Raw genomic sequence first — 131894 nt, 5'->3', positions numbered from 1 at the left:
ACAGCGTGCTGCGTTTTTTTTTTCTTTGCATGTAAATATACCAGGACACACAAAAACGCAACTCTGTAAAAAAAAAAAAAAAAAAAAATCATAAAATGCATCAAACATTTTTTGAATTTTACCCCCGACCTTATGGTATCTGGACCTCTTAGCAGTGGTGTGGCGCTTCAATTAAAACTCTTTTTACTTCCTCCTAGTGTACACCACAACCCCCACGTTCAGTGTGCAATGCCACATGTGCATTTACAGTATCTCACAAAAGTGAGTACACCCCTCACATTTTTGTAAATATTTTATTATAATTTTCATGTGACAACACTGAAGAAATTACACTTTGCTACAATGTAAAGTAGTGAGTGTACAGCTTGTATAACAGTGTAAACTTTCTGTCCCCTCAAAATAACTCAACACACAGCCATTAATGTCTTAACCGCTGGCAACAAAAGTGAGTACACCCCTAAGTGAAAATGTCCAAATTGGGCCCATAGTGTCAATATTTTGTGTGGCCACCATTATTTTCCAGCACTGTCTTAACCCTCTTGGGCATGGAGTTCATCAGAGCTTCACAGGTTGCCACTGAAGTCCTCTTCCACTTGCACATCACGGAGCTGGTAGATGTTAGAGACCTTGCGCTCCTCCACCTTCCATTTGAGGATGCCCCACAGTTGCTCAATAGGGATTAAGTCTGGACATGCTTGGCCAGTCCATCACCTTTACCCTCAGCTTCTTTAGCAAGGCAGTGGTTGTCTTGGAGGTGTGTTTGGGGTTATCATGTTGGAATATTGCCCTGCGGCCCAGTCTCTGAAGGGAGGGGATCATGCTTTGCTTCAGTATGTCACAGTACATGTTGGCATTCATGGTTCCCTCAATGAACTGTAGCTCCCCAGTGCCGGCAGCACTCATGCAGCCCCAGACCATGACACTCACACCACCACCACCATGCTTGACTGTAGGCAAGACACACTTGTCTTTGTACTCCTCACCTGGTTGCCGCCACACACGCTTGACACCATCAGACCACAGGACTAAATGACATCTTGGTATGGATGTCACACCACTTTCTCAAACTCAATCTTTCTAAAACTGAGCTTGTGATATTTCCTCCGCCCCAGTCCCCCCCCCCCCCCATGACTTTACCATTAAGATCAACAGCACAACCATTGGTTCCTCCACACATGCCAGGGTGCTGGGTGTAATCCTTGACTCTGACCTCTCCTTCAGCCCCCATATCCAATCACTGGCTAAATCCTGCCGCCTTAACCTCCGCAACATCTCCAGAATTCGACCCTTCCTGACTAATTACACCACAAAACAACTTATTCACTCCTTGATTATTTCCCGCCTCGACTACTGCAACTCTCTCCTTAATGGCCTACCCTTACGCAGGCTATCCCCCCTTCAGTCTATTATGAATGCTGCTGCTAGACTAATACACTTCACTAACCGATCCGTGACTGCTGCCCCTCTCTGCCAATCCCTTCACTGGCTTCCCCTACCTCACCGTATAAAATTCAAAATGCTAACCACAACATACAAGGCCATTCACAACATCGCCCCAGCTACATCACCAACCTCATCTGCAGATATTGCCCAAATCGTCCCCTCCGCTCCTCCCAGGACCTCCTGCTCTCTTGTTACCTCCTCTCATGCTCGCCTTCAGGACTTCTCCAGAGCCTCTCCCATCCTCTGGAACTCCCTGCCCCGGTATATCCGATCAGCCCCTAACCTGTCCACCTTTAGGAGATCCCTGAAAACTCACTTATTCAGGGAAGCCTATCCCACACCCACCTAACAACCCCATCAAATCATTCCCCGCATCTATTACCTTTCATACCACCACACCCCCCCCCCTTTAGAATGTAAGCTCTATGAGCAGGGCCCTCCTGTCCCTTCTGTATTGTACTGTAATTGTGCCCTCTACATTGTAAAGCACTGTGTAAACTGTTGGCGCTGTATAAATCGTGAATAACAATAATACCCCTTGAAATTTTCCACATTTTGTCATGTTACAACCAAAAACGTAAATGTATTTTATTGGGAGTTTATGTGATAGACCAACACAAAGTGGCACATACTTGTGAAGTGAAGGGAAAACAATAAATGGTTTTCAACATTTTTTACAAATAAATATCTGAAAAGTGTGGCGTGTATTTGTGTTCAGCCCTCTTCACTCTGATATCCTTAACTAAAATCTAGTGGGACCAATTTCCTTCAGAATTCACCTAATTAGTAAATAGAGTCCACCTGTGTGTAGTTTAATCTCAGTATAAATACAGCTGTTCTGTGAAGCCCTCAGAGGTTTGTTAGAGAACCTTAGTGAACAAACAGCATCATGAAGGCCAAGGAACCCACCAGACAGTTCAGGGATGAAGCTGTGGAGAGGTTCAAAGCTTTTTAGAACCTAAACCTGCTTTAAACCTCTCACGGAGCACTGTTCAATCCATCATCTGAAAATGAAGAGTATGGCACAACTGCAAACCTACCAAGACATGACCGTCCACCTAAACTGACAGGCCAGGCAAGGAGAGCATTCATCAGAGAAGCAGCCAAGAGGCCCATGGTAACTCTGGAGGAGCTGCAGAGATCCACAGCTCAGGTGGGAGAATCTGTCCACAGGAAAACTATTTGTTGTGCCCTTCACAAATCTGGCCTTTATGGAAGAGTGGCAAGAAGAAAGACATTAGAAGTTCTGTTTTCAGTTTGCGAGAAGCCATGTGGGGGCACAGCAAACGTGAAAGAAGGTGCTCTGGTCAGATGAGACCAAAATTGAACTTTTTAGCCTAAAAGCAAAACACTATGTGTGGCGGAAACCTAACACTGCACATCACCCTGAACACACCATCCTCACCGTGAAACATGGTGGTGGCAGAATCATGTTGTGGGGATGCTTTTCTTCAGCAGGGACAGGGAAGCTGGTCAGAGTTGATGGGAAGATGGATGGAGCCAAATACAAGGCGATCTCAGAAGAAAATCTGTTAGAGACTGCAAAAGACTTGAGACTGGGGCCGAGGTTCACCTTCCAGCAGGACAACGACCCTAAACATACAGCCAGAGCTACAATGGAATGGTTTAGATAAAAGCATATTCATGTGTTAGAATGGCCCAGTCAAAGTTCAGACCTAAATCCAATTGAGAATCTGTGGCAAGACTTGAGCTATTTTGCAAAGAATGGGCAAAAATGTGACTGCAAAGCTGGTAGAGACATCCAAAAAGACTCGCAGCTGTAATTGCAGTGAAAGGAGGTTCTACAAAGTAATGACTCAGGGGGGCTGAATACAAATGTACCCCACACTTTTCACATATTTATTTGTAAAAAAATTTGAAAACCATTTATCATTTTCCTTCCACTTCACAATTATGTGCCACTTTGTGTTGGTCTATTACATAAAATCCCAATAAAATACATTTATGTTTTTGGTTGTAACAAAATGTGGAAAATTTCAAGGGGTGTGAATACTTTTTCAAAGCATTGTATCTACTAAGATCTTGCAGCGGTGTTCAACAAAGCAGATATTTCTTCATCTCAGTTTAGGATGTGTGTTCAGGTGCATTTTTTAAGCGTTTCAGTGCATTTTGCCATGTTACAGGTACATTCCATACAAAAAAAAATGCAGCATGTTCTACTTTTGTTGACTGCACTGGAATTAGGGCCATTGAAATACATGGAAAATACTGTGCATGCGTTTTGATGCAGAATAAAAACCACACTGAACTACATCTGGTGTGAATCAGTCTTAAATTGGTGCTGCATCCACAGTTGTAATCAAGGCCTGAAGGCTGGGTGTTGTAGTTCTACAACAGCAGGATAACACTGGTCATAGCTGACATCACCTTTGGTCCAGTCTCTATGATACAATTACAGTTACGAGCATGCCGGCCTGTGACTATATGGCAAGAAGTAGCAGGTTTTCCCAGCGGGTGCCTCAATGACACAGACATCTGCTGGGAACAGAAGCAGCTAGAGAGGAACTACAAACCACAATATGCCACCTCTGATACGTCTAGCTGCAGTCAATTGACCATGCTACATGCACCAGCTGTGCCCCCCTCCTCCCCCCACCCTGCTGGCATTGATACTTAAATGGGAAGCTTAATCCTTACTAGACATCCAGATTATAATTTATATTCCTCATAACATCCAGAACGAATGCAGTTATCTGAACCAGTGTTAAATCCATGCTTTTAGAATAAGCTTATTACTGGTTTCCCAAATATTAATGCATTGGTGACATCTGCAAATAGAGTGACATGCCTAATCCGGAGAAATCCTTACACTCTGAATAATTCATACAAGACTACAGTCACTAACTTTGTCATCTGCATTAGCGGTCGGTTTTATTTTAGCAGATGTCAGCCAGGAACATTTTAAAAGCACCAACTAATAATTTATATATTTCGTTCTCTTATATTCACAAAGACTCAGGTTATACTGCCACCTACAGGAAGTTGGGACACTGGCAAATGGAAAAACTGTAAACCAGGCCTTTTTTGGTCATCTTTTCTTCAACTCAACTTTTTTCTTCAACTCTATTTGGTCATCTTTTCTTCAACTCTAAGACTATTTTGCTAGTCTTCTCACTAGCCCCTGCAATTGTTTCCATGTAGGAAAGACCACATTGGGAGCGTATGCGCGGTCATGTGAATGATAATCATAGGAGGTGATCTGATTAATCCAGTAGCCAGATTTTTAAAGCCTTGGAAAGAATTCACCCCCACCCTTCGATAGAATGATCCTACAAAAGGGAATGTTGATGGATTTTCACTTTACAAGTCTTCAAAAAGCCAGGACTTAAAGCGGAGTTCCACACAAAAATGGAACTTCCGCTTTTCTGAACCCTCCCCCCCTCCGGTGTCACATTTGGCACCTTTCAGGGGGGAGGGGGGTGCAGATACCTGTCTAAGACAGGTATTTGCACCCACTTCCGGCATAGACTCCCATGGGAGTCTATGCCTCTTCCCGTCCCCACCGCGCTGTCTCCTGGGAAACACACAGCTCCCAGGAGAGAGCAGGGACCACTTGGGACGCGCAGCGCGACTCGCGCATGTGCAGTAGGGAACCGGGAAGTGAAGCCGCAACGCTTCACTTCCTGATTCCCTCACCTAGGATGGCAGCGACAGCTGGCGAGAACCAAGCGGGTTCTCGGCATCGCCTGCCGACATCGCTGGACCCTGGGACAGGTAAGTGGCCATGTATTAAAAGTCAGCAGCTGCAGTATTTGTAGCTGCTGGCTTTTAATATTTTTTTTTTTTTTGGCGGTGTGGGTGAACCCCCGCTTTAATGAAAAAAAAAAACAAGTTATTCCACCTTCTTATAAATAAATCATTGCTTGTACCACCCTAGGGCCACGTTTCTTTGCTCCAGATTATCCCATTCCCTTACTTTTTTTTTTTTTTTTTTTGTAAATTCATATATATTTTTTTGATTGCACTTTAACCTCTTCTGCCCCGGAAGATTTACCCCCCCCTTCATGACCAGGCCATTTTTTGCGATACGGCACTGCGTTACTTTAACTGACAATTGCGCGGTCGTGTGAAGTTGTACCCAAATAAAATTGATGTCCTTTTTTTCCCCACAAATAGAACTTTCTTTTGGTGGTATTTGATCACCTCTGCGGTTTTTATTTTTTTGCGCTATAAACAAAAACAACCGACAATTTTGAAAATATATATATATTTTTTTTTTACTTTATGCTATAAAACATATCTAATAAAATTTTTTTTAAAAAATCGAATTTATTCATCAATTTAGGCCAATGTGCATTCTGCTACATGTTTTTGGTAAAAAAAAAAAAAATCCCAATAAGCATATTGATTTGCACAAAAGTTATAGCGTCTACAAACTATGGGATATATTTATGGAATTTTCTTTCTTTTTTTTTTAATTTTTATTTGTAATGGCAGTGATCAGCGATTTTTAGCAGGACTGCGACATTGCAGCGGACAAATCGGACACCTGACACTTTTTTGTGGACCAGTGACACTAATACAGTGATCAGTGCTAAAAAAAAAAAAAAAATGCGACTTATAGCAGGACTGCGATATTGCGGCGGACAGACACTAACACTTTGCGGTAACCAGTGACACTTATACTGTGATCAGTGCTAAAAAAAAAAATATGTAGTCACTGCACTAATGACACTGGCTGGGAAGGGGTTAACATCAGGGACGATCAAAGGGTTAAATGTGTTCCCTGGGAGTGCTTTCTAACTGTGTGGGGGAGGACTGGGGAAAGACTGAGATCCATGTTCCTGCTTCGCAGAAACACAAGATCTCCATCTTCCTTGCTCACAGAACGGCAGTCTGCCTTGTTTACATAGGCAGACCTCTGTTCTGTCTCTCCTGAGAACGATTGGGAGGTGCGAGCAAACATCGTACAGGCACATTATTTTGCGCAGGAGGACCGCCCTACCGCAGTATATCTGTGTGGGGTGGTCCAGAAGGGGTTAAAGTGTAGGTTGTGTCAAATAGTGGCAACTGGGATGTTTTCTGGGTCTCCATTGTGCATGTATTTTGTAAGGGGAAGATTGGAGTGAAATAGGTTGGGGGTCATGTGTGTACTAATATATATAAATATGATTTTTTATTTTTTTTTTTTGGTGAGCTTGCGTCCCGATCACTTATGGCACAACGTCATCCCATTGCGCCAGCTACTCCACATTGTGAGCGCACATTGAGCGTTGTCCCACGAGGACAGGCATGGGGAATGGAGGGCCCATTGGTGTGGATGCTAATTGATGGCATTATATATTGTCTGGGACATCCATTTGGTAGTGGATCGCTACAGGGTCTGGTGGAATATTTTTGAGAGGCTGGTTGTACAAAGGTAGGATTTGTTAAATTTTGGGGTATTATCCCCCCCTTTTTCCCTATGGTATGTGCGATGTGTAAAATTGGGCTGTATAGGCTGAATTTTTGGTCTTTTTAAATTTGTAGCCTTTTTGAACCACCTCTTCAGTGAGGACTTTTTCCATCATAGATTTTCATCTCTCTATTATTAACGTAGGCCCACTTAGTTCATTGGTTACCACAATGTGTATACTCCACCTGTCCGTTTACACGGACGTGGAATGTTGGATGTAGGTGGATGTCAACAAGGCTATTTACAGGCGCTGCTCCATAGAGGCTATTCTGACTCCAACTGTTGTAATAGTGACTTATCCCTTGCTGAGACCTCTATGCCAGGCCTTTATAAGCAGATATAATCACCATGGACAGTCTTTATCAGATAGCTTGAACTCACCAGACACTGTTTCTTCCATAAGCGTGGGTTTTATTGCAAGCAGCAGGTATAGCAGACAACAAAATGTGGCAGATGATTAAAAGACGGTATCTGCAGGTCAAAACATGGTAATGTGTTCCAGGATGTGAGTTGATTGCATGCGGCCATCTCTGTTCTCCCAAGACAGTGAAGGAACAGGAAAAGGAACTACATCATAATGTGGGAGGGGAAATAGATAATAAACAGATAGTGCTATACCCAAAACCACCACAAGATGGCAGTATAATAAGCAATAATATAAACATTAACATAACTATGCATAGCATTACATTTTACACAACTAGAGTAACAGCACAGAGGGTCTGCCTAAAAACGGATAGGTGGACACAATAGCCCGCGTGAAAGGGGCTTACTGTTTTAGACATTTTTTTTTTTTTTTTTTTTAAACAGGCACAATTTTATTTTTAAATATTTTTTTACATATTGCTTTGACCTGATCAGTGGATTGTCATTGTTTTATTCAGCACAGTCATCTGAACAAATCTGCTATAAGCTCTAGGTCACTGGAGTAACTATAAGCTTAAGCAGAAGGAAGAATGTCAGGTCCATATGCCATACAGACCTGGCAGTAAAAGGGGTTAAAGGAGCAGTAAGGCCAAAGCTTTTTTGGCCATACTTCTCTTCTGGGTCACAGGAGTGCACTTATTTCTGCCTTCCTGTGACTCCGATTTAGACGACATCGGGCTCAAGCAGGTCATGATCCACCCAGAAGCTGGACCAGCTGCTGGCTCAGCCTCACAGTGAGCCACAGAGGCTGAGCCAACCACTCCAATCCCCTCCAGAGCGCTGGAGTGGCAAAACAGAGAGCTGGTGACTGACAGTCAACGTTGTCTGTTCGGTGAAGAACAAGATCTGAGTGATCAGTGGTCACGTTATTGCTCAGGTCTCAATCCTAGGGCTTGTCAGGAGGACAGGTTAAGCATCAGATCAGACCAACACTGCAGCCACACAGGTGAGTATGTGCGTTTGTTTTTTCCTATCTCACACATCTCCTCTAGTAAGAATACCTCCAGATGAATGTTGCAGCAAAGTTTAGTTACAGGGGTCCCGAGGCTGATTGCGATGTGGTGTTGTCTATGTTTGAGACGTGAAGACAAGATCAGCGGTGATGTGGAAATCCCTCCTCCTCCCTCTGGCCTGGATAAAATAAAGCAGTAGCTCCTGTATGGACATATGGTCTTCAAAAATCTCTCTATCCACTTCCTTCCTCTTGGGTTTTCTAACCCAATCTCCCAGAGACAGGAAATGCATACATAAATTAACTGTGTATATTAAAAAGCACAGCTTTTCACAAATACAGACAGTAGAGGGCAGATGATCCCTATACATTATAGTTGTGTTCAAAATAATAGCAGTTAAAAAAAGTGAGTAAAGCTCCAAATCCTTATAATAGCTTTTATTTCCATACATACAAATGCATTGGAAACACTGCACAGTCTATTCCAAATCTAAACATGTTTCAAATAGGTTATTAAAAAATACAAGGACACATATAAGGTAAAGTCCCAACAGTCCACACAAAGTGCTCTAGTGCATCTTCATATTTCAATATGTGCTCCACCATATAACAAGAGTGCTCCGTCACCAGGTGAAATATTTGCTCACCTCAGGACAAGACCCTGAAAAGGGCCAACATAGCATAATGGTAATCAATCCTGTACACCAGATTGTGGGTCCTCTGCTCACTGCCTTCTCCGATGATAGAACTTCCCCTGCTGGGATGACTCCACAGAACTCTCAGAATAAAGGAAACAAATCTCCAATAGTGCAGTATCATGGTTAAAATGCATAACAGAATACCAGCTAAGCTTAAGGTAATGCACTAACATTTATGCAGTTAAAAAAACAAGCAATATGATATAATAGAGGGTCCCACAGCATCCAGATCAAGTAATGATACACCCTGCCTGGCTCCCCCGTTACATGTTACACCACTCCCCCATGTGGCTTCTTCAGAAGGAGACTGTTGGGGCTTTATTTACCTAATATGTATTTATCAATGTTTATAGCACAGGAGTTTACTGTTATCCAATATTTATGGAAGTCACTATTCTTTTTTTTTTTTTTTTTATCAATTGATTGGGCAGCGTTATCACAACTTTTTTTCTTTACCAATTGTACTGTATGTGGTATTACATTTAGCGATAGCAGCAGCCTCATGTTATTGATGCATAAAGGCATAAGTGTCAGCGCACAAAATCTATTATTTTTGTCAAATATATTACTTTACAAAAAGCAAAGAAAAACTAATATTCAGCTTTTCCAAAAAAAGTGTTTGCATTTTTCTTTACAAACGCAAACATTTACTGTATAAACTGAAAAATGCTTGAAGATTTAGCTTTCCTGTAAATCACTGAACTAATATTTGGTTGTACAAGAACTATTTCTGAGAACTGCTTTGCATCAGTGTTGCATGGAGTCGACCAACTTCTGGCACCGGTGAGCAGGTATTCCAGCCCAGGACGATCGCACTACATTCCACAATTTCTCTGCATTTCTTAGTTTTACCTCCGAAACAGCATTCCTGATGTCACCCAAGTTTCCTATTGGATTAAGGTCTGGGGATTGGGCTGGCCCCTCCATAACATTAATCTTGTTGGTCTGGAACCAAGATGCGGCTCACTGAGTGGTGTGTTTGGGGTCGTTGTCCATTTCAAGGTCATTTCCTCTTCCGCAAAAGGCAACATGACCTCTTCAAGTATTTTGGGGTATTCAAACTGATCCATGATCCCTGGTACGCAATAAATAGGCCCAACCAGGGGTCTCCAAACTATGGCCCTCCAGTTGTTCAGGAACCACAATTCCCATCATGACTAGATTGTAAGCTCTAACAAGCATGGCCCTCTGATCCCTCCTGTATTGATTTGTATTGTAAGTGTACTGTCTGCCCCCATGTTGTAAAGCGCTGTATAATAATAATAATGTCTGTGACGTCAGAGTTTTACAATGGCTCATGGGATGTGTAGTTTTGCAACGGCTGGAGGGCCATAGTTTGGAGATCCTTGGTCCATATGAGAAACATACCCCGTATCATGATCCATGCTTGACTGTCTTTGCAGTGTACTGTGGCTTCAATTTAGTATTTGGGGGTCATCTGATAAACTGTCTGCCACCTCTAGACCCAAAAAGAACCATCTTGTGTTCTTTTTGGGACTGCGATATTGCGGCAGACAAAAATCGGACACCTGACACTTTTGGGGGACCAGTGACACCAATACAGGGATCAGTGCTAAATAATACGCACTTGTACTGGCAAGGAAGGGGTTAACAGGGTCGATCAAAGGGTTAAGTGTGCTCCTAGGGAGTGCTTGCCAACTGTGGGGGGAATGCTGTGACTTAGCAGAAACACAAGATCTCAATCTTCCTCCCTCACAGAACGGCAGTCTGCCTTGTTTACATAGGCAGACCGCCATTCTGTTTCTCCTGTGAATGATTGCCGAGTCCCAGACCTGCTATTTGCACTACATTCCACAGTCCTGGACCCACTGCACTAAAACAGGTACCTTTGCGCAGGACGGCCACCCTGTCGCAGTATATCTTCGTGGGGACCCTTAAGTGGTAAAGTGATTGTAAGCTTCCATCGATTATTTGTACCTATAGGCTTACTTGTAGGTACTGTAAATATCTCCTAAATGTGCGCCGTTTAGGAGATATTTACTGTATATGCAGCCAATGCCATGATCGGCACATGCCCTCTGAAGGAACAGCTATCCATGTCGTTTCTGCAAAGCCTTGTGCCGTGACCAGCGGCTCCCGCGTGCATGCATGGGAGTGACGTCATGCAGCTCCTGCCAGTCACAGAGGCCGCGGACCCGGAAAGGAAGACGGGTGAAGATGGATGCGGACTCCAGGTGACAACGCATCGATGGAGGACTTCGTTTGCAGGTAAGTTTCACATAATCTGTTAGTATGCAACGCATACTAGCACTTTAACCACATCAGCCCCGGAAAGGATTTACCCCCTTCCTGACCAGAGCATTTTTTGTAATTAGGCACTCGATTGCTTTAGCTGACAATTGCGCGGTCGTGCGACACTGTACCCGAACATAATTGCCATCCTTTTTTCCCCCCACAAATAGAGCTTTCTTTTGGTGGTGTTTGATCACCTCTGCGGTTTTTATTTTTTGCGCTATAAAACAAAAAAAAGCAATTTTGGAAAAAAAAATTTATATATATATATATATATATATATATATATATATATATATATATATATATATAAAAATTTTACTTTTTGGTATAATAAATATCCACTAAAAATATATATTTAAAAAAATTAATTTCTTGCTCAGTTTAGGCCGATATGTATTCTACATATTTTTGGTAAAAAAAAAAAATAAAAATTATCGCAATAATCGTATATTGATTGGTTTGCGCAAAAGTTATAGCATCTACAAAATAGGGGACAGACTTATGGCACTTTTATTATATTTTTTTTTTTTTTTTTAACTAGTAATTGCAGCGATCGGGACTGCGACATTATGGCGGACAGACCTGACACTATTTTGGGACCATTGACATGTATACAGCGATCAGAGCTACAAATAGCCACTGATTACTTTATAAATGTCACTGGCAAGAAAGGGGTTAAACACTAGGGGCGATCAAGGGGTTAAGTGTGTTTCCTGGATGTGTTCTAACTGTAGGGGGGGTGGGCTCACTACAACATGACAGGGAGCAGTGATCTCTGTCATGTCACTAGGCAGAAGAGGGAAATGCCTTAACATAGGCATCTCCCCGTTCTGCCTCTCCTCACCGCAATCGTGGGCCGTTGGCGAACAGAGTTGGCAGGACCTGCGGGCAAGCTCCTGCGGCACGCGCCAGGCAGCAAATTCAAAGGGCCGTACAGGTACGCCTTTTTGCCTGCCCGTGCCATTCTGACGTAAATCGGCGTGCGGCGGTCAGCAAGAGGTTAAAGGTTGATTTACTAAAGGCAAATTAACTTTGCACTACAAGTGCCCTTGGACGTTCAGTCGCTGTAGATCCGAGGGGGACATGCAAGGGGAAAAAAAAACAAAAAAAAAAACAGCATTTTAGCTTGCACATGATTGGATGATAAAATCAGCAGAGCTTCCCCTCATTTCAGATATACCCCTCAGATCTACAGCGACTGCACTTCCAAGTGCACTTTCAGTGCAGAGTGGATTTGCCTTTAGTAAATAACCCCGATTATGTCTTTACTTTGCAGGTCCGAAAAAAGAGAGGCAGGGGTTTACTTCCTCTTTAATGATTCAATTACACAGAGTCAGCAACATGCATGTCATGACTGTTGGTTTTCTATTACACCTACTAGTAAAAATATAATTTATACCAAAAACAGTGATTGATCTGGTTAGTGATGTTGGACTGCTATTATTTTGAACACAGTTGTATCAAACAGATAACAAAATGTTTCTAATAGAATAAAAGGAAAGCAATAAAAGAAGATAATTGATGGGATTTATATACACTGTTGCCAGCTGATCTATTACTACCTGGTTGTTACATTTCAATGAAAGTAAACGTATCCAATAAATCTCTCCTCTCCATTGCTGACCTACCTCTGAATATTCTGTACCTTCAATATTTTCAGTCATGAACCCAGAAAAATATACAGATTAGGTTATCAGAATTCCTGCATACTTGTTGCGTCCATGACTCAAATACCGAAGCATTAGGATTGACATGACAGCCAGGCGCCTAGCATTTTCAGAGGAGGTCACCAATGGATTCTTCTATTAAAAAAAAAAAAAAAAAAAAAAAAAAACACACACAAACGCACACCAAAAGCTTTCAAAAGGCTTTTATTTTATTTTTTTATTTCTAAATTGTATCTACATTTATATGTACAATAAAAATACAACACAAACAGTAAGAATTAAGAAAACAGACAAACCAAAGTGCCAAGTGGATAAAGCCAATTAGCACCCCATTCGACATTAAAAAGCCTGTGGACAGGCGTAGTTATTTCCAAAGTGAACTAATGGCTTCATATTGCCCTAAACAAAAATGGCTACCGCCACAGGTCGAAAGTGGCAAGGCACACAGGGTAGTTTAGTTTTTTTTAGTGTGGCCAGGTTATGGATTTTAATTATTTTTTTTCTTATGTCTTCAACAAGCTATAAATAAAGCTTTAAAACAAGCCCTCTGTAGCACTGTGGAATAATTCAAGAGAAGCAGTAAATGGTCTTCATGTCAAGACTTGGCACTCTGCTTTCTCCCGCTCTCTGCGCACCCTCCTACTCTGTTTACTAGAGATCAGAAAGCTGGCAAGAAGCCAAGTCACTGCAGGGAGGAGGGAGCTGAATGGCAGAAATGAACAATGAAAAATCTGTGTGTTAGGATAGTGAGCGCCACTAATCATAGCTACGGATTCAAGTACAACTATTGGCAAAACTTTTTTTTTTTTTTTTTTCATTTTGAAGAGAGGGTTATAACCCGTCAGATTTGTTTTCACCATCTATACCCAGTTGTGGCGATTTACCTAACTTCCTGTCTCATAGCCAAGCAGGAAGTGAGAGAAAAATCTCTGCAAATTAAGGGAATTCCTTGGGGACCCCCCCAGGTCACCAGAACTAGCGTCCCCAATGGAAGATTTCCCTGCTATTACTTTTCTGGGGACAACCCAAAATTTGGGATTTTCTTTTACTTTCAATAACAGCAAAAATGACAAATAGAGAGAGTGTACACCACCTTAACAGGGGCACAGACAGCAATAAAAACCTTACAGGTGTTCTAAATCTTCTCCATTCTATCCAAAACTTCAAAAAAAAAAAAAAAAAAAAGTTTTGCCTTTTCAGATATAATACGCTGGATTTCTTATGCATTGCCACCTGCAGGTGAAACCTGGTATTGCCGCTCATCCATGTATAATGTTCCCCTGAGGGAGCCTCTGCTTTTTTTGTCAGTTCCCCTAAGCAGCCCATGAAAATCTGGGTGTGGTAATATTTCTATTTTTTTTTTTTTACTTTAAAATGCAAGCCCCCCTTTCCCCTCCCAACCAGAAATGAGCCTATATCAGTGTTACATGAAAAAAATAGGAATTATCATTGAGAATCTGGAAGAGCCCCAGATGGCCAGAGTCTGCGCTTGCGGGCAGCCAGATGTCTGAGCAAATACGGAAATGATTCCGTACTGAATGTAATAACAGGACCCACAGGAATGCTACAGGTCCTGCTTTCCAATGAAGTAAATGCAGAAATCGACTTTTCTCAGACTGGTGGCGTGGAGAGAAGGCAAGCAGTATTTGTTAAAGGATAAAGTAGGAGACAGGCTGGCTATTTGTAGCAAATATTACTGTCATCAGTGGGTTTGCTCCACATTTATCCTCTATCGGCACAATCGGCGGCAGCCAGTACCACCCAGAGAAGATCCCAACTTAGGAATTTTAAAGAGTTAAAATTTGTGAAGACCACTAAGGCCAGGGCATCGTTCATCACCAACAGTATTCACAGTTTTCTTCTACAACAGGAAAACAGATTAAAACAACGTCTCTGTAAAATGAGACATTTGAGGGGGTGGGGATGAAATGGGGTCTATTGATAAGACTAGAACTGTAAGCTAATAAATTACCACATAAATCACTAAAAAGTGCGGAAAACGGTCATAAATAATATGTACATTGGAATGAAGGGGATGGATATTAAAAGGAGGTTTCCAATATATATTGGAATCACTGCTGGGCATATGAAGGGTCCATTCACACATCACGTTTTTCAAAGGTAAATAGCGCTATGCAGGCAATGAAATTATGAATAGGGTGTGACTATCTGAAAACTCGGGTCCTGCTCTATTTTTCAAAACACAGCGCAGAGTTCTGTGCATGGCGGTGCACTGCAGCACTCCACATAAGTGCTCTGGGATTCATTTAATAATAAATGGTGATTCACCGCAATACACAGACGGTGTGGTGCCATTATGATGTGCTCTATGACAGTGGTTCTTAAACCCTGCCCTCAACAGGCCATGTTTTCAGGTTTTTCTTTATCTTGCACAAGTGCTTTAAATCAGAGTCAATAGATTGGTACTTTAGACAGCTATTTTATCTAAGAGAAATTTCCAAAACGTGACCTGCTGGGGGTACTTGAGGACAGGGTGGAGAACCACTGCTCTACGAGATCCTTTAAATGGGCAAAATTTCGACAATGCTAGTAATATCCAGGCTGCAATAACTGCTTCTATCATAAGGTGGCGTTACACATATCTTCAGCTGTAGCTCCTAGTTAAAGCAGAAAGCTGTGGGGGAAGAGGCCTGCTTCTGTGTAGTGATGAGCTTGGGCGTGTTCGGATCGAGCCCCCCTGGAAGCCATCACAGCACACCACCAATCATAGGCAGCGAGGCATTTCCCAACCTCCATATACACACACTGCCTATGATTGGCGGTGTGCAGTGCCGGATTCCAGGCGGGCTCGATCCGAACACACCCGAGCCCATCACTACTTCTGTATAACCGCATGGTGCAATGCAATCCAGAGATTACCACTTCAACTAAAAACCTAAATAAACTCACCTTTTCCTGAGAAAAATATGAGGGGCTGTGGCTGACCTACTTGTCAAAATACTATGTGCCTACAATACTGAACCATTGGCTTCTGGGTCAGACCCAGGAAGATCAGTGTAAAGATAGAAGAACTGCTCTGTATACTTGTTCGGAGATGCAAAATATTGGAACCAGAGAACACTGGGGTTGATTTACTAAAACTAGAGTGCAAAATCTGATGCAACTCTGCATAGAAACCAATCAACTTCCAGGTTTATTTTGGTCAAAGCCTAATTGAACAAACTGAAGTTAGAAGCCGATTGGCTACCATGTACAGTTGCACCAGATTTTACACTCTCCAGTTTTAGTAAACCCCAATATAACAGCCAGGCAACTAGCAATATAGTATATGAAGTCACCGGTTTCCATTTAAGTGTTACAATCCTCTCAGCTCTCACTAAGTACTGAACCGTTTTTCTGCACTCTCCTCAGTATCTCTCTAGCTTTACCTTCTCCAATCCTTGGGGTAGATGATATAGAGCAGGGATATGCAATTAGCGGACCTCCAGCTGTTGCAAAAATACAAGTCCCATCCTGCCTCTGCCTCTGGGTGTCATGCTTGTGGATGTCAGAGTCTTGCTATGCCTTATGGGATTTGTAGTTCTACAACATCTGGAGGTCCACTAATTGCATATCCCCGATATAGAGGCTACCAAACCAGTTGTTGGTGAGCTCAGTGCCTGACATGCCATTGGTCAAAAAACCATTAGCAGGGGATTCCCAACTTATTTATATACATGGTCTCCACCTGCAAGCCCTAATGAAGGGGGCCCATGTTGGGCTCCATGAAGCGTGTTGGGAGTTCTCATTTGATCTTCTCTCTGACCTTACACTGCAATAAAATTGTATCTGCGTTGTGACATGTCTTTTATATCCATTGTTGGTCTCCTATCCCCAGTACGCTGCTAGCGCTTATTATCAGGAAATTTTGTTCAAGAAACCTCCTCTAAAAGATACATCTTCTTTTCTCTGGTTTAAAATGCTATTTTGACAAACCACCCTCTAAGGGAACCTTTCAAAAAAAAAAAAAAACAAGGCAACAAAAGCTAGCAAACAATTCACTGAGAACTTGAAGCAAGATACATAATGGGGGAGATTTACTAAGACTGGAGCGTGTAAAATCTGGTGCGGCTCTGCATAGAAACCAATCAGCTTCCAGGTTTTATTGTCAAAGATTAATTGAACAAGCTGAAGTTAGAAGCCGATTGGCTACCATGCACAGCTGCACATGATTTTTTTTTTACTCTCCAGGTTTAGTAAATCATCCTCTAGTATGAATGATGATGCCTCCACAGTGTACAAGTTACCAACACACAGCAGCAAAGTTAATACAAATAGTGTACAAAACACAAGATCCTGGAGTACTCATTATAGAGGAGCAGTATGCACTATTCGCTCACAACAAAACCAGGATACAGCTGCCTTTTTTTTTTGCAGGATAAAGCAGTATAAATATCTTTTGCAACCAGCCCCAAAGGATGCAGAGATGGAGGACTAGGAAGCATCATGGGATGCTGTGAAAGGATAACAACGTAATACCAAAGCCACCTGCTGTACATAGACAAGTGCCAGATTTCAGGTTTAACATTTGCCAGGGAGGCACTTAAACAAATTAAAGGCACAGATTTATCAGATGACATGCCTGCCTTCAGACTCTGCAATTAATGAGAACCGGTCATGAAAGAGCCATTGTACTAATCTGAATCTCTGCTCCCTGAATAGCATAGTCTTGCTGGCCAGGAATGGATATTTGACCCATTATTCATCTCCACCCCTGACCCTCTGTAGGCAGAATTACTGCTCTGAAATCTGATGGAATCGTCCGCTGCTGCTTTACCTGCTGTCAGAGCTCAGTGCTAATAACACAAGCTCAACGTTTAATGACACGGTCACATAACACTGAATGATGTATTTGTCTGGATTACACCTCTGCTCTGAAAGCTGATAACACAGAGGAGCATGATCTTGAGCATCCCTTACAAGAATGGGGTGGAATTCTAGTTAGTGATAACGAGAGCCCCCCGGTGGCCAGAGGCACACATTACAACACAAGGAGATTTCCCAATTTATGGAAATCTTCCTAAAGTGGCACCAGATCTACCCAAAGGATCAGGAATGCCACATGTGTGCCAAACACACAAGCACAGCTGGTTCCTGTACTAAAATGAGGATATGAAGGTATCTCTCCAGTCTGCGTTGTGTCATGTTGCAGATGTGGTGTGTTTTTCCAGTCAAAGGCCTAATCTCCATAGAGAAGAATGGTGCTCTATGTAAGCCGAGTCTAAACCAAACTGCACCATCTAAATCCAAAGAATTGGGCCTCACAGCAATGACGTGCAGAAAGTTCTTTAATGACCATGCAGATGGAATGTACAGCACACACTGAAACACCACCCACCTGAGGCCAAGTTACTAACGCATTTCACCCAGGGCTTAATTACAGGGATACTTGCAGTTTAATGCAGAGGTGTCACCCCCTAAGCCACATGGAGTCCTATACCCTGCCTGTGCTTAGTGCTAGCAGATGCATTTTATTGGGATATTGCAACATAAACCGTGTTTGCAAAAAACTGTTCTATTAAACATTTAGTGTAGTATTTAGCAAAATGCACCCATAATTAGAATGAACGCTGACTTGCGTAAAAGGATTAAAATGTATATTGCATCATCTCACCCAGAGATGTAACTGTATCCATTGGAGGCGCTCTCACCTCTTGCCTGTGCTCTGGTGCGCTCTCTTGGTTCTTGCAACAGAAAAGGTGTTTGCAAAAGATTCAAACAGGAAAAGAATACAGGTAAAAAACTGGGACCACGGGTAAAAAACTGGGACCACAGGTAAAAAACTGGGACCACAGGTAAAAAACTGGGACCACAGCTACCCCTGACCAGCAAGAAAAAGCTGGTATAACAAGTTGCAGTGGAGATTCTGATTTTGGCAACTGCTGACTAGTTCTCTTTAATACAATGCTGCACAGTGAAGACTTTTTAACACAGTATAACGGTGCCATGAACAGCTGCAACAAATTTAACTCTGAACAATCAGCATTAATACATGCTGGGGGTAAAACAGAAAAAAAAAATCAGAACATCTCTACAATACATATCACCAGGTTTTGTTCTTCAAACATGCAAGCCCAAAAAAATACCCGGTGATCCTGCAAGAAATTCAGTGAGCTACCAACTTCCTGTTTTAGCGGACAATGCTGCCCTGAAATCCCAAGCAGTGTTGTCAGCCCTGCCTGAGTTCTCCACTATTGAACTGAAGAATATATCCCCCCCTATGTTATTTTATTCCGAAGAGAGGGGTGTTCTGTAGTCCAGTAGAAAACTGGGTAGGGCTGGCAGCAATTCTTCAGTGCAGCAGAGGCAGCATTGTCCGCTCCCTGCGGGAAGTTTGTGATCCTGCCAAATATCCAATGAGATACTAACTACTTTTCTGTGCTATCAGCGTTTTCAAATAGACAAAATGTGAGGATGCATGCATATGTATTGCAGAGATATACTGAAAGTTTTTGTGGATTTCTTTTCCCAAGAAATACAATAGGGCCGGTTCACACCAGAAATGCGCTGCACATTCCTGCAACATTCACATGGTGCAGCGTGGCATGATTAGAGTCAAATAATTTTGAATGTGCTGAATTGAACTGGACCGCACCAAAAACGCTACTTTAGAAAACACACTGCAATTGGATCACAAGCTACTTCTGTACAATGCAATCTGGTGCAGGCAAACACACTGTTTGGGTTTTGTTAACTTAGCATTGAGGCCAGCTGCAGATCACAACTGCAGTGCACTTTGAACGTGGTGCGGCAATTGTACACGGAATGTGGGTTTCCTGCACCGCATTCTGATGTGAATGGGCACTTAAGGTTACCAATATGCAAAACCAACATTTCTATTTTAACATGGATAGCTGGCAAGATGAATCGCATGTCAACTGGTCACGTTCCAGGGATTACATTGAAGAGATCAGTCATTAGAAAAAAAAAAAAAAATTGTGTTACACTTCCTTGACAAACCCTTCTCAATTCAGAACAAATTCATAAGCGGGGAGTTCAGCTGCAGGAGACCGAAACCGTCAATCAGCCTTGTTAGAGGAAAATGGAGCAAAACCACTGCAAGTAAATCTCACTGATAAAGTTGGAGACATAAGGACAGACAGACAGAACACAATGGGCTTAGTGATTGAAAGCACTTGAAGGCAACCATACCTATTGACTTTATCAGTTGCTCTAATAATGCCTTGGAAATGTGCATCGAAACTGATGGAAGGCTATGGTGAACAAGAGGTCTTCAGCCACACAAGGCCTAATGGTCCTACAGAAATGAACTCATAAGGCACAATAGTAAAAAGTGCAAATTTCACATAATAAAACTCAACTTTTAATCGGCAAAGTTTGTTTGGCGTCCGGGAAGATAGTCTCTGTATACACGTCACTGGGGAGGGTTACTTCTTTCCAGTCAAACATCCTAGTTTGCTTAGCAGAAGTTTCATTTGCGCGTCATTGAAGATAAACAAGCGGGAATTCATGCTGCATACCTGAAAGAAAGACAACGATATGTACAATGTGAGGATGTTAAAGCAGACCCCCTTCCCCCATTTCATAAACCACAAACTGTAATGAAAATAAAAGAATTGCCTCGACCGTGTCTATTTTCTATAATCCCATCGCTTTACCCACCTCATGCTTGAAAACCCTTGCTGCCACTTTCAAAATTCACATCATCGGTGGCAGGATTTTTCTTCCAGACTCTCCATGCTGGCCCACCAATGAGGTCTGTGTCAAAGTTGGCAGTTTATGTTTAACTTTTTTTATAACAGTTAAACATAAAGCAATGTGAGCGTCAATAAGCCACAAAACACTGCTGAAGCCATGGCATTAGATAAATAAACCACATTAAACTGCCTAAGGTGCATGGGGCAAACCCCAGAGCTGCCTTGGCTTCAGACACCCAGACCCCCCCCCCCCACCCCAAAGAAAAGACGTGAGCAACCTGGAAGGTAATGGCCACGCCACTGCTGCCTTAGAAAAGCCACGTACAAGGGAAAAAGGGGACGTTTTCAGAAATAATGGTTACTTTACATAAAAACTATAAAGTCATTACTGGTCAGCATGCAGAGCTGAATTGCTGATGTTCTTTTTTGGTTTGGAGGGTCTGCTCTAAAGTGTATCCAAACCAAGTACAAAGGGACAAGCACGAAAATTGTTCTTGTACAATACCAGAACAAACAACTTTTGTTTAATTTGTACAGTATACAGTTGTGCTCACAAATTTACACACCCTGGCAGAATTTATGATTTCTTGGCCATTTTTCAGAGAATACGAATGATAACACAAAAACTTTTCTTTCACTCATGGTTAGTGTTTGGCTAAAGCCATTTATTATCAATCAACTGTGTTTACTCTTTTTAAAACGGGGTTCCACCCAAATTTTGAGCATTATCTCTATACATTCTCTTCCTTGCCTAGATGCTGACATGCTGTGTAAAAAAAATTTAAATCGCCGTAATTACCTTTTTTTTTCTAATCTTCTTAGCACTTCCTGGTTTTCCTCCCATGGGAGTAGGCGTGTTTCTAGCCTCTCCCAGACCTCCCACAGTCCCCTGGGAGCTAGTCTCAGGCTTCCCAGCATGCATTGTGCAACAGTGTCATCACAACATCTCGGTGAATACTGGGAGCACAGCATTCACCGCATCCAGGAAATACATGCTTGTGGGCTTCAAATGCCCACAATGAAGATGGAAACCGCCTTCAGTGAATGTTATAAGTTATTCTTTACAACGAAATCGGACACAGGCAGACTTATTACACAGAACATGTGAGTAGATAATCATGAGAAGAAGTTTGTGAATGAACTCCCAAAAAAAAAAAAACGATAGATAGGTGGACCCCCGCTTTAAACCATAACAACAGAAACTACCCAAATGACCCTGATCAAAAGTTTACATACCCCAGTTCTTAATACCGTGTATTGCCCCATTTAACATCAATGACAGCTTGAAGTCTTTTGTGGTATTTGTGGATGAGGCTCTTTATCTTCTCAGATGGTAAAGCTGCCAATTTCTCTTGGCAAAAAGCCTCCAGTTCCTGTAAATTCTTGGGCTGTCTTGCATGAACTGCACGTTTGAGATCTCCCCAGAGTGGATCAATGATATTGAGGTCAGGAGACTGAGATGACCACTCCAGAACCTTCACTTTATTCTGCTGTAGCCAATGACAGGTCGACTTGGCCTTGTGTTTTGGATCATTGTCATGTTGGAATGACCAAGTACGTCCCATGCGCAGCTTCCTGGCTGATGAATGCAAATGTTCCTCCAGTATATTTTGATAACATACTGCGTTTATCTTCCCATCAATTTTGACCAAATTTCCTGTGCCTTTGTAGCTCACATCCCCAAAACATCAGCGATCCACCTCCGTGTTTCACAGTAGGAATGGTGTACGTTTCATCATAGGCCTTGCTGACTCCTCTCCAAATGTAATGTTTATGGTTGTGGCCAAAAAGCTCAATTTTGGTCTCATCACTCCAAATGACTTTGTGCCAGAAGGTTTGCGGCTTGTCTCTGTGCTGTTTGGCGTATTGTAAGCGGGATACTTTGTGGCATTTGCATAGTAATGGCTTTCTTCTGGCGACTCGTCCATGCAGCCCATATATAGTTACATAGTTAGTCAGGTTGAAAAAAGACACAAGTCCATCCAGTTCAACCATAAAAAAAAAAAAAAAAAAAAAAACACAAACAAAAAAAATATTGTACAATCCAATAGACCCAATTTTATACCCACAGTTGATCCAGAGGAAGGCAAAAAAAACCCCAGCAGAGCACGCTTCAATTTGCTACAGCAGAGGAAAAAATTCCTTCCTGATCCCCCAAGAGGCAATCGGATTTTCCCTGGATCAACTTTACCTATAAATGCTAGTACCCAGTTATATTATGTACATTTAGGAAAGTATCCAGGCCTTTCTTAAAGCAATCTACTGAGCTGGCCAGAACCACCTCTGGCGGGAGTCTATTCCACATTTTCACAGCTTACTGTGAAGAAACCTTTCCGTACTTGGAGATGAAATCTCTTTTCCTCCAGTCGTAAAGAGTGCCCCTTTGTCCTCGGTGTTGACCGTAAACTGAATAACTCAACACCAAGTTCACTATATGGACCCCTTATATATTTGAACATGTTGATCATATCCCCCCTTATTCTCCTCTTCTCAAGAGTGAATAAACTCAGTTCCTCTAATCTTTCCTCATAGCTGAGCTCCTCCATGCCTCTTATCAGTTTGGTTGCCCTTCTCTGCACTTTCTCCAGTTCCCCGATATCCTTTTTGAGAACTGGTGCCCAAAACTGAACTGCATATTCCAGATGAGGTCTTACTAATGATTTGAACAGGGGCAAAATGATATCTCTCTCTCTGGAGTCCATACCGCTCTTAATACAAGAAAGGACTTGCTTGCTCGCTTTGGAAACCGCAGCTTGGCACTGCATGCTATTATTGAGCTTATGATCTACCAAAACCCCCAGATCCTTCTCCATTACGGACTCCCCCCAGTTGTACTCCCCCTAGTATGTATGATGCATGCATATTCTTAGCCCCCAAGTGCATAACTTTACATTTCTCAACATTAAACCTCATCTGCCACATAGTCGCCCAATTAGACAGTGCATTGAGGTCAGCTTGTAAACTGGAGACATCCTGTAAGGACGTTATTCCACTGCATAGCTTGGTGTCATCTGCAAAGACAGAAATGTTACTTTTGATCCCAGACCCAATATCATTTATAAAAGATATTAAAGAGTAAGGGTCCCAGCACTGAACCTTGGGGTACACCACTGATAACCTTAGACCATTCAGAGTAAGAATCATTAACCATTACTCTCTGAATTCTGTCTTTTAGCCAGTTTTCTATCCATTTACAAACTGATATTACCAAGCCTGTAGACTTTAACTTGCACATGAGCCGTATTTGCGGAACTGTATCGAACGCTTTTGCAAAATCCAAGTATATCACGTCCACAGCCACCCCTCTGTTCAAGGTTTTACTTACTTCCTTATAAAAAGAAATCAGGTTTGTCTGACAACTTCTGTCTTTCATGAATCCCATGCTGTCTGTTGCTTAAAATGTTTTTTTACAGCAAGAACTTGTCTATGTGGTCTTTTATTAAATGCTCCAGTATTCCCGACTATAGAAGTTAAACTAACAGGTCTATAGTTACTTGGTAAAGACTTTGATCCCTTTTTAAATATAGGCACCACGTTCGCCCTGCGCCAATCCAGTGGTACTATTTCCGTCATTAATGAGTCCCGAAAAATTAGATACAATGGCTTTGAAATTACAGAGCTCAATTCTTTTAGGATCCGTGGGTGGATGCCATCAGGTCCAGGTGCTTTATCCACCTTTATTCTGTCTAAATATTTCTGGACCATATCACTCTAGATTATTTTGTAAAGGGCCTACATGCTCATATATATAAATAATTTTTTGGGGTTTGTCCTCCTATTTTTTGCGATCTGTCATTCATTTTGAATTTTTGCATCCTTGATTTCCTTTTTACATATTCTGTTAGATTCTTTGTAGCATTTAAATGACACTAGTGTTCCTTCATTTTTATATTTTTTAAAAGCTCTTTTCTTATTGTTTATAGCTTTTCTAACTTTGACCGTGAACCACATAGGTTTTATTTTTAGCCTTTTAAACTTATTTCCCATGGGAATATACTTTGCAGTGAGGTCCCAAACAGTCTTTTTGAAGAATTCCCATTTCTGTTCTGTGTTTATCGATGCCAGTATTCCCTCCCAGTCTAAGTCCTGGAGAGCCGCCCTCATCCTTGGAAAATTTGCTCTCTTGAAGTTAAGTGTTTTTATCTTTCCCGTATGTATCTCTTGTTTACAGCTAACATCAAATGAAATCATGTTATGATCACTGCTACCCAGGTGTTCCTTTATCTGAACATTAGCAATAAGCTCTGCGTGGTTTGAGATTACCAGGTCCAACAAAGCTTCATTCCTAGTTGGGGCCTTAAACTGGACCATAAAATTGTCCTGTACTAGGTTTATAAATTTTTGCCCTTTAACTGTCCCAGCAGTGCCATTACTCCAGTCAATTTCTGGGTAGTTAAAATCCCCCATTATTATCACCGTCCCAGCCCTTTCCATCTGTGCAAGGAGCTGAGTCTCCACCTCCTCATTAACGTTGGGTGGTCTATAACAAACTCCAATGATTAACTTTGAACTACGCACATCTATATGCTGTTCCACCCATAATGCTTCAGACTCATCACACTCTCCATCAATCAGGTCCTCTTTCACACTTGCTTTGAGATCACTTCTCACATAGAGACAGACCTCGCCACCTTTCCTTTTTACCCTGTCTCTCCGAAAGAGTGCATAGCCAGGAATATTAATAGCCCAGTCATGTGAGGATTGAAGCCAAGTTTCAGCAATACCGATTACATCATAGTTCACCTCGTGCACCAGAGCTTCCAACTCACCTATTTTGCTTGGCAGACTTCTGGCATTGGTGAACAAACACTTTAATGCCCATCTTTCTTCAAGTGCCTCCTTATTGTGCATCTTGAAACAGCCACACCACATGTTTTCAGAGAGTCCTGTACTTCACCTAAAGTTATTTGTGGGTTTTTTTCTCCATCCCAAACTATTTTCCTGGCAGTTGTGGCTGAAATTTTAGTTGGTCTACTTGACCATGGTTTGGTTTCAACAGAACCTCTCATTTTCCACTTCTTGATTAGAGTTTGAACACTGCTGATTGGCATTCTCAATTCCTTGGATATCTTTTTATATCCCTTTCCTGTTTTATACAGTTCAACTACCTTTTCCCACAGATCCTTTGACATTTCTTTTGCTTTCCCCATGACTCAGAATCCAGAAACGTCAGTGCAGCACTGGATGAAAGATGCAAGGGTCTGTCAGGAGTCCAGAAACTCATTGACCTTTCATACACACACACTAATTACAAGAAAACAGATCACAGGCGAGGATGGTTACCTTTAATAACCATTCAAACCCCTTTGTGTCAACTTGTGTGCATGTTATCAGGCCAAAATCACCAGGGTATGTAAACTTTTGATCAGGGTCATTTGGGTAGTTTCTGTTGGCATTATGACACAGTTGATTCATAATAGCTTCAGCCAAATACTAACCATGAGTGAAAGAAATGTTTTTGTGTTATTCATATTCTCTGAAAAATTAGTAAGAAATCAAATTTTGCCAGGGTACTTATGAGCACAACTGTATGTCCGAAAAAAAATCAGAAGACAAAAACCACGCATGCTCAGAAACTGAAGAACACATTACAATACAATAGAACACATTGCATCATTTCCAAAGTTGTATTCCGTCATACGAGAATTTACGTAACTTAAGTAACGATTTTCGATAGAACAGCATGCAAAAAAAAAAAACCCACACAAAAAGGAGGACAATCATTCGTCCAATATTCTCATACCAGGCTATAAAACCTATTTATTTTAAGGTGCTCAAAAAGGAGATTAAAGCAAAAATGATGCTGGCAGTGAAAAGGTTAAAAACTGGGAGATCCTCCACTGGCACACATTCAATGATCTGTTGAGGTAGGCAATGGCTGAATCAACCTCCGGGACCACTCATACTTTCAGAAACGAGTCCTCTAGAAGATATTGTTGAGCAAAGGGCTTCTTAGGTGGAGCGCACACTTGGATGCATCCAGTCACCATACACTACGTCTTCTACAAGGGAATGTACAGGAAAAAAAAAAAACACTTAGTCTAAGGCCTCGTACAACCGATCGGATTTTTCACAGACAAAACGCCAGACTTTTGTCCGAAGGGCATTGGCCAGGAACTTGTCTTGCATACAAACGTCTCACAATTGTCGCCAACAAACACGAACGTAGTGACATACTACGTGGCTTTTCAGCTCTTTAGCGCCACCCTTTGGGCACCTTCTGCTAATGTTGTGTTTGGTAAGCATTGATTCCGAGCATGCGTGTTTGTACTTTGGACTTTTGTATGATGGACTTGTGTACACACGGCCGGAAAAATCTGACAACAGACCGCTGTCAGCGGAAAATTTATAAGCCTGCCATCCATTTGTCCGCAGAAAATCCGTCAACAATTGTCTGATGGAGTGTACAAACGGTCGGATTTTAGGCCAACGGTCTGTCATCACACAATTCCCGGTGGAAAATCCGAACGTATGTACGAGGCTTAAGTGACGGGAGTTAACATCTGAGTTGCCCGCATTGTAATGCCAGCTAGGGCAATCACAAAGTATGGGGAAGGGGAGAACAGAAAACGAAGGCAAGCCAGGATACCTACTCCCTGCATGTTAAGGGAGAAGAGGGTAGCCCCACCCTAGGTGAAAGGCACCTAGGGCTTCATATACTCACAAATCTAGGGATTAGTTTCACACAGGGTTGAATAGAGGATTAAACCTCAACACCCCTGACTTCGCCCACTTTGGAAGGGTAAACACCTAAGCAATGGGGTATTTTGGGAGCCTCTGCCCTTGACCTGTATATCACCATGTAGCTAACTCAACAAGTTACACTGTGTGCCAGGGTGGGCACCTAACACCGTACCTAGTGCCCAAAGCATCTTTTCTTTGTTGGGGTCCGGCACAGTCACCAAAGATCTCGCCATGGGGCACCAGTTCAGAAGCAGATTAAAATGCTGTCGTGGTCACAACGCAGCTATAAAATTAGATTGAAGAATTTGGCAAATGTAACCAACAACATTCCACTCAGAGGAGACCTCCAACGCCTAAAGATGCCAGCAAAACGACTGAGGATTGCTGGAAGTGGGCGGGGTTATATTGGGGTCCTCACAGTTTTGCTAGTGTGTCCAGCCACTGCCTATAATAATCCAGTTGTCTGTCTCTGCCTGTCCTGTATAAACAAGAAATGGGTCACCTTCCTCATGTTTAACAACCGCATAGCACAGCAGGGAAGGATAAAATCACAAGAGTCTGTGCATTATTTTTATTTAAAGCTTTTGGCAGGTACACAGGTTCCCATATGGGCTCATTCACACCTTCCCATGTGCACTGCCATGTGTTCAATGAAAACAGATCCCTATTGCAAATCTGTTTTTATTTGTACACATGTCGGGAGTGAACAATCCAGAAATGTGCTCTGTGTATGTCATGGTTGCTGAGAGCTGGGGAGCGAAATTCTGCAGCATTTCAGGCAGCAACAGCACAAGCCTAGGTAGTTAGTCTACAGCATGTTTAGGGATTGTGCTTCTGGTGATTTGCCATAAGTGACGTGATCTCTAGTGGGACATGGCCCTTAATCTTCCACAGGGTAACCTGCTAGTGTTGCCATAGGAACAGGCAAAACGTACGGAATCCCAGAGGACTACGTAGAGCATATATTCCACATTACATTTTAGTTAAGAACACTAAACTCTGGGTTAAAAAAAAAAAAACACACACACACACACAATATAACTCTATTCTAGTATGTATTCTTAAAGTATATGTAAAGAAATTAAAAGGCAAACCATTTGTGTGTGTATACACATACATAAAAAAAACATTTGTGTGTATACCAGTGTTTCTCAACTCCAGTCCTCAAGGCGCCCCAACAGGTCATGTTTTCAGGATTTCCTTCAGATGAAATGGCTGTTGTAATTACTAAGGCAGTGAAAATGATCAAATCACCTGTGCAAAATAATGGAAAGCCTGAAAACATGACCTGTTGGGGCGCCTTGAGGACTGGAGTTGAGAAACACTGGTGTATACACATACATAAAAAAACATTTGTGTGTATACAAATACATTATAAATATCTTATATCCCTTTTTTTTAATTTTTATAAGTGATCACATTCCCTGTTTTTAGCAGCATAAGAGCTGGGGGAAGGAGAAGCGGCAGGACACTGCTGATCATTGAAGGAGAGCAGGCGGCTTGCTATGGGGGCAAAGGGGAGGGGCCCAAAGCATCAGCAGGGGACCCGAGAAGAGGAGGATCGGGGATGCTCTGTGCAAAACCAATTGCACAGAGCAGGCAAGTAAAACATGTTTGTTTTTTTCTCTACAAATGCTTTAAGGACAATCACTACTATGGACTGTGGGACCCTAACCAATGTGCACGGCTTGTTCCAAACAGCAGGTTCAGGAGGGAAAAGGACAGGTTCAGGAGGGAAAAGGACAGGTTCAGGAGGGAAAAGGACAGGTTCAGGAGCCAAAGGAGGACAATACAAGGAGGCAGAAAAAAAAAAAAACACGCACAAAACAGTAAGAACCAAATTTCATGAAAAATAGATTCCTCGGCCAGATAAAATAGTTTAGTGTCACTTTAAGACTAGATGACTAGAACACCAAATGTGTGAATGGTAAAAACTCATTCAGCCCACTGAACTTGGCACTACAGGTTTAGACCCCGTTCACATCTGGTGATTTGGGACCATGGGTAGAATCACCGTGATTCTGCCCGTCATTCCAAATCGCAATGCAACAGTGGCAAAACGCACTGCTTGTGTTTGGGTGTCATTCGTTTTGAATAACACCTCAAATGCGGTGCGGTTTTATCCCTGTCGTTATGTGGCAAGTGCTGCAAACAGTATTGTGCGAAGCTTGTTACCAAAAGAAGCTGCTGCTCCTTTGGCAACAAGCTTTGCGCTATGCAGTTTGCCACCATTTATCGTGCGACAATGGCACCTCAAAAGCTGTGCAGTTTTGCTGCTAATCAAAACGAATGCCACCCAAACATGCATGGTGTGTCTTGCCACTATTGTTGTGCGATTTGTAATAGTGGGCAGAATCGCGGTGATTCTGCCCATGGTCCCAGATATGAACGAGGCCCAAGTCTCATTTGTGATTCTATGTGCTTTGTACATAGTTAAACCTAAAAATTACTCAGTTAGGTTCGGTTTAGGATTCTGACATGTTACATTGCTATTTATTATGGGATTCCACTTACAGAAGGTTTTGCAAATCAATAACACTACAGGAATCTATGTTCTTGTAGCTTCAGTGTCTCAGAACGTACAAAAACTCGAAATGGTTCATGTGACTCTATAGCACAGCAATAACACAAGCTTTGAGAATGAACATTATCCTGTAAAATATTTCTGATGTATATAACTGATGTGGACACCTGACCATTACCCATACAGTACGTTGGACATCCCATTACAAAACCATAGCCGTTCTTGTAGCGTTTGTCCCCCTTTGCAGATACATGGCCTCCACTGCTCCGGGAAGGCTTTCCACAAGATTTTGGATTCTATCTCTGGGAATTTATGCCCATTCATCTAAAGAGTATTTGTGAAGTTAGGATGTTGGTCCAACTGGCTCATGATCAGGATTCAAATTCATCCCAGAGGTGTTCAGTAGGGTTGAGATCAGGGCTCTGTGCAGGACACTCAAGTTCCTCCACCACTAAACCCATTAAATTATGTCTTTATGGAGTTGGTTGGGGCACAGGGTACAGTTATGGCAGCAGAAAGAAACAAAAAAAGGACCTTCCCCAAACTATTACCACAAGGGTGGAAGTGCACAATTGTCTAAAAGGTCTTTGCATGCTATGGCAAAAACAGTATGCTTTAATAGAAAACAAATTTGGGAGGTGGTGCCTTAATATTTGGGATCATACAGGTAGGTGTGATATCCGGTATCCTCAAACAATTGACCATACAGCAGGGCCCAAAATTTCAAGTCCTGAGCTACTAGCCAGGCCTCAAGGGTTACTTGCCACCAGTTGCCCCACCCGCATAAATTCTCATGAAATGACACCTAAATGTTTTATGTAGAATTAAGTTATAAATATTAACAACTTTATCAGTGCCCATCAGTGCAGCCTAGCCTGTGCCCATCAGTGCAGCCTAGCCTGTGCCCATCAGTGCAGCCTAGCCTGTGCCCATCAGTGCAGCCTAGCCTGTGCCCATCAGTGCAGCCTAGCCTGTGCCCATCAGTGCAGCCTAGCCTGTGCCCATCAGTGCAGCCTAGCCTGTGCCCATCAGTGCAGCCTAGCCTGTGCAGGGGAAGAGAGAGGAGAGCAAGCAGCTGGATTATCCGAGTGGGGACATCGCTATAACAGCTTACATTTCAAATTGCCGTGTGTTCCTGCAGATCGCCGTCACATACAGTCCCGCGGACTTTGATACACGTCTAGAGATTGGACGGGTGATCTGTCTATCAAAGTATCGGAACCAGGAGACAGGTCGGCTGTATGTGACAGCCAGTCCGGGGAACACACAGCAATCGAAATGTAAGCCATTATAGCGATAATCCGGCCGCCTGCTCTCCTCTCTCTTCCCCTCCGTGATCACTGGGAGAACGGCTCCCATTCAACCCATTCAAATGCAAGTAGGCAAGTGGAAAATTTGAGGGCTGCCATACAGTATTTGAGTTATGCAAGCTGAGTGTTCAGATTTCACTTTTAAATGAATAATTTAAAAAATAACGCTACAAAGACATCCACTTACTCTGTTCTTTAGGTTGGTGCCAACAACTGCAGTCCAACTGAACCTGTGGAGGAAGGGATCAGTTCTGATTATTAAGCCCTAATAGGTGTGATTCTTCCAAGTTTAGCAAGCCCATAGTATAAAACTCCTAAAAGTAACAAAGTAGAACTCCAGACAAAACTATTTTTATATTCTGTATAGACTGTGGAAGGGTCAGGTTTTTACAGATGTCATTATACCCACTGGGAAGATGCCCCAGGAGTTCCTGTTGCGTGACTGGGACACACAATAAGGAGAAGCTCTATAACATGCACAGCAATAACAGTACAATTATTATTATAGTAGGTGTTAGAACCTCTTTCAGGTTTTTATTTGTGTCCTTGTTGGCAGGATTTGCTCACGTCAAGTTGTAACTGTCCCTCGTTTTATGTAAAATGAACACCACACAGCTGGAAATCGTTAGATTTCTTCTACTTTGGGTTGAGTCTAAACCCTGGAAGGAACTTACTGCCATCCACAGTCTTTGTTGCAGGTTTTTCATCCAGCCCCTTATATGTCACTGGTAGTGAGAGCTACAATTCAGTGAATCCTTTGTATATATTCCTAGACTGTAAGGTCTGACGAGCAGGGCCATCTGATTCCGCCTGTATTGAATTGTAACTTTACTGTCTGCCCTCATGTTGTAAAGAGCAGCGCAAACTGTTGGCGCTATATAAATCCTGTATAATAATAAAATTCTCCTCCAGCTTTACTATGGTGTGTTACTAACTCACAACTAGTATGCAGTTCAGGCTTCACTGCCTGCATGTTTTTGGAAAGTGACTATGTAGGGAAGATAGACGACATCCAGAAAACCAGTAACATCCTGAAGAAATGCTGTAAAATGTAAAGTGCATGCCCAATCTCCAAAACTGCAGTTAGAACTAAACAATGGATGCCTCTGACAGGTGAAGTTCTAGAACATGCTTAGAGGGTCAAAGCTTGCCCGCCCTTTCTTTTACTCCTTCACAACACTTTTAGTTAGTTGGGAAGCCAGCCATAGTGCTGGACCAAAAGGTGTGAAAGTGTGGGAGCACAGGGGACTGCTGTAGAAGCTATCCATTCAGGACAAAGTGACCGGTCTTCTTGATAGAGCACGCCACACAGTGATACCTACCTTACATGCACATCCCTGTCACCCAATTTACCTGCAGGAGTGCCAAGTCTAATATCTGTATAAAACATGGTTATGCTTACACGTTTAATAAGCTTCACCCCTTCTCTACGTGACAAAGCGATTGGCTGCTCAGGCCTGAGCACTACATCCTGGGATGCAGAGATAACATGCTTCCCCATTTCTAGAAGTACTGGGCATTGCCAAGGGTCTGACACACAATTAGAGCATCTGGGGAAATTCCTGACAAATCCGTAGGTGAGGGGTTATCCCATGAATGCCCTGAATGGGCAAAAAATTACAGGTCCTCTTTAATACATATGCTCCTTGTGTTTTCTGCCATGTTGAATTGACAAGAATTTAGATTCTTGATAAAAGCAGATTTAAACTCGAACTGGACATTACGTTAAAGCACTATGTATCAAATAATTGCCATGTTTTTTCATAAAATATTTGTTTGCTGGCCTCAGTGTCGTTGATCCCCTTCTATGTCTTCCGGTTTACCATGCACTGCATATACAGGTCCTGTGTGACAATGCAGGAGCACACATGAAGACAGTTGTCTCGATAAAACATGAAGTGCACGAAAAAGGACCTTCGTTACTGCATGCCTGTTTTTTAGCGAACAGGATCGGATGTCGGCGGGTGTAAACAGATATGTCCGTTGACAACCAGCTCTCAATAGAAAGTAATGGATGGTTTGATCAGGTCCGTCTGAAAAACTGACAGGCAGACCCGATCGGTTCATCAGTGTGAAAGGGGTCTAATGTGTGAAAGCTTACAATACATTTTAAGAATCGAGTTTAGACCTACTTTATATGTACACCTAAAAGCCGTGTCAAACACATGATGGCAATGCTTACCCATCACCCAAACATGCCATCTCTAGGAAAATGTAAAATGTATGTAAACACTTTAAAGCGGAGTTCCACCCATTTAAAAGTCAGCAGCTACTATCTTAATAATCAGACACTCACCAGTCCCACTGTGCAGCGATGCAGGCGCAGGAAGCCTCGCTCCTCTCCCCCGTGTTGGCATTTTAACTGTGGGCGCCCGGCTGTGGCTGCAGAGCCATGCGTGAGCCACGCTGCGAATGGCAGGGCAATCTTCTGGGACCTGTGATGTGTCCCAGAAGATTGCAGGGAGGGGGAGAGGTGATCTTCCTTCCGGCGCCAGGGGAGGAAGTGGGAGCTTGGTGCCTGTAAATACCAGGTACCCGCTCCCCCCAAAAAAATTATATGCCAAATGTGGCATGTCAGGGGGTCACCAGCACCTAAAGCGGAAGTTCCATTTTTGGGTGGAATTCCACTTTAAGATATTTCCTGCATGGTCCCATGGCCGATCTCGGTCTGCTCTTCACCCCCTAGCTCTGATGGCTAAGTTTCAAAACGATGCTCATAGCAAGGCGCCAACGCCACACACATTTGAAGCTCTTTAGTTCAAGAGACAGAAACAAGCATCAGGCTGTGGTCAGGTACAAACCATGTCCTTTAACACTCTCTGGCTACAGGAGCCGATGTCTGTCTCTATCAGTGGGCTGGAAGACGTGGCAGACAACGTACAGCGTCCTGTACACAGATACTGCAGACGTGCCAAATGTCTTGACATCAAGAAACCAGGAAGTAACCTGGTCGTCTCATTGTCACCAGGGAAAGAGTAGAAGCTGCTAGCAGGATCACCAAGTAACTGCAAGATAAGGCACATAGGGATTAAAAATGATTGCTAAATAGAAAACGTAATGCAGGGTTTAAGGACACGTCAAAAGAAAGAGCAGACAGGAAGCTGATGCAGGGGATGTGAGAAATACCAAAGACAAATAATACTTACCTTGTTACATTTTTGATGAGTATATCGATCATGTGTTGGCCAAAAATCCTAACAGGCCCACATCCATGCAGCAAAAAAACAGATATGAGGTTTGAAGCATAGATGGCACCGCGATAGTCCAGTCTAGAAATAGGATAAAGCATAATGCTTCATAAACTCTGGAGAGCTCTAGAGAACAAACATGGAATGACAGTTTAACACATTTTACTTTTTTTTTCTTCGCTTTCTTACGTGTTTAACACTTGCTGTTCATTGTCATTCAGCTCCTTTTGAATATTTGCCATGAATGCCAGCAGCAATGAATTCATAGGAATGATGTTCTGAATTAGTAGATCCAGGGCCCAAAGGTTTGACTATTTAGGAGGAAAGAAATTTGGTGGATCAATACAAGTCAAAGCAAATTTCATTCAACCAGTAAGAGTTTCAGTCTACCCAAAAGTGATGTTTTAGTCATAGGTGGAGTTAGCCCTTAGATCAGTCGTTCTCAACTCCTGTCTTCAGGACCCACTAATGCCGCGTACACACGAGCGGACTTTACGGCAGACTTTGCCCGGCAGACGGGATTTCGTCGGACAATTCGATCGTGTGTGGGCTCCAGTGGACTTTGTTTTCTCAAAAGTTGGATGGACTTAGATTTGAAACATGTTTAAAATCCTTCCGTCGAACTGGAGTCCGGTCGAAAAGTCCGCTCGTCTGTATGCTAGTTCGACTGACAAAAAGCCACGCTAGGGCAGCTATTGGCTACGAACTTCCTTGTTTTAGTCCGGTCATACGTCATCACGTACGAATTCGACAGACTTTGGTGGATTGTGTGTAGGCAAGTCCGTTCATTCAGAAAGTCCGTCATAAAGTCTGTCGAAAAGTCCGCCGGGCAAAGTCTGCTCGTGTGTACGCGGCATAACAGGCCAGGTTTGCAAGATAACTGAAATATATCACAGGTGATATAATTTGCTGCTCGGTGATTGCAGTATTTTAGTCTGCATCTCCCCAAGGTAATACTAAAACCTGGCCTGTTAGTGGGTCCTGAGGACAGGAGTTGAGAACCACTGCCCTAGATAGATTACTCTAACAGTTATCTCCAGCATAATTTGCTACTCTAAATCTGCCCACTGGAAAATGTAGGTGTTCCCACCCACCTTTCTCCGTTCCAGATCCTCCTGTTACATTTTCCACAATATAGAGGGAAGCAGATGGTGGTGTGGCTCCCAGCAAGCCCTGAAGTAAAGATCTACACTAAGCGTGGACAGGCATTAGTACGATTTGGAGAAAATGCTTATGGGGAAAATTACATTTTTGGTTTACTTGTAAAATTCTTTTCTTGGGGTACATCCCAGAACACAGGGTACCTTCATATCCATTATGATAGGGTTATTCTGCCAGATTCAGGTTATTGTATGCTGGCAAAAAAACAGGAATTCCCCTCCTTGATATAACCCCTTCCAGCTAAGCAAGGCTTCTGTTTTTTTGTAGCAAGCCATGAACCACATATGAAGAGGGTGGGATCCCTCTGTCCTGTATGTCCAAGAAGAGGATATATCAGGTAAACCGAAAATCCAATTTTCTCTTTCTTGCATTTCCCAGGACACACGGTATCTTCATATCCATTACAACAGGGAAACCCAAAGAACTACATGGGGAGAGGACAATCCAGCAACAAACCAACTGGCCCCAAACAAGTTAAGTTAAAACTGGTTAGAACCACATGCAGCAACATGCAAAACTCACTAACCAAAGGAGGTGGACTTTTGTCTCAAACATCCACTTGATATAAAATCATGAATTGAAGACCAGATAGCAGCATTACAAATGTGAGCTATCAAAGCCTAGTGATGAATGGCCCAGGAAGGACAAACACTCCTGGAAGAGCCGCCATCGGAAATGGTGGAACTTGTAGAAATATGCTGAAGGATCTATCGAGAAATGGTAGACTTGGAAGGAGTGTGATCTTCCTTGGGCCTTCTGAAAGCATAAAGAGGAAAGCTGAGCAGTCAGCTTCAGGTAACAGCTGAGAGCATGAACTTCATCCAATATATGAAGAGCCTTTTCCCTCCAACATCTGAGGCTTTGAACAGAAATACGGCAATAAAATGTCCTGGGTGAGATAAAAAAAAGAAACCACCTTGCATGGTTGAGGCCATAGAACCACCTTGTCCTGATGGAGTATCAGGAATGGCTCCTTACAAGTAAGAGCTGCCAATTCTAAAACCCTCCAAGCTGAAGTAATGGCAAAGATAAAAAAAACCTTTTGAGTCAGAAGGACTAAATGATGTGAAACATTCAGTGTCTAACAAAAGAACTACAAGACCAAAATTGTACCATTGATTGTACTTAAAGCGGAGTTCCACACAAAAATGGAACTTCCGCTTTTTGGAACCCTCCCCCCCCCTCTGGTGTCACATTTGGCACCTTTCAGGGGGGAGGGGGGTGCAGATACCTGTCTAAGACAGGTATTTGCATCCACTTCTGGCATAGACTCCCACGGGAGTCTATGCCTCTTCCTGTCCCTCCGCGCTGTCTCCTGGGAAACACACAGGTCCCAGGAAATAGCGGGGACCAGTTACAATGCGCAGCGCAACTCGCGCATGCGTAGTAGGGAACCGGGAAGTGAAGCCGCAACGGTTCACTTCCTGATTCCCTCACCTAGGATGGCGGCGGCGGCAGCTGCCGAGAATCGAGCGGGTTATCGGCGTCGGCTGCCAACATCACTGGACCCTGGGACAGGTAAGTGGCCATTTATTAAAAGTCAGCAGCTGCAGTATTTGTAGCTGCTGGCTTTTAATATTTTTTTTTTTTTTTAGGTGGATTTAGGTGGACTCCCTCTTTAAGGGCAGTCCCATATCAACTTCAAACTGGAGAAACGCAAAGATGCAGCCCACAACATATTTGCAAGGAAAAAATCTCCTAGCCTCACACCAAGCAAAATAGGATTTCCAAGACTCAAATTAAATCTTCCTTGAAGTCATCTTCCAAGCCTTTAGTAGGGCTGCAATGATTGATTTAGAGACTTCCCCAAAAGACAGGAAGGAGATCCTCTTCCTCCCGAGTAGCCTTTTAGTGCCTCCTTCATGATGTATGAACACTGACATCGGGGTTATTTACGAAAGGCAAATCCATTTTGCAGTACAAGTGCACTGCATGTGCAGTCACTGTAGATCATGCAAGGAAAATAAAAAACAGCATTTTAGCTGGCACATGATTGGATGATAAAATCAGCAGAGCTTCCCCTCATTTCAGATCTTCCCCTCAGATCTACAGTGACTGCACTTCCAAGTGCACTTGTAGTTCAAAGTGGATTTGCCTTTAGTAAACCAACCCCATGGTGCTGTTCAACTGAATCTTTAGAAAGAGGCCCTTCAGCTGCACCAACCACTCAATTCCAGATGCTGATGGGGCAACAACCTCTACTGCGGTGACCAGGTCTACTGGATCGAGAAATTGTCTAGAACTCCACCCCAGTCCACCAGGATGGCGTCCATCATCAGCACCCTCCAGGGCAACAGAGGGAGATAGGATTTCACCCATCTCCAACAGCCGCGAAGATATCCACTAGTCCAGAGGCAGTCCCAAGCTGGAAAGTAAAGGTATCAAGGAATCCAATGACTGCAAACCCCTGTCCAATGCTGCCAAGACATTCCTTTGGAGGTGCCTGGAATGAACCTGGGCAAAGGGCACTGCTTCTAAGAAGGCAATGAACCCTCATGCAAAAGTGAATTGAGGAATTTCTCAATCTTGAAGAAGCCCTCCTGAGTCTTTAGAGAGAGACACTTATCTGGAGGGAAAATCAGTCTCCCGACCAGAATCCAGAGTCAGACCAAATATTACAACCTCTAGGTTGGAACAAAAACCAACTTTTACAAATTCCAGAGCGGCAGCATGTGAGACACATTGGTCTCCATTAGCAAAGTAGACTGCTCCCTCAGAAGCAAATTATCCAAGTGACCTATAACAAATATCTAGGACCGGGGTCAGGACCTAGTTGAACACTCCGGGAGCTGCGGACAGCCCTAACAGCAGGGCCCAGAAACTGAAGGTGGAAGTCCACCATGAACAATATTGGTGGAAAAGATTGGAATGTGCAGATAAGCATCCTTGATATCCACTGATGCCAGAAAATCACCCTACTGGAGACAGGCTACCACCGTCCACATTGATTGCATCCAGAACTTCTGCACCCTGAGACTCTTGAGATCCGTAATGAGGCAAACATCGCTAACGGACCATGAATATTTCAGTAGAAACCACAAAATCTTTCAACCCCCAGACCCAGAAAGATCACTCCTTGAGACAGAAGGTGATTGAGAGCTTGATAAAAGAACAAATAGTTAGTGGATTCAAAGAAAATTTAAAGCATGAATCGTGGGGGGGGGGCTGTGAAATTCCAGCTTATAGCCTCAAGCCACAATGTAGCGAACCCACTTGTCTGCAATATCCCCCTGCCACACCTCCATGAAGACATTCAAATGTCCTACCACCTGAGTGGAATGCCCCTTCATTGTGAAGAAAACTTGTTCACAGGCTTAGAGGGCTTTGGCGTTCATGTCTTCTTACAGGAAAGGGGCTTGGGCTGAGGCCAGAGACTGGTGAAAGGAATGATTCTTGGAAGTAGCAGGAGATGCAGGTTTTTGGACCCTAGGCTTAAGCCTTCTGTTATAGTAATATAGTACTCTCACCCACAGTCACCTTCTGGTGTAATCATGCAGAGCAGGTCTAACCAAACTTTACATGCGCTTCTTGCAGAGTATTTCACAGACTAATGTTTTAGCCATATGATCCTGCGCATGTGTATGGACAGGAGCCCCAAATCAGAAAGTTGTTAAATGGCATCCTTCAAGGCATTGTACAGAGAGAGGCCAAGACCACATGGGAAAGCCTCTTACTTAAAGTGATTGTAAACGATCACCTTGTAAAACTCATTCAATTTAAAATGGAAATGAAAGGCAAAACATTTGTGTATTGAAATAAAAAAAAAAAAAAAACACAACACCACAACACATTATAAATACCTTTTTTTCCCCCCGTTTTTATTAGTGATCACATTCCCTCTGTTCTCAGAACTGGGGGAGGAGAAGCAGCAGCACACTAAGCTTCCCAGTAAATGACTGTGCAGCTGGGGTGTGTCAGGACAGGTCTGATCATTGGAGGAGAGTACACAGAGTTCCCAGCATAGCTAGAGAAATAATTTGGATATAGGTGCAGCGCTAGACATGATAAATTCCCAATTAATAAAAAAAGGGAAAAAAATAATAATCATCAAATTAGATCAGTGGAAAAAAAAATTGGATAAGGAAAACTAAGGCAAAGTTCAAACGTGTAATAAGAAAAACTTCAACCAAATAGGATGGAAAACACTTGTGATGGGTTAACCAATAGGCAATAAAAAGTGGAATACCAAAATATAATATACTACTAGATTTATGCAATCAAAATTAAATGGTAAAGATAATCCCAATAAAACCGTGAAATAAAAATACCTAACATTTAAAAATGATAAAATGAATATTAATTCTCAAATGCATTTGGTGAAAAAAAAAAAATCTAAAAAGAAAAACTGAAGCAGAGTCGCAAAAATGAAGTTGAAACACTGAGGGAAAATCCCAAATTGAAATCTGTGTAATGAAGGGTTAACAAATGAGTTCTCATACAGGTGTAGATATAAGGTGACATGGAAAATTTGTGAAGAGAAATCCTTCATCCAGATAAGTTTACACCTTCCTTTGCCCGCTACTTGCTGTAACCATCAACCTCCAAAGAGGAAAAACGTGATGACGTCAATGGGTTTGGCCTGTGTTACTGACGTCATCACGTTTTTCCCTTCGGAGGTTGATGGTTACAGCAAGTAGCGAGCAAAGGAAGCCTGTGGAGACGCTGCGATCAAATCCACTGTTATATCGTGCATAGAGATCTTTTATCCTGTAAGTGCAAATCATTTTAGCTCATTAAATTTATTCATTTAAATAAACTATGGAGCCTATTCTGCTTATGCCTTCCGAGTGACACAGACCTAGCAGCTTCAGGCATCCAGACATCTAAATAGGTTTTTGGGAGACCTAATTCCCTGTGTCTGGTGAGACCGCTTTTTAGTGGTCTTTCAAGTCGGTAAGGAGATTATATACTCACTTGGGTGTAAACTTATCTGGATGAAGGATTTATCTTCACAAATTTTCCTTGTCACCTTATCTCTGCACCTGTATGAGAACTCATTTGTTAACCCTTCATTACACGGATTTCAATTTGGGACTTTTCTTCAGTGTTTCAACTTCATTTGTGGGACTCTGCTTTAGTTTTTCTTTTTAGATATTTTTCACCAAATGCATTAGAGAATTGATATTCATTTTACCATTTTTATATGTTGTTAGGTATTTTTATTTCACGATTTTATTGGGATTATCTTTACCATTTAATTGTGATGGCATAAATCTAGTAGTATATTATATTTTGGTATTCCACTTTATTGCCTATTGGTTAACACATCACAAGTGTTTTCCATCCTATTTGGTTGAAGTTTTTCTTATTACACATGTTTGAACTTTGCCTTAGTTTTTCTTATCCATTTTTTTTCTCAATAATCTATTTGATTATTATTATTATTTTTTTCCCTTTTTTTTTAGTAATTGGGAATTTATCAGTCTAGCGCTGCATCTATATCCTAATTATATTTTTGAGTTTTTTGTATTGAAGACTTTTGGTGCCGGTGTTCTGCCGAGAAAGTTCCTCTCGGCGGATAAGGACCCGGCGGAAATAGCCGAAGCGAAATAGAGAAGAAATCAGCTGTAGACGGCGCCTGTAAGAGGGCCCCTTGCGGGCACGCTTCGCTCGGCACTTTTTTATTCCCCCTCTAGGTCCACTTGGATGGTGGGGCTTCAGCCTGGACCCAGGGCGCAGGCGCGGTGTACAGCTGAATGAAGATTTTCATCTTCGGCTATTTTCGGCAGCTCCTAGTCATTCGTACTGCGCAAGCGCAGCGCTTGCGCAGTACAGGGGGGACCTTATCCGCCGAGGGAACGTTTTCGGCAAGACACTGGCACCTCTTTTACATTTTATTCAATTTCAGTGTTTTATTATTTTTTATTTCAAGTGCAGCGTTAATCTTTTGTTTTTTTTACAATTTTATACCTAGAGAACTGACCACAGTGTGTTTCTCCTGCTTAGTTGGTGTGCATTGGGCATTTCATCCAGATGTCTACAGTAATCCAGCATGAAAGGTTTCCTCTGTGCAGGAGCTTCCTATAAAAAGCCTGGTCCACTGCTCTCTTTATATAAAGTGATTGGTCTTATATCCACCCCCTCCTGTTTCTGCAGGGAGACGGCAGTGATAGTGAGTGGGTCTGCAGGGTCCCTCTGCTCTCTTCAATGGCTGTATACGCAGTGACATCACCAATACTTCTGGTAATAAATGGCAATTGATATGGTAATAACTGCATTTAAAAAGTAATTTGATGAACACAGTGGGACACGTTTTTAGGCAAAAAGGTTTCCCGCTACAACTATTGCCCCATCAGAATAAGCAGGGTTTGCATCACTAAGCACTACCCTCCTCCTCCATAGGAAGTGTCAACAACTGCACAAAATTGGTAGCTGCAGGCCATAGTCAGATCATTCCTGCATATCCAACATCCCTCTGAGGACTCCACCAGCTGAAATAGGCTCCTTTTTAAAGAAAACCTTTAGCAATTCCCATCTCCTGCACATTCCTATTTTCTATTAATCACAGGCAAAGCCCATTATAGTACGAGATGGCAGATACCATCTGAAAATCAAAATAGACTGGCCCTCTGCCATTAAAGCAGGACAAAGTTTTTGTCTGTGATGACAGCCTCAAACAATGTAATGCAACAAAAAGTGTTCAGAAGCTGCATACATACACAATAGGAGATGGTCAGACTGTAGAAAGGCTACAGGGGATGGTCAGAGACTGAACATGCTATAAAAGTTATTGGAGAATGAGGACATGGTGCATGAGACAGTCAGACTGGATAAAGTCCAAATCGAAGCTGCACTCCTCACACCTTTTCTTTTTGCTTTATTAAACAATACCGTATACATATTCAGTATAACAGTGCGTATTCAAGATGCAAAACATCAAATATATGTAAAATACAGAGTATATATCCAGGATACAGACCAATCTCTAAATAGAACATTAGACCAGAAGCTCCTGTTAGGAATAAGAGGTTGAATTATATGCATCAATGAAGACGAGAATTAAAAGGAACTGAAGAATATAATTTCTAAGGCCAAGCCACTATTTTATACACAGCGGTCCCAAATGTTGTTATATTTGGATGGGCATCCTCTATTACTATTAGGGTTGTCCCGATACCACTTTTTTAAGAAGGAGTACAAGTACCGATACTTTTTTTTTTTTTTTTTTAAGTACTCACCGATACTTTTTTTAATGTCACGTGATGGTGTTTTTTGTTTTTTTTCTTACAATTTTAGTTTTTTTTTTACAATGCTTTTTTTTTTCTCTTTTTTTTTAGGGAGGGAGGGGGTGGATGGTGTCTGTGTGTTTTTTATTTTAATTTTTATTATTTTTTACAATATTTTTTTAAATTATTTTTTGCAATACTTTTTTTTTTTTTTTAATCAGCCCTGATGGGGGGCTTTGTGAGATAACAGGGGTCTTAATAGACTCCTGAAATCTCCCCCTTGAGACAGAGAAAGAGACCGAGGATAGAGATTCCCCAGTCCCTTTCTCTGCAGCCTCAGCTGCACTGAAAATGAATGGAGAGAAGACAGCGGCTCCTCTCCATTCATATACTGAGACATCGTAATCACAGGAGATTACAATGTTTCAGTTATGTGAATGGACAGAGTCAGTGATCAGGAGGGGGACAGCAGCAGAACTGCAGGGGATATGGAGGAAGAACGGAGGGGGACAGCAGCAGAACTGCAGGGGATATGGAGGAAGAACGGAGGGGGACAGCAGCAGAACTGCAGGGGATATGGAGGAAGAACGGAGGGGGACAGCAGCAGAACGGAGGGGGACAGCAGCAGAACGGAGGGGGACAGCAGCAGAACGGAGGGGGACAGCAGCAGAACGGAGGGGGACAGCAGCAGAACGGAGGGGGACAGCAGCAGAACGGAGGGGGACAGCAGCAGAACGGAGGGGGACAGCAGCAGAACGGAGGGGGACAGCAGCAGAACGGAGGGGGACAGCAGCAGAACGGAGGGGGACACGGAGAAAGAAAGGAGTCGGACAGCAGAACGGAGGGGGCATGGAGGGGGACTGGAGGAGGATGCGGTGACAGTCAGCGGTGATCGTGTGTGGGAGGAGTTACAAGCACCGATCACCGCTGTATAAATTTCACTAAAGCAGCTGAAAGGGGGGTGGGAGAAGCTTGTAACTCCCCCACTCACCGATCACCGCTAACTGTACAGGTATCGGCTGAAGTATTGGGAGTATCGGGAGCATTTGCCCAAGTACAAGTACTCGGGCAAATGCTTGGTATCGGTGCAGATACTGATACTAGTATCGGGACAACCCTAATTACTATATTATAATTTTTTATATGGCAACGTATTTAGTTCTATCATCCAGTCATTGAACCCGTGAGGCAACAATCTCATCCATTGATCAGAGTTCCGCCACCTTCTTTTATATGACATGGTCCTATCCCCGCCTCGGAGACTATTGGTCAGAGATAGCTGACACCCTTAGCCGGGTTACCTCCCTGGAACTTGGAACAGACCCTAAAATGATGCTGCTCAATGTTTTTGACTCTAGGGCAGTGATGGCGAACCTTGGCACCCCAGGTGTTTTGGAACTACATTTCCCATGATGCTCATGCACTCTGCAGTGTAGTTGAACATCATGGGAAATGTAGTTCCAAAACATCTGGGGTGCCAAGGTTCGCCATCACTTCTCTAGGGTAAGGGGCAAATATACTAGGCTATTCCTGAATTATGCTACTTTCTATGCCCGCAGGGAGATATTCCTCCATTGGAAGGACAATACACCTCCCAGGGTGTCCTCATGGCGCCTAACACTGAACTCGGTGTTGCCATTGTATAAGCTTACCTATGCCAACCGAAATTGCCCTGGCAAATTTGACAAAATATGGTTGGGATGGATAGATGCCTGGGGCACGGATGTGGCGGATGACCACTAAGAGATTGCTGCTGGACCTACCCCACAATAGTGTAACACTGCTATGATCTCCTGAATGTCTAACCATTGTTTGAGCTCTGTGAACTTAGCAAAGCAGATGAGGTCCCTCCTTCACCCCCCCCCCCCCTCCCTTTCCCCTGGTATCTTCCCCCCCCCCCCCCTTTTTATATTCCGCGTATCCTGCTTTTTTCCGAACCCCCCCTCCTCCCCCAGGACCTTCTTAAATAGTATTGCTGGAATCTACTACCTCTGAACCCATATCCTAATGTGATGTAATTGAACAGCTCTGCACATCTTTCTCCTGTTTAAATGTGCAGCCCATTCGTTTGTGACAATTCATGTAACAATATCTTTGTAAACAACTGTGTATATGCATCGCTTGTACTGTAAAAATCAAATAAACAATTTTTTCTTGTTAAATAAACAATCTCATCCATTGTCTGGCTATGATTTTCCTAGCCGAAAATAGGGTTTCATGCAAAAAAAAAAAAAAAATCTCTTAGTGAACTTAGGTTCTTAATCAGGGAATATCCCCAACAAGCTCTCACTTTTTTTAATTAATAAGTGCTCAAAGTGAATGCCATGGATGGTGCCATGCCACAACCAGATGCAGAGATTTGAAGTCATCAGCACTGGTGACATTGCATCTAGTCAGACTGGAGACATATTACATGAGAATGCTGGAGATACTGCCTCTAGAAACAAATTGCTTTCACACTTGTGCTCCTTAAAAATAACTTGTGCCACATTTTTTATTTCTACTAGTAAGTTCTACTAGTCTGTAAACTAAAAACAAACTATACAAAACACTTGGATTTTAAACTCACCCCAAAGGCGAAGACAAGTTCTAACATGGGAGGCAATGGAAGAGCTGCAGACAGCATAAAGCGGGTGACAGCTTGAACAATTACTATGAACTCCGCAGCAACCCTATGGGGCTACAGGAAAAGAAAGATGAGGCAAAACAACACAGAAAAATGATTTGCAAATGTAATAGCAATACATAAAAATGTACTTTTCAACATTGTCACTATCCAGAATACCCAATTTTATAACTTTCCAAAAAGTTGATCCCCAGGGGGTCGCTGACGCAGAGTGGGCGACCTACTTTAACTACTATGCAATACAGGTGACTTTGCCCTATTTCTGCTTTTTTACTAAAAAGATATTTCCGTTGTTAGACTATCATATGTTCTTTCACAGCGTTTCACTTTTTACACATTTTGTTATGTTACAGACTTATTCCAAGATGGATTAAATTCTTTATTTTCCTCAAAATTCTACAAACAATACCCCATAAAGACAACGTGAAAGAAGTTTGTTTGAAATCTTTGCAAATTTAAAAAAAGAAACATGCTTGACTAGTCCATCACCTTTAACCTCAGCTTCCCTAGCAAGGCAGTGGTCATATCTTGGAGGTGTGTTTGGGGTCATTATCATGTTGGAATACTGCCCTGTGCCCAGTCTCTGAAGGGAGGGGATCATGCTCTGCCTCAGTATGTCACAGTACATGTTGGCATTCATGGTTCCCTCAATGAACTTTAGCCCCCCAGTGCCGGCGGCACTCATGCAGCCCCAGACCATGACATCCCACCACCATGCTTGACTGTAGACAAGACACACTTGTCTTTGTACTCCTCACCTGGTTGCCGCCACACACGCTTGACACCATCTGAACCAAATAAGTTTCTCCTCATGTCATCAGACCACAGGACGCGGTTCCAGTAATCCATGTCCTTAGTCTGCTTGTCTTCAGCAAACTGTTTGCAGGCTTTATTGTGCATCATCTTTAGAAGAGGCTTCCTTCTGGGATGAGAACCATGCAGACCAATTTGATGCAGTGTGCGGCGTATGGTCTGAGCACTGAGAGGCTGACCCCCCACCCCTTCAACCTCTGCAGCAATGCTGGCAGCACTCATATGTCTATTTCCCAAAGACAACCTCTGGATATGACGCTGAGCATGTGCACTCAACCATGACGAGGCCTGTTCTGTTCTGTCCTGTCAAACTGCTGTATGGTCTTGGCCACCGTGCTGCAGCTCAGTATCAGGGTCAGGGTCTTGGCAATATTATTATAGCCTAGGCCATCTTTATGTACAGCAACAATTCTGTTTCTCAGATCCTGGCTGTGTGTTGAGTTATTTTGAGGGGACAGCAAATTTACACTGTTATACAAGCTGTACACTCACTACTTTACATTGTAGCAAAGTGTCACTCCTTCAGTGGTGTCACATAAAAAGACAATGGTAAATATAAATAACCAACTATATGATTAGGGAGCAAAATATCTAATCCACTCTGAGAACAACAGACAGAAGAGATATACTGTATATACTATTAAAGGGTGAATCTGGTAAATATCATCAGACTCAGAGATCAAATTTTTTTTATTTAAAAAACAATGTCTTCCTTCAAAAAAAATGTCATTTTAAGAACGTTCGTTCGATTTTCTAATCGTTATCGGGGTCAAATCAACATTCATTTTCAACCACAGTGACGGGAAAATTTGGAAAGAAGGCTCAGTACACACCTATGCAGTTTACTTTTGATTCGTTTTGCGTTAAAAAAAAAAAAAGTCCCCGACGCAGCACAAATACGCAGCGGCTGAAAAAAGCATGGATGTGAACGTGTCCCATAGGAAACCATGTACATGAACTGTAGTGCGTTTTTACAAAAAGCACCAAAAAACACATAGATGTGAACCAGGTCTAAGACGTTTAGTAACATAACATAGTAAAAAAAATTGCAAGTTAGACTTACCGGTAACTTGTTTTCCAATAGGCTTTCAGGACAGCACCCGAGAGATCATGGCTCCTCCTCCCACAGGAAACACCTCATCAATTAAGTCTTTAAATTGGAATCCTCCACGTTGCCTCATCAGTTGTTTGTAGAGAATTCCAGCCCCAGCTGCAACACATAAGCGACAGTTATATCATAGTATTACAGCATTAGCATAAACAAAGGGCGGGTTACTGCTGTCCTGAAAGCCTATTGGAAAACAAGTTACCGGTAAGTCTAACTTGCAATTTTCCAAAACGTCTTTCAGGACAGCACCCGAGAGGATAATCGAGACTTACTCCATTTAGGGTGGGACAACAGCCTGTAAGACTTTCCTTCCAAAAGCCTGGTCCCCAGCCGTCATGAGATCTAACCTATAATGACGGGCAAAGGTTGTCAGACTTGTCCAAGTAGCTGCCTTACAGATTTGTTCGGGGGTGGCGCCAGCTTTTTCAGCCCAACTCACCGCCGAAGCTCTTGTAGAATGAGCCCGGACATTTAATGGACTCTCTTGACCTGTAAGGGAATAGGCTTCTTAGATAGCCATTCTCAACCATCTGGCAATGGTTCCTCTAGAACAGGGGTCTCAAACTGGTGGCCCTCCAGCTGTTGCAGAACTACAATTCCCATGAGGCATTGCAAGGCTGACAGTTACAAGCATGACTCTGATAAGCAGAGGCATGATGGGACTTGTAGTTCTGCAACAGCTGGAGGGCCGCCAGTTTGAGACCCCTGCTCTAGAAGCTTGTCTTCCTTTTTTTATTACCGGAAAATAAAACAAACAGAGCATCTGAACATCTAAAGTCTTTAGTGTTTTCCAAGTAACTCAAGACTGCTCTTTTAACATCCAGGGTATGGAATTCTTCTTCCTTCTTACCCGATGGATTAGAACAAAAGGTAGGAAGTATTATTTCCCGAGTTCGATTCTGGATCGAAGCGACCTTCGGCAAAAAATTAGGATCCGTCTTCAGAACAATTCGGTCTGAAAAAATGGAAAAGAAAGGCTCCCTGATTGATAAGGCTTGCAGCTCACTGACTCTTCGAGCTGTTGTAACAGCCACTAAAAACACTGTTTTCAAAGTAATCAATTTCAGGGAGGCTAAATTAATGGGTTCAAAAGGTTCCTTGGTCAGGGCCTGTAGAACAACCGATAAGTCCCATGCTGGACAGCTTTTGATTACCACTGGTCTAGACCGGGTAAGAGCTTTGAAGAATCTTATTACTAGGGGTTCTGATGAAATGGATTTTTCCAGGAATACCCCCAGCGCAGCAACTTGAACCTTGAGGGTGCTGACCGCTAAGCCCTTGTCCGCCCCTTCTTGCAGAAACTCAAACACAGAAGAAATTTGTTTTGGAGATCTGTCAGATGCTGTGCACCAGGAGTTGAAGATTTTCCAGACTTTGGAATAGATTGCTTTTGTAACCTTCTTTCTACTGGATAGGAGGGTAGCTACCAACCTATCCGAGAAACCTTTCCTCTTCAGGAGCTGCTCCTCAGTAGCCAGGCCGTGAGCTTTAGTTTTGCTACTTCCTGGTGAAGCAGAGGACCTTGTAACAGAAGGTCTTTTCTTAACGGAAGGTGCCAGTAAGGTTCTTGTTGCATCTGAAGAAGGGATGAAAACCAAGGCCTTTTTGGCCAGAAAGGAGTGATGAGGATCACTGTTGTCTCCTCCTTCCTGATTTTTGCTATGACCCGAGGGATAAGCTGAAACGGGGGGAATGCGTAACAGAGGTGAAACTTCCAATCTTGTGCCAGAGCATCCACTCCCAGTGATGCCTCGTTCCTGTTCAGGGAGAAGAAGCGAAACATTTGCGAGTTTTCCTGGGTGGCGAAGAGATCCACTCTTGGGCGCCCCCATTTCTGCACTATTAACTGGAAGACTTCTGGATTCAATTGCCACTCTGCCTCTAAAATCTGGTTCCTGCTTAGGAAGTCCGCTACTCTGTTTAGGGTCCCTTTTAAATGGACCGCGGATAAGGATAGAGTATGGAGCTGTGCCCAACTCAGAATGCCTTTTGCCAAGCTCTGCAGAACTTTGCTTCTGGTTCCCCCCTGTCTGTTTATGTAAGCCACCGCCGTGGCGTTGTCTGACAGGATCTGAGTATGTTGCCCCTGGACTTCTTTCGCAAAGGTCAGTAAGGCCCTTTCTATAGCTTTTAGTTCCCTCCAATTTGAGGACCTCAGCGCATCTCTTGTGTCCCACGAGCCCTGGGCCCACAGGCCGCTCATATGAGCCCCCCAACCCCAGGAACTGGCATCTGTTGTCAACCTCACCTGAGTTGGAAAGGACCATAACAGCCCCTCTGAGTACCTTGTCTGGTTCTTCCACCACCACAGACTTCTTTTTACTGAAGTAGGGATCTTCACTAATGAATCTAGTGAATCCTGCTGGTGACTCCAGGTTTTTAACAGGAAACTTTGCAGAGGTCTGAAATGGAGCTTTGCCCACTGGATGGCCGGAATGGAAGAGGTCAGGGTTCCCAATGCTGACATAACCTTCCTGATGGACAGAACTTGATTGGACTGTAGCAATGACACCACTTGTACCAACTTTTTCTGCTTTTCCTCTGGAAGAAAAACTTTTTGCTCTAAAGAGTTGATACGGAAACCCAGGAATAACACTTCCTGTGAGGGAATCAGATTTGATTTTTGAAGGTTTAAAATCCACCCTATGGATTCTAGATGAACACGGGCTCTGAGCAAGTTTTCTTGAAGACCTTCTCTGGTCTGTGCAAAAAACAGCAGGTCGTCCAGATAAGGAATAACTGAGATCCCTTCTAGACGCAGAGGCGCCAGAGCTTCGGCCATTACTTTCGTGAAGACCCTTGGGGATGATGACAGACCAAACGGGAGTGCTCTGAATTGCAGATGTACCACCTTCTTCCCTTCTTTCAGTGCTAACCTCAGATATTTCTGCGACCTGGCGGCAATAGGAATGTGGAGGTAGGCATCTTGTAAATCTATTGATGCCATATAGCACCCTTGATACAGGAGGTTTCTTACTGAAAATATTGAATCCATCCGAAACCTTCTGTATTCTACCGATTTGTTCAGCATTTTGAGATTCAGGATAAGACGGAACTTTCCTGAAGGTTTTTGAACCAGAAAGACATGTGAGTAGAACCCCTGGAAGAACTCCACCGCTGGGACCGGAACAATGACTCTCTGATATTTCAGTTCCTGAATTAGGGACTTCATGGCGAGAGCCTTGACTGCGTCCCTTGGGACGTTTGTCACCAGGAATCTTCTTGGAGGTTCTTCCGTAAATTCTATCACATACCCCTGGGAGAGCATATTTACAACGAATTGATTTGAGGAAATGGCTCTCCACTGAGGAAGAAACTCCTGGAGTCTTCCCCCGACCTTGACGGAGTCATTGTGATTTTGCGGAGGCCGCAGGAGGATTGAAGAGCACTCCACCCCTACCTTTGGGCTTCTGAGAAGACCATGACTTCCTCTTGCCCTGCGTTTTTCCTTCCTGCTGACCTTTTTGGGGCCGAAAGAAACGCTTATGGGTTTGCACCTGTTTTTTCTTAACCGGAAACGACCTTTTCTTATCTGCCGTGCGGTCAAGAATGGACTCTAGCTCTGAACCGAATAGCAGATCACCTGCAAACGGAATACCACACAGTCTATTTTTAGATGCAGCATCCCCTGGCCACGTCTTCAGCCATAAGGCCCTTCTGGCAGAATTTGTTAAAGCTGCTGACTTTGCTGACATGCGGATAGATTCCGCAGACGCATCCGCAATATATGAAATTGCTGCAGACAGGGTTGAAAAAGAGTCTAGAATCTCCTGTTTTGAGGAATCTGCTATGACATGGGCTTTCAACTGGTTAACCCAGTGATCTAAGTTCCTTGCAACACAGGTTGTTGCCATTGCTGGTTTCAGATTGTGCATTACTGATTGCCAGGTTCTTTTAAGAAGCAGGTCCATCCTTTTGTCCATGGGCTCCTTCAGAGTGCCCATATCCTCAAAGGCGAGGTCCGTAGACTTAGAGACCTGGGAAAAGGCAGAGTCCAATTTTGGAACCTTATTCCACATAGAATCTGGATTTTCTTCAAATGGAAATCTTTTCTTGTGAGCCCGGGAAAAGAAAGGCTTTTTCTCAGGTTCCAGCCACTCTTTTTTAATCATATCAGTGATAATTGAATGGACTGGAAAAGAACGGCCTTTTGAATCTCCTAAACCAGCATACATGCGGTCATGCAGGGAGAGTTCCTTCTTTTCCTCTTCTATCCCCAAAGTGGCATAGATTACCTTCAGGAGTCCTCCCACCTCTTCTAGTGACAATTTGTATTTAGAAGCGGTATCTGATTCATTTTCCTCCTCCTCAGAATCTGTATCATCTGGAGCGAGGGAAACGGACTCTTGAGAAGCGTCCTGGGATATCGGACCCCCAAAAATTATTTGAGAACCACTCTGGGGTTCTGAAGATGGCTGCGGAACCAGAGGATCCCTAGAGGGACCTGGCTCCTCTCTTAGGTTTGACCTAAAAGCTTGAAAGGTGGCCCGGAGCTCATCCTTTATTGTTGACACCAAGTCGCCACAAACGGATGGAGTCTCCTCTCTGACCAAACTTGTAATGCACTCTGCACAAAGTGTTTTGGTATAAGCATCGCTTAATTTTTCTTTGCAGACAGGGCACCTTTTCTTGACTGGTTGGGCAGAACCTTTGGCCTGGACAAACAGAAAAGAGACATGGAACCACGCTAAAAAGGCTGTAATACAGCGCAAGTAATACACCCAGGTGCACAAAGGAAGAAACATCTCATTTTCCATGTGCCCAGCAAGCCACCACCACCTAATCCCCTGTTGTAGGGCAAATATACTAAATCTAGCCACTACAACATACCTTCTGCATTTAATGGACTCTCTCAGAGGGGGTGGGGAAGGGTGGGTGGTGGGGGAAGGGGGGGGAAAGGGTGAGTAACCCCCCCCACAGGAGAAAACGGCCCAGGGTAATAGAGGACACAGTCCCTTACCTTAGCCTTGCTGGCGCCTTGGCTTGCCCCCTTAGCCGCTGCATCGCTATCCATAGCTGTCTGCGGTGCGTGGTGAAAACAACCGGTTCCAGATTCGAAAACGCCGCTGCGCTGACCTGGAACCGGAAATAAAGGCGCCAGGTGACCCTGCCCTCCCCCACTGCGCTTTGCGCCGGAAATGACGCACGCGCCGACCCGGAAGTGCTGCCTCCTCCCTTACAGGACGTGGCTGAAGCGCTCTTCTGCCACCAGCAAGATGGCGGCCGCCACCGCTCATCCCTCATGTAGAAGGGAACATAGGACGGCCGCCCGTCAGGCTAAAAATTTTGGAGGCAGCACCCCCGGACGTACAGGCTCTCCCCGAGCACGGAAGAGGGAGAGGGAGCCCACGGGACCGTCCATGTAAGAGGCAAGTGGGAGGCTCACTCTCCTAGCCTAAAAAAAAAAACTTAACAGGTGAGAACCTGTGTCTCCCAGGATAAACCTGAGAGATCATGGCTCCCACCAGAGGTGTTCCTCCAGCTGGAGGAAACACAAAAAACTGATGAGGCAACGTGGAGGATTCCAGTTTAAAGACTTAATTGATGAGGTGTTTCCTGTGGGAGGAGGAGCCATGATCTCTCGGGTGCTGTCCTGAAAGACGTTTTGGAAAAACTAAAATTAGCCCTTTATAGTACAAAAAAAAAAAAAAATCACTACTGTAAGGGGTTCATTTTTTCACTGCAGACCTGTGAAAGTAATATTTACAGTAGCGATTTGCTCTTTTGTACTATAAAGAGCTCATTTTAGTTTTTTTAACCCCAGTATGTTACTGGCCGATTAAACAATTATGAAAATAGTAATCGAATAATTTCATAAATCGATTAGTTGATTCAGACCTACATTTTTTTAAAATTAAAAACAACAAACATTACTTTAGTAACACTAACAAAAACCCTTACTGATGCAAGAAAGACAAAAAGCACAGCCTACCTGATGAAATGGAGGCGGTAAGTGTGGCATACTGTGTCTCTGCAGCTCATCCAGAATTGGGCACGACATATCTAGCAGCATCTAGATTAATCAGAATTAACACCAAAATCAGTGTCTGGAAAACTGCCTGCACCTCCCATGTGTACCCGTCGGTTCCTGGTCACCTGATCGCTGTGTAGGCCTCTGATTGGCTATCACAGTGATCAGTCACGCTGAAGCCCGCCTATGTGTTTTCCTTTCTTTTTCTTCTGAATGGAGAGAGAAAGTTGAATTGTAACTTTCTTCCCTTGCAGAAAAGATGTAAACAAAAGTGTGTTAAAAAAGAAAAAGAAAAAATAGCTAGGTTTAATCTAGGTCAGCCTCGGTTCACACTGCTGCAACTGCAAAGTCGTACTTCCTGCAACTTCCTTCTGCCTTAACCCAACTTGGATGTTATTTAGGAGCCTGTACAAGGGCTGAAATAGCACCCAAGTCGGACCAAAGTAGTGAAGGAACCTTTTTTTAAATTCAGAGCGACTTGTGTAGTATCAGTTAAGATGGCTCTCATAGGGAAAAATTTAATTTGACATATCATGGGACTTGGGGTCTCACAAGTTGGAACCCATGTTGCAGCAGTGTAAACCGAGCCTTAGGGTCAAGGTCAAAGCCAGTATTTTTTAAACAGAATTTTTTTTTTTTTTTTTTAAGTATCAGTGCATTTTAGGCAGGATAAAAAAAAAAGCAAAAAATGTACAAGTTTGTTTTTGGGTCCTACTACACTTAAAAACGTACTCATTTGTGGTATCACTGCGATTGTCAGGAGTAGAATTTATTTTAGGTTGTTCTTTCTTTGATGGCATAACATCGTTATTGTAATAGCAAGAAAAATACAGTAAAAAAAAAAAAAAAAAAAAAAAGTATTTTGGGCCAGTTTTTAATTTATAAAAAAAAAATATCAGGAGAGATTTGTCGTCATTTACCACCAAAAGAAGCCCAATTTGTCCTAAAAAAAAAAAAAAAAAAAAAAAAAAAAAAAAAAAAAAAAAAGGTATTCACATGGACACACAAAGTAGTTTGATATGTACAGTTTTATTACTGCATGTCTAAGGTGAAAAATTGTGTTAAGGTATTAAAATTTGTTTTACTTTCAGTCACTAAGGGGTTCAACTATATGCTCTAATGGCAAGGTATCATACAAGACATTAAAAATGTAGTTTTATGTCCACTGGGGGTGGGGGAGGGGGGTGTTGTGTTTGAAAATATATTGCTTCAATACATGAGGAGGGGTGTGTGGTCTCCTACCTTTTACTAGTTGTATTCTAAATACACCTTTAAAGGGGTTGTAAAGGTAAAAGTTTTTTCACCTTTATGCATTCTATGCATGAAGGTGAAAAAACATCTGACAATACCCACCCCCCCAGAGCCCCCATTTTACTTACCTGACCTCTCGAAAGTCCCGCGCTCGCCCCCGACATCCTCTTCGCCGTTTAGCCTGGCTGTTGATTGATTAGTGGATGGATTAAAAGCAGCGCAGCCATTGGCTCGCGCTGCTGTCAATCACATCCAATGACGTGGTGCACCGGGGGGCGGGGCCGAGTGATACAGTGAGCGGCTATGGCCGCCGGCTGTATCACGGGAGCGCACCCGCAAGCACTCAACACCATGCGAGGGAACTTGCATGAAAGTGTTGAGTCCTTGTGGGGGGGAGCCGAGACAGCCGCCGAGGGACCCCAGAAGACCAGGTTCGGGGCCACTCTGTGCAAAACGAGCTGCACAGTGGAGGTAAGTATAACATGTTTGTTATTTAAAAAAATAAAAATAAATAAATTAACTTTAGTGATCCTTTAACTCTTAGCCGCAAAAAAAACAAAAAAAAACAAACAATCAGGGTCATTTGGCTTGATGCCATGACAGTACAATAGCACTGAGGCACCGGTCATCAGCAGAGTAATTTGTCAAAGTGAGCTTAATCATTGTACTGCCATCGACATGCGTCATACGTTGGCAGCAGCGGGTGGTTTTACAAACACTCTTGGCTGGTACAGCACCAGAAGGGCATTTAAATCTGACAAGTCAACTGTAGATGTCCACATATCCCCAGTAGTTGCATTGCACATTCCCTATAAAAAAAAAAAAAAATCATATACAGATAACTATTTATATTCCATAAAACGTAACCATACCATCTGAAATTCTTTATCAGGTTCAGGGATTATCCTAGGAATTAGCTTCCCGTCCTTCGACAAACAGTCACTGGTACTCCAGATGCGAACCAGCGTACTCCAGCACCTGACCTAAATGAAAAATAGTACAAAATGAAAAATAAAGGGGTATTACATTTAGAAATTTTTGTGTTAGAACAAAATAGACAGGACTACCACTTTGTAATGTACAGCATATGTGTTTATGAAAAATGTAGTGACAAGGTGAATTTCTCAGATGTGGAGGTCTGCATCCTTTGAGACACTCAACTTATAGTGACATACATTGTGCCCCCTGGTAGATTTTTCTTCCATAGGAATGAATGAAAATAGAATTGGCAGTGGGCCATTCACCAAGCTGCTCAGAGAAAGTCGTGGGGACAGGTAAGCAAGACTTTGAAGGGATGCCGGGGGAGAGAGGCTGAAGGCCCCAATAAGCATAACTTTACTAAAAGTAGTTATCCTTGGGAGAAAAAACACATTGAACAAAAGACTAACCTCATGTAGAAATGCAGTATTGCAGAGCAGGATTCGAAGGGCTATTCGCAGGAAAACCCCAGCCTTTAGTGGAGGACCTGTTGAAGTACAAAGCACTTTAAAATTATGGGATAATTGGGATTATACTTTCCAAAAGTTGCTTGTTGTACTTGCTTCAGATTTAGGTGAATGTAGCATTGCCCTGTCCTTCAGCATCTAAACCCTCAGCAATTTAAAAAGGCTGGCAGTTATTTTACAATAGAAATCCGGTCAGCTTGTAAAAATGCCTTTTTGGTAGCTCCTTCTCGTATAAGGCGGCTTTTTTTTTTTTTTAAAGATTTTTTTTTTTTTTTTTGCAGTTTTACAACATACAGACATAAAACAAAAAGACAAAAACTACACCAATAACAAAATTCTCCTAATCTCCAGCATATCATGAAAATCCGGGCAGTGTGCAATATTAAAACTAGATATTACATCTACCAGTAGATATAAACATCAACAGAGGAGTAAGCGAAACAGTTTTTAAACATCCTGGGCATAACAGAAGTTCCTGTTAAATACAACACTCACAAACTGAACCCCTGTCATGGCAGTACAGGGGAGAGGATCAGTGGGCTAGGCAGCCATCTGCCCCATATTTTGTGAAATGCTTTAGTCCTCTTACGGATGTCAAAAGGTAAGTTTATATAGAGACAGGGAATCATTGACAAGTTTCAGCCACATATTCCGCGTTGGAAAGGATCGGAGACCCCAAGTTAGCAGGAGGGACTTCCTTGCATAAAAATAGAGGATGCAAAGTAGTCTCTTAGCCTGAGGCTGGACAGCGAGGTCACCAAATATGCCCAGCAGACAGTTTTTAGGGTGCACTATATTTGGAAAACCCAGTGCAGAAGATATGAAGGAGTCTAGGTCAACCCAGAAGCTGTGTACCAGTGGGACAAGTCCAAAAGCAGTGGAGAAAATCAGCAGTTTGTCCTCAACCGCAAAAGCAGTCAGCAGAGGGGGAATAGTCCCATTTTATACAGTCTAGCAGGGGGTAAGGTGTGAACGATGGAAAATTTTTAATTGAATCACCCTGTCCCTCGAGGAGATAACAGACGTTTAGAACGTATCACAGAACTCAGACCAATCCTCTTCTGTGATAGAGATATCAAAGGATGCCCACCTCTCTCGAACCCTCCGAAACCTAGGGTTAGTGCCTGTCATGAGAGTGGAGTAATATGTGGATATAAGTTTTGTCTGGTCCAGGTCTCTCAGAAGTCTTTCCAGGTCAGGTGTCTTAATAGGACTGAGCAGAGAACCAAACTGAGTACGTATAGCTTGTCTGAGTTTGTAATAGTAAAATAGGTATGTCAAAGTCTGTCTGTAGTTTAGAAAAGGCTTTAAACCCTGGGGGGAAAATGGCCGGAACCGTTCAAGGTCAAAACAAAAATGTCACCAGCACACCAGGGATGGTCACATGCCTAATGAAGGGGTCGTGCGTGGTTCTGAAACGTTGCTTGCTGCTGTAACGATGTGATCGCTCTTAAAACTTTGAACCCATTTTTGGAGATCCCTGGTGTGCTGGTGACATTTTTTGTTTTGTCCATGTCTGAATGGACCAGGGAGCTGTGACTCGGCTCATGTGCCCCCACAGCAAGCTGCTTGCTGTGGGGGCACTCAACAGGAGGGAAGGGCCAGGGGAGCTGAAGAAGAGGGACCAGAGAAGGAGGAGGATCTGGGCTGCTCTATGCAAATCCATTGCACAGAGCAGGCAAGTATAGCATGTTTTTTATTTTTGACCAAAAAAGAAAAAAAAAAACAAGATTTTACAATCACTTTAATAGCACAAGCTCAGATTTTACACAAACACACTGACTCAACCCTCTTTTCTGCTCTTCACGGTGTACGATTCTGTCCAGGGCTACAATTAGAGCTAGGTTCCAGGAATTCCTTTTCATGTATTATTTTTGTGTGAAATACTGTACATATAACATTAAGCTCAGAGGACAAATAAATGCCATTGACCCCAAACTTTTATGGTTTAGTTGCAGACTACTACTTTGTCAACCATGATTTGTGACTTTGCAACACTACAAGCTAGTCAAATCTCTGTATAGCAAAATGTGCCCCAAAGAATTTGGATCCTCATACTTTTCCAAAATCCACTTTTATAGCATCTGTGTTATAAGAAAGTTGCCCCATTGTAAGAGAATTCTATACAGGTTAAATTATGCTCCTGCTGTAAATTACATGGATATTAGGATTCACAGACAAGCCCACGGACTATAAAAATACATTGGAGTTCACAGAAGTACATATATAATAAAATATAGCATATATACATATAGAAAAGGTTTAATGCTATGATGTTGTAATGGACGCAACACAAGCAGTACCTTCACATGGAATCCACACTTCACCCGCTACTGGCTCCCTCCCTGGTGGACAACTATTGGTGTGCAGCATAGTAAGGTAGAGTTCATATTGTTCTGGTGTCAGAATTGAGGCCACAGAACACTGCATTCCCTTGGTCTGCAGCAGAAAGAGAGCTGCTTGAGTGAAGTTGCCAAACTTGCACATATAGAAGGCCATCTTCTGCTTCAGGCAGAACAAGCTGCATGGCAAATAAGCAGAAAAAGTTAAAAAACAAAAAAAAAAAAAACACTTTACAGCACTTTTTCACAGTTCTAAAAGCAGAATAAAAAGCATAAATTATTAAGTTTCTTTCTAATTAAATTTCAAGCAGAAATAGAACTTACCCAGCCTGGTCTGGACATTTCACTGCAGTCAGGTAACGTACTAACTGCCGGTAACTGCAAAAACCAAAATATTATCTGTACAAGAAATTCATGCTCTATAGCCTAGGTTGCACAGTGTGGGTTTTGATTAAGGTTAGGCTCATGTGTGTGTCTCTCTCTGAGGGTGTATTTGCATGGGCAGAGCAGCCCATTTGAATGGGCAGCTGTACCTATGGGGAAAAAAAAAAAAAAACCGCAGGGAAAAAAGTCGCCAACCCTTTTCCTAATACGCACTTGCTGGGCCGCTGCACAGAACCGCATGATGCTGTGGCACCATCTGGTTTTGTGCACTCAAAAATGTGCTGCGTTTTCAGGTGTGTAGGGGTGCCATTAGGAATTAATGGCACCCCCACCTGTCTGTCATAGAGCAGCAGGTTTTGGCTATAGGTGTGGAAACATGCGATATTTGTACAGGTTCCCGCATATGTGTTAAACTAGATTTAAAATAGATTCCCACATAATATCTAGGGTTCTCAAGGTGTTAAAAAAAAATATTTCATAGGTTTCTACTGACAGACACTTTATAACTCCAAATAAAGTATGCACAATAGCTAGATAGGAAATCTATGCATCAAACCAAAAGCCTGACATTCCAATTGTGGCCTAAAATCCAGTTCTGCGTACCACATATGATAGAGTGCTTACCTTTGGTCCATCTCCATCTTCTTCACCCTGGACTGCACCACCGGCAGCGGCTCACACAAGTTTTCTCGCTTGCCTTTGTACATCCTTGTTCCTGATAAATTCTGACCAGCCAGCACCGATGTGAGGAAAAGGTTGTCCCATCGGAAGATATTCAGACTAAAAAGAGAAAAATCAGAATGTCCGCACATACGTGAGCAGTTAAGTCATCTAATTTTATCTCCTTCTCTAGAAGGGTAGTACATTGGTGGTTGATCTGAAATATGAATACACATATCAAAACTGTATTCCACCTGCATGATATAGAGTACAATAATATAGCTTGTATACCGCTAAAATATATATCTCCACTTACATAAAAGCTACCCAAGCATGGAACAGTTATCAGCCAGGAGTAATTAAAATATGTCCCAACAGTTGTCATCAACCCTCACAGTGCAAAACATGAGGGGGGAGTACAAAGAGCACCAGGACCTCCCCAATAAGAGTGTACACTAGGGAATACAAAATAACCGCAAAAATTATACCAGTTGTCCAGGAAAGCCAAAAAATTATATATAGCTCCCACAGAGACAGAGACCAGCCCTCATTGCGGTCCAGGGAGTTGCAATTATGAGGCTGTCTATACTGTTGGTGAGCTTTATTGCCTCATAACCCTGTATTTTTTTTTAGTAAAAATAGTGCTTTATTATGAAGGGGTGGGAGCTTGGCCCTTGTGTTGATGCTTTGAGTCTCTGATCCACATTTTCATATAAACAATTTGTTTTAGTGCAAGGGTGCTTAACCTTTTGAAGAGCGAGGGCCACTGAAGTGATTTAGTAACCGGTCGCGGGCCACAATGAACTATGGGGATTTACCGCCCCCGCAAACTGCAAATGTAAACGGAGCCCTTACTGTCCCAAGTCCCCTAAAAGACTGCATTCATGCAGATGCGCTGTGGTTTACCCACACCGCGGGTGTGCGTAAATGCTATACTATACTTTGCGGCTTGCTATAGGGGGGCACTCTGAAGGCAGGAGGAGTCAAACACCGGTGGGGGACCCCAGGGCTGCTCTGTGTGAAACCATTACACAGAGCAGTTAAGTATAACATGTTTGTTGGTAAAAAGAAAAAAAAAAAATTAACACTTTAAAAGTAGAAGTCCACCCTAAAACTAAAATGCCTGCATCTACAGACATTGGCGATCTAACACTAACCCCATAAAGAAAAAAAAAAAAATCAGTATACATACTTTTTCTGCAGGCGATACGGTCCAATCCCACGCGGAGTTGTCAGCCGCGGCTTCGTTGTTGAGCTGGGTGCAGAGGAGACGTCCGACAATGGAAGCCCCATAGTAACTCTATGGGTGACGTTACTCCAACATTCATGTCACAGCCATTGTTGGCCGTGTCCTCTGCAGAGCTTCCGCCGTTGGAGATCGGGTCGGATCGGCTTCAGAAAATGTATACTGATTTTTTTTTCTTTAAAAAGCTAGATAGGTTAGTGCTAGAATGTGCATGTCTGTAGATGCAGGGATTTTAGATTTAGGGTGGACTTACACTTTAACCGCTTGCCGACTGGCTCACGCTGATATACGTCAGCAGAAGGGCACGTACAGGCAGATTAACGTACCTATACGTTGCCCTTTAAAAAGCAGTTTGCGGGCGACCTCTGTGAGTGCGATCGCGGGTCCCGTGGACTCGATGTCCGCGAACGTCTCAGAGAGGAAGAACGGGGAAATGCTGATGTAAACAAGCATTTCCCCGTTCTGCCTAGTGACAGGACACTGATCACAGCTCCAGTAATCGGGAGTGGTGATCAGTGTCGTTTCACACAGCCACGCCCCCCCACAGTTAGAATCAGTCCCTAGGACACACTTAACCCCTTCACTGCCCTAGTGGTTAACCCATTCACTGCCAGTCACATTTACACAGTAATCAATGCATTTTTAATTGCACTGATCGCTGTATATATGTGACTGGTCCCAAAATCGCGCCAAAAGTGTCCGATCTGTCTGACCTAATGTCGCGGTCACGATAAAAAAAAAAAAAAAAAAATTGCTGATCGCCGCCATTACTAGTAAAAAAAAAACAAATTAAAAAAATTATTAATAAAAATGCCATAAAACTACCCCCTATTTTGTAGATGCTATAACTTTTGCGCAAACCAATCAATAAACGCTTATTGCGGTTTTTTTTAACCAAAAATATGTAGAAGAATAATACGTATTGGCCTAAACTGAGGAAAAAAAACTGTTTTTTTATATATTTTTGGGGGAATATTTATTATAGCAAAGTAAAAAATAATGCGTTTTTTTTAAAATTGTCGCTATTTTTATGTTTATAGCGCAAAAAATAAAAACCGCATCAGTGATCAAATACCACCAAAAGAAAGCTCTATTTGTGGGGAAAAAAGGACGTAAATTGTGTGGGAGCCACGTCGCACGACCGCACAATTGTCAGTTAAAGCGACAAAGTGCTCTGGTCTTTGGGCAGCCAAATGGTCCGGGGCTTAAGTGGTTAAGGGCTCTGTGCAGGGAAGATTAGCATCTGAATCCAGAGAAGCTGGAGGTAATATAAATGCATTACAATTACATTTAAAAGTAAAAAAGTATACCAGTATTGCGCACCACATTTAAAATGATATCCATGAAAAAAGTCTCAGCTTTTAGTATTACTTTAATATAATATTTTAGAACTAATATACAAGATTTATATCTACCCCTCCACTCTTCATGTCCGACTCCTAGTTAAAATACGCTGTATATCCAACTTCTGGGTATATATTTTTAGATTATATATAGAATATAAAAAATGTAGGGGTGTGATATTATTACTTTTACGGTTTCACAATATAAATTAACTCCTTATAGTAGTATCTGCTGTGTTTGTACTATAAAGGGCAAATTTTTTCTTTTTTTTCTTTTTTTTTTTTAAATCCCATCATGACAGGTGATAAAAAAAAAAAAAAAAAAACAATGCTGCCACTACTAAATGTCTTATGCTGGACATACATGTATCTTTTTTCATGAGAATATCTGAACAAAAATTCTTCTTACATTCGACGAATAGACAAAAGTTAGTGGTTCTAAAGTTTCACTTGCATTTAACTTTCAATTTTAAATTTATATAATTTCTGAGCAAAAACCATATACACTGCCCGAAAATTTGTTTGATCGGAAAAAGTTTTCTATTCTGCACCTTTGAATTTTCCTGTCATTGTGGTTGAAAACGATTGTCGATTTGATCCCGCTAATGCTTAGAAAATCAAGCATACTGAAATGAAAATTTTTGAAGGAAACATTTGTTCCTGTATGGACAACATAAGTGGCTGCAGGCACAGCTAGCCTGAACCAAGCTACCTGCCTATGACAAGGGAGTTGGTCATAATATGATATTACAATTATGTCTGAAAATCCGCAACAGTGTTTTAGGTCTTTTTACATTTTTTTTCCTTTGAATAATAATGTTGATCTGAGCTTGATGATATGTACCAGATTGCACCTCTAATAGTAAGTACAGTATCAGTACACCCCTCACATTTTTGTAAATATTTTATTATATCTTTTCATGTGACAACACTGAAGAAATGACACTTTGCTACAATGTAAAGTAGTGAGTGTACAGCTTGTATAACAGTGTAAATTTGCTGTCCCCTCAAAATAACTCAAAACACAGCCATTAATGTCTAAAGCGCTGGCAACAAAAGTGAGTGCAACCCTAAGTGAAAATGTTCATATTGGGCCCAAGGTGCCAATATATTGTGTGGCCACCATTATTTTCCAGCATTGCTTTAACTTTCTTGGGCATCGGGAGCAGTGATCGCTGTCATGTGTGTTGAAGTCCACCCCACCCCCAGTTAGAAACACTCCCTAGGACACACTAAGACCCCTTTCACACTGGGGCGTTTTTCAGGCGCTTTAGCGTTAAAAAAAGCGCCTGTAAAGCGCCTGAAAGAAGCCTCATCTGCAATCCCAATGTGAAAGCCTGAGTGCTTTCACACTGGGGCGCTGCGCTGGCAGGGCGTCAAAAAAAGTCCTGCAAGCAGCTTCTTTGCAGCGCTTTCGTGTTTATGCCACCGGGCTGGGTGCGCCAATGGCCCGAGCCCTTTTACACTGCCAGCGCCCGAAAAATTCCCCAGTGTGAAAGGGGTCTTAAGCAGCGCTTTACCAGCGTTTTTCGGGCGCTGGCAGTGTGAAAGGGCTCAGGCTTTCACATTGGAATTGCAGATGAGGCTGCTTTACAGGCGCTTTTTTTAACGCTAAAGCGCCTGAAAAATGCCTCAGTGTGAAAGGGGTCTTAACCCCTCCAACGCCCCCCCCTTCACTGCCAGTGTCATTTACACAGTAATAAGTGCATTTTTATAGCACTGATCGCTGTTTAAATGACAAAGGTCCCAAAATAGTGTCAAAAGTGTCCGACGTGTCCGCCATGTTGCAGTCCTGATAAAAATCGCAGATCTCCGCCATTACTAATAAAAAATAAATAAATAAAAATGCCATAAAACTATCCCCTATTTTGAAGACGCTATACGTTTTGCGCAAACCAATCAATATACGCGTATAGCAATTTTTTTTCACCAAAAATATGTAGAAGAATACATATCGTCCTAAAAACTGAGGGAAAAATGTTTTTTTTTTATATATTGTTGGGGGATACTATAGCAAAAAGTAAAAAAATAATGCTTTTTTTACAAAATTGACGCTTTTTTGTTTATAGCGCTAAAAATAAAAACCACAAAAGGTGGTCAAATACCACCAAAAGAAAGCTCTATTTGTGGGGAAAAAAAAAAAAGACGTCAATTTTGTTTGGGTGCAACGTTGCACGACCGCGCAATTGTCAGTTAAAGCGATGCAGTGCCGAATTGCAAAAAGTGCTCTGGTCAGGAAGGGGGTAAAATCTTCCGGGGGTGAAGAGGTTAAATTCCGAGTCTTTTTTTTTCTTGAAATAAAAATTCAGGGATGTGGCACCTAGACATTTATCAGACTGTATCTTGTCTCATTTATAGGTAAATCTTTGTTTACGGTTTTGCTTTCAAGGAATAAAAAGGTATATAATAATAGAAACAGAAAAAAAGCACAACTTCAAAATTACAGATCAAAGACATAATAAGTGAAATAAGGCATTTAGTCGCATGTAGCAAAGGTGAAGAGTTAATTTATCACATGCCTTGGTGGAAATGCATTGAGATAACAGACAAGTGAAAAAATGTCCATAACCTGCAGGTAAAGTATAACATGTTGTTCCCATCCTGATAAGGGGGAAGCTGTGCTATAACAATATAAAGAAATAAGGTAGGCAGGGGAGGGCATGAATGAAAAGGAAGAACGTGGTAGGTACATTTTGTTGGGGGGGCAACTGTGGCGTTTTAGTACATATGTGGAAAAGTCATTCGTTGGAATGTAATGAGGAAATGGCTAAAGCAGGCCATGCATTAATCGATTAAGAAAAGAAAATTGCTTGATTCCACCCTTCACATTCAGCGTTGTTGGGGGAATCCTTCCCACGGAGCGATTGTATTCTGACAGTGAAAGGTTTCCCTGCTGTCAGAACACAATGATCATTGCTGCAAACTATAGCCGCCGGCAGTGATCACATGATAAAAATCCACCATGCTAGTTGTACTAAAGTCAAAGGATCAGCTTCAGTACAACCAGCCTGCCGACACATGGATTAAAATTCAACCAGCCGAATTTCGATCCAATTATGGCCGTCTTAAAGAGGAAGTACATCCAAAGCACGTTTGGCTGACAATCACCAGCTCTCTGCTCACAGAGCAGTGAGAACTGAGCAATCACTACCAGATGTGAAGACTTCTCCCTTGCACATATTGTTTACAGTCCTGACCCATAACAATAATGGAGTCTATGTTGCTGTTTTCCAAAAAGTAGGGATGCTGCCATAATAAAAAGTGTCTTATGCAGGCCATACACGGTCGAATTTCGAACAAATTTTCTTTTCAAAATCAGAAAGTTCGTTTTTTTTGTGATCCGATGATGCCACCATTGATTTTCGAAATTCGGCCGACCAAGCCTTCAATTTTACCGCATGTTGCTACAGAAAATAATTTTCTTGGCCGGGAATCTTCTTTTCTCTCCGTAAATTTTCTTTTCTTATTACATTTCTCGCACGATTCTCCCATCATTGGATTAGAAAATCGTTCATTTTTCTAAAAATTTCCAACATGTCCGATTCCTCAAATTTGATTGCCGCACGAAAATCGGCCGTTGTTGCAGCCCACTAATGGTGCGAAATTCATACGAAAAATTCTTTCATACGATTTTCGAAAGAAAATTCTTACGAAATTCGAACTGTGTATGGCCGGCATTAGTGGAAGTTTTTTTTCTAGAATGCTATGGGGTCTGGAAAGATAGAAGCGCAACCTCAGTCCTCAAAAATTTCACTGTAGAGTTCATAGATCTTGCCTTATCTTATATTATATGAAAGGTTACAGGAAAATCAGAAAACATCAAAGATATGCAAATATTCAAAAGAGTGAACCAGCCAGAATCCACAAGTAACTGAAATTTTGTTTATGCGTAGGTGCAAAAACTATACAAGCACAAACATGTATATTCTAACATATAAAATAAAAATTAGCGAGTGTGCTTTTAAAAGACAATCAGCTGCCTTCAGGCACGCTTACCTGTTTATAAAATTGCAGCAATGTCGAGGTAATGGGATGGACTGAAAAAATGTAATAAACTTCTCATAGAGGTTCCTTGGATAATCTTCTAAAACCAGAAGCCTTTGTAAAGTAGCCACAATCCTGGGAGCAAACACCAAAATGTCATACAAAATGTTTCCATCATATTACATTTAAAAACTCAAAGTCCAGCTGCTATTGCTACCTAAAATTCTTACCTTTTTACATAAAAAAAAAAAGAGAAGAAAAAAAAAAAAAGAAAATAATTCTATGACAGAGAAACAGGTCTATCAAACCAGAGAAAAAAAAAAAAAAAAAGAAGAGCACAATAGTCCTGAGCACACTATCAAACTGTATCTGGGGAAACAAGGATTTTTTTTTTTTTTTTTTTTTGAAGGACACAGGAAATCTTTAAAGGTGGTTGTAAACACCAAACATGAAATATGAACAAAGCATATCCCTCTATAGCAGTGGTTCTCAACTCCTGTCCTCAGGACCCACCAAGAGGCCAGGTTTACAAGATAACTGAAATACCTCACAGGTGATATAATTTGCTGCTCAGTGATTGCAGTATTCTAGTCTGCATCTCCCCAAGGTAATACTTAAAATCTGGCCTGTTGGTGGGTCCTGAGGACAGGAGTTGAGAACCACTGCTCTATAGCATGTTGGTGTGTCATTTCTGTCTGCTGCTTCGTTCCTCTGCTATCAGCAGAAATCACTTCTGACAAATTTTTCTAACACCAAGAGAAAAATGGTGAAGGGGGAGGGACCTCCAGCTAGTTGACAGCCTCAGCTCTGTTCCTGTGTGTTCCTTCCCTCCAATTAGCACTCAGAGCTCAACTCACTGAGCTCTGCAGGGTGTAACTTAAGCTCTCCGCCCCCTTTTTTGTGAAATCTCAGACAAGCTTATAAATTCAGCACTTTGAACAGATGTATAGAAGAGGGCTGCATCTCTATCACCTGAGGCCAGTCAATTCACTCGGTATATGTAAGAGTTTACAACCACTAACATGGGTTGTCTACTCTGGAATGATTGGGCGCTACCTGGTAAACAAATATTAACTGTAGGCCAGCATGCTTCAATCTTGTACCAAAGCAGTACTGAGAGACCGACCATAAACACATAGGGATGGACCTGTAATCCCAATACAATTCTTGGAGCACTGAAGGATCCATTAGAATCAAGGTCAGAGTTGCGCACCATTGCTTTGCCCCGACGGCCATGGTCTGACAGAAGACCACCGATACCACCGTGCATTGCATGGCCACACAAGAGTAAAGGAGAGCCTCAAAAACTCTTGCCCAAGGGGGTCTGGGATATCAGAAGGCTGTACCGACTAGGTTACTATCAACCGATGCCGAAAAGGCGTTTGACCGAATTGACTGGATCTTTATGACAGCGGTCCTCACATCTTGGGGTGGGCGACAACTTCATTAAATGGATCAAAGTGATTTACTCACACCCGACGGCAACAATTAAAATAAATGGCGCCTTATGAAATCTTTTAAGAGTAATAATGGTACAAGGCAAGGATGTCCCCCATCACCATTTATTTTCATCTGAACCCTAGAACCCCTGTTGAGTCACATACGGGAAAATCCCAATATCAAGGGTATTCCCACGAAACAGGGTTAGTATAAAGTCGCAGGTTACACCAATTACTTATTTTTCATTACCCAGCCTACTACCGCCCTTCCCAACTTACTGTCTGAATTCCTGGAATATGGCATCATTTCGAATTTTAACTGGCGAAACTCTGAAGCCATGAATCTTACTATGCCTCTGCCCTTCAAGCTCACTTTCCTTTTAAGTGGACCCTGACATGCCTTAAATATGCCGGAATCTTCCTTACTCCTAAGACTTAGGATATTTTTTTTGGCGAACTTCCCTCCATTTTTAGCCCATGTCAAGAGGGAATTTGCTAAGTGGACAACAACGCGTGTGTCCTGGTTTGGAAGAAATAGCACGCTCAAGATGACCGTATTTCCCAAACTCCGGTACCTCTTCCAGACCTTGCCAATATCCATACCGGGAGCCTTCCTCAAACTCAGAAGTCAATTCAGGAGTTTCTTTTGAGGGCAAGGCGCACAGGCTTTATTACCATCTTTTGACACAACCTAAAGCCTGGTACACTCTTAACATTTTTCTTTTCGTGCAACCCAGCGGATTGCATGGAAAAAAAACTGACAGCTCCAGTCTGAGTCGCTGTACTAACCATCTGACATTAGTACAGCGATCTCCCCTGCTGAGCTGTTGTGTTCTGACAGGGGGGTGGCCGTCCTGCCAAAACACTCCAATCAGCGCTCTCCACCATTGGCTGAGAGCACTGATCGGGAGTTGTTCAGCTGCTAGCTTCTGTCGGACAGACCGACATACACACGGGCCATATGTCGGCTGTTTTTTTTTTTTCTTTTAACCGGCCGCTGTCTCCCAACATTCGGTCCATGTGTTCCTGGCATTATTCTCTAGGAGGCATTGGCCTACCAAATGTCTGCAAATGCCACAGAGCAACACATATGGGCTCCTATTCTGAGCTGGTGCTCTCCGAAAGCAGGGAAAAAGTGGGCATGTTTTTATCTGATTTCACCTGCTCATGGGGAAGCAACACTTCCATGAAGGCAGAGTCAGACGACTCAGAAGGGGATGCAGACTGATAGCGCTTATGCTTTTTGTGTCGTGTAGTCTCTTGCAACACAGAGACCTTCCCCATAAACTCAGACTTAGAGGTTGAAAATTTCCCCCTAGGTGGGGTGGGGGGGGGGGGGATGAGAATGGAGGATACCCAAGGGGTGACCAGTTGCCTGGTCTTCAGTTCATCTGTCCGCTAAAAAAAAAAAAAAAAAAATAAATATCTGCTGGCAGTGTAAAGTGCACCTACAGTTTTCTGTGTACACGCCTGTAGCAGCCTCCAAACCTTTGCCATTACTTCTGACCTCAACCAGTTTCTGCTTTAACTTCAGTAGCTATCAAGGCCGCTTTATACCTGCAACGCGAAGGACATTTCCTAAATGTCTGAGATGAAAAACAGCAAGTTGAAGTACTCAGAAGTTTTAGTTGAGTCCAGTCCTGAAGTCCTAGCTCCACATCCTACAGGAGCCATCATGAGAGGGTCTCACTCAAGGAGTGATAACCCTTCTGCAACAGGAAAAACAAGACTCCATGCTGTGGGGAAAGGGAGGCAGACAAGTACAGCTGTGGGCAGGGGACTGCTCTTTTAAATTACATAATCAGCCACAACCCTGTCAAGACCTAAATCATAAAAAGAAGTTCTATCAGACATACCTTGACATTAGGGTGAGCGAAGACTCTATAACGCTGGTAGCTACATCATAGAATTGTACCGGGCTGTTTTTTTGAGGGGAAGAAAAAACACATAATTATTCACTGCAGATATTAGGGCATTTTAATAAATGTTAAAGTGATGCTAAACACACTGTTTAATTTACATTATTCCTACTCAGTCTGTATATGGATGATGGCACTGTATTTATGGTCAGAAAAAAAAATGAAGTACCTTTTTCCTAATTGCTATACAGCTGTCACATGACACAGCTCTTTCCCAGCCTGTCTGCAGGGAAACATAAGCAGGAGGAGCTTCTGGTCCTCTGCTGCTGGTCACATGTTCAAAAAAAAAAAAAAAAAAAAAAAAAAAGGGAAACCACACAAAACAGCCTTTGAGATATAGAGTAAAACAAAAATAATTCAAACTGTTTTAAATGGTCATACAAATATATATTAGAAATCAAATCTTTATTATTTTTTGGCAATAACATACTGTGGGTACATTTCTGCCAGTCACAGGCTGTGTCTTAGAATAAGAGGGAGGAGGAGGAAGGGAGCGGGCTGTCGTTTACCACTGTGTATACGCCCACATGTGTGACTCACATATTATGCTCAGATGTGGTAGGGAGGAAATGCTCAGCATAGAAATTCACTGAGCATGTGCAGATCTGCCAACACTGCTTTGTAAAATCACCAACTGCATCAAGGACAAACAGAAGGGGGGACAGAGCAGCAGGATCAACCAGGTTTTTTGCAGAATACAGAACACAAATCTCAGTGACTGAGTATGAACAGCATGTAATACACCATTTTATCATTTTTTATGATGTGGGTTTAATGACACTTTAGGTTACATTATAAAGTGCAGTGGTGTGCTTTAAGCTGACCATAAATGGTACAAATTTGTGTTTTTAAATATCCTTTAGATTTACCTTCAACTATGTAGTGCATGGGCCTGCCTGATTGCATAGAAACTGAAAGTGTTTAGGTTTGACTTTATATTATATGGTTTTGGAAAAACTAAAGGAAAGTTGTATGAGAAAATTGTATAATGTATGGCCAGCCTTACATGCCCACTTGCTTTCTTTTTTTCCCCCCGGGACTCAGATGGTCATATACCCAGCCTCTTGGCCAAGCAGCTATTGTTCCTTAAACAAGACAATACTCTGAGGAATACATTGGCTAACATTTTATGAATAGCTCGTAAAACGTCTGTGCCATTAGGCGTAAACCCAGTCAATAAGTAAACCTAGGAAAGGCACAGTCTATTTGAACATTTGTGGGCAGTGATGGGGCTTTCATGAAGGCCATCACTTAGCACTAATGAAACATTCCTTTAATACTGGTGCTTTTTTTTTTGCACTCTCTGCCATGGCTTTCCAGATCTTCCTTTTACCAGTAAGGTTTGTGCTCCTGTACCCGCTATTACAAACTACCGGAGATGCCCACCCAAAGAATGGCAGCTACAGAATTCCTCTTAAGCAATCTACCCATATTAATAAACAAGTCCACAGACTTACTTAATCAAAATCTTCTCCAAAAGAATCTCTCTGGCAGCACCGAGTAACATCACTGCAGCAGTCTTTGGGTGTTCGTTTTCAGCTTTGTTCAAGAATTCAGTCACCAGCTTGTATACTGGCAAGTAACTGTGTGGTAAGGTTCAGAAAAATTAGGCCCATCTTTTTAAATTAGTCAGAATACAAACATTATAAAAATGTGGCTTTGTTTAAAAATCAAGTTGCCATATACGAAGGCCGGCCATAGACAGTTCGAATCTCGGCCGGTTTAGCAGGAATCATGTATGGGCAGGCTGAATGTACCAAGTTGATTGATTCTTTAACTTATCACTAGCAGCTGCTGTAGCCACTAGAATAATCACTGTGTTCTCCTGGCGGGGAAGGATTTCCCTGCTGGGAGAATACAAATTCTCAGCAGGAGAGATTTCCCTGTCAGCACGGTCTGTGTTGATGAAGGAATTGTGCAAATGTCTTTGCTGCAACCTGTAGTTGCAGGAAAGAAATCGGCACCATCTATGGCAGGCCTAAGTGTTGTGCCTCAATGAAACCACAAAGTGGAGCCAGTGTCATATTTGCAAACTGATATGGTTAATCAAAAAAAATACATAGACACGTACAGTCAACAGAGCATGCAAGTGTTATTAAGTCTATCGAGTTTACTAAACTCCGGAAATTTAGATAATCCCATCAAAATCTCAATGTACTGTAGATTATCATTTCTCCCTGATGGTGTTCTAGTACTGCCCAATGCAGATGACTGACGAGGTGTACAATCTCCAACGTCATTTTGCAAATACAGTATATGCATCGGGGGGGCCTCTTTTTTTTTTTTTTTTTTTTTAATGGAAGGGTATGGGCGAGAGGCAATGGATCCTGAATTTTGTGGGTATTAAAAAGAAAATTGCAACTTTGGATGGGTGCAACTTGGATGTGACTTCTTGTCCCTCTGCGCAGTCACTGTTGCATGTAAAACATTTAGGTATGACTTTCATGCAACTTTTGAGGGTTAACATTGAAGTCTATGGCCCTCAAGTTGCATGAAAATCAGATCAAAGTAGTGCATGAACTACTTTGAAGTCGCTATGACTTTATCACACATATATGAATGGTTATCATTGGAAAACATGGAGTACGACTTGTCATGCAACTTTGATGCCCAAAGTCTTATGACAAGTCACACAAGTGTGAATGGGGTGTAAGAGCCTCTAGGGGGGGACTTTGGGTGTGAAACATATTTATAAGTGAAGGAGCACAAAACACACTAAACACACAAGCTGAAAAAGGCAACAATGCGAGTGGCATGAAGGGGTCCCCTTTAACAGCGGAGATAGTACTGCAGCCGATACACACACAGTAATTAATACAGTTGGTAGACCCAAGATTGGGCGTTTGATATAGGAGAAATATGCATAAAGAAGATCAATGAAAAGAGATACTATGGATAAATGCATTTGGTATATTGAAGAACAACACTTAAATGCAATTGGAATAGCAGATTTGCCTACAACTGGGCGACTGATGTTAAACAAACACATTGACTAAAAAACCAATTACCGTATTTATCGACGTATAACACGCGCAGGCGTATAACACGCACCCCAAGTTTAGGAGGGAAGTTTAAGGAAAAAAAACTTACATTAAAATGCCCATCAATGCAGCCTTATCGTGTCCATCTACAGCCTTGTCAGTGTCAGTTTTAGCATGTAGTTTTAAATATGGCGCCGGAGTTCGGAGGGACTCTGCGGAGCTGAACGAGCGCCGCCGAGATACACATAGTCGAGTGTACTCGGCTCTTTCCGGCGCCGCTCACAGTCCCGTCCTATGATGGACATAACACAGGTCCAATGGCGGGACTGAGCGTCACTGTGAGCGGCGCCGAGAACACTCGACTAGGTGTATCTTGGCTCCGCCCAGTCACTGTGATCTCGGCGGCGCTCGTTCAGCTCCGCCGAGTCCCTCCGAACTCCGCGGCGCCATATTTAAAACTACACACTATGTGAATGGCGGCTGCGATAGATCACAATTAGCGGGGATTGGCGTATAACACGCACCCACGATTTTCCCCTGATTTTAAGGGGAAAAAAGTGTGTGTTATACGCCGATAAATACAGTACATACTATTAAATTAAGTGGATTGTAAATGCAACATTCCCCCTCCTCTCCCCCCCCCGGGTCCCCCAGCATTTTTTTGAATGCCATTTTTCATATACCAGTACTTATGTTTCCAAATTCTTCAGGCTAGTCCTATACCACTGCAAGGGCTGGGTGGTCCTTACTCATGCTGAGAGCTGCTTTCTACAGCCATACATTGTGAATGAAGGCTGCTATGATGAAACACCCTAATTGGCTTGCTCCGGGGGGCACATGTGCGGGCATGCTCCCGAGATGGGCTGCGTGTGCCTATAAACACACACAGCTCAGCCCCCACCCCTTTCTCACAGAAGTTGATCTACAGCACCAGGAGTCAATGGCTCCTGCCAGAGCCTCCTGTGAATACAGCAAGAGTCAAATGATGGACTATAAACAAACAAAAAGTATTTTTTTTTTTTTTCTCTTTACCTGTGCACACGGATTGGTTTGTGGGCCATGATGCACAAGTTACACTTGGGCTTCTTGTCACGGTGGCAAACACATAAACACTTGCAGTCCAGCATCATGAATGTACCATCCCTGTACTTTTGCTGCACTGGTGAGAGCTCCAATAGGAAGTTTTCCAGCTGGTTCCCTACAGCAAACAGACATGGTTACTACTAGGATGAAATTAGAGAAAACATTAATGCTGAACTTCCAGCAAACAGCTAAAAAAAAAAAAAAGACAGATGAAATGCATGAATCATGTTACCCAACAATTTTTATTTCTGTCCACCCCCTCCTGAGATTTACACAGCTCTGCCACACAGTACAACTGTCTGGGTCAGGAACCTGACATATTTCTGTGTTGCAGTATCTCTCACAGGTCTTTTCTTTCCTCCACCCTGCGACTAGACAGTGACAAGAGAAGCAGCACAGTAATCAGATCATCTCTCTCATTCTGCTCTCTCCTATCATGCTACTTGCACTGCAACATACCAAATTGGCAGCCTGTTCTGCTTCCCCTCCCCATTTGAGCTCTGCTGTGCAATAGCCTGCAAGAGGCCCATACCAAATTATATATATATATATATATATATATATATATATATATATATATATATATATATATATATATATATATATATATATATATATATTTATTTATGGTCGTGGCCCTAACACCGAGACAAATGTGGATCACATGAACACGTGACAAGACTCACAACATAAATAGACCTGAGATGTGGCTTTTGGTCGTCTGGTAGGTATGGCAAGAAAAGGGGCCATACCCAAGATAAGTAATGGATGATTGTGGAGGAGAATTTGCTGAGAAGTGCTGTAAAAAGGGGAATGGGAGGGAGGGTATCGTGCACTGGAACTGACAAAGAGGAAGGGGAAGTGGTCAGCTTAAATACCCTCCGGGCTCCTCCCATAAATTCAGGCCAGCATACTGGCCTTCTAAAATATATATATATATATATATATATATATATATATATATATATATATACACACACACACACACACACACACACACATACATACACACATACATACATATATACACACACACACATACACACACAATAAATTTATATATATATAATTATTATACAGGATTTATATAGCGCCGACAGTGTACGCAGCGTTTTACAACATTAGGGCAGACAGTACAAGTACAATACAATTCAATACAGGAGGAATCAGAGGGCCCTGCTTGTTAGAGCTTACAATCTAGGAGGGAGGGTCAAGTTATACAAAAGGGTAATAGCTGTGGGGGATGAGCTAATGGAGAAAATAGTGCAGTTGTTAGATGGAGGCAGGATAGACTTCTCTGAAGAGGAAAGTTTTCAGGGATCGCCTAAAGGTGGATAAATTTGGAGACAGTCTGACGGATTGGGGTAGGGAATTCCAGAGGATGGGCGAGGCTCGGGAGAAGTCCTGGAGGCGGATATGGGAGGAGGTGATGAGGGAACTAGAGAGCAGGAGGTCTTGGAAGGAACGGAGATGGCGATTAGGTTGGTATTTTGAGACTAGGCTAGTGATGTAGCTGGGGGCAGAGTTGTGGATGACTTTGTAACTTATTGTTAGTATTTTGAATTTAATTCGTTGGGTGAGTGGTAGCCAATGGCAGGATTGGCAGAGAGGGGTAGCAGACACTGAGCGGTTTGTAAGGTGGATGAGTCTGGCAGTAGCATTCATGATGGACTGAAGGGGGGATAGTCTATTTAAAGGTAAGCCAATGAGGAGGGAGTTGCAGTAGTCGAGGCGAGAGATAACCAGGGAGTGAATCAGGAGCTTTGTGGTTTCATTGGTTAGAAAGGGACGTAGTTTAGAAATGCGGAGGTTGAGGCGGCAAGCTTTGGAAAGTGAATGGATGTGGGGCCGAAAGGAGAGTTCAGAGTCCAGGATAACACCTAGCACCCTGACATGTGGGGACGGGTGGATAGTTTTGCTATTGCTTTTGACAGAGAAGTCAGGGGAAGAGGCACGTGGGGGAGGAAATAATAATAATAATAATATATAAATATATATATATATATATATATATATATATATATATATATATATATACACATACATACACATACACATACACACACACACACACACACAGTATCTCACAAAAGTGAGTACACACTCAAAATAACTCAACACACAGCCATTAATGTATATACCCGCTGGCAACAAAAGTGAGTACACCCCTAAATTAAAATGTCCAAATTGGGCCCAAAGTGTCAATATTTTGTGTGGCCACCATTATTTTCCAGCACTGCCTTAACCCTCTTTGGCATGGAGTTCACCAGAGCTTCACAGGTTGCCACTGAAGTCCTCTTCCACTCCTCCATGATGACATCACGGAGCTGGTGGATGTTAGAGACCTTGCGGTCCTCCATCTTCATTTTGAGGATGTCCCACAGATGCTCAATAGGGTTTAGGTCTGGAAACATGCTTGGCCAGTCCATCATTCTTACCCTCAGCTTCTTTAGCAAGGCAGTGGTCGTCTTGGAGGTGTGTTTGGGGTCGTTATGTTGGAATACTGCCCTGCGGCCCAGTCCCCGAAGGGAGGGGATCATGCTCTGCTTCAGTACATGTTGTCATTCATGGTTCCCTCAATGAACTGTAGCTCCCCAGTGCCGGCAGCATTCATGCAGCCCCAGACCATGACACTCCCACCACCATGCTTGACTGTAGGCAAGACACACTTGTCTTTGTACTCCTCACCTGGTTGCCTCCACACACGCTTGACACCGTCTGAACCAAATAAGTTTATCTTGGTCTCATCAGACCACAGGACATGGTTCCAGTAATCCATGTCCTTAGTCTGCTAGTCTTCATCAAACTGTTTGCAGGCTTTCTTGTGCATCATCTTTAAAAGAGGCTTCCTTCTGGGATGACAGCCATGCAGAACAATTTGATGCAGTGTGCGGTGTACGGTCTGAGCACTGACAGGCTGACCCCCCACCCCTTGAACCTCTGCAGCAATGCTGGCAGCACTCATGTGTCTATTTCCCAAAGACAACCTCTGGATATGATGCTGAGCACGTGCACTCATCTTCTTTGGTCGTCCATGGCGAGGCCTGGTCTGAATGGAACCTGTCCTGTTATACCGCTGTATGGTCTTGGCCACCTTGTTGCAGCTCTGTTTCAGGGTCTTGGCAATCTTCTTATAGCCTAGGCCATCTTTATGTAGAGCAACAATTCTTTTTTTCAGATCCTCAAAGTTCTTTGCCATGAGGCCCCATGTTGAACCTCCAGTGACCAGTATGAGAGAGTGAGAGCGATAACACCAAATTTACCACACCAGCTCCCCATTCACAACTGAGACCTTGTAACACTAATGAGTCACATGACACCGGAGAGGGAAAATGGCTAATTGGGCCCAATTTAGACATTTTTACTTAGGTTTGTACTCACTTTTGTTGCCAGCGGTTCAGACATTAATGCCTGTATGTTGAGTTATTTTGAGGGGACAGCAAATTTACACTGTTATACAAGCTGTACACTCACTACTTTACATTGTAGCAAAGTGTCATTTCATCAGTGTTGTCACATGAAAAGATATAATGTAATGTGAATATAAATGTGAGGAGTGTACTCATTTTTGTGAGATACTGTGTAATATATATATATATATATATATATATATATATATATATATATAGATCCACACTGGAGTATGCTGCAAAATGTAGTATATACCGGTATATATATATATATATATATATATATATATATATATATACACACACACACACACACACACACATATATATATACATATATACATACACACACATACACACACATATATACACACACAGTGGGGACGGAAAGTATTCAGACCCCCTTAAAATTTTCACTCTTTGTTACATTGCAGCCATTTGCTAAAATCATTTAAAGTTCATTTTTTTCCTCATTAATGTACACAGCACCCCTTATTGGACAGAAAAACACAGAATTGTTGACATTTTTGCAGATTAAAAAATAAAAACTGAAATATCACATGGTCCTAAGTATTCAGACCCTTTGCTGTGACACTCATATATTTAACTCAGGTGCTGTCCATTTCTTCTGATCATCCTTGAGATGGTTCTACACCTTCATTTGAGTCCAGCTGTGTTTGATTATACTGATTGGACTTGATTAGGAAAGCCACACACCTGTCTATATAAGACCTTACAGCTCACAGTGCATGTCAGAGCAAATGAGAATCATGAGGTCAAAAAGGAACTGCCTGAAGAGCTCAGAGACAGAATTGTGGCAAGGCACAGATCTGGCCAAGGTTACAGAAAAATTTCTGCTGCACTTAAGGTTCCTAAGAGCACAGTGGCCTCCATAATCCCTAAATGGAAGACGTTTGGGACGACCAGATCCCTTCCTAGAGCTGGCCGTCCGGCCAAACTGAGCTATCGGGGGAGAAGAGCCTTGGTGAGAGAGGTAAAGAAGAACCCAAAGATCACTGTGGCTGAGCTCCAGAGATGCAGTCGGGAGATGGGAGAAAGTTGTAGAAAGTCAACAATCACTTCAGCCCTCCACCAGTCGGGGCTTTATGGCAGAGTGGCCCGACGGAAGCCTCTCCTCAGTGCAAGACACATGAAAGCCCGCATTGAGTTTGCTAAAAAAAACGCCTGAAGGACTCCAAGATGGTGAGAAATAAGATTCTCTGGTCTGATGAGACCAAGATAGAACTTTTTGGCCTTAATTCTAAGCGGTATGTGTGGAGAAAACCAGGCACTGCTCATCACCTGTCCAATACAGTCCCAACAGTGAAGCATGGTGGTGGCAGCATCATGCTGTGGGGGTGTTTTTCAGCCGCAGGGACAGGACGACTGGTTGCAATTGAGGGAAAGATGAATGCGGTCAAGTACAGGGATATCCTGGACGAAAACCTTCTCCAGAGTGCTCAGGACCTCAGACTGGGCCGAAGGTTTACCTTCCAACAAGACAATGACCCTAAGCACACAGCTAAAATAACGAAGGAGTGGCTTCATAACAACTCCGTGACTGTTCTTGAATGGTCCAGCCAGAGCCCTGACTTAAACCCAATTGAGCATCTCTGGAGAGACCTTAAAATGTCTGTCCACCAACGTTTACCATCCAACCTGACAGAACTGGAGAGGATCTGCAAGGAGGAATGGCAGAGGATCCCCAAATCAGGTGTGAAAAACTTGTTGCATCTTTCCAAAAAAGACTCATGGCTGTATTAGATCAAAAGGGTGCTTCTACTAAACACTGAGCAAAGGGTCTGAATACTTAGGACCATGTGATATTTCAGTTTTTCTTTTTTAATAAATCTGCCAACAATTCTGTGTTTTTCTGTCAATATGGGGTGCTGTGTGTACATTGAGGAAAAAAAGTGAACTTAAATGATTTTAGCAAAAGGCTGCAATATAACAAAGAGTGAAAAATTTAAGGGGGTCTGAATACTTTCTGTCACCACTGTATGTGTGTGTATATTATATATATATATATATATATACATACACACACACACACACACACACACACACACACACACACACTACATTTTGCAGCATACTCCAGTGTGGATGCCGCAGAAATACTTTAAACAGTTCGAGACTGCTGTGGTCTCCTTCCTATGGTGTCCACATCAACCTAGGTTCAGATTGTCAGTATTGCAGAGGTCTTTCACACAAGAGAGGTTTGGCTTGCCCAGACCTACAGTTAATGCCTACAACTTTGCAGCACTGTTCTCAAACGCACACAATTGGTTGATAGCTGACAAAAACAATGCTTAGGTGGTCTTAGAGGCGGCATATCTAGGGTCTTATGAGGCCTTGCGTAATTTGCTGTATAGAGGCATTTCAGCCCCTTTTCTACTCACGTTGTCCATAAAGCCACTACTTAGGGCCTGGCACCTTAAATTCTCAGCATCTTCCCACAGTTGGTCACCCCATACACCCTTGTGGTTAAATCCACAAGGGGGTTCAGGTATCTCATCCAGATTTGTGAGGGTTGTGCTCTTAGATCCTTTGGCTCTCTGAAGCTACATTGTGCCCTCCTCAACTCGTACCTGTTCCGGTATCTCCAATTGCACCATGCATTCCAGACACAATTTCGTAATCAACCGATCACCTTTGTTGTTTCAGGATTGAGTATCTACTGCAAGATGTCTCCCTAGTGAAACTGCTCTCTGTTTTTAAGGCCCTTTTACCATCTGTTCATGATGACCTTTATAAACCGCTGACTTGCTGGTGTAGGTAGGTACCGGTGATGAATGCTGAGGACTAGGAGGATGTATGGGATTATTCTATGTTGTAATTAGTCTCTACACGTGAATTCAAGTTTCTTCATAGAATATATTTCATTACTCAAAGGCTACACAGGATTTTCCCTGAACACTACTCTAGATGCTGGCACTGCTCAGAGGATCCAGCCACTATTATACATGTTTTTTGGGACTGTCCTGTCATACGGTCCTTTTGGGAGGAGGTATCCCGGTGGATATTCTCACAGCTACCGTTTCAGTGTCCTTAAACTACTGACGTATGCATGTTAAGATTGGTCCATCTCTTGGCCACAAATAGAGCCATAAGAACACCATTAGGTTTGTTATTGGTTTTATGCTTGCAAGGCTCTACTTCTTAAATGGAAATCTCCCTCAGCCACCACTTCTATAAGCACCTGGTTAATACAGCGGTTCCGCTCTACAAATTTACATATGAATTATAGAGACTGCCCCCAAAAATATTCTAAAGTATGGGACATTTGGTTAGAATAGCCTACCCACCACTGCCTCTACTGAGTTAACTCAAAAATACTATTATGCTAGGTCCACTTACTCTTTAGAAAGGGAATACTATAGTCCTGTTGGAAGCTCTATTTTATCTTTTTCTGGAGTCATTGTGTATGGTTTGTTGAGTGCTGGAGTGTCCTGGTTGCCCTATCACTGTTTTTCGTAGTGGTTTTTTTTTTTAGTCTTGTAGAATTTATGCCCAATAGGCTTTGTTTTCTGACTAATAACAAATCAATAAATAGATTTTGGAAAAAAAAAAAAAAACAGTAAAAGGTATTGGAAGACATAAGCACCTCCTTCCCTAAGCTCAGCATCAATCTCTGTAAGATCCAGCTTGAAGATGGTAAGGATCCCAGCTAAAGCTATGTCTCGGCGCTCCTTCCAGTATCTGCTCTTGTTGTGGGCATTACAATGGCAGTCTGAGGGACACGTCCATGAGGAACACTATAAAGAGAACACAGGCAAACAAACATTAATAAAAAAAAAAAAAAAAAAAAAAAAAAAAAGGAAGAAGCAGCTAGCGGTTAGGATATAAATGGCAGTGGTGCAAGCTATTGATTTGTACTTCTTGTAGTGTTACGGTTTGGCAGGATTTCTTAAGGTAAAAAATAGATTGGAGAAAAGTTGTTTTTTTTTTTTTTTTTTTTTTTACCTCTGAAGCAGGCTTGTCACACAGGTAGCAATAACATTCTCCACAGAAGCTGGCATTCTGCTCCAACGGGACATCAGTCTCCTGCTCCACACGTCTAGGGAACAAACAGTCATGTCATAACTACAGCCCACTATACACTCCTGGCACAATGCGGTTTACACTATGTGCGTCTTACGCGAAAGGATGCATAGTGCAGTCGTATCTGGCGTGTGGCATCACATGAGGCTTTTTACTATACGTTATCGCAAGTTCGTCATCCAGCACTTCCAACTTCCTCTTCTCTGGTGTGAAGAGCCTATCTGAAATATTTCAAAAATATATTAAAAAAAAATTATTAAAATGAACGAACCAGTCACATCTGGGCTTGCAAGAATCTGAAGAGTCATTCTTTTAATATAAATGCACAGGGATTAATACTTACATTTGCCCCTTTTTTTAGCCTAATGCTGGATACACAGTATACAACTTTTTTTGTTCAATTTCCTTTAGATTTGACTACAACTATGTAGTGCAAGGACCTGCCTGACTGCGTACAAATTGAAAGGTTTGTCCTCAGCTCTTGTGTTTCAGTGTCAGAGGTTACCTGAAGTACGTTATGTGGGCACTGAAAGGAGAAGAGACCAGAAGTCTAAGGACCACACAAGGCCTGTTGTACGACCTTCATTTCAGGTAAGAAAATGGGGCTCACATTTATTTTCTTTTAAAACGATAGCTTCACTGCCGGTTTCCCTTACCAGAGATATTGGCGGCAGCACCCGAGAGCTGATTAAAAAAAAAAAATCGGCTTGGGTGCAGACACAGCTGGATCCCTGGACAGGTAAGTGCCCTAATATTGAAAGTCAGCAGCTACAGTATTTAAAGGTATCAGTAAAAACGACTGCTCTAATGTCATACATGGCTGCTAGCGCCACAACCTGACAGGACATTGTAGATCAACCATTTCTACAAAACAAGTGCCGCACTTGTTTTGTAGAAATCGCCACAGTATTTGTAGCTGCGAACTTTTAATTTTTTTTTTTTTTTGAATGAGCCTGGAGCTCCGCTTTGAAACATTACTACCCAGGAGACATTACACCCCACATTATGAAGGGGGAGCTCTCTGTATACTTCAAGATATCACTCAAGGCTCAACACACAAGCTGATACTCCCCTTTATCCCTCTGTCTCATCGACCATTCAATTGAGGGAGTACAAAGCATCCCTTAAAGTGGAACTTTAGTGAGAAAATTAAAGTAATTGTCAAGGCAGGAGTTTTTTTTCCTTTATCTTAATGCATTCTATGCATTAAGATAAAAAGCCTTGTGTGTGCAGCAACCCCCTAAAGACTTACCTGAGCCCCATATAGATCCAGCGTTGTAAGATTTTCTCAGCTGCCCAGGACGCCCCTCCTCATTGACTGAGACAGCAGCGCAGCACCATTGACTCCCCCTGCTGTCAGTCAGCCAATGAGGAGAAAAAGGGGGTGGGGCCGGGCCGCAGCCCGTGTCTGAGTAGACACAGGGAGCTGTGGCTTGTCTCAGGTGCCCCCATAGCAAGCTGGTTGGGGGGGGAGGGGGACTCAACAGGAGGGAGGGGGCAGGAGCACCTAAGAGGGACCCATGAGGAGGATGCGGGCTGCTCTGTGCAAATCCACTGGGCAGGCAAGTATAACGTTTCATTTTTTTTTTTTTTTAAATAATAGACTTTAAATCACTTCAGGTTGGTTCCTTTTGCAGGTATAGCTATGTAAAGCATTAAAAACAAGTACCTATAGTTTTTAAAATCCAGTAATGCAATGTCTCATAGCCAACTGCTTGCTATGGGGACACAAAAAAAAAATAGGAGGAACCAAGATGGCCGCCAGGGACCGGAGAAGAGAAGGATTGGGGCCACTGTGAGCAATACCACTGCACAGAGCAGGTAAGTATAACATGTTTGTTATTTCATTTAAAAAAAAAAATTATTCTGACTTTAGTAACACTTTACTTTCCATGCAGCCGAACTGCAGGTTTACCACTGCGGTAGATGCACTTGTAGATTCAATTAACTGTGAGCGCGCCCATTAGCAGGCTCGTAGTTCATTCATTCTTCCTTCAGCTTTGTAACAGAAAGTCTGTAGAAGGATACAGAACACAAAGCCGGGGGAAGACTGTGCAGGAGAACGTACGAAAAAAAAAAAAAAAAAAAAATCTAAAATTTTTTTTCCCTGTAAAATGTTTTTTTTTTTTTGAGGTGAACTTCGCTTTTAAATAAAACCATATGAAGGAATCTGGCACTAATACATGAATATTACTTACCAGCAGTTTCTTCAATTAGCAGGACAGAGTTGCCAAGTGTTGACACTTCACTCTCATCATCGCTAATTACAATTATGCTCACTTCTGGAAGGGTTGCTTCTAAAGATGTTCCCTCCCCACAACTTCCTTCACCTGTCCTCATTCTGATGGTTCCTAACAGCAAAAAACAAAACAAGTGCTGATGAATACAAACCTGAATGCTGGATGCACACACATTGGTAATACAATGTACACGTCACTACAGAACTAGAGTTTGGTGTCACATAAAAGTTAGCTCTTCACTTCTGATTCCTTTGGTTTCTGTCAAACTTTTGTAAACTCTGTCCAAACACATATGAATTGAAAATTTGTGAAAAATTATAGAGGGCTTCAAGTGTGGCCCAGCACATTTTTGCACCTCAACACCCAAAAACGTCTGCCCTGCTGCATTTTTTGTAGCGTATCGCAATGCATACAAAAGAAGTTGTAATACAATAACTACGGCACAAAAACAGCCCCCAACACTGGCGTCAGCAGGCGCGACAACAGCCCCCAACACTGGCGTCAGCAGGCGCGACAACAGCCCCCAACACTGGCGTCAGCAGGCGCGACAACAGCCCCCAACACTGGCGTCAGCAGGCGCGACAACAGCCCCCAACACTGGCGTCAGCAGGCGCGACAACAGCCCCCAACACTGGCGTCAGCAGGCGCGACAACAGCCCCCAACACTGGCGTCAGCAGGCGCGACAACAGCCCCCAACACTGGCGTCAGCAGGCGCGACAACAGCCCCCAACACTGGCGTCAGCAGGCGCGACAACAGCCCCCAACACTGGCGTCAGCAGGCGCGACAACAGCCCCCAACACTGGCGTCAGCAGGCGCGACAACAGCCCCCAACACTGGCGTCAGCAGGCGCGACAACAGCCCCCAACACTGGCGTCAGCAGGCGCGACAACAGCCCCCAACACTGGCGTCAGCAGGCGCGACAACAGCCCCCAACACTGGCGTCAGCAGGCGCGACAACAGCCCCCAACACTGGCGTCAGCAGGCGCGACAACAGCCCCCAACACTGGCGTCAGCAGGCGCGACAACAGCCCCCAACACTGGCGTCAGCAGGCGCGACAACAGCCCCCAACACTGGCGTCAGCAGGCGCGACAACAGCCCCCAACACTGGCGTCAGCAGGCGCGACAACAGCCCCCAACACTGGCGTCAGCAGGCGCGACAACAGCCCCCAACACTGGCGTCAGCAGGCGCGACAACAGCCCCCAACACTGGCGTCAGCAGGCGCGACAACAGCCCCCAACACTGGCGTCAGCAGGCGCGACAACAGCCCCCAACACTGGCGTCAGCAGGCGCGACAACAGCCCCCAACACTGGCGTCAGCAGGCGCGACAACAGCCCCCAACACTGGCGTCAGCAGGCGCGACAACAGCCCCCAACACTGGCGTCAGCAGGCGCGACAACAGCCCCCAACACTGGCGTCAGCAGGCGCGACAACAGCCCCCAACACTGGCGTCAGCAGGCGCGACAACAGCCCCCAACACTGGCGTCAGCAGGCGCGACAACAGCCCCCAACACTGGCGTCAGCAGGCGCGACAACAGCCCCCAACACTGGCGTCAGCAGGCGCGACAACAGCCCCCAACACTGGCGTCAGCAGGCGCGACAACAGCCCCCAACACTGGCGTCAGCAGGCGCGACAACAGCCCCCAACACTGGCGTCAGCAGGCGCGACAACAGCCCCCAACACTGGCGTCAGCAGGCGCGACAACAGCCCCCAACACTGGCGTCAGCAGGCGCGACAACAGCCCCCAACACTGGCGTCAGCAGGCGCGACAACAGCCCCCAACACTGGCGTCAGCAGGCGCGACAACAGCCCCCAACACTGGCGTCAGCAGGCGCGACAACAGCCCCCAACACTGGCGTCAGCAGGCGCGACAACAGCCCCCAACACTGGCGTCAGCAGGCGCGACAACAGCCCCCAACACTGGCGTCAGCAGACGCGACAACAGCCCCCAACACTGGCGTCAGCAGACGCGACAACAGCCCCCAACACTGGCGTCAGCAGACGCGACAACAGCCCCCAACACTGGCGTCAGCAGGCGCGACAACAGCCCCCAACACTGGCGTCAGCAGGCGCGACAACAGCCCCCAACACTGGCGTCAGCAGGCGCGACAACAGCCCCCAACACTGGCGTCAGCAGGCGCGACAACAGCCCCCAACACTGGCGTCAGCAGGCGCGACAACAGCCCCCAACACTGGCGTCAGCAGGCGCGACAACAGCCCCCAACACTGGCGTCAGCAGGCGCGACAACAGCCCCCAACACTGGCGTCAGCAGACGCGACAACAGCCCCCAACACTGGCGTCAGCAGACGCGACAACAGCCCCCAACACTGGCGTCAGCAGACGCGACAACAGCCCCCAACACTGGCGTCAGCAGACGCGACAACAGCCCCCAACACTGGCGTCAGCAGACGCGACAACAGCCCCCAACACTGGCGTCAGCAGACGCGACAACAGCCCCCAACACTGGCGTCAGCAGACGCGACAACAGCCCCCAACACTGGCGTCAGCAGACGCGACAACAGCCCCCAACACTGGCGTCAGCAGACGCGACAACAGCCCCCAACACTGGCGTCAGCAGACGCGACAACAGCCCCCAACACTGGCGTCAGCAGACGCGACAACAGCCCCCAACACTGGCGTCAGCAGACGCGACAACAGCCCCCAACACTGGCGTCAGCAGACGCGACAACAGCCCCCAACACTGGCATCAGCAGACGCGACAACAGCCCCCAACACTGGCGTCAGCAGACGCAACAACAGCCCCCAACATTGGTGTCAGCAGACGCGACAACAGCCCCCAACACTGGCGTCAGCAGACGCAACAACAGCCACCAACATTGGTGTCAGCAGACACAATAACAAACCAATATTGGTGTCAGCAGACGCAATAACAACCCTCGGCATTGGAGCCAGTACTATTAACCCTTCCACCGACATTGTTGGTCAATTCAGGTGAAATTTAACTGCCCCTTCCTGCATTGGTGATCATGGCAGTGAAAGGTAACCCCCCACCCCCTTCCCACACATTGGTGATCAAGGCTGTGTTCAGACCTATGCGAATTGGATGCGGCTTGCACCCCATCCAATTCGCAGATTTTAAAATTTACTAGTTAAAAAACAACGATAAAATAAATGAATAAAATTTACTAGTTTCAATCAGTCTAGTTCACATATGTGCGTTGCATTCGCACTCCGCATTGCCCCAAAAACGTGTGCGTTTTCTAGGAAGTGCGGTGCGAATTGCAGGCACATATTCTGATTCACAGATGCGTTCCATTGTGAACAGAAATTCTTCTCCCCTCCTCGCTACACCCCCCCCCCCCTGCTCAGCTGATCCGCAGGTACAACGGAGAGAAATCGCTGAACAGATGCTTTTTTTTCCTTCACAGAGAAAATGGAGCTGGAATTCGCACCGCACATGTGTGAATCGAAAGAGGAGCTGCAGTTTGGTCGGAAAAAAAAAAAAAATTAAAGTCAGCAGCTACAAATACTGTAGCTGCTGACAATAGGACACTTACCTGTCTAGGGATCCCGCGATGTCAGCACCCTAACCGGATTCTTCAGCCCACATTCACATCGGGCCGATTTAACCTGCGAAATCGCAGGCCATTGCCTGCAATAGCACCGTCCGAATCAGTGCGAAGCCGCACCAATTCCCAAAAGCAGTTCCTGTACTACTTTTGGCCACTTCGGGGGCGATTTCAATAGACATCTGTGCATGAACCCGCACAAATGTCTCTGAAATCGCTCCCAAAGTCGTAATGACAGGTATGAATTCAGCTGAACTCACACGATTTCTAACCCGCAGTCAGTGCAGGCGCCAGAATCTTCACTGAGGGAAACTGGCAGTGACGTCTTTAGGCTTCACAGACAGTTTTCTAATGCACATGCGCTTTCTAAATGGTCCCGCTGTCTTCTGGGACCTCTGTGTCCCAGAAGGCAGTGGGGAGTAAAGTAGGAGGGGCCGGACATACCTGGAGATCACCGCTGGGATCTTACCTGGAAGTTGGAGCGGGTACCTGTCAAACCCAGGTACCCCCTCCCCCGTAAAAAGTACCAAATGTGGCACACAAGCAAAGCTTCCCCCTTTGGATGGAGCTCCGCTTTAAAGTGGTTGTTAAGGCTCAAGGTTTTTTTACCTTTATGCAATCTATGCATGTGTATTGCACAGAGTGGCAATTAAACTCCTTTTCTGAGGTCCTCCACTGGAGCTTTAAGGCTCTTTCTCTTCTCTGTGTGTCCCCATAGGACACTGCTTCCTATGGGGGGCGCAGTTGCAGGCTTGCTCAAAATCCGGGCTGTGTGCAACTATAGACATGTCATGCAATGTCTCCTCTGCACTAAAATAAACTGACCTGTCTACTCAAAATCCTCTATTGCCTGTGCAGCTCAGTTTACATTTCCGGCATGGTGCCAGTGTTCTGATAATGCCTCCGACAATCTGCGCATGGTGCAGACCCGGGCCACCGAAGCCAGCCTTGCTGGGGACCCGGGCCACCGAAGCCAGCCTTGCTGGGGACCCGGGCCACCGAAGCCAGCCTTGCTGGGGACCCGGGCCACCGAAGCCAGCCTTGCTGGGGACCCGGGCCACCGAAGCCAGCCTTGCTGGGGACCCGGGCCACAGAAGCCAGCCTTGCTGGGGACCCGGGCCACAGAAGCCAGCCTTGCTGGGGACCCGGGCCACAGAAGCCAGCCTTGGTGGGGACCCGGGCCACAGAAGCCAGCCTTGGTGGGGACCCGGGCCACAGAAGCCAGCCTTGGTGGGGACCCGGGCCACAGAAGCCAGCCTTGGTGGGGACCCGGGCCACAGAAGCCAGCCTTGGTGGGGACCCGGGCCACAGAAGCCAGCCTTGGTGGGGACCCGGGCCACAGAAGCCAGCCTTGGTGGGGACCCGGGCCACAGAAGCCAGCCTTGGTGGGGACCCGGGCCACAGAAGCCAGCCTTGGTGGGGACCCGGGCCACAGAAGCCAGCCTTGGTGGGGACCCGGGCCACAGAAGCCAGCCTTGGTGGGGACCCGGGCCACAGAAGCCAGCCTTGGTGGGGACCCGGGCCACAGAAGCCAGCCTTGGTGGGGACCCGGGCCACAGAAGCCAGCCTTGGTGGGGACCCGGGCCACAGAAGCCAGCCTTGGTGGGGACCCGGGCCACAGAAGCCAGCCTTGGTGGGGACCCGGGCCACAGAAGCCAGCCTTGGTGGGGACCCGGGCCACAGAAGCCAGCCTTGGTGGGGACCCGGGCCACAGAAGCCAGCCTTGGTGGGGACCCGGGCCACAGAAGCCAGCCTTGGTGGGGACCCGGGCCACAGAAGCCAGCCTTGGTGGGGACCCGGGCCACAGAAGCCAGCCTTGGTGGGGACCCGGGCCACAGAAGCCAGCCTTGGTGGAGACCCGGGCCACAGAAGCCAGCCTTGGTGGAGACCCGGGCCACAGAAGCCAGCCTTGGTGGAGACCCGGGCCACAGAAGCCAGCCTTGGTGGAGACCCGGGCCACAGAAGCCAGCCTTGGTGGAGACCCGGGCCACAGAAGCCAGCCTTGGTGGAGACCCGGGCCACAGAAGCCAGCCTTGGTGGAGACCCGGGCCACAGAAGCCAGCCTTGGTGGAGACCCGGGCCACAGAAGCCAGCCTTGGTGGAGACCCGGGCCACAGAAGCCAGCCTTGGTGGAGACCCGGGCCACAGAAGCCAGCCTTGGTGGAGACCCGGGCCACAGAAGCCAGCCTTGGTGGAGACCCGGGCCACAGAAGCCAGCCTTGGTGGAGACCCGGGCCACAGAAGCCAGCCTTGGTGGAGACCCGGGCCACAGAAGCCAGCCTTGGTGGAGACCCGGGCCACAGAAGCCAGCCTTGGTGGAGACCCGGGCCACAGAAGCCAGCCTTGGTGGAGACCCGGGCCACAGAAGCCAGCCTTGGTGGAGACCCGGGCCACAGAAGCCAGCCTTGGTGGAGACCCGGGCCACAGAAGCCAGCCTTGGTGGAGACCCGGGCCACAGAAGCCAGCCTTGGTGGAGACCCGGGCCACAGAAGCCAGCCTTGGTGGAGACCCGGGCCACAGAAGCCAGCCTTGGTGGAGACCCGGGCCACAGAAGCCAGCCTTGGTGCAGACTAAGGATGAGTTCAGGCGTGTTCGCAGGTCCACCTGCCCACCAGTAAGCTGACACTCTGCAGCACTAATCACAGGCAGTGAGACATTTTCCGATCTGGCGGGCACGTGGACTTGCGAACATGCCTGAGCTCATCCTTAGTGCAGGCCCATGCACAGAGAGAGCGAGGCAGAATCCAGCGATAAGATGGTCGGGTGATGTCTCCGACGATCTGGGCACGTGCAGTGTTGACGTCATGCCAGCTGATTAGCAGATCATCTGGAGTGATGTCACTACTGCACATGCAGATCGTCGAAGGCATTACCCGACCATGTGCAGTAATCGACAGAACACTGGGCTCAATGCTTCCCACGCATGCACGGCAGTCATGCCATAGCAAGCTGGCCAACCAAAGCTGATGAAGAGCGACACCGAGAAGAAGATGCCTGCAAGGTGACCTCATGGGCGTCGCGGATGGTTGGAGCCGAGGTAAGTGTTCACGGATAGTAGCAGCTTATAAACATCAGATATGGCGGGAATACACATGCATGGTAGAGTTGCCACCTCATCCCTTTAAACCCAAACACATGAATTACACAGGTTCTAAGACTAATTTAATGCAGATAAGACACCGTTTAATTACCACCTTAACTACTTGCCGACCGCTGCATGCCGATATACATCAGCACAAGGGCAGTGGTGGGCAAATGGGTGTACCTGTACGTCCCCTTTAATTGGCGTGGCTAGCAGGCGCGCGTGTGCCACGTACAGCATGACCATGCCCGCGGACTCGATGTCCCGTGATCGTGTCTTGTAAACAAGGCATTTCCCCGTTCTGCCTTGTGACACGACAGATCTACTGCTCCCTGTGATCGGGAGCAGTGATCGCTGTCATGTCAGTGGAAGCCCATCCCCCCCCCCCAGTTAGAAACACTCCCTAGGACACACTTAACCCCTTCATCGCCCCCTAGTGTTTAACCCCCTTCCCTGCCAGTGTCATTTACACAGTAATCAGTGCATTTTTATAGCACTGATCGCTGTATTAATGACAATGGTCCCAAAATACTGTCAAAAATATCCGATGTCTCCTCCATAATGTCGCAGTCACGATAAAAAAAAAAATTAAAAAAAAAAAATCGCAGATTGCTGCCATTACTAATAAAAAAAATAATTTATATAAATGCTATAAATCTATCCCATATTTTGTAGACGCTATAACTTTTGCGCAAACCAATCAATATACTTATTGCGATTTTTTTACCAAAAATATGTAGAATATGTATCTGCCTAAACTGAGGAAAAAAAAAAATTTTTAAATATATTTTTGGGGGATATTTATTATAGCAAACAGTAAAAAATGTGTTTTTTTCAAATTTGTCGCTCTTTTTTTGTTTACAGCGCAAAAAATAAAAACCGCAGAGGCGATCAAATACCACCAAAGGAAAGCTCTATTTGTGGGGAAAAAAGGACATCAATTTTGTTTGGGTGCAAGATCGCACGACCGCGCAATTGTCAGTTAAAGCGACGCAGTGCCGAAACGCAAAAAGTGCTCTGGTCAGGAAGGGGGTAAAATCTTCCGGGGCTGAAGAGGTTAATCAGCCTCAGAACCCGTGCAATTAATAATAATCCGGTTTTAATGGGATGAGGTGGCGACTCTAATGCATGGCAGTGATGGGATTACAAGGTGGAGCCCCCAGGAGAAGGACCCCCCTTGGACATTGGAGCAGAGGCCTATTCCTGCTTTTAGGGAAAGTTTTGGAAATGGAGGAACTACAAGTCCCAGGATAGAATCCGCTTATAAACATCAGATATGGAGAAACTAGAAGAGTCTGTCTATAAAGATCATCCAACGAGGAACTACAACTCCCAGCCTCCACGGGTGACGTATAAAGAGAATAACAGACTCTCACCTCGCCCTTCTCTTCTCTACCAGCTGAAAGTTCGCGCGCTCCCGCCTCCTGCAGGAACAGGAAACGCCAATGGGCGTGGCTTACAGACCGCAGACCGGAGCTCCACGATTGACAGGAAACATGTGGCCTCCACTCCACTTTTTTTTTTTTTTAAATGAACTTTAATGTCACAAATATTCAATACTAGACGCAGGCTCGTGGAAGTGGAGGCCACATGTTTCCTCTCAAACATGGAGCTCCATTCCGCAGCCACACCCTCTCTCTCTTGTTGTGCAAAGCTATTGGACACGCAGCCTGAAGCGGCGGCGGCCATATTTAGTAAGGGAAAGAAAAAAAAGGCAATCTCTTTCTGCGGTGCTGTGTGATTTATGTAAAAAAAAAAAACAATGAATAAAACAAAACGTGCACAATATCCGGCGGTGGATTTGTTTTTCTCTTTTTAAATGTGATCAGTTCCTGGAAAATTGGAGAAACAAGTGACAGTCTGTACTAACTGCACTTACATGTCACTACTTACTGTCATGGAAGTTTATACTGCCCTGCCCTGATTCCGTATATTGCCGTAATAAAAAAAAAAAATGTTACTTTAATAATAATACAAAAAAATATGTTAGTGTATTTGATCTGTATACCAAGTGCACGGCCAGAATTCAAAAAGCTAATAAAATAGGACAGTGTCCCTTTAAGAAAAATGTCAGTTATTTCTTGCTGTGTACAAGATTTTTTTTTTAAAAATGCTATTTTTTTGCTGAGTACAAGACTAAAAAAAAAAAAAAAAAAAAAAATGTTTTTGTTAATGTGTTAGATCTGCATACTGAGTGTGCAGCCGAAATTCACAAAGCTAATAAAATAGGACAGGGCCCCTTTAAGAAGAATTTTCAGTCATTTTTTGCTGAGTACAAGATTCAAAACCAAAACAAAAAACAATTAAATTCCTGTAAGTGTATTAGATCTGTTAAACTGTTTACAGGTAGAATTCACTAAGCTAACAAACTAGGGCAGGATCCCTTTAACCACTTCAGCCCCGGAAGAATTTACCCCCTTCCTGTCCAGAGCACTTTTTGCGATTCGGCACTGCGTTGCTTTAACTGACAATTGCGCAGTCGTGCGACAAACAAAATTGACGTCCTTTTTTCCCCACAAATAGAGGGTTTTTTTTGGTGGTATTTGATCGCCTCTGCAGTTTTTATTTTTTGCGCTATAAACAAAAAAATAGCTACAATTTTGAAAAAAACGCATTATTTTTTTACTTTTTGCTATAATAAATATCCCCCAAAAATATTAAAAAAATTTTTTTTTCCCTCAGTTTAGGCCGATCTGTATTCTTCTACATATTTTTGGTAAAAAAAATCGCAATAAGCATTTATTGATTGGTTTGCGCAAAAGTTATTGCGTTTACAAAATAGGGGATAGATTTATGGCATTTTTATTATTAATTTTTTTTTTTACTAGTAATGGCGGCGATCAGCGATTTTTATCATGACTGCGACATTATGGCGGACACATCGGACATTTTTGACACATTTTTTGGCTCCTTCTGCTAATCACGTGTTAGTAGAAGTTTGGTGAGAGACGATTCGCGCTTTTCAGCCTCGTGCTTTTCAGATCATTACGGCTCTTCAGTTTGTGCTTGTGGGTTCCTATCTGGTTTTCAGTGCGTGTAGTCAGTTCACATCTGGGTTTCAGTGCGTGCTATTTATAGTACGTATTTGATTTCCAGTGCGTTCTTGTCTGCTCGTTTCTGATTTTCAGATCGCTCTTCTCAGGCCTTTCTGATTTTCCGTGCGTTCTGTTAGTTCGTTCTGACCAGCAGACCGTTTTGAAGCCATGTTGCGGGTACGCACTCATCGTAGAGTTCGTGCTGTGCAGGGGCTTGGTGTTGGGGTTCTTACTTTGACCCAAGGCCAGTCCATGAACAGAGCGAGGAGGAGTTCATGGACGAAGAATTGGTTGCTCCAGCGTGACCAATTGTCTCATATGCCTTAGTTGCGGCAGATCCGTGAGAATAATCCTGATTATTTCAGGAATTATCTCCGGGTGACGGACCCCGTTTTTCACCCTTTGTTGGCTTTGCTGTCCCCTTATATTACCAAACAGGATACCTGCATGCGGCAAGCCATCACTCCTGAACAGAGGCTAGTCGCCACGTTGCGGTACTTGGCGACAGGGTGAAGTCTGAAGGACATCAAGTTCTCGACAGGCATCCCCCCCCCCAGGCTCTGGGAATCATTATTCCAGAGACCTGTTCTGCCATCATTTAGGTCCTGCATAAGGACTATATTAAGGTAAGATTTATCCTTTAACATCACATTCTATGTATTTAACGTTTGCCAATATATTGTATTTATTTCATCATTCCCTAATTATCATGATTGTAATATGCTGTGAATGTCCTATTTGTCCTAATGCATGCTGGAACTTTTAATGCTCCTTTTTTGTCCTTCATGCATATTTGCCTTCACTAACCTCCCCAGCATGCTATCCTGGGCCCATACACATCTAGCCTAGTCACTTAACAATGTATTTTTTCAGCTCCATAGTAGTGCTTTACCCTAAACACCCCCTAAAATGTGTTTAAATGTTATTTGTGTCCTTAAATTCAGGCAGGGTGCCTGAGGCTTTTTTTTGGGGTCACAAAATCATTTGGAACCCTCCCTCCCCCCTACTGCAAGCCAACCGATACCTTTTCTCTATCTGCTGACTTTGCCAAACCCATACACACTATACCTACCTCTTTTGTGTTCAGATTTACGGATGAATTCACCAAAGCATGTAGTGAAAGGGCTTTCCTGAATACTTTCAAATGGTACTGTTTAAAGTTTTGTTCTCCTATTATCTTGCTATGTAATTGCAGAATGTAAAAATGTGCTTCAATTTGGACAGTGTGTATTCATATTTTTGGATTATGACACTTCTTACCTGTCCAGTGGGCTGCCAATAGTGTAAAGGAGGGGCTGGCCAAAGAAACACACATTATTTATGCATTCAACTCTCAATGAAGTGGAGAGGGTTACCTGTCCAAAACATCTCCCCCCTAAATTTTTTACAATGGGCCATCAGAGGGGGTGAGGAATCTGATAAGTGGACCTAAGATTTTTTTCTTTAAATGGACCATGTGATATTTCAGTTTTTCTTTTTTAATAAATCTGCAAAAATGTCAACAATGCTGTGTTTTTCTGTCAATATGGGGTGCTGTGTGTACATTAATGAGGAAAACAAATGAACTTAATTGATTTTAGCAAATGGCTGCAATATAACAAAGAGTGAAAAATTTAAGGGGGTCTGAATACTTTCCATCCCCACTGTATATGTCATCTGCTGCTGTTCCTGATCTCTTGGAGTCCTGGACCGGATTGTATTCACTATTATATGGACTCCTCATGCTACCAATTTTGGCTGTAAAATAGTTGATGTGTGCCCTGGGGTACAAAGGCTTCCCCAATTTCACAATTTTATCCAGCATTGCCTTCCTCTTTATTTGGTTATGACCCATAATACATTTTTGTTCACAAATACTTGGCTATGTGTTTTACTTCAAAAAGGACAGTTTGTTTGTGAGTAGGCTGGACACCAACACCAAACAAACTCCTTGAGGTTAAAAAAATACAAGATAATAATGGTGTTGTGGTAACTTGACACAAAATAAAGATTATGGAGATCAGTAGAAAAAAAAACTTAAAAAACAAAAACTAAAAAAAAAACAGGAGATCTTGATAAAAAAATAAAATAAAAAGTAGATCACTATAAAAAAAAGGAGATCTTCATCAAAAAATTAAAACAAAAAGATCACTATAAAAAAAAAAATCAAAACATTATTATGGAGATCTGACGAAAAAAATCAAAAATATTTTTCATGAGATCACAAGAAATAATAAAGAAATCAGTTTGTGAGAACTCTGTGTGAATATCAGCAGCAAAACAACTTCATTATTCTAGCATTCTAAAGAAGAAGACAATGCGCTGCATTAAAAGATTAAAAAATGTACAGCGTGACGAATGTGCTATCTCCATTACGAACGTTAGTTTTACCAGACCGAGCGCTTCCGTCTCGTACTTGATTCACAGCATGCATGGAATTTTGTGCGTCGGAATTGTGTACACACGCTCGGAATTTCCGACAACGGATTTTGTTGTCAGAAAATTTGACAACCAGATCTCAAATTTTTGTTGTCGGAAATTCCGACAAAAAATGTCCGATGGATCCTACACACGGTTGGAATTTCCGACAACAAGCTCCCATCGAACATTTGATGTCGGAAAATCCAATCGTTTGTACGCAGCATTTAGGTTACATAAGACATTTATTCAAAGTGACTGAATGGAGTGACAGGAGAGTGAAAAGGAAGGTAAGTGGACATGTTTTGCCCTACATGACGAAGTCACGGAAAACCTTTAAAGCGGAACTTCACTCTCTCAATCAACATTGATTATTTTTAATCCTTTTGCTACTAAATAGATAGGACAATATATTATATTTACTTGTTTTTAAACTTTTTTTTATGGTTCTTCAGTTACTGTCTGGTTTCCAGGCCTAGGCAAATGATACCATACATTCCAGGAGTCTTCAGGAGGGGAGGAGGGGTTTTCTCAGCTACGCACAGCCTCCTCACTATGTGCATTAAAGCGGAGTTCCACACAAAAATGGAACTTCCGCTTTTCGGAACCCTCACCCCCTCCGGTGTCACATTTGGCACCTTTCAGGGGGGAGGGGGGTGCAGATACCTGTCTAAGACAGGTATTTGCACCCACTTCCGGCATAGACTCCCATGGGAGTCTATGCCTCTTCCTGTCCCTCTGCGCTGTCTCCTGGGAAACACACAGCTCCCAGGAGAGAGCAGGGACCACTTGGGACGCGCAGCGCGACTCGCGCATGCGCAGTAGGGAACCGGGAAGTGAAGCCGCAACGCTTCACTTCCTGATTCCCTCACCTAGGATGGCGGCGGCAGCTGCCGAGACCGAGCGGGTTCTCGGTGTCGCCTACCAACATTGCTGGACCCTGGGACAGGTAAGTGGCCATGTATTAAAAGTCAGCAGCTGCAGTATTTGTAGCTGCTGGCTTTTAATATTTTTTTTTTTGGCGGTTTAGGTGGACCCCGGTTTAATACAGATGGATTCCAGGAGATAAATGCTACATGAATCATCTACCCTATTGCAAGATTGCCACAACCAGAAATGCTAGGGTGGTGTTATTTAATGTGATTTCTCAGAAAAATAAAGCATAGAGACATGGGGGGGATGGGAAAATTTGCTTTGGATATTAAAAATGAATTAAACAACATTTGTGGTGCTCAGATACTCAGAATGCTGCCAATAATTTCAAAGTTACCTTATTTTTTTCTTAAAATTGAACAATTTCTCAGTTTAAACATTTGATGTTTTATATTGTGCATAAAATATGGGTTTATGAGATTTGCAAATCATTGCATTTTGTTTTTCTGTAGATTTGACACAGCGCACAGCGTCTCAACTTTTTTTGGAATTGGGGTAGTAGTAGGACCCTAGAAATGAAGAATAGCTGGTTGTTAAAGAGCGGGCAGCCGCCACGTCCTTAACAACCATGACTCATCTGCTGTCAGTGGGATTCCCTGCTGACAGCAGAATGTAAACAAACAATGACAGCTTTAAAAATAAAAAAATTAAAAACAGCATGGGGTCCTCTCCCCAATCCACAGGCTCTTTGGGTCTGGTATAGATTTTAAGCCATACCAGACACTTATCCGAGCATGCAGCCTGGCGGGCCAGGAAATGGGGGGGGGGGGGACAAGTGAGTTCCCCCCCCCAGCCAAATGCTTTCAACATGGGGGGGTGCTTTGGGACAGGGGATGCACCCCCCCCCCCGAAAGAACCTTGTCACCATGTTGATGGTGCAAGGGCCTCTTCCACACAACCATAGGCGGTGGCAGTGGCGGAACTATAGGGGTCGCTGCAGTCGCACTTGCGACTGGGTCCTGCCATTCTGCCGCTGTGGGGGGGGGGGGGGCCAAGACCTGGCATTTCTCCCTGCACCTTTGGCTTGCCGTTTGGAATGCAGTAGGGGGAGGTGGGAGGCAGCGATCGGCAGCTCTATTGTTGCTGTGGGCAGTGGGATCTCCCTGCAGCTTGTAGTTCTCTCTTCCCGAGTGTCAGTGTAAACAGTGGAGAGAAGAGGGGAGGGGCCCGGGCAGGTATCAGTTTCACTTTCACTTTTAGTGAGTCGGCTCTGCTTGTGCTGCTGATATATGCCCAGGTCAGACTCAGAGGCCCCTCCCCTCTCCACTGTATACACTCAGGAGAAGAACTACAAGCCACATGGAGATTCCCTGCCTGTGGACACCATAGAGCTGCTGATCGCCGCCTCCCACCTCCACCAGCCAGGTACATGGGGAACTTCTTGAAGGAGTGGGGGGGCAGCAGTCTGGGGACCCTGATGTAAGGGGGGGCTTTCTGGGGACATTAATGTAAGAAGGGGCTCTCTGGGTACCCTGATGTCTTGGGGGGGCTCTCTGGGTACCCTGATGTCTTGGGGGGGGGGCTCTCTGGGTACCCTGATGTCTTGGGGGGGCTCTCTGGGTACCCTGATGTAAGGGGGGGATCGCTGGGGACCCTGACGTAAGGAGGGAGGCTCTCTAGGGACCCTAATGTAGGGGGGCTCTCTGGGGACCCTGATGTAAGGAGGGCTCTCTGGGGACCCTGATGTAAGGTGGGTTCTCTGGGGACCCTGATGTAAGGGGGGTTCTCTGGGGACCCTGATGTGGGGGGGGGGGGCTTTCTGGGGACATTATTGTAAGGAAGGGGCCCTCTGAGGACACTAAGGGAGGCTCTCTGGGGACCCTGATGTAAGGGGGAGGCTCTCTGGGGGCCCTGATGTAAGGAGGGGCTCTCTGGGGACACTGATGTAAGGAGGAGGCTCTCTGGGGACACTGATGTAAGGAGGGGCTCTCTGGGGACACTGATGTAAGGAGGGGCTCTCTGGGGACACTGATGTAAGGAGGGGCTCTCTGGGGACCCTGTAAAGTGTATTATTCCCGCGCTACTATGTAGTCAGTATAGTACTAAGGGGAGAAGCTGCTTGCACCGGATGGGGTCCAACCTGGCCCCTAATAGAGACGTAAGCTAGCAAGTGGGTGTGGTGCTGCGCTAATCCTGGTAACTAAACAAATGCATGAGTGCAACCGTGCTACAATGTTGATGAGTCAGAGGCTAGTCGCCTAACGTGAACGTGGGGTGTGAGTAATCATCAAACACCATTGTAAGAGAATAAAAATATAAATATACTCCGCCCAGTGTAAAAAGTGACTAAAAGTGAAAATTGCAATAATAGCATCTAAACATATAGTACATATGTAGGCAAGAGGGTGACTAAAACAATAATAGCACAATATACACCTTCCAGAAAAATAAAAATAAAACAAAAAAGTGCAATGTTACACTGTACGTCCGGAGAGATCACAATGCCTGTGGAAATGCAAAAAAGTGTCCAGTGCAAACAATAAGTGCTCAAAAATTGTCTAAAGACATAAATACAGTCCAAAGAAAGGTGGCTTGTGTAACAGCAAAATCTCCAATGATTCATCAATCCTCAAAGTGCCAAACAGTGAGATGCAAGCAGCAAACTTGATTCTAAAATCAGTCACTTTGAATAGGTGAAAAGTGTGAAGTGTATAGACCAGTCCTCTTCATGCAGCAATCCTACACTGGAAGGTAATGGCCCCTTACCTCATTACACTGAGGTTACAGCATAAGACAATCACCGCTTATGGCAGCTCCTATGGAGGTTGGTCCTGGGTCCCGGATTATATCTCTATATGCCTCAGGTCCACAGGGGGCATGGCGGCCGAAAGGGGAAAAAGGATGCCATATAGGCTGCTTTCACACTGGGGCGGTAGGGGGCGTCGGCGGTAAAACAGCGCTTACCGCTGCGGTATTTGGCCACTAGCGGTGCGGTTTTAACCCCCCGCTGGCGGACGAAAAAGGGTTAAAATCACTCGTATAGCGCGGCTATAGCCGCGGTATTGCCGCGGTATAGCCGCGCTGTCCCATTGATTTCAATGGGCAGGAGCGGTTTAGGAGCCGTGAATACACCGCTTATTCACCGCTCCAAAGATGCGGCTTGCAGGAGATTTTTTCTTCTCCTGCCAGCGCACCGCTTCAGTGTGAAAGCCCTCGGGCTTTCACACTGAACAAACAGCGGAGGCTGTTTTGGGGCGGTTTGCAGGTGGTATTTTTAGCGCAATAACGCCTGCAAACCGCCCCAGTGTGAAAGGGGCCTTAGTGTAGTCATTTTTAAAACATCCCTGGCACAGGCACCTTCCACTGTCAGCAGTGTACGAGCTCGCCGCTCGTTTGGTTATATGCGCCCTCTGCCGTTTTTACTGTGCAAATACCTTCTTTTACCTTTGAATAAAGTTTAGATGTTTTAAAAATTACTACACTATATGGCATCCTTTTTCCCCTTTCGGCCGCCATGCCCCCCTGTGGACCTGAGGCATATAGAGACATAGTCATGCTCTGCTTCAGTATGTCACAGTACATAGTGGCATTCATGGTTCCCTCAATGAACTGTAGCTCCCCAGTGCCGGCAGCACTCATGCAGCCCCAGACCATGACACTCCCACCACCATGCTTTACTGTAGACAAGACACACTTGTCTTTTACTCCTCACCTAGTTGCTGCCACACACGCTTGACACCATCTGAACCAAATAAGTTTATCTTGGTCTCATCGGACCACAAGACATGGTTTCAGTAATCCATGTCCTTAGTCTGCTTGTCTTCAGCAAACTGTTTGCTGGCTTTCTTGTGCATCATCTTTAGAAGAGGCTTCCTTCTGGGATGACAGCCATGCAGACCAATTTGATGCAGTGTGCGGCGTATGTGAGCACTGACAGGCTGACCCCCCCCCCCCCCACCCCTTCAACCTCTGCAGCAATGCTGGCAGCACTTATATGATGCTGAGCACGTGCACTTAACTTCTTTGGTCGACCATGGCGAGGCCTGTTCTGAGCGAAACCTGTCCTATTAAACTGCTGTATGGTCTTGGCCATCGTGCTGCAGCTCAGTTTCAGGGTCTTGGTAATCTTCTTATAACCTAGGCCATATTTATGTAGTGCAACAATTCTTTTTTTCAGATCCTCAGAGAGTTCTTTGCCATGAGGTGCCATGGGTAACTTCCAGTGACCAGTATGAGAGAGTGAGAGCGATAACACCAAATTTAACACACCTGCTCCCCATTCACACCTGAGACCTTCTAACACTAACGAGTCACATGACACTGGGGAGGAAAAATGGCTAATTGGGCCCAATTTGGACATTTTCACTTAGGGGTGTACTCACTTTTGTTGCCAGCGGTTTAGACATTAATGGTGTGTTGAGTTATTTTGAGGGGACAGCAAATTTACACTGTTATACAAGTGTAATAACATAACATACATATATATAGAATAAAATATTTACAAAAATGTGATGAGGGGTGTACTCACTTTTGTGAGATACTGTGTGTGTATATATATATATATATATATATATATATACCGTAATCAATTTTTCATCAGCCAAATAAATCTTGAAGCTCTGTAAGTCAGAGCTTATTCTATTGTTGCCCTTGATTTTATAAACAGCAGGAAAGGTGGACAGACAGGAGACAGGCCTGCCTTAGAAATTGAACACATTGTTGGTCCCCAAGTGCTGTAAATCGCACAACGTAAGACGCTACCAGCTTTATAAGCAGTGAAGAGACAGAGACGTCAAGCACTTCCTGCCATCACATTGCAGCATTCGGCCCAGGGGATTCCTCCGAACAGTTCCTAGGATTCTGTATTTATGAGGGAGATTCATGAACTTTGGCCCTCTAAAGGCGTTTGGAGAGGTTCTGTTTCTCATTAGGAGTGGGAACAGCAAACAGCCGCTTCCCATAGGATGCAGAAAGCAATTTTGAAGTGAGAAATTGATTGACTCAGTTGCCTACTTTAAACCTCATTAAATACCTCACAACTTTCTGAGATTGGAAAGGACACCTAGGGCAAATATATTTAGGTAAAAGAGAACCCTTCACTTGTGGTCGTGCACTGCAGGCCATAAAAAATTCACGAGCACAATACATGCATTTATGTATTCACAGGTCCCTGTATGGGTCAACATCAGCAGAACTGGGTTCCAAACATAGAAATGACTTGAACAGATAAAAGCTGGGAATACACGGTTCATTTCTGGATGAACGCAAAAAAAAAAACTAGCATATGCCTCCATCCACACAAACAAGGTAGAAATCCCCCCAGGTGGGACATTGTATTCTGACAGCAGGACCTGTAGCAGCTGATTGCCATAGGTTTTTCTGCATATCCATTCAACAGAATTTGGTCAAAAAATTGAATTATGTTGAGTGGGGACAGCTACACACTGATCAGAACTTGTCTGGTCCCTGCTGAACGATCAGTGCATGGCCAGCTTAAAGCGTTTGTGAAGGAAAAATTTATAAAATAAATAACAAACGTCATATTTACCTGCTTTGAGTAATGGTTTTGCACAGAGCAGCCCTAATCCTCCTTTTCTTGGGTCTCCTGCAGGCACCCTGGGCCCCTCCTCCTTACAGAGGGCCCCCATAACAAGCTGCGCGCTCGCTCTCGAGCTGGGTCTCTGTGTCCATAAGACACAGAGAGCGCAGCTCAGCCCCACTCCTGCCTCACTGGCTGTGATTGACAGCAATGGCTCCTGCTGCTGCTTCTCAGCCAATGAGAAGGGAGAGACCTGGGAAAGCCTTGGCTCTCGTACACATCGCTGCATTGAGATCGGGCTCAAAAAAGTTTTTTGGGGGGGGCTGAGGGAGGATCTGCACACTGGAAGTGTTTACCTTGATGTATAGAATGCATCAAGGTAAAAATCTTTCAACCTTTACAACAATTTTAATGCTATGCTTTACATATATGTTCCTTTATATTAGCATTTGTAAATTAAAAAACGTTATTTTAAAGAGGTAAACCTCTCCCTGGAAATAACCTATATATCAACATGTACTAAATAAATCTAGTGAAGCACTCCAAAAAATATTATAGAAAAAGTGCTAGATAGCTTATGTGAAAAATACAGCAATAGTGTTCAACCTAAAATACAGTATCTCACATAAGTGAGTACACCCCTTACATTTTTGCAAATATTTTATTATATCTTTTCATGGGACAACACTGAAGAAATGACACTTTGCTACAATGTAAAGTAGTGAGTGTACAGCTTGTATAACAGTGTAAATTTGCTGTCCCCTCAAAATATCTCAACACACAGCCATTAATGTCTAAACCGCTGGCAACAAAAGTGAGTACACCCCTAAGTGAAAATGTCCAAATTGGGCCCAAAGTGTCAATATTTTGTGTGGCCACCATTATTTTCCAGCACTGCCTTAACCCTCTTGGGCATGGAGTTCACCAGAACTTCACCGGTTGCCACTGGAGTCCTCTTCCACTCCTCCACGACAACATCACGGAGCTGGTGGGTGTTAGAGACCTTGTGCTCCTCCACCTTGCCCCACAGATGCTCAATAGGGTTTAGGTCTGAAGACATGCTTGGCCAGTTCATCACCTTTGCCCTCAGCTTCTTTAGCAAGGCAGTGGTCGTCTTGGAGGAATGTTTGGGGTCGTTATCATGTTCCCTTGTGGTTCCCTCAATGAACTGTAGCTCCCCAGTGTCGGCAGCACTCATGCAGCCCCAGATCATGACACTCCCACCACCATGCTTGACTGTAGGCAAGACACACTTATCTTTGTACTCCTCACCTGGTTGCCGCGACACACGCTTGACACCATCTGAACCAAATAAGTTTATCTTGGTCTCATCAGACCACAGGACATGGTTCCAGTAATCCATGTCCTTACTCTGCTTGTCTTCAGCAAACTGTTTGCGGGCTTTCTTGTGCATCATCTTTAGAAGAGGCTTCCTTCTGGGATGACAGCCATGGAGACCAATTTGATGCACAGTGTGCAGCGTATGGTCTGAGCATTGACAGGATGACCCCCCACCCCTTCAACCTCTGCAGCAATGCTGGCAGCACTCATGCGTCTATTTCCCAAAGACAACCTCTGGATATGATGCTGAGCACGTGCACTCAACTTCTTTGGTCGACCATGGCGAGGCCTGTTCTGAGTGGAACCTGTCCTGTTAAACCACTGGATGGTCTTGGCCACCATGCTGCAGCTCAGTTTCATGGTCCTGGCAATCTTCTTATAACCTAGGCCATCTTTATGTAGAGCAACAATTCTTATTTTCAGATCCTCAGAGAGTTATTTGCCATGAGGTGCCATTCTGAACTTCCAGTGACCAGTATGAGAGAATGAAAGCGATAATACCAAATTTAACACACCTGTTGTCACAAGACTCCAGGAAGGGAAAATGGCTAATTGGGCCCAATTTGGCCATTTTCACTTAGGGGTGTATTCACTTTTGTTGCCAGCGGTTTAGACAATGATGGCTGTGCGTTGAGTTATTTTGAGGAGACAGCAAATTTACACTGTTATTCAAGCTGTACACCCACTACTTTACATTGTAGCAAAGTGTAATTTCTTCAGTGTTGTCACATGAAAAGATATAATAAAATATTTACAAAAATGTGAGAGGTGTACTCACTTTTGTGAGATGCTGTATATAGGTGACAACAATAGATAGAAAAAACAATGTATAAATATATTAGTAACCTTGTAATAACCAATGAAAAAACATCAAATAAGTCCATATATACACTATCCCCACAGTGATCTCACGTAGTAACAAATGTCCACTCCTCATGCACTTATGAACAGATTTTGTAAAAGTCCCTCAATGTTCTGTGTTCACCTCCACCAACTAATGCTCTACTCTACTGGATGGACCCTAGGGTTGCCACTTCATCCCTTTAAACCCAAACACATAATAAGTACGCAGGTTCTGTGGCGGATTAAGGTGGTAATTAAACTCACTTGGTGTCTTATCTGCATTAAATTAGCCTCAGAACCTGTGTAATTAATATGTGTTTGGTTTTAAAAGGATGAGATGACAACCCTAATGGACCCTCACCTTCTCAGCTGGACCCCTATATCATAAGGAGGTTATAAGATGTATATACTCTCAGAAAAAAAAAGGACTCCATAGTGCTCTCCAATAAGATATTTAGAAAAAAAATTGAAGAAATCAACATGTAAAGTGCTCAAGATCAGCATTAAATAAAGCAGAATACCTGGTGTCTGGAGTAGCCGCCTGTCCTGAACCCTCTGCAGCCTGGGATCAGGCAGCTGGGTTTTTTTTTCAGCATTTCTCCATTATTTCCTTAATTTAAAACCTAGCAACAGTATGGTCCAGCATCCTGGGAAACTGTTATCCCTGCCCGCGGTCCGTATTTCATAAGCCTACCTTTAGGGGGTACCCAAACCACGTCTACTTTTTGGGTAGGTCCCGTCCAGACCCTGCCTCTAAATATGTGGGTGTAACCAGGTACTTACAGAGGTATTACTGTGTTGGTTGTGATCAGTATTTCAGGGTTTATGTGTATTATCTTCTGTGTTACTTGTACTAGTTAGTTAATGTTTCCCAGCAGAAGTGGTCCTGCCTAAGAAGGTAGGGCTAACTCAGACTTTCCCGAGTTTTTCTGCAGAGCCCTGCCCCTGCTGGAGAAACATTTAAAAAGATATCAGCTTGTGAGAGAGAGAGAGAGAGCTCCAGCATGGGAACAGAGAGGAAGGAGTGCTGCATCATGTGGAGCTATCCAATCCGGGTACAGGAAGATCGATATGGACTCTTATGAAAGGACTTTTCTTATCTGGAAGAATGAACTAGAGTTGTGTATGGAAGGGTCTTTGACTGAGCCACATTAGCATTGTAATTTGTAAGAAGTTCAAGTAAAAGTTCTTAAAGTTACCAAATGCCTGGTCTGAAGTTCCTACAAAGGGGTGCATAAAAAAGGGGTACTAAAAAGGGGATGAAGAGGGGAAGAGAGATGGCCACCATGAAGGGTAAATTGTGAAGGGGAGTTGGCGGGAGAGGAAGCCATATTGCTATTGTCATGAGAAACCAGTTTAGTGGTGAGGCATGTTATAGCAGCCAGCTAGTGGGAAGTAGTGCCTTGGCATGGGGGATGGTAACCCTGGTATTGAGAAGGTTGGTGAGCTTGACCCACTCCATAGCGATTGGTAGACCCAAATATTTGGGACCGGACCCATGGAATGAGGATCCTATGGACCTGCCTGGAAGGTACGGGAAGAGAGAGAGAGGAAGTAAGTGGATCAACGTAAAATATTCAATCTCATTAGAAACAGAGAACTCTGGGAGTGAGGTGGCAATCATGGCTGTGCTGGTGGAGTGGCACACAGCTTCCACAGTGTCCCCTCAGAAATGCTGCATTTTGTATGGAGGGAAAAGGTGTGCGGTTACACGGGAGTTCTCATTGTATCATGTGGAACTGTGCAAGGTAACGACTCGCTTCTAAGTTGGGGTGCCACCTTTATGCAGATTTTTGCATGATCGTGGGCATTAGTGAGCGCATTCACGAGGGTCCCCACATTGGGTGATAAGTCCCGCATACATACCTAGCATACCTGCTCGAAGTCCTGATTCATGCAATTAATTTTTTTTTTTTGATCTACTGGGCATGTGCAGTAACTCAAAGTTGGTGCTATGGTCTCAGTATATGGCCCAGGACACAGTACCGGTGGGACAGAAGGGCCATAATACAGAATTCTCATAGCACATAGAGGACAGTTGGCATCTAACCTATTTTGGTGACAACTGTAACGTTTTTGACGTCCCATCACCTTCTACCCAAAAGTCACCAGGACAAAGGTGAGTTCTTCACAGCAGGGACACAGAAAGCAATAAAAACCTAACTAATTCTGATAGTCTTTTTAAAACGTAAAAAAAAAAAAAGGTTTGTCTTCAGATACACTTTATAAAAATAAAATTAGGCTCCAGGCTACCCACACAGCACACCAGCATGGTCCTAAATCTAGCCTCTGTTTCACAAACCAGCTTTTAGCTTATCTTACACAAACATTAAATGCGGATAACGTTTTTACCAAACACTGCACCCAAATTAAAGGCTGGGGATGGGTAAATGGTCGCAATATCCTTTAGATTCTGGAAGACATGTGGGCCCAAGCGAAGGTCCACCTCCATGGAACAGAAATAGAAGTATTATTAAGCCCCAGTAAATCCTGGGAGAAGACGTAGTGCGTTAATAAAGCTCTAATCCCCATCAGCTGGAAATAGCCTGGCTGTCCCTGATCCCAGTGGACCCCCCTCACCCTGCTCACATACACAGATGTTTAATAACCTGCCTTTAATTTATGGTGCACAGGAGGTCCTGCAAAGACCAAGAGGATTACCTGAGTGTCACAAGTATATTGTGACCAGAAACAAAGCCTATTGCTGGAGAAAGTAATGTAGCTTTACAAAATGTTGCTATTTATTAGGGATTCATGTGTTCTGTTCTTGCCTATCTATTGTGTTAATTTTCCTGAAATGAAGCAAAACATACCTTACAGTGGACCTTTCAAAACCTTGAGAAGTCAGTATTGAGAAATTCCTGACATGTCACAATGTACAGCAACAGTGCCATAAAAAAAAGGCTCCATCATTTATCATTGAAAAGCAGGCCTTGAGCTCCAGTGCAGTGACTTTGCCTTGGCTGAATTGATGCCACTTACTTGCTCTGTGGAATATATTTGCATAGAACAGCCCCGAACCTCCTCTTCTCGTGTCCCCCACTGGCGCTCCTGGCCCCTCCTCTCTGTCCAATGCCCCTATGGAGGCACTTGTGTGGGCTAAAGTAATTCTTCTTTAATGCAATGCAAGTCAACAAGCAAAAAAGAAAGGAAATAAACCCATGCGCATTAACATAAATCACCAGGATGCCAAGGTCTGCACTGGCCCAAAGTGCTGTGAATGGAAGGATCTCCAGGCAATAAGCTTTGCAATAAGCTTTGCAACAAGTTTGTAGGAGGGGTGCCGAGTGGTGCGGCAATAATGATTCACAAAATCAGGTGCAGTGAAGAACTTGTATTGAAATAGTACAGCAACAGCTCACAACAAACCAGGTGGGAAGGCCGCCCAACCAGGTCCACTCATGGTTTCCAGTAATGTGAAGAAAGCAGGTATCAGCCGGACTGACAGTGTCTGTTAAGAGAGCAGAATGTGGCCTGGCCATCTTGTGCCCAACCGGGATCCAAAATGCTTTCCCTCCTCATCAGGAACCTTTACCTTACCACTAGTAGCAGGCAGGGTACCTATCCCTACTCTACCACCTTGCAAAATGCACACCAAACATGGAAGCCAGAGCCTTAAAAAGATTCTGCCTGACCCAAGATGGCTGTCAGAGTCATATGGGGCAGCAGCATCCAATTGGAGGCTTCCTCAGTGACCCAGGAAACCATAGAGGAAACTCTGTTCCTCTATGGTTTCCTGAACTCTGAACATAGATGAACTCTGTTCATCTATGGTTTTCTCTGTTCCTCTGTGAGTGCCAACTGCAGTGTAGAAAGTAGACTGCACCTGCCTACAAGTTCACAAAATATTTATTTGACGCAATCGCAGAAAACTGCTCCCGCGCCCCTTGGGGCGCGCACACGGGAGCATCCGTGACCGCCGGGTCCAGAGGACCCGGCGCATCACGGTAAACGGCCTCTTATCGCGGCCGTTTACCATGTGATCGCTCCATCAAATGACGGAGCGATCACATGTAAACAAACCGGCGTCATGTCATGACACCGGTTCCTCCCTCCCCTCTCTGTACCGATCGGTACACAGGGGGAGGGATCGGATGGTAGTAGCGATGTGGGCTGGATGTGTAGTGCCCACAGCGCTGCTCAGTGACATGTGCAGTCACAGCCATGGATCCATCCATCCATGCTCAGCCATCCCTCCATGCTCAGCATTACCCTGCACTACTCTGCAATTCCCTGTGCAATACCCTGCAATACCCCGCAATACTCTGCAATACCTCACAATACTCTGCAATACCCCGCAATACCCTGCAATACTCTGCAATACCCTGCAATACCCCGCAATACACTGCAATACCCCACAATACCCAGCACTACTCTGCAATACCTCACAATACTCTGCAATACCCCACAATACCCTGCAATACTCTGCAATACTCTGCAATACCCCACAATACTCTGCAATACCCCGCAATACTCCGCAATACCTCGCAATACCCTGCAATACCTCGCAATAATCTGCCATACCCTGCCATACTTTGCAATACCCAGCCATACTCTGCCATACCCAGCCATACTCTGCAATACTCTGCCATACTTTGCCATACTCAGCCATGTTCAGCCATGCTCTGCCATGCTCAGCCATACTCTGCCATGCTCAGCCATACTCTGCCATACTCAGCCATACTCGGCTGTACTTGGCCTCTGTATGTGGCCAGGATGTGGAAGTCTCACACATGTGGTATTGCCGTACTCAGGTGGAGTAGGAAAAAGTTTTTTTGGGGTGTCATTTTTGGTATGTACATGCTATGTGTTAAAAATATTGTATAAATGGACAACTTTGTGTTAAAAAAAAATGCGTTTTAACCACTTCCCGTCCTTGACTTTGTGCGAGGATATCTGAATGATGCCCGCAGCTACGGGCATCATTCAGATATCAGCTTTTTCAGCCGGCGATTCCCTACAAAATAAGAATGATCATAGCGGCTGTTCCACTGCTTGATCATTCTTACGGGAGGCGAGAGGGAACATCCTCCCTGCTGCCGCCCTCAGGTGCTTCTACCGACTCACCGCTACGATCAAAGTCAGGATTGTTTTTTTTTTTTCTTTTTTTGATTTCAGGCTTCCCAGCCTAGAGGTGAGATGTGGGGTCTTATTGACCCCATATCTCACTGTAAAGAGGACCTGTCATGCCACATTCCTATTACAAGGATGTTTACATTCCTTGTAATAGGAATAAAAGTGATCAAAAAATGTATTTTTTGGACAAAAAAACTAATATAAATAAAGTAAAATGAACAAAAAAAAAAAATTTTCCCCCGTGTCCCCACATGCAGAAGCGAACGCATACGTAAGTCCCGCCCACATATGAAAATGGTGTTCAAACCACACATGTGAGGTATCGCTGCGATCGGTAGAGCGAGAGCAATAATTTTGGCCCTAGATCTCCTCTGTAACTCAAAAACATGTAACCAGTAAAAAATTTTAAAGCATCGCCTATGGGGATTTTTAAGTAGCGAAGTTTGGCGTCATTCCACGAGCGTGTGCAATTTTGAAGGGTGGCGTGTTAGGTATCTATTTACTCGGCATAACTTCATCTTTCACATTATGCAAAAACATTGGGCTGACTTTACTGTTTTGTTTTTTTTTTAAGCACAAAACTGTTTTTTTTCCAAAAAAAAGCGTTCGAAAAAATGCTGCGCAAATACCGTGCGAGATAAAAAGTTGCAACGACCGCCATTGTATTCTCTAGGGTCTTTGCTAAAAAAAAACATATATAATGTTTTGGGGTTCTGTGTAATTTTCTAGCAAATAAATGATGATTTTTATATGTAGGAGAGAAATGTCAGAATTGGCCTGGGTGCTCCAGAACGCCTGAAGGTGCTCCGTTCATGTTGGGCCTCTGTATGTGGCCAGGCTGTGTAAAAGTCTCACACATGTGGTATCGCCATACTCGGGAGTAATAGCAGAATGTGTTTTGGGGTGTAATTTGTGGTATGCATATACTGTGTGTGAGAAATAACCTACTAATATGACAATTTTGTGAAAAAAAAAGAAAAAAAAAAAATCTTGATTTTGCAAAGAATTGTGGGAAAAAATTACAACTTCAAAAAACTCATCATGCATCTTTCTAAATACCTTGGAATGTCTTCTTTCCAAAAAGAGGTAATTTCGGGGGTATTTGTACTTTTCTGGCATGTTAGGGTCTCAAGAAATGAGATAGGCCGTCAGTACTTCAGGTGTGATCAAGTTTCAGATATTGGCACCATAGCTTGTGGACTCTATAACTTTCACAAAGACCAAATAATATCCACAGATTTGGGTTATTTTTACCAAAGATATGTAGCGGTATAAATTTTGGCCAAAATATATGAAGAAAAATTACTAATTTGCAAAATTTTATAAAAGAAACGAAGAAAAATGCATTTTTTTATAAAATTTTCGTTTTTTTTTCTTTTATAGCGCAAAAAATAAAGAACCCAGCGGTGATTAAAAACCACCAAAAGAAAGCTCTATTTGTGTGAAAAAAAGGACAAAAATTTCATATGGGTACAGTGTTGCATGACTGAGTAATTGTAATTCAAAATGTGAGAGCACTGAAAGCTGAAAATTGGTCTGGTTATTAAGGGGGTTTAAGTGCCCAGTGGTCAAGTGGTTAAAGAAACTGTATACAGTGAGCCATGATGCCAAACATACAGTATAATACAGTAGATTTTGGGTCTACGTATACTTTACCCTAAAAGCATTATATTTCCCCTAAAGTCTGCAGGTAGCCTATTACATGAAACAATCAGCAGTAGGGCTGCAACTAACTATTATTTTCATAATCGATTAGTTGGCCGATTATTGTTTAGATTAATCGATTAATCAGATAAAATCATTAAAAAAATGAATATGCTATTCCGCCCAGGAACACCAATGATGGGGTACTATTCCTCCTGCGGACACCAATGATGGGACACTATTCCTCCTGCGGACACCAATGATGGGACACTATTCCTCCTGCGGACACCAATGATGGGGCAATATTCCTACCAGGAACACCAATGATGGGGCACTATTCCTCCCGGGAACACCAATGATGGGGCTCTATTCCTCCCAGGAACACCAATGAAGGAGCACTATTCCTCCCAGGAACACCAATGACGGGCACTATTCCTCCCGGGAACACCAATGATGGGGCACTATTCCTCCCAGGAACTCCAATGATGGGGCACTATTCCTCCCAGGAACACCAATAATGGGGCACTATTCCTCCCAGGAACTCCAATGATGGGGTACTATTCCTCCCAGGAACACCAATAATGGAGCACTATTCCTCCCAGGAACAGCAATGATGGAATACTATTCCACCCAGGAACACCAATGATGGGGCACTATTCCCCCCCCCGGAACACCAATGGGGCACTATTCCCCCCCTCCCCCTCCCAGGAAAACCAATGAGGCACTACCCCCCCCCAGGAAAACTAATGGGGCACTATCCCCCCCCCCCCAGGAAAACCAATGGAGCACTATTCCCCCCCTCCCTGGAACAGCAATGATGGGGCACTATCACCCCCCCAAGAAATACTTATTGTGGGGCACTTGTTGTCATCACAGAAATTAAAGTACACCGAGTCTTGTAATAGCCGCTACCTTATATTGCAGGTGCAGCTTGGCGCTCACAGCTGCTTCTCGCCTCTCTCTCTATTCCCTCGAGGCAACAGAGGACGGGGCTGAGAATATCAGGGGGCGGCTGACGTCAGCGAGGAGGCGAGAGGCGGACATGTCTGGACACATGAGCACCGCTGTATTCTCATGAGAATACAGTGACACCGCCGACTTGTACACGGGAGTACATGGGATTCTAACACTGGGACCGAGGCGGGACTGGCAGGGAGGAAGGTGCGTGCCGTTAGACCAACTAATTGATAATGAAAATCGTTGACAACGATTTTCATTATCGATTATTATCGGTTTTATCAACTAATCGTTTCGGCCTTAAACAGCAGATATGTGAGGTAGATGGCTCTCCATGGCTCACTACAACCCATAAGATTTGAGTTTCCATATAATGCTGGTTTCCATTTTTTCCAAAGCCAACTGCTTGTACAGCTTATAATATATCTTCCACCGTTGTAGTTTCCATTTTGCTACAATTATGCCAGTTCTTCAGCAATTTGGCCTCCAAAGATGTTAAAATGACCATTTGATTACCGTTTCTTCACACATATGAAAGTCATTGTCTTAAAACTCCCTGATTCCACTACCCGGCAGCTGAGTGTTGCTTTCGCCGCCTGTCAAGGTGCAGGGATGTTGTCGCTGGTCCAATTCCCATAGCTCTGACCCTTTGATAATAAGGTTGCGAGCATCTTCCAGCATCCTGGTCCTTGTCACCACCTGGACATGTGGAATCCATCCCCTGAACAGCACCTTGTTGTGGAAGGAGACACACCGCTCGTCTAGATCCAGGTGTGGGTCACTGGTTTCTTTCAGCAGCTCTCCCCCTCCACATACTAACTCCCTCTTGTGTATTGCAAAGCTTTGCCTTATTGCTGTTCCACCAGGGCTGCAAATAATGGTATTACAGGTGTATTATACCCTCGTTTCACAGTCTGTGATATGTGTATCCCAAGAGGTCATTCTGGCTGTAGAATAACCTCTACAGAAAATTCTGTAGAAGAAAAAAATAATAATTAAAATATAATATTGATTTCAATAGTAATAAATCATATTTAAAGGCCCATTTACATTTTTTCCGTAAGTTAATGCATCTTTTATCAAATGCTGCGTTAAGGCAGGTTATTGAAGATAATGGGCAGCCAACACTCCAAAAACGCAAAGTTCCCAACTGTCCCTGATTTCGAGGGACTGTCCCTGATTTAGAGCAATGTCCTTCTGTCCCTCGTTCCTCCTCATTTGTCCCTCATTTTGGTCTGATCCATATAGATGTAATTAAAATGCATTTTTTATCTATCAAAAAGTGTTTTCCAGCACTAAACCTTTCATCTGATTTCTAAATTGCTGCATTTGGTAATTCCAAAAGCCAATATGAAGGAATAGTAGTGGTAAAAAAAGCACTTGTGGGTTTAACCAATCTTGCCTTTTTTTTTGTACAATTCTCCTTTAAGGGGCGTGGCAGGGGGCGTGTCCTATGCCTGTATACTTTTGCTGATAGGTGTCCCTCATTCCGATCTCAGAGAGTTGGGAGGTATGCAAAACGTCCTGAAAATAGACATTGCACCACAACATGAGAACTGTGCATTGCTGCACATTGTAGTATTGCACACATTATCACAACACAAAATAAAAACAGGCCCTAAAACAAATGAAGTATTTTTAGTTATTTAGGGCCCATTTACACTTCTGCGTTGCGGTAAGATAAGATGTGTTAGTGCACATCTAATTCTGGATATTTTTTGGATGCGTTGGCAGACCATTATTTTCAACGCAAGTGAATGCACAGCAAAAATGTAAATGAACCTTAAAAGTGGAACACTAGCAAAAAAAAACACACACATAAAAGGTGCATTGTTTATAAAAAGCATAGCCACATGTACAGTTGGAAGCTGGTTGGAAGCTGGCTGTGAAGCCACCAGGTTTCACTGCCAGTTTCCCTTATTGAAGATGCCGGCCCCTGCACTCGAAGCCGACTGAAGAATCAGCTTGGGTGAGGACAGCGCTGGACCCATGGGCAGGTAAGTGTCCTTAAATTAAAAGTCAGCAGCTATAGTATTTGTAGCTGCTGACCTTTATTTTTTGGGGGGGGAAAACTGGAGCTCCTCTATAACCACAAAGACTCTAAAAGTCACAGCTCATACTCCACCTATGATCTAGTGGCCACATCCATGTACTAACCTAGACTTGTACAGAAAATACCTGTGGATTCTGCCAGAAATGCGGTTCCCCTGTTGCTTCTTGTGAGCTGAAAGGAAACCAGTCTTATCTTGATTTTTTAAACCATCAATCCACCAATATGTAGCCTGTGTGCCAACCATGGCTGCCTCTATAGATATAGTGGAGAAGGTAGTGTAGACACGAAGGACGGGAAGTGTGTTTTTCACAGGATCACAGGTGAAAATAAAACTGCAATAAATTTTATTTTTGATCTTGGTTTTAGACATACTTCACCAAGAGCAGTCAGATAACTGTTGAATAAACCTCTCCCATAAGACAAGCCATTTCTAATCTGATCTAAGACCAAGAGTCTACTACACCAATGATGGGCTTAACTTTGCAACCAATGGTGCACAGGACTAACTTTTTCACATCCTGACCAACAGTGTAAGGCACACTGTTACATAGTCCTGACCAGTGCAATCTGTATACTTATGGTTGCCACCTCATCCCTTTAAACCCGAACACATATGAATTACACAGGTTCTGTGGCTGATTAAGGTGGTAATTAAACTCACTTGGTGCCTTATCTGCATTTAATTAGCCTCAGAACCTGTGTAATTCATATGTGTTCGGGTTTAAAGGGATGAGGTGGCAACTCTATGTATACCATATTGTCAGGCATGTAAACTGTGCTGTACATTACATAGTCCTAACCAAGGTGTTTGTTTTCTCATCAGTTGCTGGTTGCCAACTAGTTTTCAAGTTCACCTTTAGGCCTCATTCACATGGCATACCAATGTGTTCACCTGTGTGAAGGGCCATCTTCACCCCTGTGGAATACATACCGTGCACCCTCATTCAGGCTGTTCGAATCAATGACAGCTGTACGAACCTAGACAGATCTCCAAGTGCATCCCCATCTGTACATCCATGCAGGACCGATCGCACGCATCGTTCGTCATTTATTTAAGTACGGTCTCTAGTCCTGATTTAAAAAACAACTTCAGCTTTAAAGGCTGTCTACTTTTTACACCTATATTTAATTTAAATAATTCAGTTGGAAAGGTGTCAGAACAAACAGTGCATCACAGTTTGTGGTCTAGCACCCTCTAGTGTGTGCTACTAGAAGTGAGAGTAGGAAAAAGCATTTCTGGCACAGGGATAAACCTGAGTCACTGAATCTGGGTCAGGGTTATTAGAAGTCAGGGCTGGATGACTCATCCTGGCAGCTCTCTGGTGCCTCCCCCTGGTATGTGGAAATTTGGAGAACATTCTGTGACTAGTGGGTGGAGGTGGGGAGGAGCTACCTTGAATATTTATGGACTCTCAGCCAATCCCCAGCAGTGGGTCTGGCAGGGAACTGGGATAACCCATAAATAGAGATGGGCCATGCCAGCAAGAGGGGTCAGTGGAAGATGGAGAAACAGTGCTGAGGAGAGGCTGTCGGTGGCCCTTGAGGGACCCGCACTGAGGGGGTTTACCTCGGGCTGGAGCTCGGGAGCCTGGCCTGGAAGGATCTCACCACAGGAGGCAGTTGGAGAAGGGGGGGGGGGGGGCGCCACCTGAGTGTAGTATTACTTTAAGACTTCATTAACATAGGATTAAAACACTCACAAAATATAGATAATAGACTTGCTCATCATAATGTAATAGGACTTGAGAGGCCCCGTCTTCTTGCAGGCTCCACCAGTTGTAGTCAGTGTCGCTGGAAGGAGTGGAATGGAGGCACTAGACGCCACTGTGAGTCCAGGAAGTCTCACACTGACCAGCGTGGAACGCATGGGTGGAAATGATGTCACTGGAAAGGATGCAAGTTGGGGCTGGAATTGGAACTTGCAGGCTATGTGTTCAGAGCTCACAGCTCCTTCTACTTGCCTCGATCGCGTAGCCTGCAATCTCCAGTTCCAACCCCACTTCCGGTGAAGTCATTTCCGCTTGTGCGCTCCACGTTGGTCAGCATGAGACTTCCTGGACTCACAGTGGTGTCTTCTGCCTCCATTCCACTCCCTCCAGTGACGTTGACTACAACTGGTGGAGCCTGCGGGACTGTGGGTCCTCTCAGGACTGAGTACTTTATGATGAGCACATTTATTATCTATATTTTGTAAGTGTTTTTAATCCTATGCTAATAAAGTCTTAAAGTAATACTACACTCAGGTGGCACCTCCCCCCCCCCCCCGCCTTTCTCCTTTTACATGTCTTTTCAAGGATGGCTGCTGCTTATATTTACTTTACTTATGATTGACGGACTTATGGACTTAAAGTGGGGTTCCACCCAAAAAAACAAAAATACTTGAAAAATCCTAAAAAAAAACAAAAAAAAAACATTTGGATATTTTTTTTTTTTAACTTACCTCTAAATGCCTGTTGCTAGGGGGTCCCTCTTAGTCTGCCCCTTCCAGTGCCTGGGCTGGTGACATCACTTCCCCCTCGGCACAGGAAGGGCCCCGCTCTGCTCCCTCGCCGCTGTCAATCATCTGGGACCCATTACAGGTCCCAGGTGACTGAGTGGCCAATCACGGCGCGCGGCGCCGCTCGCGCATGCGCAGTGGGTGCCAAGCTGTGAAGACACAACCCGGTGCCCACAGTTGCAATGCTGGCGCCGCTGAACGGAGGGGGAGACGAGCGTGGCTTCGATCCCCCGCATTGCTGGACCCAGGGACAGGTAAGTGTCCAATTAAAAGTCAGCAGCTGCAGTATTTGTAGCTGCTGACTTTTAATTTTTTTTTTTTTTACCCGACCCCCTGGGTGGAACTCCTCTTTAAGGACTAAGCTTGACCCTTTTCAATGTTAACCACTGTCTAAGAGGACTTGTTTTATTTTTGGGCATACGCCCTCTGTGCGCCAGATTTTTCCTGTCTCACTGTATAATCCTCTGTATAAACTGTATAATCCAGTTGGAGGGATTCATGCAGGAGAGACAACGGGAGAGAGCAAGGAGAGACAGTGAGTGGATCAGCACAGTGCAGGGACAGACAAGGGGAGAGATTGCCAGCAGTAGTAGTGCTCTCTTGAAGACAGCGTTGTGCCAAGTCTTCATCCAACCTTGCCCTTGGGAATCTCCATGTGTATATATCAGTCGGGCAAGACTGGGAAGGAAAACAGGCAGGTGCGGCTGGTGGCAGCCAGGTGGGCTAACATTCTGCAAGCAACTGGAACCAGGATCAGTGGCTACAGGAAGGCAGAAGGAAGTGCTGTTCACTCCATTTATGCTACTGTGCCAAAGGGGCTGCATGTCCCTGCCTGTAATGAGCCTTTTCTGAACCAGCCAAAACTGTTAGTTCACTTTAGGAGTGAATCAGCAGGAAATGTACATAAAGAACCAAAAGTGTGCAGAAGGGCATCAGAGGAGGAATCTGTAAATAGGGAGGAAGTTATCCCTGAAGTCTGTTTGTTGTCACATTGGTCATCCCATCATTTCCTACCCCATCCAAGTTATCATCCCTAATAAGAACAAAAAAACAAGCCAAAGACTGTTTTCTGTGTTGAGCGAATTAAGAAAATTCTATGTGACTGGCTGTGCAGCAGTGGGGTACCCTAACTTCAGTGACTCCTACGGGGGGTAATGCTATAGTTGTGTATTGGGTTGCGCCAAGGTGCCCATGCTGACCCGTGTCCACAACCAAAAGTACCTACAATGGGCACGTGAGCATCAGAACTGGACCACAGAGCAAAAGAAGAAGGTGGATTGGTGTGATGAATTCAAGAAAGTGTAACGCTACCCCTGTAGGGGCCACTGGATATGATGGGTCCTCTATTCTTTGCCTGGACCTTCTCGAGAACCTCGGCCCCTCTTACACACTAGGTTGAGTGTACATACTGCACATTATCACAGGAGATCACTGTGTCAACGTAATACTCAATATAGGCATAAGGTGACTTTTGGCATCCAGATCAGCATAAACAGTAGGAAGGCCACCCCAAGTGCAGCAGTAAAGTTTAATCTACCGAGTGCTGGAACTATACTACCAGAATGTATTTATGATGGGGATGCTAGTCCTAGACTGACTGCGCATACACTGTCCACAAGAAAAGGAGAATGTAGCAGAGAGGGCAGGGAAAAAAAGGGGGACGGCAGAATAATTATTGTGGGAGAGGCAGTCCTTTGAGATGTTCTTCTGCTGGCTATCGTTGGGGGCCTTTAATAGCAGTGGTGCACTTAAAGTGATTGTAAAGGCTCATTTATTTATTTATTTTATAAATACAAACATATCATACTTACCTACACTGTGCAGCTCGTTTCGCACAGAGTGGCCCAAACATCCTCTTCTGGGGTCCCTCGGCGGCTCTCGCGGCTCCTCTCCGCATCAGATAACCCCCTAGGAGAAGCTCTCTCCCGGGGGAGTTACCTTGCGGGCTCGCTCCCAAGTCCAGCATTTGCATCCATAGATATGAATGCCGGACTCAGCCCTGCCCCCCGGAACCCACGTATTTGGATTTGATTGACAGCAGCGGGAGCCAATGGCTGTGCTGCTATCAATCTATCCAATCAAGAGCCGAGAATCCCGGGCAGAGGAAGAGTGCATCTCCGTCGGGTGAAATTCCAGGGCTCAGGTAAGTAAAACGGGGGGGGGGGGGGCATAGGATGCATTAAGGTATAAAACACGAGGGTTTGCAACCGCTTTAAAGTGATTGTTAAGCCAATCTAACCTGTATACCCCATCAGCACAGCCTCCTATTGCAGTGTCCCCCTCTGTGTATGAATTATAAAAATAAAGGCTGCAAATACGTTGTTTCACAGCCAAGATTGTGATCACATGACCTGCCAGCTCTCTCCTTTCATTCCCTGGGAGATGCAGCGGGTGGGGCTGAGATTCCCCTGATGACATCAGTCTGGAGGGGAGGAGGAGAGAGCTGGCTGGTCATGTGATCGCAATCTCGGCTGTGAAATGAGGTATTTGCAGCATTTAATTTTTATAAATCACACACAGAGGAGGACACTACAATAGGAGGCAGTGCTGATGGTGTATACAGGTTAGTGTTATGCAAGCAGCAGGAGGGGCAGCACTGTCACGAGCAGAGAGGGGAGGGGGAGGAGGACACAGGCACACCTCCCAACATTTTGAGATGGGAATGAGGGACACCTACTAACAAACGTATGTAGGCATAGGGCACGCCCCCTGCCACACCCCCTAAAAGGGGAATAAACAAAAAAAAAGGTTAATTAAATCCACAAGGACTTTGGACTTTTTTTTACCACTACTATTCCTTTATATTGGCTTTTAAATGTACAAATGCAGCAATTTAGAAATTGGATGAAACGTTTAGCACTGGGAAACACCTTTTGAAAGATAAAAAAGTGCATTTTATATACAACTATATAGATCAGACCAAAATGAGGGACAAATGAGGAGGAAAGAGGGACAGCGGGACATTGTTCCAAATCAGGGACAGTCCCTCGAAATCAGGGACTGTTGGGAGGTATGCACAGGAGCAGAGAGGGGACAGATAGCAGGCTGCAGATAACAGAGGTACATAAACTGACCATGGTGTCTGGTTTCAGCAGCCATGATATGCCATGGTCAGTTTACAGGAGGGGGGGGCAGAAACTGGCAGGATCAGCCAGGTTTTTTAGGTGTTACAGGGGCCGAATGCACAGGACAAGCACTGTGCTGTATAACATGCTTTAAAGGCACAGGATCCATTTTATTTTTTTGGGTTAACAAACGCTTTAACAACAGTCCCAGTTAATCTGCATGCAGTATAGGTACAGCACAGGTGCAAGGTAGTTCTGATTCAGGCATGGTAAAGGTTCGGTGTAATGTAGTATAGGGTTGGTATAGGCGCAGTCTAGGTATGGAATAGGTGCATCATATAGTGCAATGGGTGCGGTATGGATCAACTACACTTGGTCCTGCTCTCATTGGCTCAGTCCCTGCTAATAGTGTCAGCACTGGACAATAGCCCTTTCACCAGTCCCTGGGATGCTGTGGTGACCTCTCGCTGTAGAAGAGGGTGTCCTCCTTTTCTCCTCAAAACCCTCTGGTGATCTTTGGTGGGAAGCAGAGGGTGAGTGGATGCTTTAGTCTCCCTATGTCAGTGGTGCAGGTGCTGTGATGTGGGCAGTGCTGCACTGCCTCCCGGTGTCCTCACTCCCAATCTGAGACTCAGATCTTCGCTGGTATTGGTTCCTCCTGACAAGCAAACATGCAGAGGTGCTCTATCTCACTCCTTCTGTGCCAAGAGGATGAACTTTTCTCAGCAGTTTAACCACTTGCCGACTGGCTCCTGTACATATACGTCGGCAGTTTAAAGATGGATATCTCGGTAATGGCAGCAGCTGCTGCCATAACCGTGGTATCCATCTTTTCAGCCGGCGGTTCTGTTTACAATAATGGTGGTCTCTGTGGCAGATTCGGCGGCGGGAGAGGGGCCACCCCCCCTCCCGCCGCTCTCTCGCGCCCTCCGCTGCTTACCGGGGCCGTCGGCAGTGGCGGAGGCAATCGGGACCTGTCTGTGGCTGGGTATGGAGACGAGTGAGGGGAAGATGGCCCCCACCTGTCTCCATACTATAGCAGGGTGGAAGCGACATCAAAATGTCACTTCCACCCATATGTCTTAAAGGGCCATTTTTCTGTTGTCATTTTTTCAAATGACAATTTTTTTTTTTTTTTTTTATTGCATTTAAGTCCAAATATGAGATCTGATGACTTTTTGATCTCAGATTTCATATTTAAGAGGACCTGTCATGTTTTTTTCTATTACAAGGAATGTTTACATTCCTTGTAATAGGAATAAAAGTGACCCATTTAAAAAAAAAACAAAAAAAACAGTGAACAAATAAATAAAATCAAGTAAAATAAATAAGAAAAGAAAAAATTTTTAAAGCGCCCCGTCCCGACGAGTTTGCGTGCAGAACCGAACGCATACGTGAGTAGCGCCCGCATATGAAAACAGTGGTCAAACCACACATGTGAGGTATCGCCACAATTGTTAGAGCGAGAGCAATAATTCTAGCCTTAGACCTCCTCTGTAACTCAAAACATGCAACCTGTAGAATTTTTTAAACGTCGCCTATGGAGATTTTTAAGAGTAAAGGTTTGACGCCATTCCACAAGCGGGCGCAATTTTGAAGCGTGACATGTTGGGTATCAATTTACTCAGCATAACATTATCTTTCACAATATGAAAAAATTGGGCTAACTTTACTGTTGTCTTATTTTTTTATTCAAAAAAAGTGAATTTTTTCCATAAAAAGTGCGCTTGTAAGACCGCTGCGCAAATACGGTGTGACAAAAAGTATTGCAATGACCACCATTTTATTCTCTAGGGTGTTAGGGAAAAAAATGTATAATGTTTGGGGGTTCTAAGTAATTTTCTAGCAAAAAAAACTTGTTTTTAACTTGTAAACACAGAGTCTGCAAAAGAGGCCTGGTCTTTAAGTGGTTAATAAATATCGTCTCTCCACTCTTCCTACAAACTTCAACTCCCAGGATTCTCAGTGCTCTTCATAGAAGTCTATGGGCTTCCTTGGCTTTAGCTCTCCCCCTGCTGGACGGAGGATAATAGTGCAGCACAACATCAGTATATCAGTAGGGAAAGAAGAACAAAAGGCAATGGGGGTTATTTACTAAAGGAAAATCCACTTTGCACTGCAAGTGCACTTGGAAGTAAAGTCGCTGTAGCTCCAAGGGGGACATGCAAAGAAAATAAAAAACAGAATTTTAGCTTGCACATGATTGCATGATAAAATCAGCAGAGCTTCCGCTCATTTCAGTTCTACCCCTTAGATTTAGAGCGACTGCACTTCCAAGTGCACTATCAGTGCAAAGTGGATTTTCCTTTAGGCTGCTTTCACACTGGGGCGGTAGGGGGCGTCGGTGGTAAAACAGCTCAAATTTTTAGCGCTGTATTACCGCGGTGTGGTTTTAACCCCCCGTTGGCGGCTGAAAAAGAGTTAAAACCACTCGTATAGCGCGGCTATAGCCGCGCTATTGCCGCGCTATTGCCGCGGTATAGCCGCGCTGTCCCATTGATTTCAATGGGCAGGAGCGGTTTAGGAGCGGTGAATACACCGCTCCTTCACCGCTCCAAAGATGCGGCTTGCAGGAGATTTTTTCTTCTCCTGCCAGCGCACCGCTTCAGTGTGAAAGCCCTCGGGCTTTCACACTGAACAAACAGCAGCGGCTGTTTTGGGTCCATTTGCAGGCTGTATTTTTTGCGCAATAACGCCTGCAAACCGCCCCAGTGTGAAAGGGGTCTAAGTGAATAACCCCCAATGTCTCCTTCTCCATATTACTGTAGCCCAGCACCTAGCTACAAATGTTTTAAAGGAACATAGTGATGCGTTTGAGGTGTGGACTTGGCCTCTAAGTTCTCCAGATCTCAATCCAATTATGTATCTGTGGGATGTGCTGGAAAAAGAAGTCCAAACCATGGAGGCCCCACCTCACAACTTATGGGACTTAAAAGATTTGCTACTGTTGACTTGGTGCCAGATACCACAGCATACCTTCCGAGGTCTAGTGGAGTCCATGCCTTGACGTGTTATGGTGGGTGATAATAATGTTATTGCTGATCAGTATAAATGCTGTATGGAGCTTACACTTATGCTACAACACATATTCAGAATTACAGAACTAGTGCGGGTCAATGTGACTAGCTACTTCTAGAATACCAGATCATATAACTATGGCACAACCTGAATTTAATAGATTGTACAATCAGGTTGTAAAGTATATGGTCAGTTTCAGGCTCTAGAGGCTGGAGGGGGAGCTCTTAGCAGAATACTAAGGATTCTACAGATCTGCAGCCTTCCAATAGCCCAACCACCCAAGCACCTCTGGCAGTGCTATCATTTTGCCCTCTCCCTGTCATTTTTGTTGGAAAGCTTCACCTGCATTTTCTGGGAAGAAAAATAAAAAATGAAGATAGCAATTAAAATTAATAATAATATATTGAATGCACACATTACAAATATTAACAACGTACATTTTCCAGAATACACAAGAGCTGTACTTGTATGCATGTGTTTAAATGCAACATAGTGCTGCGTCTTGCTGCTGTTCCTGCATTGGTCTGCAGGGGGCAGTCTGTACACATGATACAATTCCAGCAGCTGCTACTTTGCAGATTGTGAAAGGGAGAGTGTTTGACAAGGCACCATGGACCATAACATTTTTTAAGGGTTGCGCTAGCTGATTAACTATGCGTTAATTGGAGCAATTTCATGGAGTGTAAAACAGTTGTGGTAGCTGTCAGGTCTGACAGTTGATACTGAAGATAGATGGTGTCTTATGGAGTACACTCAGGAGAGAAGCGATGGTGTGGAGGGAAATATATGTGAATGTTGTCTGACACTAAAATAATTGGGCTAACTGGTGAAAGCTGAAAGTTGGTGCTGCAGGGAGAAGGGGGTCACCTTAAAATGGAACTATGGCAAAATAAAAAAAATGACGCATAACACTGTTACTAGCATTACCGCAGCAGTTTTTGTTGTTCTGAGTTCCTCCAGTAACGTTGTTTTATTACTTGTTGATCCTGCCTGTAGATCTGTTATTTTTCCACGTCCTTTAACAGGGTGACAATTCTGTTCAATCTGCAGTGAAATCACACAGCAGCGTTGTCACCCTCTGAACAGAATAGTTTTAGATGAATAATTCGTTTTTTAAATGAACTTTAAGTAAGAGGCAAATAAATTAAAGCCCAACTCCAACTAACCATATTTAAGTTCCAGCAATATTTTTTTAGGTGAATTTTGTCCACCCAAACTGTGAACAGCCAGCATCAGCAGCTGGCCCTGTATTGCTGCAAACTTGAACCCCATCATTCCCTACTCTGTATGTATCCTGTTGAAATGAAAAAAAAAATTATAAAAAAAAAAGAATATACTGATTTATATTATTATTATCATAGCTCCCAACTGTCCCTGGTTTTGAGGGACTGTCCCTGATTTGGAGCAATGTCCCTCTGTCCCTCTTTCCTCCTCATTTGTCCCTCATTTTGGTCTGATCCATATAGCTGTATATAAAATGCACTTTTTATCTTTCAAAAAGTGTTTCCCAGTGCTAAACCTTTCATCCTATTTCTAAATTGCTGCATTTGTAAGTTTTAAAAGCCAATATAAAGGAATAGTCGTGGTAAAAAAAAAAGCCCTTGTGGATTTAATTAGCTTTTTTTTTGTTAATTCTCCTTTAAGAGGGTGTGGCAGGGGGCGTGTCCTATGCCTATATACGTTTGCTAGTAGGTGTCCCTCATTCCCATCTGAAAATGTTGGGCGGTATGATATTATTATTACTATTATTATTATTATTATTAATAACCACATACAGTTACCAGAATACAATTTTATTTTGTACTATAGTTGGCCTTTAATTAAATGGCTGCAATCCTCCCCAGAAGAGGGGTGCCTGTTATAACCACAAAGGGGTTTACCTCCATATTAATACCCATGGTTTTGGGCTAGCTTCACACAAGCCCGCACTGCGCATTCCGGGCGATTGTGGGTGTGGGAACCCGCAGGTAAACCGCATGGTAAAAAAAGACGATTGCAGTTTCTCTGCAGCCACGTTTTTAAAAAGGTGCATGCGCCTTTTTTTTTGTGTGGTTCACGCCGCACAGCAGCCCATTCAAATGAATAGGCTACCCTGCCTTAACCACTTCAATACTGGGCACTGATATGCAGCACTGATAGGTGGCACTGACAGGCGGCACTGATGGGCAGCACTCATGATGAGGTACTGATAGTCATTACTGATGGGCACTGATTGGCATCTGTAAAGGTCACTGACAGGCGTTACTGATGGGCACTGACTGGCACTTTGGTGCGCACTGACTGGCAGCTGATGGGCAGTGATTGGTAGATGTGGTGGGCACCTCTGATGGTGGCTGCGCTGATAATCAATGTGCTGATTATCAGCGCAGACCCCCCCCCCGTATGACAGGAGAGCCACCGATTGGCTCTCCCTGTCAGTGCAAACCGAAGAAAGCCGTTAGGCACTTCCTGGTTACACGCTGTGATCAGCTGTGATTGGTTACAGCTGATCACGTGGTAAAGAGCCTACGTTATAGGCTCCTTACCACAGTCGGAGTTGCGGTGTGTCAGAGTGACACACCACACCGCCTCCGCAGGCGCACAATCGGGGCTTATCCTGCGGGACGTCATATGACGTCCCGCAGGATAACTTAACCACTTTGCGCACGTCATTCTGTTATATGGTGGGGGAGAGGTGGTTAGATAGGATAACAAGGTGTGGTGGCCCGGTGCCTACAATGTTTTGGCCATATAGTGCAATTCTTAAAGCTATGAAGTAGATACTCGAGATATCTTTTTGTATGTTTATATCACAAATCCTGAACATATTTTACAGTGACCAGAGCCATATCGCACAGTTGAATAATGACACAATCTCAACCCAGGGCCGTCTTTAATATTGATTGGACCCTGGGCAAAACTTTTCTTGCCCCCCCCCATGAAGTTTTGCTCTCCACCTGCTCTGAGACATACAATAAATAGCAGCTAGACTCAAAGTCAGTTTACTAAATCAGATCAGGCAGCGATTGCGATTGGTTGCCAGAGGTTACAGTGTATCATTACCGCTCACTGACTGGTTGCTAGAGGTTACAGCACACATTACGGCTCACTGATTAGTTGCTAGAGGTTACAGCACATGATTTCTGCTTGTTGATTGGTTGCTAGAGATTACTGTGGATATGACCTCAGGGGGCATGATATACATATCAATGCCGCCGGCCGCCGTACATTTACTATGAATGCCGGTAATTTACATATAAACACAGGGTCTGCTGATGAGTCATCTGTACACAACAATAGGGCAGAGCTGGGCAGCATTAGTAGCAGCACTTCACACTGAGATATTGGGACACAGCACGGGACTAAAACCTCAAGGGACGAGGGAATTTAAACCAGGATAGTTGTCAAGTAAGAGGCAGCTGCTTTGGGCCCCACAACAATGACAGGGCCCAGGGCAGCTGCCCCTTTTGCCCTGCCTTAAAAACGGCCCTGTCTCAACCCCCGGTACCATGTATTTTTATAACCAATGCTTGTCTATACTATGGAAAAAGCATGCAGTCTGCTTTATAGCCAAAGCAACGTTTTAACCAATTAAAAACAAGAAAAACAAGAGATGGTTGAACGTTTCTTGAACTACTGTGAGTCTGCTGACTCCTCTCAACATCCCCTATATACCTCCCAACTGTCATTTCTGATTTGGAGGGACTGTCCCTACATTGTAACCAAATCCCTCTGACCCTCATTATTCCTCAAATTCCCCTCTCTCTCTGGTTTGAGATGTAGATCCCTACAAAAAAACGAATAAGCTATATGGGAGTATTTATATAAACGTTGCAGAGTTGTTCATCCTGCGAAACTGCATGTACATTCATTCTGTGTGAATAGGGGAAAAGCTAATGTTAATAGACTATTTATTCTCCAGGTCAAAAGTGATTCACTCGCAAAAAATAGACTGAATCAAGAAAATGTCACAATATGGCCACCAGATGGAGCTGACGACCATAATATAAAAAATGAATACGTATTTACTATGATCGTCAGCTCCATCTAGTGGCCATAATATTTTCCTGATTCACTCCACTCTTTATGCATGAATAACATTTGGCCTGGAAAGAGAATATAGCCTAATAACATTTGATTTTGCCCCCATTCACACAGATATACCCCAATGTTACTACCGAAAGGGTCAGACTGTCTTAAACCACTTATACAACCCCTAAATTAATGGATATTGTTATTATGGGTAATTAAGTGTGGGTTTAACTATTTCTTTTTTGTGCATTCACTTTTCATGCTATGTGTCTCTGAGGTCTTGGCCAGGGATGTGCCCCCTGCGTACATACTTTGTGCTAAAAGTGTCCTTCAATGCCAGCGGTTGTCAACTTATGAGCTAAAGGGGCCCCAAATGTGGCTCCTGACATCACCAAAGGGCCACACATAATGTTCATTATATGTAATGCTTGTGAGGACTGTTGAAAAGTGCAGACCTAAGGCCCCTTTCACACGGGTGGATAGAATTCAGCTTTTAGATGAAGTTATCTACTGTAGCTAAACTCACACAATGCTTTCCTATGGCCCCGTTCACAAACTGCGTTTAGCAACAGTTTCGTTACATGGGGTTTTGTGCGGTTTGAAAAAATAAATTTAACTGCGTCCAGGACTGATTTATCGCAGCTGTCTGCACATAACCGCAGGTAATCGCAGTGTACTATTTCACCAGCAGATAGCAGCGGCAACAAGGAAAGAGAAACAACAGGAAGCACATCAGAAATGGCAAGAATGTTCCACCGCAGCTAAACACAGCCGCATTTAAACACACTTAATCGCTGCTAATCGTAATGTACAACTGCAAGTGATCGCTGTGCCTGGAATCTTGGGATTTCAAAACAACAAAACATGCTTTTAACAGCGACAGGACAGCCGCCCGTGTGAAAGAGGCTTAATAGTAAAAATAAGGGTCAGAGAGGCAAGACAGGATACATTGTTGGCTGGAGATATGCTGTAGAACAGTGGTCTCCAATCTGCGGCCCTGGGGCCAGATGTGGCCCTTTTTTTACCTCTATCCAGCCCTTGGAGCACTATTCCATCCACAACTGACACTAATGATGGGGCACCATTCCTCCCATTGACACCAGTGGTGGAGCACTATTCCTCCCACAGATACCAATGATAGGGCACTATTCCTTCCACTGATACCAACAATAGGCCACTATTCCTTCCACTGATACCAACAATAGGGCACTACTCCTTCCACTGATACCAACAATAGGGCACTATTCCTTCCACATATACCAATGATGGGGTGCTAGTCTGCCCACTGATATCAACAGTAGGGCACTATTTCTTCCACTGATACCAATAATAGGGCACTATACCTTCCACTGATATCAACAATGGGGCACTATTCCTTCCACTGATACTAACAACAGGGCACTATACCTTCCACTGATACCAACAATGGAGCACTATTCCTTTCACTGATATCAACAATGGGGCACTATTCTTTCCACTGATACCAACAATGGGGCACTATTCCTTCCACAATAATAGGGCACTATTCCTTCCACTGATATCAACAATGGGGCACTATTCCGTCCACTGATACTAACAATGGGGCACTATTCCTTCCACTGATACTAACAACAGGGCACTATACCTTCCACTGATACCAACAATGGGGCACTATTCCTTCCACTGATATCAACAATGGGGCACTATTCTTTCCACTGATACCAACAATGGGGCACTATTCCTTCCACAACAATAGGGCACTATTCCTTCCACTGATATCAACAATGGGGCACTATTCCATCCACTGATACTAACAATGGGGCACTATTCCTTCCACTGATATCAACAATGGGGCACTATTCCTTCCACTGATATCAACAATGGGGCACTATTCCTGCCACTGATATCAACAATGGGGCACTATTACTTCCACTGATAAACAATGGGGCACTATTCCTTCCACTGATACCAACAATAGGGCACTATTACTTCCACTGACGCTGGGACATTTTCTACTTCCACTAGCCACAGTCCGGCCCCGATAAACCCTGAAGGATAGTAAAATGGCCCTTTGTTTAGAAAGCTTGGAGACCCCTGCTGTAGAAGACAATATGAAACTGGAAAGATGTTACATGAGACTAGTAGAAATCAATGGCATTACCCTAATCAGTGTTCTCACTACAGACTGCTGAGGTCCGAGGGCCACACATCATATACTAGAGGGCAGCAGGTTAGGTATCAGGGCTCTATGCCATTTTAGAAAGTTGGGAGGTATGTCCCTGTGCCCCCTTACCCCTATGATTAGTTTGCTGAATTTAGCTACAGATGTTCAGATGGACCATAAGTGGGGCACAAAATAAGAAAAAAACCCATCAGATCCATGCTGAGTCTTGGAGTCCCAGGATTTGGCCTGCAAATGCCCATATAGTAAGTACAGCCCTGGGTATGACATTGCTGCCATCCTGATGGAAGTACATGTGTATTATGTGCCCATGAGTGTTACTAGACCTCTGTAGACTGGACACCTGGCCCTGGAAAAAAGAGGGAAAGTCACCCGGCACAGCAGCAGTGGCAGGTGTATGGGGTGGCTGGGGATCACTTGTGCCACGCACACATGTCACTGCCTGTTACAGGGCTGATTTCATGCTGCTAAATGGACGTGTCTGAAAATCCCATGTGCCGCATTCTCCAGCAGAACACCAGACACGGGACATTCCTGATTAACCCTCCACATTCCTCCGGCCTTATCAGCACTGACAGAGTTAACAGCAGGCCTTCACACATCTTAACTGAGCCCATATGTCTTTATAAGATTATACAATATCAGGTTTATTAGGAAATTTTAGATGACTAGTAATATAAATCAGTGAGCTGCTAATGCAACTCACTTTACCATCCCAGGTGGTGGATTGATTGGCCTGTTATGGCACCAAGGCCTACAGTAAGTGACTTGGTTTCTGACCTAAACACCTGTTGAAATGGGCAGTTACATTATTATTATACAGGATTTATATAGCGCTAACAGTTTGCGCAGCGCTTTACAACATGAGGGCAGACAGTGCAGTTACAATACAATTTAATACAGGAGGGATCGTTAGAGCTTACATCTTTGCGTATTTGGGTATAAGCCACCAGGGGGCGCTGCCATAACCACTCGCCCTACAAGTCTGCAGCAGTCACCAGCGCAGGTGTTCTCATCGGAGGATTTGCCCTCACTTCCTTTTCTGTGACAACTCAAACATTTTGGATTTCCTATCACTTTCTATATAATGGTCAGCAGGGCCAATAGTGTGGATGAATCTCCTTAGCAGGGACATGAATAACCTTACAGAGGTTTTAACACTTGCACAGTCTACCCAAAACTAAAAAAAAGTACGTTTTGTCTTTACATAACATAAACTGTAAACTTTTATCAGTTTAGAGCAGAGCTGAGAAGAAAAATACCATAATAAAGTGATTTGAAAGGGCTCATCAATCATACTGCATCCTGCCACTAGAGGGCAGTGTTCCCTCTTATTTCATTGGGTGAGCTTCCTGGAGTCACACAGTGAAAACTTTACAAGCATGTTGTATTAGGTATAGAAATAGCACACCTTTTATTTATCTATTATAAGGAAAGATTAGATTAGATTGACTTTTTTTTGTAACTTATTCTTTCTAAATTTACGCTCACACTACAGACATTTTACAGCATGCTGAGAAATTTACACAGCCAGTTGCTATGTTTTATTGTTTTTTTTTCCTTTAACCATTTCAATACCGGGCACTTTCCCCCCTTCCTGCCCAGGACAATTTTCAGCTTTCGGCTCTGTCACACTTTGAATGACAATTGCGCGGTCATGCTACACTGTATCCAAACACATTTTTTATCATTTTGTTCCCACAAATAGAGCTTTCTTTTGGTGGTATTTGATCACTGCTGGGGGTTTTATTTTTTGTGCAACAATTTTAAGAAAAAAATGTTTTTTTTTTGTTTCTGTTATAAGATTTTGTAAATAAGTATGTTTTCTCCTTCACTAATGGGCACTGATGATGGGCACTAATATGCAGCACTAATGGGCACTGATAGGTGGCACTGGTATGCAGCACTGATGGGCATTGATAGGCGGCACCGATGGACACTCATGGGCGGCACTGATGAGGTGGTACTGATGAGCTGGCACTAATGGGCACTAATATGCAGCACTAATGGGCACCGATAGGTGGCACTGGTATTCAGCACTGATGGGCATTGATAGGCGGCAACGATGGGCACTCATGGGCGGCACTGATGAGGTGGCACTGATGATGGGCACTAATATGCAGCACTAATGGGCACAAATAGGTGGCACTGGTATGCAGCACCAATGGGCACTCATGGGCGGCACTGATGGGCACTCATGGGCGGCACTCATGGGCACAGATAGGCGGCACTGAAAGGCTGCACTGATGGGTACTTATGGGTGGCACTGATAGGTGGTACTGATGGGCACTGATAGGTGGGCACTAATGGGCACGGATGGGCACTGATCGGTAGCACTGATGGACACTGATAGATGGCACTGATGGTCATCACTGATAAGGAGGCACTGGCAGGCATTATTACTGGGCAATGACTGGCACCATTTGTGGGCACTGATTGGCATCGATTTTGGGCAAAGATTGGCATCCCTGGTGGTCATGGTGGCATCCTTGGGGGTGCTGCGCTGATACTCAATCAGCCGCAGACCCCCCCCTGTCAGAGGAGCAGCCGACCGGCTCTCCTCTACTCGCGTCTGTAGGATGCAAGTGGGGAAAAGCCGATACACAGCTTTTCCTGTTTACATCGTGATCAGCTGTGATTGGTGGCAGGTATCTGGTTATGACTGGTGTTCTCCTCTCCCCCTCCCACCCTGCAGTCATCTGGGACACATCACAGGTCTCAGAAGACTGCGGGAGAAGTCACAATGAGAAACATGGCTCGCGAATGTGCAGTGGGCACCTGGCTGTGAAGCTGCAAGCTGTCACAGCCGGGTGCCTACAGTTGCACTGCAGGTGCTGCTGAGAGAAGACTGAGAGAAGGGACAGCTCAGGTGAGCAAATCACTGGATCCTGGGACAGACGAGCACATCACTGGATCCTGGGACAGGTGAGCATGTCACTGGACCCTGGGACAGGTGAGCACATCACTGGATCCTGGGACAGGTGAGCATGTCACTGGACCCTGGGACAGGTGAGCACGTCACTGGATCCTGGGACAGGTGAGCACGTCACTGGATCCTGGGACAGGTGAGCACGTCACTGCATCCTGGGACAGGTGAGCACGTCACTGGATACTGGGACAGGTGAGAACGTCACTGGACCCTGGGACAGGTGAGCACGTCACTGGACCCTGGGACAGGTGAGCACGTCACTGGACCCTGGGACAGGTGAGCACGTCACTGGATCCTGGGACAGGGGAGCACGTCACTGGATCCTGGGACAGGGGAGCACGTCACTGGAGCCTGGCACAGGTGAGCACGTCACTGGACCCTGGGACAGGGGAGCACGTCACTGGACCCTGGGACAGGTGAGCACGTCACTGGATCCTGGGACAGGGGAGCACGTCACTGGATCCTGGGACAGGGGAGCACGTCACTGGATCCTGGGACAGGTGAGCACGTCACTGGATCCTGGGACAGGTGAGCACGTCACTGGATCCTGGGACAGGGGAGTACGTCACTGGATCCTGGGACAGGGGAGTACGTCACTGGATCCTGGGACAGGGGAGCACGTCACTGGACCCTGGGACAGGGGAGCACGTCACTGGACCCTGGGACAGGGGAGCACGTCACTGGATCCTGGGACAGGTGAGCACGTCACTGGATCCTGGGACAGGGGAGCACGTCACTGGATTCTGGGACAGGGGAGCACGTCACTGGAGCCTGGGACAGGTGAGCACGTCACTGGACCCTGGGACAGGGGAGCATGTCACTGGACCCTGGGACAGGTGAGCACGTCACTGGACCCTGGGACAGGTGAGCACGTCACTGGATCCTGGGACAGGGGAGCACGTCACTGGATCCTGGGACAGGGGAGCACGTCACTGGATCCTGGGACAGGTGAGCACGTCACTGGATCCTGGGACAGGGGAGCACGTCACTGGATCCTGGGA

General features: G+C 44.2%; 1 protein-coding gene across 1 annotated transcript; it reads right to left on the bottom strand.

Moving 5' to 3' along the window:
• Positions 1-13045: 13045 nt before the first annotated feature.
• On the bottom strand, positions 13046-91369 carry LOC141148731 (uncharacterized). The gene is made up of 20 exons (XM_073636426.1): positions 90831-91369; positions 82797-82949; positions 80696-80819; positions 80521-80614; positions 80162-80312; positions 73094-73259; positions 70538-70663; positions 69018-69080; positions 65735-65857; positions 59114-59269; positions 58430-58483; positions 58067-58284; positions 55707-55783; positions 55191-55301; positions 53029-53109; positions 45119-45229; positions 34412-34533; positions 34181-34303; positions 31222-31264; positions 13046-20339 (listed from the first exon to the last, which is right to left on the bottom strand). The coding sequence occupies exons 2-20, from the start codon at positions 82936-82938 to the stop codon at positions 20247-20249; spliced, it is 2178 nt and encodes a 725-aa protein (XP_073492527.1). The 5' UTR covers positions 82939-82949; positions 90831-91369; the 3' UTR covers positions 13046-20246.
• Between the last annotated feature and the right edge of the window lie 40525 nt (positions 91370-131894).

This window comes from Aquarana catesbeiana, linkage group LG06 (assembly GCF_042186555.1).
Source record: "Aquarana catesbeiana isolate 2022-GZ linkage group LG06, ASM4218655v1, whole genome shotgun sequence".
Lineage (NCBI taxonomy): Eukaryota > Metazoa > Chordata > Amphibia > Anura > Ranidae > Aquarana > Aquarana catesbeiana.
The sequence above is the reverse complement of the archived record's forward strand: the minus strand, read 5'-3'. Positions and strand labels throughout refer to the sequence as shown.

What these genes read in the sequence shown, in the direction of transcription:
- LOC141148731 (XM_073636426.1), bottom strand. Translation starts at nt 82,938, where the DNA reads ATGAGGACAGGTGAAGGAAGTTGTGGGGAGGGAACATCTTTAGAAGCA. An exon ending in AGTGTGGATTCCATGTGAAG is followed by an intron (nt 55,784 to 58,066) that starts GTACTGCTTGTG and finishes GTACTTCAACAG; the next exon opens with GTCCTCCACTAAAGGCTGGG. An exon ending in ATACTGCATTTCTACATGAG is followed by an intron (nt 55,302 to 55,706) that starts GTTAGTCTTTTG and finishes TTTTTCATTTAG; the next exon opens with GTCAGGTGCTGGAGTACGCT.